This window comes from Eublepharis macularius, chromosome 6, assembly GCF_028583425.1.
Source record: "Eublepharis macularius isolate TG4126 chromosome 6, MPM_Emac_v1.0, whole genome shotgun sequence".
Taxonomy (NCBI): Eukaryota; Metazoa; Chordata; class Lepidosauria; order Squamata; family Eublepharidae; genus Eublepharis; species Eublepharis macularius.
Genome location: NC_072795.1, coordinates 128498016 through 128608925, shown reverse-complemented (window position 1 = coordinate 128608925; position 110910 = coordinate 128498016). Strand labels below are relative to the sequence as shown.

Below are 110910 nucleotides of genomic sequence, written 5' to 3'. Positions count from 1 at the left end.
CACCACGTTCAAGCTGAAAAAAAGCCCTGAGAGCCATTTCTCCGGGGTCTGACTGATATTCACTGCGCTGATTGGTGCCGAAGGGTTTTCACTCTCAAGAACGAGAGCAGGATCAAGCCTTATAGGTTATATTAACTGAAGCGGAATCTTCTGCATTGTGATTTAGTCCTCAAATTATGAAATGCTTATCTTTCTATATAATGTACCTTATGTTTCATGTTCTTTCGTTGCCCATTATCGTTAGCCAAAGCTGATTGTAGAATTCCTTAACTTTCCTTTTTCTAAGTTGTCCACAGATCAAATGTAAATATAAAAGAGCGCACACACACACACACGCACACACGCACACACACAACTGTCATTCTCGGTACCGAAGTGATTCACAATAGTGTTTGAATGTAATTGTTTATCCAGCTCTGTCCATATATTAAAGATTTGTTCCAAGATTGCTAAACCTGATACCATTTGGTCTTTTGCTCACCGTCCTGGTGAAAAAATAAGATTCATGTCGTTGTGTATTTTAATCTTGTGTTTTATCCTTCCAGTTGTTTGAATGAACAAATTTAAGTGAGCAGTCTTTGAATTCATTCTGTCTGCACCACCCACTGGTTTTACTCACATCTGGCTCTCAAGCAGGGAGCCGATCATTTGGTGAGCTGTTCAGATGCATCTGTGGAGATTTGAATGCATCTGTTTTGAACAACAGACTAGTTTTCTTGCAGGATTAAATAGATTTCCCCACATGTCTGCCACCACTATTTCCAATTTTAAAAGGCACATAGAAAATGGGGAAAAAATAAGTTGGAATTCGTTGTCATGGCTTCTGCACATACGTAGGCCAGCCATGGATGTTCCAAAGCTCAAAAAGGCACAAGACATTCAGTCAGCTCTTTCCCGCACTTTTCCCTCAGGTGCAGCTATAAAAAGGCTGAGCAACTGGCTCCGTCAGTTCTTCTGCCTCCACTAAAGAAGGATATCTCTGGAGCTGCTCTTCAGCTCCATTCTCTCATCCGAGTGTCAGCCCTCAGCTCCATGATATTGAAGGCCCTCTTCAAGAAATGTCTGCATTGCAGAACCAAGATGGCCCAGTTGGATGGCCATGATAAATGCCTTCATTGCTTGGGCGAATCACATGACACTTTGTGGTGCCCCGTGCGTAAACAATTCATGGCAAAAGCATGCCATGGAAGGGCATCATGGCTGAAAGCAGGGCTTTGGGAGTTGGCCCTGAAAGGTTCCACACCATCAGAACCAGGGCTTTTTTTCTGGGAAAAGAAGTGGTGGTTGCCCTCGGAGAAAATGGTCACATGGCTGGTGGCCCCGCCCCCTGATCTCCAGACAGAGGGGAGTTTAGATTGCCCTCCGTGCCGCTCAGCGGCACGGAGGGCAATCTAAACTCCCCTCTGTCTGGCGATCAGAGGGCGGGGCCACCAGCCATGTGACCATTTTCAAGAGGTTCCGGAACTCTGTTCCACCAATTCCAGCTGAAAAAAGCCCTGATCAGAACCAGTGGCCTCTGACGAAAAACCACACCATCCAGAGTTCCTCAGCATCCAGCGTTCCTCAGTTCCACTGGCTACCTCTGAGCACAAGGTCTGTTCCAAGCATACGGTTCCTTCCTCGGCATAGTCCTCAGTTCCAGCAACAGAATCACTCTGAACTGCCTGTCAAGAAGGCAAAAAGTAAAATAAAACCTCCAATGGATTGCATAAAAGGAAGAAAGCTTCCGCCTCTGTGATTCTGACTCCAGCACTCCTGTCAGAACCAACATCGGTTCCAAAGACACCTCTGCCTACTCTGAGAAGTAGGCACTTCCAATGGCAGAGAGGCCACTGGAAGCTGTTTGGACAGTGGAACTCCCCGATATGGCTACCAAACCGCACCCCCCCCCAACCAACCACACAGGTACTAGTGGGTTCTGTTCTAGTCTCACCTCTTAAGTACACCGCTAAGAAAAAATAAACAACAGATGCACCACATTAATTTGCTAAATAATTTCTTTATATAAACAAAAGTACAGAGGTAATAAGTTAACCATACCTCACATTTATGCCTACAATAAGATTGCCAGGCCTCCCTCTGTGACTGGAGACCTACTTACAACAGCTGTGGGGGAAGAAAAATTATGCCGGGCTGTAAGTGTGATGTCACTTCCAAGGGAAACCTGGAAGTGATGTCAGTCCTCTCTAGGAATTGCTCGAAAACTCTATGGTTTTGCCATACATGTGGAGGGAGAAAGCATGGTTCTTTAAAGCACAAAAGGGCTCACAAATACCTGACTTGTAGAGTGGAAACTGCAGCTGCTCCTTTCTCGTGTCCTTGAATCCTGCAATTCAGAACAGCTCTTTGAATCAGCCCGTTTGACTACAGCATTTATGCTAAAGATCCACTAAGGAGTCGAGCTTTACCAACAACGTGTTCCACTTATTGCTGTGTTTGCATTCAAGAAAGAGGGCATTTCTTTGCTTGGTTGACATACTCTCCGGAGGATTATCTGAGTGGAAACCTGGACAGAGGCCTGGAAATGACAGAGGCAGGCTTCTCAGGGGTGTGTGTGAAAAGGAAGGCAGTGTCTATGAAGCTGGTTACAGGACAGAGCCATCGTCATGGCTTGATGTATTTTACAGGGCCCTGGCTCTCACCATCAGGTCTTTGAGAAACCGGAGTATCTATCCAGCTTTAGTAGCTCTTGCACAAATCGCCTTCAACTGTTACACTTGAATTTGGCCAGCTGAAAAGCTCATTTGGGGGGCAAAATCATCCGAGTTTATCTAAGGGTGGCAGAGAAAACATCACTTTGGAAAACACTTGGGGAAAACCAAGTCACTGGTAACATAAAGCCAGGCCGATATCGCATGATGGAGGGGGGGGGCGCCCAAGCTTCCAGGTTCCTACGTGGCTCCTGTAGCCACTGTCCAGGACAGCCCACGCTAGCCTGATCTCATCAGAAGCTAAGCCGGGTTGGCTGTGATTAGTACATTAATGGGGGGGCACCAAGGAAGTGCACAGAGGCAGGCAACAGCAAACCAACTCTGTTTGTTCCTTGTCTTGAAAACCGTGTGGGGTTGCCAGAATGGGCTGCACTTGACAGCAGCAAAAAACAACAACAACAACAACCTCGGCTCCACTAACCAGCAGATGTCACTGTTCCCTTGGATAACTTTGCCTAACTTGCTGACTCTGTATGGTCTTATATCTTACAAAAAGGTGTCAACCTTTTTCCTAACTACTCCAGACCAGTCCTCCAGGTATTTTAAAAGAAATTGTTACTAGGTGGGTGTTCATCTCTTTCCCACATGCAACATCTGGGTTGAAACAAAAGAGATGGAAACAAATGAAAATCCCCAGGAGTTGATACTGCCTCGCAAATACATTTACACAAGCCTAACAAAACTAGCCCGCCCACCTACTAGTAAATACATATATTACAAAAGCAAAGAGAGGTCTAAGTTGCATGAAACTGACTTGTCCTGCGCTCATCAAGGTCAGCATTGTCTACTCTCCAGAGTCCCAGGCAAAGGCCTTTCACATCGCCTGTAATCAGATCTTTTTAACTAGAGATGCTGGGGAGAGAACCTAGGATCTTTTGCAGGTCAAGAGCCATAGCCCCTCTGAAACCAATCACTGTTTCATGAATGTTCCTGATTGACCCTAAGTCTGTATCTCTGTTTTTTGACTACAGATTATAGTGCACCTACATTGCAATGGCATAGCAGATACTACCTGGCAACAAGGAGAGATATGCAGCATTTTCCTTCCCCTTCCCGCCAGTCAGCAGGGTTGCCTGCCTGCATTTCTGTATGTGCAGGTAATACTTTTGCCCTTAAGCGCAGCATGCACAGGGGCAAAAGAAGAGATCAAGCAACCCGAAGCCACTGTGCTCATATAGAATGAAATCAACACCCTCCCCAAAGCTAGCCGCCGGTCAGTCTGTGTGGCTGGTGTTAACGTCACTTTGGAAAACAAATGCCTCATGAGCAGAGTTCTCTCTGATGGCAGGATCAGCAAGTAACGTTGCAGGCTGGTAAACCACCCTATCAGTTATGTATCTGTTGAAGGTAACTGTAGACGTGCAGATTTTTAAAGAGTTGGGTCCAGGTTCCTCAGACCCAACTCTGGTTCCCCACAGCCACACAGCAGCTGTGGGAAAAGGCTGTTAAAAAACAGAACGCCCAAACAGCTTTAGAATGCCATCATGGGGGAAAGGAAGCTCTCCTGCTGCCCCTCCAAGCTGTTTTCTTGTGTCCTCCCCGTGAGCAGAATACTTCATGTGGAGCAGCAAAAAGAGAGACCTCTCCCCTTCTCCCCTCTTGCTAGTTTGCAAAGTGGCTTGAGGGGGGAGGGAAGAGCTCTTCCTCCCCCTGTGGTGGCATTCTGAGGTCGTTTGAGCTCTTCTTTATTTTTTAACAGACAATCCTCACAGCTGCTGTATGGCTGCGGGGAACTTGGACCCAACTCTTTAAAAACCTGCACATCTAGCTTAACCCTGAGTCTCTCTCTTATTCTCTCCTTTCCCTTTGACCTTCTTGAACCCCAAGCCAAATAGCTAGGTGCCAGAATAATAGCCAGAACCCAATATTTTCTGATATTACTGAAGATCTGTAACTTGTTAATTTGGGTTAGTTATAACAGAGGGGACCTGCAGGGGGCATCTCATTTCCCCCTCTTTTTCCTTTCCTGAACACCCCCTTAGCATCTCCCCCCCCCCGCTTCTTTATTTCCTTCCCACCCAGCAGCCAATCTAATTTTATCCTTCTCTTCCCTGTCTTCAGGTTTCCCTCCTTCCCTCTCCCTGGCAGCCTCTACCTGGAAAAACTAGGGCCCAGTGGCACGGTGTTGGTCACTGGGCCGGGGCCAGGCCCAGTTGTGCAATGGGGAACCCACAAGACTTACAGGAGGACCTCATTTTCTGCAGTATCCCCCTCCCCACACTACTTCCTCTTTTCCTCCTCCTGGCACCCCCATAATCTTAATTTTCTCCGCTCCCTTCTTTCCTTCCTTTCCACACATCAACCGACCTTTTATCTCCTCCCCCCACCGCCCCATCTTCAGCAATATTTATTATTTATTTACTTCACTCTTACCCTGCATTTTTCCACAATGAGGAACCAAAACACTTTCTATCATTCTCATCTCTCCCAATTTTATCCTCAATTTAACAATTTCAGGAAAGTTAAGCTGTGCGTGTGTAACGGACTCAGGATCATCCAGTGAACTTCCATGGCAGAGTGGGGATTCGAATCTGGGTCTCCTAAGATCTAACCAGTAAACTACATTGGCTTTCGTGGGCTGGCTGCTGTTGAGCAGTAGCAAGCAGCCAGTCGTAAGTCACGTGAGTCATGTGGTAGCAAGTCAGAGGGCCACCGGCCACGTGACCGTTTTCGCCGAGGGCAATTTAAACTTTAAAAAACTCCCCCCCCCTTGTTCCATCTGACCCAAAGTGATGTCATTGTGTGGTCCTGAGTTCCACCTCTGAGTTCCACCACCTCTTTTCCCAGAAAAAAGCCCTGCCGCCTAGCAACAACGGCTAAAGGTATTCATTTCTTAAAGGTATAGGCTCTACTTCTATTATTTTGGAGGTTTTAGTCCCTCATTAAAAAAACTGGATTTTTTCTTTGTCAAACCTTGGCTATTTTTGTTGAAAGATTAGTCTTGTCTATTCACGGCTCCAGTCGCCAGATTTAAGCGTCCACAGATTTGGCCACATTGGGAATTAGATCATAATGATATTTGTGAAAGGGGCATTTTCAGTTTGGGTTTTTATTCTGAATGCACTGCCCACCCACTAAATAAGCATAGTTGGTGTCTCATAAAGTCTCAAGAAGGAGGCCGGGCTGTGTGCATGTGTGTAAGATAAGTTGCTTGTTCACACTGCCCTTGTTAACTGGGCATTTCATGTAACTTGTCCTTAGCACCTGCCAGCAATTACTTGAATGTCTGATTAAACCAGTGCTCTGTATTTCAGGGGCCATTAGACACTTTGATGGCTCCACATCCCATCTGAAGGCGATCATTTGTCTTCATCTTCTCCAGCCCTCCTTGAGTAACTTGACAGGAATTCCTCCTTGTTAGATAATAAGATCCATTATAGCTGAGAGGAAAAATCACTGCTTCACAGGTCCTGGATGGAGCCTTTGGGAACAATTTGTATTCATTAACGTTCTCACCAATTACTTTCCTCTGATTAACATGTTAAGCCTGACAAGAGAGATGCTGCTCAGAGAGATGCTGCTAGAGTTGGCCGTGGTGAGGCCTCCTGCGTCCCTCCTGGCTGTCATTAAGGGCTAATAGGAGGCCAGCATCACACCTTTGGCCCTTTAGCAGTGCCTCGCAGCTCTTATGAAGCAGGGAAAGAAGTGGCCTCCACTAAAAGGGGAATTTAACCAAAGTTTGGAATACAAGCCCAGAGTAATCGCTCAACTTTGTCTTTTGGCACCAGGTTTTATCTGCACTGGACTTGAGTTGCAGAGAACCTGGTAACTTGTGAATTGCGTGAGCACAATAGACACATACTTTTGTTCTCCGCAAACCTTTACAGTGGAACATTTCTAATCTGCCCTGATCCTATCTTCAGCCTGTCTCTACTCTGAATCATAGATTTGGAAGGGATCTCCAGGGTCATCTACTCCAACCCCCAGCACAATGCAGGAAATTCACAGCTACCTCTTCTTGTGTGGTAAACGTGCTCACCTTCCCATCCTACCAAATTTTTCTCTTCACCCAATTCCCTTCTGCTCTTTAATCGCATCGTCCAATTTTCTTCAAGAATGTCAGCTTTCATTAAAAAAAAATGTAACCCATGTTATTTAAAAGATATCCTTAAAACTCGGTGTGTGGTAAAGAGTTACATAGGATCAGGGCTTTTTTTCTGGGAAAAGAGGTGGTGGAACTCAATGGGTTGCCTTCGGAGTAAATGGTCACATGGCTGGTGGCCCCGCCCCCTGATCTCCAGACAGAGGAGAGTTGAGATTGCTCTATGCACCGCTCCAGCAGCACGGAGGGCACTCTAAACTCCCCTCTGTCTGGAGATCAGGGGGCGGGGCCACCAGCCATGTGACCATTTTCAAGAGGTGCCGGAACTCCGTTCCACTGCGTTCCTGCTGAAAAAAAGCCCTGCATAGGATATGGCTAAGAAAGAGTTTGTCTCAGCCAGTTCCAAACTCATCCACACATATTTAAAGTTAGGATTTTTTGTTCTAGTATGCATCACCTTACACTTACAGACATGGCTGAACTTCGTTTGCCACTCACCCAGTTTGGATAAATCCTCCTGTACATCTTCATAATTCACTTTTGTTTTCACCATACTGAATAATTTTACATCTGAAAATTTAGTCACTACGCTGCTCAACCCCAATTCTAAATCATTCATCCATAAATTCACTAGCACTGTTCCTGGTACTGATCCTTTTGGGACCCCCACTGTTTATTTCCCTCCATTTTGTGCACTGTCCATTTATTCCTAGTCTCTGCTTCCTTTATTCAGCCAATTTTTAATCCCTAAGAGAACCTGACCTCTTATCCCATGACTACTACGTTTACTTAGGAGTCTTTGTTGAGATGCCTCATCAAAAGTCTTTTGGAAGTCCAAGTATATAATGGTTAGTGGATCAATGTTAGCTACACGCTTATCAAAGAAATCCAAGAAGTTGTTGAGGCAGGACTTCCCTTTGCAAAAGCCATGCTGATTTTCCTTCAATTTCCCTCAATTTCCCTCAATTTCTTCTAATTTTCTTCTAATTTACCTGGACGAGATGTTAGGCTAACTGACCTGTAATGCCCTGGATCCCATTAGAACCCTTTTTAAAAGCTGGTGTTTCTGCCCATGGTGATGCAGAAAGCCCCTTCATGTACCTTACAAGTGCGTCCTTCCTCCATGCAGCTCCTCCTTCCTCCATGCAGCTCCTCCTTCCTCCATGCAGCTTTGGAGCTGCACGGAGTGACAGAAAGCTTTTTTTAAGGTTAGTCCTCACACAAACATGTGACTGAAAGTCAGGTTGGGCACCCATGACCCAACTTGTGTCAGACATAACAGGTATTTTGGCCCAAAGTTACAAGACAGAATGACAAGATATGGAAGAAGAGCTATCAAGGCCCATTTCTCCCAGGGCAAAGAGTGTGTTACATTACACTGAAGAACACAGGTGAAAACAGGACCCAGGGCCAAACTACAAATGATGAATGACACAGGTTGGACACTTGTCAGCTTCCCTCAAGTTTTGGCGGGAAATGTAGGCCGCTTGGCGGAATGTTGGACAAGTGACAGTTGAAAAGTCCATTGGACAGCCGTCGGAGAGCCAAGCTGCAAGACCAGGATGCCTACATTTCCCATCAAAACTTGAGGAAAGCGGACAAGTGTCCAACCTGTGTCAGGCATCACTTGTAGCTTGGCCTCCAGTCAAAAGAGTGAAGGATCCATTCAGAGTGAGTGTGGACCGTGCCCAGCCGTAGAACCACTGAGCTAATCATTCTAAGTAAGTTTGCCAGATTTCCTGCTGTGGCTCTGAGCAGCAGTGAGAGAAAAATAATAATAAAAAAATTAAAAACAACACTGACTGTGTGTGTAGCATGACATCACATCCGGGGAAAACTCAAAAGTGATGTCCTGTCACTCTAGGAATCTCTGGAAAATCTAGGGTTTTACCAGAGTTTCCGGCAATTCCTAGAGCATCAGGACATCACTTCCAGTTTTCCACAGGAATAACATGATGCACATAATGCTGGCACCACCCAATAATGCCCCCTGCAAGTTCCTGTTGGTTGCCAGGCATAGCCTGACAATCCTAACGCTAAATGCCTACTGCGTCCAAGTCTGATATATTTATGTACAGTTTTTTCTGAAAAATAATTATCACTGAAAGCAGTTTTCATACATACGAGCATGGAAACTGCTTTGAGTGATTACTTTCTTTTTAACAAGACGCTATAAACATCTCATTAGCAAATACACAGAAAGACAGAAACTATTGTTATCGGGGCCAACAAACCACAGTGACGCTATACAACAGCGAGCCCGAATCTGCATATGAATCCCACCCCAGCAGCTTCATCTCCCTTTGAAATGTTTCGGCTGAAATGCTGCAACCTTTAAGTCTATTTTTGTCTGAGGGGATTGAAAGGATTCCCCACAGGGTTTTGTGTGTTTCCATTTTTTATGTCTGATGTGTGTCGATTTAGGCTCTTGCATAGAGACCTGGTTGTCAACAGCAGAAGGGCATTGCTGGTACATGGTAGCCTATATTGTATTGAAGGATGTGCGAGAGAATGAAGCCTTAACAGCATGATTAATATTATTTTTGTGCTTCATTTATACTTTACTTTTCTCCCATGGGACCCAAAATGGCTCACATCTTTCTCCTCTCATCTATTTTATCCTCACAGCAACCCTGTGAGGTAGGTTATGCTAAAAGTATGTGACTGGCCCTAGGTCACTCAGCACATCTTCATGGCAGAGTGAGGATTCAAACCTGAGTCTCCTAGATTCTAGTTGTGACAGAGATCTTGAAGGACATTGCACTCCCCACTTTCGATGGAGTTCGTCTGACCCTTGCAGACTCAGTTAAGAGCCTAGGGGTTATACTGGACCCAGCATTATTACTAGAAAAACAAGTTAAGGCAGTGGCAAAAAATGCTTTTACAACCTCACTCTAGCCTGGGAGATGGTTTATCATCTTGACATGGCTGACCTGGCCACTTGGATCCATGCTGTGGTAACATCAAGGCTTGACTATTGTAATGCTCTATACATTGGCCTCCCATCTAAGTTAACTAGGAGGCTCCAATTAGTGCAAAATGCTGCAGCTTGACTGTTAGCAGGTGCAAGCAGGAGCATGAACATCACCCCCATCCTGCAGTCACTCCACTGGCTACCCATCATCTACCATGTTCAGTTCAAGGTATTGGTTATTACATACAAAGTTCTTCACGGTTTTGGTCCGGCATACCTACGGGACTGCCTCCCTCCCCATGTTCCTCCATGGCAGCTTCGCTCATCTGAACAGGGTCTCCTGCAGGTGCCAGGCTGCACACGGGTGAAGTCAGCAGCAGCCCGTACAAGGGCTTTCTCTGTGGTGGCCCCTATCCTGTGGAATGACCTGCCTGAGGAAGTCAGAAGAGCCCCCACTCTCCTGGCTTTCCGTAAACAATGCAAAACCGAACTATTCAAAAAGGCTTGTTACTCAAATGGGAGGGCTGCATTGTAGGGATGGGGTCTCAGATGCTTCACTAACAAGTTGGGGATCATAGACTTCACTATTTTTGCCTTATATATTATCTCCTGCTTTAAATATGTACTCCTATGTACAACTAGCGCTCCATGTTGTCTAATGTTAGTCCTAGAATTGTTTATGTTTTGCTCCCGTGTTTTTTCTACTCTGTCTTGGATCCTTGCTAATGCTATGTCTTTTAAACTTGTATCTGTTTACCTTATGGTATTGTATTGAAATGTACTTGATACTGATTGTATAACCTCATACTGTGTAATCCGCCTTGAATCTCAGTGAGAAAGGCGGACTATAAATGACGTAAATAAATAAATAAAAATAAATAAAGTCTAGAGTATAATCTCTACACCACACTATGTATAGTCTAAACACTACGCTACACTGTGATGACATAGTACAAGTGGACAGGGCAACTTGGCATCAGGGCACAGCCCAGTTTCTATATTATTCATACTTATTTTTTAAAATTTATGAAGCCACCTTTCTCCCAAAGAGATAGAATCTGGGTGGGTAACAACAGAAGATTAAAAAAATAACACTACAATGAAACCTCATGCCAGAAGCCGGTCACAGAACTCACAAAAATACGTGTATTTCCATCGAATGACCCATTGTTGCTGCTGTAATGTTCCTCTAGGATGGGGGCGAGGAGGTCCATAAACCACAATTTCACACAATCTGGAAACATTACAGTAGGATCAGAGCTAGGGCGGGGGGAGGCAAATAAAAATTGCTTTTGGGGGGGGGGGGGTAGACCAGCTTACAGAGACTGCCTGTTGGCCCTCTCTGCTTTCTCTCACAGGCCTCCTGCTTCGCTTTCTTGATTTCTCTTCCTGTTGCCCTCTTGCTTCAACCTTCCCTGACCTGGATAGCCCAGGTGAGCCTGATCCCGTCAAATCTTAGAAGCTAAGCAGGGTCAGCCTTGGTTAGTAATTGGATGGGAGACCTGCAACGAAGACCAGGGTTGCAGAGCCAGGCAATGGCAAACCACCTCTGTTAGTTTCTTGCCATGAAACCCCCACCAGGGGTCGCCATAAGTCAGCTATGACTTGTGGGCACTCTCCACCACCACCAGAATCTTAAAGACCAACTAGATTTCCAGGGTATGAGCTTTCGAGAGTCATTATATTGAGTTTGTACTATTTTAATGTGGGCATATTCAATGAACAAAAAGTATTCAGATTTAATTGACTGGCACAACCTGTATCTAGGAAGGATGAGTACTAGAGCCTCCATCCTGAACAATAATGTGAGGTTTTTTTCATTCAGTGCTTCTCTAACATTCCTTGAAAACTGCCAGCAACCAGAAAACTATCTTTTAAACCAAAATTAAGTTGTTAAAGTGAAGAAACAGTGGATGTTTCCAATCTCCAAATTCTAATTGTGACAAAGAATGAAAATCAAGAGTCTAATTAGGGCCGTCAATAGGCCAGGAGAAAAAACGGTCTAGTCCTTTTAGGAGAGGTCTGTTTTGTGGAAAGGGGCAGCTCAATCTCAGAAGCTAAGCAGGGTCGGCCTTGGTTAGTAATTGGATGGGAGACCTCCCACAAAGACCAGGGTTGCAGAGGCAGGCGATGGCAAACCACCTCTGTTAGCCTCTTGCCATGAAAACCCCACCAGAGGTCGCCATAAATCAACTCTTAAGGGCAGGATTTCATTCATTCAGTCACTTGAGGGCACTCTCCACCACCTTGCTTTAAACTAGGCTTGTCAGCTCTGGGTTGGAAAATTCCTGGAGTTTTGAGGGTGGGCAGAATTTGGGGGAGGCAGGGAGCTGAGCAAGGATGTGATGCCATAGAGTCCCTCCTCCAAAATGGCCACTTTGTCCAGGGGAATTGAGCTCTGTAATCTGGGGATCAGTTGTAATTCTCAAAGGTCTCCAGGTCACGTCTGCAGGTTAGCAACCCTACAGGCCAGCCTTTCTTACACAAACCATGGGTGAGGAATTGGGCTCCTAGGATAACATTAGACTCACCCAGGCTGGATTGGAAAGAACTGTATATCAATCTAATGTAAATTTACTCAAAAGTATGCAGGACTGGCAAGGATCTGATACACAAGTGGTGGTCTTCACAGATCCCAGGATCTTGGTGGCCTCCATCTCAGGAACCAGCACAAAGTGATCCATACAGTGGACGGGATGATGTGTTGTGGGTTTCTAGTGCCCCAATTGTGCTATGGCCAGCCTCTAAATATTTGAGAGATTTTTTTCACTAAAGAACTTTGCAGAGGTGCCAACAGAGGTGTGCAATTCAGGGCCAGAATTTGGAGAAAAGGCCGGATTTTTGTCGATTCGGTTAAATTCATCTTTTCCGGATCAAAATCGGCAATACCAAATTCCAAAAAGCCACTGAATTGGGTCAGTAAAATTCAGTAAACAAGGCTTGGCTGTTTCTTTGCCATTTCCCTGAAAAGAAACAGCAGTTCCTGCCCTTTTTGCAGAGAGGGGAAGGAGGGAGAATCATTTTTCAACAAAACCTTTAGCCACACACAATGAAGATCTTTTTGCTGTGGAAATCTCCCAAAGCAATGTTTTTAAAAATCTGCACAGCCAATCAAATCTCCAATGGCCAATCAGAAGCTCTGCTGGGCAAAATCCCCATCTGGCCCCACCCACTTTCTAAAAATACTCGGTGGGCACCAGGAAAGGTGTTGGCAGTCACAACTGTGCCAACGGGCACCACATTGGGGACCTCTGCCATAGGGAATAAAGGCAGAATCAAACCAAGTTTCTCTAATAGAGCCAAAACAAATTAGAGAATTAGTTCAGTATTCCCAGAATTCTGAATATTTTGGGAGTCCAGAAAACCAAATTTGGATTTCCTGAATTTTCTTTTTGGTGTCACAGCTGATTGTCGGTTCCTGGGAGTTTAAGGGCTCAGATTTTAGAGACACCAAGTGTTGAATTAGCTTAAACAGCTGAGCTGAGCATGAACTGGATGCCTCAACAGAAGCAGCAATAGTTACCGCCTGTTGGGTTGTTCAGAACAACAGTAAGCTGTCCTCACCACAAGGCCCACCAAAGATGATTGCAAAGGGATAGCCATGTTAGCCACCGGGCTTCTGTTTTATTTCACACAAAGATGAGGCACACAAAGGCAGCTTTTCACTCCAATCTGTTTCCTAGTAAATGGATGTTTGCAGTAGGGCTGCTAGTTCTCTCTCACTCTGATTGTTTCTGGCTTCCTGTTGCTGTCCGTTCCCTCTTTCACTCAAAAACTGTGCCAACGGAATGCGCCCCCCCCCCATTGGCACAATCAAGCCCTGGTTCCTGGCAGCCATTTGTGTAGTGAGTGAATCCTTTCCTTGCAGCAGATGGCTGCACGGATGCCTGTTCCTGCTGGGCATCTGGCTGGACCACTGGTATTGCTGTTGGCACCAAGGATGGTTACTGGCGTCCTTGGGGGGAGAGGGGCTCTGGCGGCTCAGTTGACTTGACTCGTTCCTTCATCCAGATGCTACGTTCCCTTCTGATTCTGGAACTGCCTAATGAGAGATGATGTAGGCATATTCCAGGAACCCCAGGTCAGGAGCAAGGCGAAGGCCTGCAGTAAGCTGGAAGGAAGGCAGGACTTTATCCTTCCAGTCCAAAGAACGCACTGGATGCTCCAGCTCAGGCAACGTTTATTCATTTTTTCCCCCGTTACAGGTCTCACACAGACCCACAGAGAGGGCGAAATTCTCTCACTACTCCTATGCCCTTCAGCCACTGGCCGACTTGTCTGCTCCATCCACCACCCCAGATTCTCTCTCTCTTTGAGCCAAGCTACAAGTGACGAATGACACCTGCCTGGCAAGTGAACAGACTCACGTGTATTCCTCCCTGTTCACTTGCGCTCCACTTGATCGCGTAGTAAACAAGTGGAGCGCAAGTGAATGGCAAGCGAACAGGGAGGAATACACGTGAGTCTGTTCACTTGCCAGGCAAGTGTCGTTCATCACTTGTAGCTTGGCTCTCCCCCCCCCCTCATACTGCTTCTTAATTTACTAGTTTTAAGCAGACTACTAAAATATAAAAACTAGACCGCATTTAAACTGTTGCGGAAATCAATCACAAGCATATAAAATTTTGCAACTGAAAGACTGATGGGTCCAGGGCTTTTTTTCTGGGAAGAGGTGGTGGAACTCATAACTGCACAATAACATCACTTTGGGGCAGCTGGAACTAAGGGGGAGTCTTTTAAAGTTTAAATTGCCCTCGGCAAAAATGGTCACATGGCTGGTGGCCCTGCCCCCTGATCTCCAGACAGAGGGGAGTTTAGACTGCCCTCTGTGCCAGCAGCGCAGAGGGCAATCTAAACTCCCCTCTGTCTGGAGATCAGGGGGCGGGGCCACCGGCCATGTGACCATTTTCAAGAGGTGCTGGAACTCCGTTCCACCGCGTTCCTGCTGAAAAAAAGCCCTGGATGGGTCTACTGTTCTCTTCTAATAAGATTATGCTTCCATATGATCTATATTTTGGAGCAAAGGAAAGAATGAAAAATTTCTAGGAACAGTCAGATATGAACAATAGTCAGGAAGCAGACCAGATGGAAGAATAGCAACAAACTGATGGGGATCGTTCGTAGAGCAAACACGTCGTGCTCTACAAATTGTGCTGTTATAATCATATCTAAATAAACATTCTTAATCATGCTCATAGCTTCCTGTCTGGTGACTGAATGGAGGGAGTCTAAGGAAAGATTAAGGAGCTGAAGTTGTTGCTCTGCAAACATATCCCAACGGTAAACAAAAGAGTCCACTCTAATCGTGCCAAGGTGGCCCTCTTGGATATTGGAATGGATTATTTTAACTTTTAGCGGGAACGCCTTCATCCAAGCCCAAGCTTCAACGGATGTTTTTTTCCAAATCCGCTTGGAGGGCCATCCCGGCTACACAATTCAGAATTCCAGAGGTGGATCACAGGGATTTAAGAAGAATTGAATGGAAGGACTCGCCTATTGCATCGATCTAAATACCCATCCCATATAAATTTTTGTGCAACTTTGGCACTGATGAGTTTAATTTCAGTTGGAATATAGAGCTGCCCCCAGATGAATAAAAGAAGCAACCGATACTTGTTGCTGTGGTAGCCAATCTTTTAATGTTGGGATTGAAGCTAGTGTTTCCGTTTCAGTCACGAAAGAGTTAAACAGTTTGTGTTACTTACTTAATTAGTAAATTTACTTTGCATGTAACCATTAGGGCTTCGAGTAAAGATTCCCGCCATAGAAAGGGGAGTCTCTATGTATAATGAAGTAGAATTAGGATTTCCTATTGGGTAACTTGTTAATTGGGGTGGCAATTAAGTGATGCTATATACTGAAGTTTTATTGCTCTTTGTTCAGAGCGCTCTCTCTCTCTCTCTCTCTCTCTCTCTCTCTCGTACCACGTCTATCTAATCTTATCTAGCAAGATGTAGTCTGATGGTTGTTGTGGGTTTTCCGGGCTGTATTGCCGTGGTCTTGGCATTGTAGTTCCTGACGTTTTGCCAGCAGCTGTGGCTGGCATCTTCAGAGCACCACTACACCTCTGAAGATGCCAGCCACAGCTGCTGGCGAAACGTCAGGAACTACAATGCCAAGACCACGGCAATACAGCCCGGAAAACCCCCAACCACCATCGTTCTCCGGCCGTGAAAGCCTTCGACAATACATCAAGATGTAGTCTATTAGCAATTTATTATTTTCTTCCAAAGTAACCCTAATTTTTATCCTCTTAGTAAAGTATTTTTACAGAGCTACACTGGAGTCTGTGTCAATTCTCATTACTTCCAATGCACAATTCTGCATAGTCTCTGCTAATTTCCTGACATTTAACGAGGGGCTTGCAGTGACCAAACTGATCTTTGATCAAACCAATCCCCGTGGTATTTAAATTAGGGGACCTCCTCATTGTTTTCACCATGAATTTGCCACCCCAGATTCCGTTTGACTACTTTCTTTAGAGTCTTTCCTAGAATCTGGACGTGACTCCTGCCTTCTGGCCCATTTCTGGCCCACCTCAGCCCTATGGGAATTCCTTCTCCCAAGCTCAAGCATACAGTAATACAGTCTGAACTTGCTGGGACTGAGAGGGGGGAAAGACCTTGGTGTAGTAGTGGATAGCTCAATTCAGCAGCGAAAAAGGCAAACTCTATGCTGGGGTTTATTGGAAAAGGGGCCAAAACCAAAACAGCCAATATTAAAGTGCCCCTGTACAGATTTATGGCGTGGCCTCATTTGGAATACTGTGTGCAGTTCTGGTCACCATGTCTCAAAAAGGAAATTGCAGAGCTGGACGAAGTACAGAAAAGGGCAACCAAGATGACTAAGGGGTCAGAGCACATTTCCGATGAGGAAATACTAGAGTCTAGGACTTTTCAGTTCAGAAATAAGAAAAGCAAAAGGGGACAGGAAAAAGAGTCTAGGACTTTTCAGTTTAAAAGCAAAAGGGGACAGGATAGAGGTTTATAAAATTATGCATGCCGTGGAGAAAGATCTTTTCCTCCCTCTTCCAAAATACTAGATGTCAAGAGCATCCAATGAAGATGATGGCCAGGAGATTCGGGATGGATAAAAGGAAATAGTTTACACCAGAGAGTAAAATGAGGAATTTGCTGTCAGAAGATGTAGTGATGGCCACAGGGGTAGATAGCTTTAAAAGAGGACTAGACAGATTCATGTAGGAGAGGTTTATCAGCAGCTGCTAGCCACAGTGACTAAAAGGACCCTCTGCATTCAGAGGTAGTAAACGTCTGAATACCAGTTACAAGAGACGTCAGGGAAGGGCTCAGCGCTGTTGTTTGGCCCTCCATAGCAAGTGGTCGGCCATGGTGTGAGACAGGATGCTGCATTCGATGGATTGCGGCTCTGAGCAGGGCTCTTTTTATGTTCTTATGTAGTGCCTTTGGAAACTGGCATGCTCCAAAAAGCAGTTCCTCATTACCGTGGTCTCCAATATTTTTTCCTTTCTGTCTGGAGAGCTTTCGTGCAAGCATCTCTTCACGTTATATGAAACACAGCATTCTTTCCCATGCATTTAACTTTTGTTCGCGAGTATACCCTATTTATGTGATGACGCTACGAACAGGAAGCCGAGCAGTTCTCCAAAACCTGCCTCTCCAGTGGGGCACTTTCTCCCCATTTTGCTTTCAGTGGCCTTTAGAGAAGAGGGAAAGCGGAGCCGCGAGTTGGCAAAGCGTTCCATTGGCTGACATTTTACACGGCGAATATCATTCTGCATGAGCAAACCTCGCTTGGATTGACTTGTGGGAAGCCTTAGTGATGCCACCGATCCGTCATATTAAGAAAAAGGGGCACAATGGGACCCTAGCTCATTGGAATTCGCTTCCACTACGTTTCATTTACTCTTCTTGGCTGCCGAAAGGAAGCCAGGCGTTTCGATTCTGAGCTCCAGCCGTGCTGCAATAAAATAAGGCAAGAAGTAGCAGCCAGCTCCCTCCAACAATATCCCAGGGTCAGGGCCCCACAGGTTTTAGTGCAGGTTAAACCCTGTTGCAAACATGACAGTTTCAAATAGGCCTCTGGAGGAGAATTTAATAGACGACGAAGGGGCTGAAAGAACAGTGCATGTTCCTCCCTCCTGCTGACTCATCCTCCTTTTTACAGGACCCCGATTCTCAAGACAAAAAAAGCCATGAACAAAAGATTCCCCAGCACTCCCCAGAGGTACAGAAAAGCACCAAAGGACGTTCTGGAATATTTATATGCAGCAATTAATTAACGTGGTGCTGGAAACCTGGGCACGGGCAGCTTTTCACCCAAGGAACGGGGGCTCCTGTCTGAAATAAAATTGTTTTAAATATGACAATCACATTATAAATAATCCATTCAATGTATGGGATAAAGAAAATAGCAAACTGAACTCATATATCTTACCAGGGGTCATTTAGTAGAAAAAGAGCTGCAGGAACTCATTAGCATAACTCATTAGCATATGCCAGGCCCCTTGCCATCACTGGAAGTGTATCATTAGCATCACGTATTTGCATATGCCACTCCCCCGGACCTCACCTGTCCTGGCTCTTTTGGACCCAATCCTGGCCATTCAGGGCCGAAATTGGGCCCAAAATGGCAAAAAGGGGCCTAAAATGGTCAGAATTGGGCCACTGCTGAGTGGGAGAGTGATCCACCACCCATCAGAGGCCCGATCCTGGCTGTTTTAGGCCCGATCCTGGCCATTTGGGGCCCGATCCAGGCCAAAACGGGCCCCAAATGGCCAAAAATCAGGTGGGCGGAGCCACCTGAGATGTGACCTCTTTGGAGAACTACCGGAACTGCATCCCTGTGCGTTCCCCCTCAAAATGAGCCCTATATCTTACCAAGTTCATGGGGGCTGTTTCCATCGTAGGATGACAGGTAATAGATTATACAATATGGGGAGATTCTGAATTTAGGACGTTTCTGTGATTTGATTTGTAATAATGTGGCAATACCATTTGGGGTGGTTCCTGCAGTAATAACCAGGCTGTTTGACAATTCACTTGGATGAAGGAAAGATTCTTAGAAAAAATACTAATCTTGAATTATTTCTAAAATGCTGGGATTAAACAGCGTATCAAACAAGAGTTCTACTTTTTAAAATGGCAAAACGAATTAGGCTATGTTGTTCATTTGTCTTTCCCCATGGAGCCTTGCTCAAAAATATAGGGACCAGGATGGTGAATGTTGGATAAGGCACCTTCTGTTCTTGTTTGATGGCTCTGCACATGTGCTCAGCACTTTTGGAAGATGGCAGTGCCTCTATTATCTGTTGGACTTGATATTGAAATAAGACTCAGGTCAGAGGTGCTTTTAATAAACTATGCTGCCTCCAATTCCCCAAACTAATCAAGTGTTCGCTTTAAAGATTCTAGCAGCTGCAAAACCATTATTTGTGAGGTTACGGAAACATCTTTCCAGATAAGTAGGACTGGTTAGAAAAACTAAAAAATACTTATAAAATATTACGGCTAATAGCCTTACAAAGATCTCAGGATGTGGACAAATTGGAATCAGAATGGAAAAGGGTAATATAATGTCTGGATTTATGTAGTAGAGTATGACTTTACACAGCTGAGCAGAGCACAAAAACAGAACATAACTTTGTACTGGAAAAGATGTAAAATTTCATCTGCCTACTTTTTAGCAAAGCTTTGTATGACATATTTCGTGAATTTTTAATCGATCAAATGGATAAACTTTATACATTTTTATAATACATTTTTTAAAAAGAAAAGGAAGAGGAGTTGCATCTTTCTTCGCTCAAATATGATTGCCAACTCTGCATTGTGAAATTCCTGGATATCTATCGGGGGAGCCGGGGGGGGGGCACGGTTTGGGACGGGAAGAGCCTCAGCAGGTTACAATGCCCCAGCGTCCCACCGCCAAAGCAGCCATTTTCTCCAGGGGAGATCCATTACTGGAGATCTCCAGGCTCCACCTGGAGATTAATAACCTTCATTTACAACTATGTCCGCGCATATTTGTTTTCCAAGAGCCACATGAGGAACGCCAAGGCTTACCATCACCCGCCCCCCCCCCCAGCAAAGTAACGGCTTTGGCCATGGCGGCCAATCTCGGCTCCAGGGGGGAGTCCTGAGCTCTGACTCACAGAAGCCCATGCCGGAATAAACGTTAGTCTGGAAGGTGTCCCCGGACTCCAGTTTTATTTGTCCAGGAGGACAACCAAGCAAACCTGCCTTTCCTTTCCGTCCGCCCCTCGGGATGCAAGCCACGGCCCGCTTCCAACGGGGACCAGGCAAGCTCCGGGGGCTGCTGCTAGGGTTGCCAGCCTCCAGGTAGTGGCTGGAGAGCTCCCGGGATTACAACTGGTCTCCAGGCCACAGAGATCAGTTCACCTGGAGAAAATGGCTACTTTAGGGGGTGGACTCTATGGAATTTTGCCATGCCAAGGTCCTTTCCCTCCCCCAAACCCATTCTCCAGGTTTCGCCAGGTTTCACCCCCCCCCCCCAGATCTCCAGGAATTTCCCAACTTGGAGCTGGCAACCCTAGCTGCTGCTGGCAACTCACTCACCTCGGAAACAGCCCCCGAGTCCCCACTTAGCTTCCCCCCCCCCAATCCCCGCCTTAGCCCCCTCCGTCGCGCACAACGGAGGCAGGCGGGGAGGACGCGAGCCTCCTCGGGGATCCCGTCGGGAGTTCTGCTCGGGGCTGGGAGATTTGGGTGCGTGTGTGTGAAGCCTTGGGAAAGCGGGATTTTGGAAGGGGAGGGAGCAGAGCATCGTGCCGTAGAGATCACCCTCCAAAGCAGCTGTGTTCTCCAGGGGAACGGATCTCGAGGGCCTTGGAGATCAGTGCTAATGCCAGATCTCCAGCCATCACCTGGAGGCTGCCAACCCTGGGCTGGAGGCGGGCCGGCACCCGGGCGCACGACCGCCCCGCAGCAGCCCCTCCCCGCGCCCAGGCGGGCCCCGAAGCCCCTGGCCGTGCAGCCCGTCGGGGCTGGGCCGGCTGCGGCCCGCCCCGTCCGCCCCGTCCCCGCCCTCGGCCTCCCCTGCGGCCGCGCCGCCCTCCGGCGCTCACTGGGCTCGGCGTGCTGGCCGGGCTCGGCGGCGTCCGCGGGCGGCCCGATGGCGGCGCGCCTGGCTTGCTGCTGCTGCTGCCTCCTGCTCTGGCCCGCGGGCGCGAGCGGCGCGCCCCGCGGGGACCGGCTGGCCGCGCACATGCAGGCGCTCTACGCGCGCGCCCGGGACGGAGGGCCGCTGCTGGGCGCCAACACGGTGCGCGGCTTCCGAGCCGGCCGCGGTAAGTGCGGGCGGCGGCGCGCGGGGGGCGGCCCCGGGGCTGACTCTCGAGGAGGCGCGCAGCTGGGGTTCGGCAGGCTCCTCTGCGCGTCCCCGAGCGACACCTGAGCAGCCCCAGATCCAGTTAGCCGTGTTAGTCTGTAGCTGCAAAAGAGTCAAGAGTCCAGGAGCACCTTTGAGACGAAGCAACTTTATTGTAGCACAAGCTTTCGAGTGCCACAGGTCTCTTCGTCAGATGCATCTAACGATGCATCTGACGAAGAGACCTGTGGCTCTCGAAAGCTTGTGCTACAATAAAGTTGCTTCGTCTTAAAGGTGCTCCTGGACTCTTTACTATTGAGCAGCCCCAGGAAACGCACCAGCCAATCCAGGGAGCGGGGAGCGGCCACCTTGAAACCAGTGCGGCTGCGGCTGACCTCGGGCAGGACTTTGACCAGCCACTCTGCCTCAGCCCGACAGAGTTCCTGCAATGCCCCCGCAGCGGTGCCCTTGTGCCCATAGGACAGGGATTCGCTTGAGTCGCTTATAGTCCGCCTTTCTCCTTGAGGCTCCAAAGGCGGCTTACAGCCAAGGAGATGGGGCGTTTGCAGACTGGAGGTTGACCCAGGCTCCTTTCTGCCTGTGGGAGAGCGCTGGGGCGGAGGAACTTCTATCCCTGAAGGATCTCATACTATCCCTCCCATACTATCCCGCCCGCCAGAGAGAACTGCATCTCAAAGCCCTGATCTCTGTGCCCCTCCTGCCACCTTCAAAGGTGAGGGGATGGCAAGTGGAGATGGCACGTTCTGTGATGCGCTCTTCGCCTTTGGAATCCCCCCCCCCCCCCAGTCTCGCTTGCAACATACTTGACTCTGTTTAGGTGTTAGGCTAAAACAGACTAAGCACTCTTTTTATCCAGGCTTTGAATTAGGGCTTTACATCAGCTTTTTAAAGTAGAAAAAAGTGAGTCCAGTAGCACCTGTAAGACTAACAAAATGTGTGGTAGGGTATAAGCTTTCGTGAGTCACAGCTCACTTCTTCAGATATGCAGTGATTCCGCACACATTGGATAATGCACTTCCAATCCTCTTTATAGATCATTTAGAACGGATTTTTTTGTGTGCGGAACAAAAAATCCACCTCAAACGATTGATAATGTGCATTGAAAGTGCATTATCCAACATGTGCGGAATCAGCCATTGCTAGAATGTGATTCCATCTTCAAGATATAAGGACAGATGGACTCACGGTCTAGCTCCATGTGAAGAAGTGAGCTGTGACTCACGAAAGCTCATACCTACCGCACATTTTGTTAGTCTTACAGGTGCGACTGGACTCTTGCTCTTTTCTACTGCTACAGACAGACTAACACGGCTACCCATCTTGAGCTTTTTAAAGGTCAGCTTCGGTTTTAGGGTTTTGAATGGTGAGTGTTTCAACATGGGAGTTTTTAACAGTGAGCCACCTCCAGCAGGGCTCTGTAGAGGGGGCATAGAAATATTCTAAATAAATAAATAAATCCTCCTAGCAAACAGGAATCCTGGGTGAGGAATAAATCCGAGGCAGGCTGTCTGCCCCCACCAGCCTCCTCTCTCCATCTCCCTTTTGTGCATAAAAGGTGGCTTGGGAAGGGAGAACAACATGGGGGAATACCATCTCTGCCTTCTGCCAGTGGGTGAAGGCTTTTTTCCCTTGCCTTTGTTAACCCTTACTGACCCTTCTCCGTGCTTGTTTTAAGCCCTCAGTGGCTAGAAAGGTGGGATAGAAACATTTAGTAATTGAAAATAAAATAAAGGTTAACTTACAAGGAGATTCACAAGCGGCGGGGAGGATTTTTATCTGCCTCTGACACGTGGAAGATCTTGCAAGCTGATATGCTGGGCAGGTAATCCATTTGGCCTAACAGTGTCAAGCAGGTTCCTCCGATTCCCAATTTTCACTTTTTAACAAAGTTTTCTGCCGCTTTTGTTGTAGAGATGTCTTTTTCCTTATGTCGCTGCAATAAAAGGGGCTAGAGACTTAAAAAGAGACTTTTTAAAAAAAACGAAGGCTGGAAATTCAGAAAACACGGTAGACACATTGCTAGGCAATGAATGGGCTTTTTAAAAAGTTGCGGGGAAACGGAGCCGGGAAAATGATGTGGATGTAGGCGGGAGGAGGGGAGATCCAGAGTTTCCCAGCTGCGTGGGTTTGATGCAATTGTTTGCAAGCATCGCTGCTAAGCAGATTTGGGAAAGATTGCAGGAAAGACTGGGAAACCTTGAGAGATGCTCAGCACTATAATACTGTGAGGAAGCTGGAAAAAAAACCCAATTTCTCAATAGCAACACACCCAAAGCCAAGCACCTGTGTGCAGGTGGCATTGGACCCTTGTGCCTGCAGGAGCGCTTCTCATGCCGTGCTCTACTGCCACAGTTTTGCTTGTCAGAACAAGGGTGCTACCCTGCATGCGGGTCAAATTGGCAGCTGCCCATTCACAGGTATTCTCTGTGGTGGCTTCCGTGTTGTGGGATGGTCTCCCTGAAGCTATTAAGAAGGGTCGCCTGGCTGCTACCATTTTCACAAAACGGGCAAACCAGAATTTTTCAGGAGGGCATTCTTGAAGAGGGAGTAGAGCTGTGATGCAATGGGTCAGCTTGGGAGGTGAACTCTATTCAGGATTATGAGTTTTCCCCTTCCTGTTCTGCAGTCCCAGCCCCACTGCATTAGGTAGTTTTACCAGGAATCTTTGCTGTTAGATTCAAATATTGTTAATCGTATTTTGTAATAGAATCATAGGGTTGGAAGGGACCTCTAGGGTCATCTAGTCCAACCCCCTACACAATGGGGGAAATTCACAACTATCCCCCCCCACACACACATGCACATACCCCATGACCCCTGCTCCATGCCCAGAAGATGGCAAAACACCTCCAGGATCCCTAGCTAAACTGGCCTGGGGGAGTTTGCTTCCTGACCCCAAAGTGGTGATCGGCCTTACCCTGGGCAAGTAAGAAGGGGCCACAAGAACTAAGCGCTGATGTCACCCTTCCTGTCCTCCCTCTCGTGTTCTGCCCAGGTTCACAGAATCAGCATTGCTGTCAGATGGCCATCTAGCCTCTGCTTTAAAAGCTCCAAAGAAGGAGAGCCCACCATCTCCCTTGGAATCATCTTACTGATCGACTGAATCGTTCTATTGTATTTGTAAATCTGCTTTTGCCCTGGCCTGGATGGCTCAGATGAGCCCAGTTTTGTCAAAAGCTAAGCAGAGACCATTAAGGAAGTTGGGGTGGCTGGGCAGGGGCAAGCAGTGGCAAACCACCTCTGTTCATTTTTTGCTTTGAAAACCCTATTTGGGGGGGGGGGGAGGTTGCATAAGTTGCAAGCTGTGACTTGATGGCACTTTCCACCTCTAGTCTGCCTTGAGTCCTAGTGAGAAAGAGGGACTGCAAGTGAAAAAAATAGATAAAAAATAAGCCACCCCAGTCTGCTTCAGAAGCCTATGCAATATAGACTATTGAAGAGTATGTAAATGCATGTACTCCCCCCCCCCCGCAAGCATACTTGGAAGTAATTTTTATTGCATTCAGTGGAGCTTACTCCCAAGCACTTAATCAGATCTTTGAAAAAATATGTTAATTTTAATTACCATAACCATAAGTGGCAGCCAGGCACCACCCTGGTTTCCATACTCCCCACAGTAGGTGATAGCGGAGACTAGAGTCAGCATGATGTAAACGACAGTCCGGTTTTTCCTTCTGAAGTAGTGTTTTTATTCAAGTGCAAATTTATGGAAGTTTAATTGAATGATTAATGTGCTAAAGTTTATGCAATTAGTTTATAAGCTTCTTCTAATGGAATGGCAGTCCACTAGCAGTTATCTATCTATCTATCTATCTATCTATCTATCTATCTATCTATCTATCTATCTATCTATCTATCTATCTATCTATCTATCTATCTATCTATCTATCTATCTATCTATCTATCTATCTATCAAGACAAGTGTCCTGACTGACTCATCAATGCCCAGTCCAAACCCCTGGACCTAGAAACATGAAATTTGGGGAGAACATTCCTTTCATGATGTAAACACACACTAAGAAGGGGTTTAAAGAAATTCACCCCCTAAGGGGGTCAAAAGAGGTAAAACGTGTTTTCCCAAAGGGATACAGCTTCCCTGTGTGGCTGGCAGTCTGCTGCCTGCTTGCGCCCCTGCCCATTGCCAGCTTGGCCACTCCTTCCTGATTGGGCCAGCTTTTCAAGGTCATTTGCATATGCAGGCTGATTGGGGCTCACAACGTTCCACACCTCATCCCTCCCGCCCCAGAGACAGTTGGAACAGAGACGTCATTTGCATATGCAGCCTGATTGATCCTCACCCCCTACATGCTAAACAGTCTGCAGTTGCTATTGGGAGTCATTGAATTTGTCCTGAGATAAAACGGATCTCCCAGCCTTCCCCTAAAAGTTCACTAGGGTTGCCAGCTAAAAAAAAAGCCAAAAAATGTTACATCATACCCATAAGTATTATAACTGGATTTAAAGTAGTTAAATACCGTGGTGAACCACAGGTATCAAGCTAATCCTTAATATGAGAAGAGGATTCGTGTGAGAGATCCCATATTTGTCTCATGTGAAATGTTGGCATCCATGGAGCCATGAGTCCATAGAGCCTCTTCAGTTTTTTTATGGTCCAAAAGGGCAGTTTGCAGTTCTGTCCTAGCACGTGCTTTGCATACTCCTATTTGAGTGACATTTGAGAGCCAGTTTGGTGTAGTGGTTAAGAGCGGCAGGACTCTAATCTGGAGAGCCAGGTTTGATTCCCCACTCCTCCACTTGAAGCCAGCTGGGTGACCTTGGGCTAGTCACAGTTCTCTGGGGCTCTCTCAGCCCCACCCACCTCACAGGGTGATTGTCCTGAGGATAATAATAGCATATTTTGCAAACCGCTCTGAGTGGGTGTTAAGTTGACCTGAAGGGCGGTATATAAATTGAATGTTGTTGTTGTTGTTGATGTTATCATTATCTGCTCAAGACATTTCAAAGAAGCAGGGTGCCAGTCGCCCACTTCCTCTTTTGCCCTGCAAGTTTAACCAGCTGAAACATATCTTAGTTCTACTTGAAGGAACAGTAGCCATGAGAAGATCGTAATGGAAGATCTTAGTGTAAAGTCCTGCAACTAGTCAGGAGCCTTCAGCTCTTCATGGTGGTGGGTAGATTACCGTCAAGAAGATAATTGGATAGTTTAAGGAGAAGTTGGGGATTAGAAATCTTGAATAAGAAGGGAGAATAGAATGGAATGGAATGATGTTTGTTGCAAGGTTAATTTGACTATATATATATATTTTAAATCTATATTTTACAGAAATTGTGGCTCAAAAGCCCCTGTACTGTTTCAACTTGTCATCTGTGCAGGATTCAGAGTTGATCCTGGCTGCTACCTTTCACTTCTTTTCTGAAAAATGCAGCCATGGGCATCCCAAGGCGGTTTGCAGATGCTCAAAGAACTCGGCTTGCCACCTTCTTCGCTTGCCACTGATGCTGTGGCTCAACCTGGTTTTCCACAGCTTCGGTGAGAACCTGGCCTATGGGCAACTGAAAGAGAACATTACTGTGTTTCCTCATAGGCAGGAAGCCTGGCAGATGAAGGACATTTCCCACATCGTCAAACGATCGAAGCAATTTGGCGAGCTTCTTCTGTGTGTTGAACTTGACTCTGGGAAGAGGTACCGGGGTGTGTCTGAAGAAGCTGCCTCTCACTGGCCGTACATAGTGGTCTATGCCAATGACTTAGCGATAGCCGAGCCCAACAGCGTGGCGCTTTCCCTCCAGCGGTACAACCCGTTCCCCTCTGCTGAGAGCCTTTTGCTCAATGCTTCCATGACCACCCGTATGAAGAGGGACATGCAGCCGTCCATTCCGGTCCAGAACAATGAACTGCCGGGGACAGTGGACGCTAATAACAAGCAAAATGAACAAGGCTTCTGGGGGAATGCGTACAAGTCCCTCAAATCAAAAGCCTCCCGCAGAGACCGGAAGAGGAAAGGGCCAGAAGACGCTGAGATGCTCGCCGAGTCTCAGGTACTAAATTTTGATAAGAAAACAATGAGGAAAGCCCAACAAAAACAATGGAACGAGCCTGCAGTTTGCTCTCGAAGACGCATGAAGGTGGACTTTGCTGATATTGGCTGGAACGAATGGGTCATCTCTCCAAAGTCGTTTGAAGCGTACTACTGTGCAGGTGCCTGTGAATTCCCAATGCCCAAGGTAGGAGGAGTTCAATTGCTTTTATTTATTTATTTATTTATTTATTCAATTTATATACCGCCCATCCCCAGGGGCTCTGGGTGGTGAACAGTTAAAAATCGATAAAAACAAAAACTAAAATCAACATACAAATAATAAAACAAATTAACAAGGTGCAGTGGTGGGGAGAACCGTCCCCCTCCCCCACCCCAAAGGTTTTATTTGCTAGGGGGGGGTACCCGACCTGGTCCCTCCAACCTGGCCAGGATGTCCTACAGTTGTAAGGCATCTCTCGCTACTGCAAGAAGCTGCATAAATGGATTGTACGCTCAAAGAGGGTTCCCTTCGGTTTTATTAGGGGAGATGGTGATATTTTGGTTTAGAAACTTTTTATTTTTTTATAACAGATAAGGGATACAGAATAGAAGGGAGAGGGGAGAAAAAAATCATATATTTGTAAATTTAACACATTGCACCATTCAGTCTAATATGTTTCAGACTCATAATTCTTATTACAGATACCACCTTATGTTCTGCAGCTCACCTATTATTTTCTATTTTTCCATTTATTTTTAGTTATTGTCCATAAAGGTCTTCATCTTGACTATAGGCTAGGTTTCTTCAATCTTCTTCTGTATCCAGGTGTACAATGGCTCCCAAAGGTCATTATGTGTTATAATATTAACATCTTTCAATAAACTCGAAAGTTTGTCCATTTCAGCTGTCTCAAGTATTTTTTCAATCAGGTTTTCTTGTGTTGGGGTTAACTGCCGTTTTCCAGAGTCCCGCGTATAAAATCCTAGCTGTTGTAATTATGTTCAAAATCAGGTGTTTTTGGTTTTTATGAACTGGAACCGATATGTGGTTTAGTAAGAAGAGTTCTGGTTTCAAGGGTAAGCAAATCTTAAGTGTCTGTTGAATCATTCTGTGGACCATCTTCCAGAACTCTGTTGCTTTTTTACATTTCCACCACATACGGAAATATGAACCCGGCATATTTTCTCATTTCCAATGGAATAAAATTTCCAATGGAATAAAATCAGAGAAGTCTAGGAGCTTGAGAACGGGGCCAGCTGAGTAAATTCCTCATTCCCTATGAATAAATTGGGTGGCTGCAGGGTATATTTCCCCATAGCGAGCCAGCAAGATGAAGAGTCTTACTTGGGTGCTATTAGGATCGAAAAGATCAAGGCAGCTGTGCCCTTCTCTGATTCATACTTAGCAAGCACTTCAAAATATCACTATCTCTAACTAAGAAGTTAAAGATACCATGATAAAAAGGGCAGAGAATGTGGGGCATACAATTGAGTTAGAGCAATGGTCGCAAATGTGGAAAGGCAAGAATGACAAAATCGGCTTCTCTGAAAGCAAATGTATACAAAATGTTTTACAGGTGGCACTTAACTCCCATTAGGATAGCTAAAATGTCTTCAAATATGTCAAATAAGTGTTGGAAATTGAGCATGCAGAGAAGGAGAAAGAAGCCTGGACAATTCTGGGATGGTCTTCAACACTTGTATGCGGCTCTCTGGCTGCACCAGCACCAAGTCCCCTTCGTCTTCACGGGCCACCTCAGTTAACCTATGGCTAATCTGCCAGCTTCTCTATCTTGGGTTTGTAAGGAGTTGAGAAAGAAGAAAGCCTATGTTCTTCTTTCTTTTAACTGATCTTTAAAAGCAGTTTGAGTTTAACCCCTGAGCATGTGCAGAGTGTAAATACAACATTCAAGAGGAAAAATTGAAAGTTTCTACAAAGATACCTGGGGTGAAGTGTCGTACGATCACTGCTCAGTTCTTGGCTCCATATTTTTCTTATTCTAAGACTAAGGTATGAGTCAGCTGATTGTCCAGTATTTTCAAGTATTCCACCATGCCAAAAATGTCACTGTGTATTTAGCAGGTTATGGCTTCCTTTATTCTCTGTCCTATGCTAGCAAAGATCTGCTTGCCTCCGGGGGCAAACCAAGCAATACAGCAAAGCTGCCCGGACTGCTGTCACTGCCAAAACCGCTAGCACTTACATACACAAAGAATTGGCCAGTGACTCACTTATCATAATTATTTTTAAAAACTGACTTGGAAAAATAGTTGCTGTCACTTTCCTTTATTTATGTTTTATTTTTAAAAGTAAACTGTAGGCTGACCTTCGTGTTCCGGGGGGGTGGGGGGAGTCAAAGAGAAGAACTCTTTAGTCAGTTGCTCACATTTATAGAAACCTTAGCGGACAGTGTTAAAAGTTACAATAATTTGTTACTATTTTTGGAATTTCGTTTCGTCGTTTCAAAATAAGAGTCAACTGATTTGTGTTTTCACTTAAGCATTAGTACCAAGTGTCGGGTTGGGTTGGGAAATTTGTTGGCACTTTGTGACAGAGTAAATTTCGTGCAGTAGAAATAAGCAGAGCAGACTCATATGTTATCCGTCTTCTGTAAAAAGAGTAGTAAAGGTAAAAAAGCTACATTGGTAAGAAAACAAAGAATGTCTAACTGAACTTCATCTTGGGGTTTTTTTGTCTCTTTCTCTCTCCATGGGTGATTTCGCACTAGTAGCTTTCTGCTGTTCAGCTTGCAAATGACCTCGGTTTTTCTTTGTGTTTCCACACATGGGAAGGCAATCCTAGCAGCAGCTTCGAAGTCACGGCAGGTTTTGTCTGTTTTTTTTCCATCCTGTTTTCCCCGACTTTTTTGTCCATTCGCAGCAGATTAGGGATTTTAATCATGCGTAATTCTTTATCTCCCCCCCCCTTGCCCTTTTCTCTCACCCTTCGAATCAACTTAATTTGATTGGCCGATCATGTTTCTAAGCCACACCCACTACCTTTCCTTTCCCCTCTTTTAAAAAAAAATTATTTAAAATGTTACGTTTCTACAAGTCTATGCAGAAACATATCCTGTGTCACATGACGACAGCTGACCAATAACGGGTCCGTTTTTCAACGCGCCAAATTTGTTACTTGTTTCTCGCTGACAGCTTCTGAGACAGAGGGAAAGCGGGGTCATCAGTAACAATTTCCCCTCCAAATGTCAATAACCAATACTCATTCCACGATATCGGCAGGAAATGCTCTGACCTATCAGATGTGTTTGTTTGATGCAACGGTTATACGTAGCAACGTGTGTTTTGAGAAAAATTTTGATGTGTTTGTTTGATGCAACATTTATACATAGCAATGTGTGTTTTGAGAAAAATTTTGATGTGTTTGTTTGATGCAACGCTTATATGTAGCAACTTTGTTTGAAAAAAAAGGGAAATGAAGAAGACACAGGTCTGTCGACACTTCCCCCAGAAAAGCAATGAGGAATCAATTTTTATGCTGGCAAATTCCGCACGATGGACTTTGAGCAGGGTGAAATGAAATGTCAATGTGAAACAAAAGCCTTAATGTGGAATCGGGGAGCGGTGGATTCATATGACTCCACTGCAGCATGATTGCTAAGAAAGTTCGATCAAAGTCGATCATGCGGAATCCCCTCTTTATAGATCATTTGGAATGGATTTTTGTGTGTGCGGAACAAAAAATCCACCTCAAACGATTGATAAAGTGTATTGAAAGTGCATTATCCAACATGTGCGGAATCAGCGCACGTTTTGTCTCTCTCTTCTACATCTCTCCATCTTCCTAGTCTAACTGCAACTAGACAGTGGAAAAACTGGTCTCTGAGTATGGAATGTAAATGGCACCCCAATAAAACTGATAATCCAATAGTGAATATGAGGTCACTTCACTAAGCAAAAACCTTCCCTTTTCTCTGGCAGGGAAAAACTGTTGGGCATCTAAATGGTCCTATGCAAACTAGCTATCTCTAGCTTAACACAGACAACAGTTTAACTCTTTCATGACTGAAGGATTGACACTTGCTAAAAACCCAACAAAATTCCTAGAGACTTGGGGGTAGAGCCCGGGGGAGATGGGATTTTAGGAGAGGGGGAACCTCAGCATATAATATCACAGAGGCGACTCTCCAAAGCAGCTGTTTTCTCCAGGAGAACTGAATTCTGTCATTCGGAGATCAGCTGCAATACTGGGAGATCTCCAGGCCTCACCTGGAGGTTGGCAACTAACCAAACCTGTTGATTAAAGTATCGTTTTCGTTCTACCTAAGGTCATGCATTAAAAATATTGGACTGGTGCTTGTGAATAATGGACCATTCAGATGGCCAGCCTGGGTCGTCTCACCGGGAGGGGGGGGGCTAAGAAAACATTAAGTTCTCCCTCTGTCCTCCCCCAAGACTGACTCTCGTGTAGTAATTCTTTGTGTTACACAGGGCAATAAACAGAGTGATTTACTGCAGAAGGAAGCCTGTTGAGAACTTTATAACCATTAGGGCTTAATACTGATTACTTTGAGTTGTTTCCTTTGATGTGTAGTTTGAGTGTCCCTTTAAGACAAAGTCAAGCCATTGGGGGTAGCTCAATATAAACGTTCCTTACTTATTGCAATGGCGTGCTTTAGAAGATACAGGCGCCCTGCTAAAGAAGATACAGCTGCTCAGGTCCGGGAGTGAATAATTGTTACAGTGTTTAAGGGTCTACCAAACAGGTTTGTTGTTGATATCTGCTGACAATTGTATATTATGATGAATTTGTATAAATTGGATGTCATGTAAAATTGCTTATGGTATAGTATGTAAGATGTTTGTTTTGCAGTGTTTGGCCACGCCCCTGAGGAAGATTCTATACGAAATCTGAGCTTTTTAGCCGGCCCCAGATTGGGTGTGCAGCCGTGGATTCCCTTACCATGTGTGGACATAGCTGTGCATGAATGCTACTTTATTTAAAGAAGATACAGGACACATTTTGTTTGGACCTTTGTATTTTTCAAGTTTAAGGAAGAATCATTGTATAAATTGTATTTGGTCATCTCACTGATTGGTTGATTTATATAAGAAATACATATGGCCCTTTGGGCACTTATAATAGAGTTGTTTATTAATTTGTAATTGTTGTTCCTTCCCGTGAGGGTTCTCTTTAGTTTCACTGTTACAGTACGGGAAGTGCCATTGTTTTGTTGCTCCCCCAAGACCAGGCAGTCAAGCATATACTGCACGTTCCATGTTGGGAACATGACGCCCGACAAGCGCAGGACCAGTTTGGATGAAGACTGTGTTGCACAGGCAGAGAAGAATTTTGCCCTTCCTCCCCTGCAGCACTTTCCCCAATGTGTAACACCCCGGGGCGACACTATTTGCCCTGTTAGGGAAATCTTAGAGTTCCCCCTGGGCACGAAGAGACCTCAGCCAGGCAAATGACAACTTCCCCCACCAGGGCATTCCAGGTTGGGAAAATGGGGTTGAACGAGGGGCTGAAGCGTCTTCTTCATTTATGTCACAATCCTGCTTCGAATTAGTCTTATGTGTACCTGGGATTAAGAGCTAAAATACAAGAGATGAATCACATGAGGAAGACCACGTGAAGGGAGTTGTAATGTTAGCCGAGAAACTGAGTTTTAAAAGAGATGGGAAGGCTTTGTCAATTTCCCCCTTTCTACAGAGCCAGCAAAGATGCTGCTTAGAGGGTTTGCTAATTTCCTCTTTGCCTCCCCAAGGCTCTGTCAGTTTCACCTCCCCTTCTAGGAGGCGAAGAGGAAATTAACAAACCCTCTGAGCTGATCTCCCTGGCTCTGTAGAGAGGTGTTCATAATTGTTCCTGTAGAAAGAGGAGACTGACGGAAAGAAACGAGAGCATACAACAGCAGCACAGACAGTGTCTGTGCAAAGAATGTTAATGGAGTACACAAGTTTTACTTGACAAAGCTGTATGTGAAGAAAAGGTTTCAGTCTTACCGTGTGCACAGTCATGTGCTGCACATACATTCCAGTTTATGAAATTAAGGGAAAACTTTCTTTACTAAGCTATTTCTAGAGGTCCTCTTCTTACATGCTTACTGTACATCTGAGCCAGTTTGTTGTAGTGGTTAAGAGCAGTAGGACTCTAATCTGGAGAGCCAGGTTTGATTCCCCACTCCTTGGTTTAAAGCCAGCTGGGTGACCTTGGGTCAGTCACGGCTCTCTCAGAGCTCTCTCAGCCCCACCCACCTCACAGGATTGTCATGAGGATAATAATAACACGCTTTGTAAACTACTCTGAGTGGGCATTGTAGTCCTGAAGGGCAGTATATAAATTGAATGTTGTTGTTATTGTTATTATTATGAAGTCATTTATGTGTCAGCTCATTATACAAGTACTTCAAGTTTCCCTATATTCTAATAATTATTTGTTAAATATCCCGGGCCATCCCCAGATTAGGAGATGCTCCTTCTACCTCCCCTCACCATGTAGGACTTCCAGGTCTCCTAAGACTTCCACAAGCCCTCACTCATTCTCAGCATAGTAGGATTTATGATCAACTGCCTTTCACCACTCAGCTACGCATACTTTCAGCTCTAGGCTGCCACTGCCCATCACCTCAGAGGTGAGCTCCACATGGAACCCACCACCAAGGTGATCACCTTCTTCTAGGAAGCATGGGGGTCCTCAATAGTGTTGCCAGATCCTCCTGTCCTTCCAGCGGGAGATGTGGGACCTAGCACTCACCTTCCTCTCTCCTTCCTCATGCATGCGCTCCTGGCCTGTGCAATGACGTCACCCCCAGGAGCACTCCCATACTCCACAGGGAACCAAATTGGGACCGATTTGGACCGAATTGGGCCAGATCAGGCTGGATTTGGGCAGATTCAGTCCGAAATGGGCCTCTGTGGACTGCAGGAGTGTTCCTGCACTCTGCAGTGGCCCAATACAAGCCCAAATCGGGCTGCTGTGGAGCGTAGGAGCTCCCATGCTCTGTAGCTGCCTGATTCGGACCAGATCAGGCCTGGGGGAGCATGCAGCACTGCCTGGGAGTGCACCCCAGGGAGGCACATTGTTCCCCCGCCACCCAAGTAACTGGGGACGGGTGGTGGTGGAAGGTGGGAGCGGGGCATCTCCCACCTCCAGCGGGGGACTGGCAACCCTCATCCTCAAAGCACATGGCTTGTGATGGTCACCTGAGAGTCTCTGTGCAGGGTACATTAGAGTTTTATTTTTGCTTGATTAAAACTAACATATGACCTTAGTAGATATAAAACCATGTTATCCCTTTCTGTTTTGAAGTTAATGACCATTAGCAATTTTTGTTTACTGGTCTTGTTATTTAAAGATTTTGACCTTTAAACTTCAATTATGAGAAGATCAGGGAACTTGAACGACTTGTGTGACAAGCTGACATACAAATGAATTCATACAGTAAGTACAGTAAGTGTGGAAGAAGAGGACGGCGAGTAAGCAGGAAGCAAGCATCCATTGGCGAGCAACGGTTAGGACCAGAGACAATAGGATAATTTCCAGGAAACATTGAATATGTAGCGCATTACTTTCAGAGAAAGTGGGTAAGTCACTTTTTTCAAAAGCTTTAGGTGTGCTGCTGACCCAATCTGCTGCTTTATTCCAAGCTTCCTTGTGGGGGCGCTGTTCCCCAAGACCAAGGAACGTCTCTCAGCAACGCTGCAATTACTTGGATATCAACCTCTTTGATGGGCAGGGATGCTCTTCCATTTTTGTGATGATGCGGTGACTTGGTTCCTAGTGTTTCATTTCTCTTCAGCTTTTGGACAACCCCGTGTATTTCTATAGTGTTATAACCAAGGGTCATTTCGTAGAAAAAGAGCTGGAGGGACTCATTAGCATAACTCATTAGCATATGCCACACCCCTTGACATCACTGGAAATGTGTCATTAGCATAACTGATTTGCATACGCCAAACCCCCTGACATCACCTATCCTGGCTGCTTTGGACCCAATCCTGGCCATTCGGGGCTGAAATTGGGCCCAAAATGGCAAAAGGGGGCTGAAAATGGTTGAAAAGGGGCCCAAAATGGTCAGGATTGGGCTGCTGCTGAGTGGGAGAGTGATCCACCATCCATCAGAGGCCCGATCTGGGCCATTTTGGCCCCAGTCCAGGCTGAAACGGGCCCAAAATGGCCACAAGTCAGGTGGGTGGGGCCACGTGACATGTGACCTCTTTGGGGAACTGCCGGAACTACGTTCCTGCGCGTTCTCCCTTGAAATGAGCCCTGGTTATAACCATGTGGGTATGAGGTATGTGGAGAAAAGGCCTAGAATTGACCATTTTGTTCTTCAAAGAATTCTGTGTCTTTTTAACAGCTGAGGACTGGTAGAAATTCAGCAGGCCACACTTCACATGGCATATGGATGTCTTCATGCTGAAAAACTTTGCTTACTGAACGTATTCTCATTATCCAGGTGTTAAAGACACAGCACAGAAAAACCAAAATGGAATCTCTCCAAAATTATATCTACGTAGTTTTTTTAAAAAAAAATCTGTTGCCAAATATGAATAATTATTTTAAAATCTCACCATTTTAAGTTTTTAAAAATATTTTATACATTTTAAGATCTTGGAATTACAGGAAAGAGGCAACAAAATAAGGAAATGACAGTACTCCGGGAAATAAATATATGTTCTTTGTATGAATTATGGCAGGTTGAAAGGGAAGCTTTGTGGAATTTCGAGTATAATGCAAAGGGAGCAGTATGTGCACCTGTCTTGGGGGCATTGTAAATGTTAGGTAGGAATGGTAATAGATGTCTTTTCCTATTTGCAGGGTTTTTAATGTTAATCTCACTGCCACATGTCCTTGAAACACATTACAATGTAAAATTGTTTTAAGGGTTCCAGTTTGTTAAAAAAGGTTGCAAATTTCTAATATAGTTTTCATGAATGGATTTCTCCATTAACATAACAATCCAAATTTTATATATCCAGTTTTCTGACTTGAGTGACCTATCTTATTTCCAAGATTGTTCCATGAACAGTCTCACACTTGTAAGTGGATCCAGAGGAGTTAGCCGAGTTAGTCTGTAGTTGCAAAATAGTAAAGAGTCCAGTAGCACCTTTAAGACTAACCAACTTTATTGTAGCGTAAGCTTTTGAGAACCACAGCTCTCTTCATCAGATGCATCGTCAGCTTTCAAGAACCATAGCTCTCTTCAGATGCATCTTCAAATGCATCTGATGAAGAGAGCTGTGGTTCTCGAAAGCTTATGCTACAATAAAGTTGGTTAGTCTTAAAGGTGCTACTGGACTCTTTACTATTTTACGCTTGTAATTACATTTTTGTTTAGGTATTGGGAATTTTGTTAGTAACTATCATGGTAACCAACCCAAAAGTTAACTTTGAGATTGTGTGATTTTCTAATTTGTGTTTTTATGATCTTAAATATTGTATGCCAATATTTTTGGCTATTTGACATTGCCACCATATATGCAAAAGCATATATTACCTCTCTAACATATTTTAGAGGCCTGTAGCACAGTCCTGGCTAGTCTTGTCTGGGGGAAGGCACCATCTATACATACCCTTAAGTGTGTTTTCCTGCATATTTGCTTATGATTTCATAATACCTGTGTAAAGACTCATCTGTATTTCTTTTGAGATGTTTTTCCGAAGGTATATTTCCCATCTATGTCTATAGAATAATATTTTTTCTAGATTAGCCAGTATTATATATAAAGTGGCAACTAACCTTTTTCTGCCTGCCAGGTTTCTCTATAAGGAGCCAATGTGGTATAGTGGTTGGACTAGGAGACCCAGGTTCGAATCCCCACTCTGTCGTGGCAGCTTGTTAGGTGATGTTGGGCCAGTCACTCTCAGCCTAACCTACCTCACAGGCATGTTGTACGGATCGAACAGAGGAGAGAAGAATGATGTAAGCTGCTTTGGGTCCCCAATGGAGAGAAAGGCGGGGTATAATTGAAGTAACAATTAAGTATTCAGATTTATTTAACGGACCAGAAATATCCATCTGAGATTATTCAGTTTGCAGAAAGTTTCTGATCTGGAGATACTGGCGCATTGAAAAATCTGTTCCACTGGCCTTTTGTTTAAGTTCTGTGAGTGATAGAATAGTCTGTCCTTTAACAAAATCTGAGATATGCTAACTTTATCCATGCCCTAAAATTTCCAAATTACAGATTACTGGAGAGGACAGCAGCCCCAGTTTCCCCTTGGATCTTCATTACGGCGGAACGTACAAAGTTATTCCCAAAGTTTGTGTGATACTGTTTGTCCTCCTCATTTTTTATTTTATTTTTACTTCATTTATTTTTTATTCTGATTTCTATTATTGCTGACTTTCTGGAGCTGATCTTGCATCGTAATAAACTTGAAAGTTGATGCTATTTGTCCCAGTTTCAAAATGCTTATTCTAGTTTTAGTCTGGTGTTCTCTGTTTGGGCGTTCGTTTATTTGTTTGTTTTGCAGGAGAGAAGTAGTCCATATTGGCAGGTTTGAGATACCATTGCATCCTCTTCCCTCTTGTCTTTCTTTCTTTCTTTCTTTCTTTCTTTCTTTCTTTCTTTTTCTTTCTTTCTTTCTTTCTTTCTTTCTTTCTTTTTCGTTCGTTCGTTCGTTCGTTCGTTCGTTCGTTCGTTCTTACAGTCAGCGACCAGAGACGAATGAGATAAAAGCGACCAGAATATAGCATATATAAAATACAGCAAGAGTGTAACAAGTCTATATGTGGATACATAATTTCATAACAAACACTAACTTGCAAAATTAAAAGAAGTCCATCAGGACCAATCAAAAACTAAAGCATACTAGTGCAATGCTACTAAAAAGCCAGTATATGCCAACTAACACCTAACAGTTTAAATCAGGACTTCCTATAAGTGGAGATAAGGATTTGCACAACTCCAGACAAATTATAGCTAAGATGACGTGTTAGAAATTACAATCAATTCTTCATCAACATTGCTAGGCAAGATGTGAGAAGATCGAAGTTTAATTGCTAGGGAGCAAAACTTGGCTACCTGCCGAGTGGTCTTCGTACTTTCATCAGACAGAAGCCTATTTATGTTGACCAACTCAGAAGTGTCTGTAGAACGCTCTAGTAGTGGAAGGATATGCACAGCGCGGATCACATTATAAAAAGGACAGCGAAAGAACATATGGGCCGTCGTCTCTGTCTCACCACTATTGCGTGGGCATAGTATCTCTACCCAAGGGATCGTACGGTATCTGCCCTTGATGACTGCAGATGGCAGAGCAGAAAATCTAGCCAGAGTGAGAGCTCTTCTTTGGTTGTTATTTTCCAGCGTGAATAAATAAGGAGCCGGGGTAGAGGTTTTTCTTACCTCTTGTCTAAAACTATCAATCCTTCCATGTTTTCAAAATGTCAGGGCTTCCAAGGTGGATTCAGGATGTGTATGCAATTAGCATGTAGTCTGAGCAGTTCATATAAAACCACATCCTGTACATTTTCTACTTTTAAGCAGGTATTTATTGATGTAATATAATTTTACTATTTTTTGTTAAAATTTTCTTTTCTAGCCCTGAGATTTTGCCTCCTATACTGTTTTATTTTGGGGGGAGGGGTGTCTCTCTGATGTTTCCCTCTTTCCTTCTCCCACCAACGCCAGCTGAAATGTGTGCCCCCCCCCCAATTAATGAAGAAGAAAGGTGGGGGCACACCAAGGCAATATGAAGAAAAAACAGCAAATGGTACAAAGTAATAGCAGTGCACCTACGGGAAAGATACTAATAGGCAGGGCTTTTTTCTGGGAAAAGAGGTGGTGGAACTCAGTGGTGGAACTCAGGACCGCACTTTGGGACAGCTGGAACAAGAGGGGAGTTTTTTAACGTTTAAATCACCATCGGTGAAACTGGTCACATGACCACTGGCCCCGCCCCTTGATCTCCAGACAGAGGGAAGTTTAGATTGCCCTCCGCGCCACATGGCACAGAGGGCAATCTAAACTCCCCTCTGTCTGGAGATCAGGGGGCGGGCCCAGCGGCCATGAGACCATTTTCAAGAGGTGCCGGAACGCCGTTCCACAACGTTCCAGCTGAAAAAAAGCCCTGCTAATAGGAATTTGGAAGATTCCCCGACAAAGCTGTCTGAAAAACGTGTGGGGGTTATACTATTATTAAAGATTCTTCCCTTTGCACCAATTTGTTTTTTACTCCATCCCCCCCCATTTAAAAAAACATCTGCAGAACCACTCTTTCACGCTTTGCCTTTTCTAAGAAATAAAGCAACAGACCGAAGGGGTGGTGGTGGTGAGAATAGCAGGCCACAAAGTTAGGGCAGATCCAAGCTGGCAGTTGGAGCTGAAGCCAGAAACCAGTCCCAGTATACTGCTGGAGAGGCACTGGTGGTGTCGTGATCAAAAAAGCATCTCTACCTGGAAAGAGCATCATCTTCTCTCTGACTGCAGCAAGGCCTGGCCTTGCTTCATCCATTCACAAACTTCTCTCTCTCCGGCTTCTCAACTCTTCTAGGGAAACAACTCCCTTTGCCAAGAAGCAGTAATGATTTCCTTCTCTCTTCCAGATCGTGCGGCCATCGAACCATGCCACGATCCAGAGCATTGTGAAAGCTGTGGGGATAATTCCAGGCATTCCAGAGCCCAGCTGCGTCCCCAACACAATGAACTCCCTCAGCGTTCTCTTCCTAGACGAAAGCAATAACGTTGTCTTGAAGGTGTACCCTAATATGTCTGTTGACAGCTGTGCTTGCCGATAGATTGCTTCAACGCACACACTCACATAACGTCGGATTAATACAGAATTCTCGGTCTGGGTCGACCTGGAATGAGGGTTCTTTGCCCTTTTAAATCCCCAACTCCAGAGAAGGTCCTGAAGCAGGGAGATATTTTGTCTTTAGGCACTTTCAAATTCTTAACTTGCGTAGCTGAGAAGAGATAGGGTGCTTAGTGGAATCTTCTATATATAGCAGAGTTTCCCCGTAACCTAACAACTGCCAGTACACGGGAGGGACAGGGTCAACCTTGGTCACCTTTTACCCACCCATGCAGTGCCTGTCTGTTTCCCCTGCAGGACAAATGGCAGCGCCTGGAGCACAGCTGAAGTCTGGAAAATTGCACAATGGGAAGGGGTTAAATTCTGCTCCCCCTAAATCTGGAGTCCTTGCAGCTGCTATTTATTCTTTTAAAAAACAAAAGATACGTGTGCAGCGAACTCCTGATGTTATGTCTGATTTAGCCTCTATAAGAGGTACATTCAAATGAATACTTTTCCAAGATAGGAAATGGGCTTTCTCCCCAGTATCTTTACTTTGGTACATAGATATCTATTTTGACTCTTAAGAATTTTAATTTACATATTCCTACGGAGGAAAAAGTTACACTCGAGGGTTTTGAACATATGTTTTCTTCTAGTGCACTATATGTATGTATGTGACATTTAGCGCAACTGCAGAGGTGGGGGCAGTTTTCACTGATTCCCTTACCTGGGCACCGCCTACATTTGCACCCAGAGCTGTCCCTGGGAGATTCCTGAACTCTGGGGACAGCAATACATTGAGCTCGAGCGGGACTTGACAAATCCCAAGTCGCCATGGCTCTTAGAAATTTCATGGTGGCCTCCTGTATTTTCTTGTGGTAACAATAATTAGAAAACACAGTCATACATAACCCAGAGGCTGAAATAGGAGTCCGGCTTCTAAATATCTGGGCTGGCTTTTACAACAAAGGCAAATCAGTTGAGACCTGAGACACATATAGCTTTCGCCTTTTAAAGCAAAATATGTATATTGTGCTATATATAGAAACATAATCTATATGATCAGAAGAGATAACCAAAACCTATACTGATATAGTATATGTGTATATTAGTCTGAAGTTTGTTTATCTCTTCTCATAATAGATACTTTGAGCAAAGACTACGTAACTATATCCCACAGTGGCTCCTGTTGTTTTGTTTAGCCAGTGTTTTGTTTAATAAGGTGGTTAATAGCAATATGACTTTATTTGCTAAAAAAATAGCAAAGAGTTTTTGTTCGAATATTACTTCTTCTGGTCTGACTGAATGTTGCATTTTAATAAAAAACAAATAGGTGCAATAATTTCTACAACTTTTCTTCCTGTCTGTCACTCCCCCCCCCTTCCCTTGGCCCCAAATAGTATTTCTCAAGGATGCTACGATATCCCTATTAATTTCAGGTAGGTAGAGTTGTCATATTTGAGGGTGCCTGTTTTGATTCCTTTTAAAGTGCCAGTTAGAAGGAAGATCTATTCATTTACTCAAGAGCTGAGAATTTGGGGTAGTATATTAAGAAGTTTAGAAGATATTCATTTATTTGCCAAAAGACGAATGCTCTTCGTTTTCATGCTGGCTTTGTTTGCTGTGGGAACTAAGACAAAATTTTGACCCACCCACCCCCCGAGGCTTTTTCAAATACATCTTGTTACTGGCAAGGAAATAAGAAAGGAACCATAATTAAGCAGTGATGACCCCAAAGAGAAAGATAGATTCTTTCCTGGATGCCAAGTGCTTGCACCAGCCATATGCGTTCGTCTGATGTTTATAGAATCTTCATTAGCAAAGAGCCTGAATAGATAAGGGAAGAAATGTAACATCAATGGCTTGAGATAAGGGCAAGTGTGCAACCAATCTGCGGGACGACTCACAAGGGGCTGGAGCTGGAAAAACCCTTGGCAGACACAGTGGCCAGCCCTTGCCGTCCCCTGCTTTTGCTTCAGTCTCTCAACAGCAAGAAGTGTGGCCTCTCAGATCATCTGTGGCCCTTTCCCGTTCGGAACCATCGAACGCATGCAGGATGCACCGTTTGGGTGCCCAGTTTCTTCTGAATATCATCATCTTTCGTCTAGCGAATGGCAAACCCTTCGTAGATCAGGGCAGGTTACTAACAAGGGGAAACTCTCACGAAGCTTCTCGTGAGCTCGGGAACGTGGAAGGAGAAGCTCATTTCCGCTTCAGAGCTTTCCTGGAGAATCTGAAAGCTGATTTCCTGAGAAGCTTGAATTTGTCAGAAGTCCCTTCGCAAGAGAAGACGAAAGAGGAGCCACCTCAGTTCATGATCGATTTGTATAACAGATACACCAAGGACAAGTCTTCCAGCCCCATATCCAACATTGTGCGCAGCTTCAGCCCGGAAGGTAGGAGTTGTCTTAAATGTGTAGTTGAGGATTTCCCAGGGGGAAAGTCCTCGTCCCTTGACAATTCTAGACACCGGCCGTTTCCACACTACTTACCTTCATCCGGAACGCCGCGTGAAAAAACCACGGAAGATAGCATCTTCTCACGTGAGTTTTGCGCAACATTGCGCAAAACTCGCGCGAGAAAATGCTATCTTCCGTGGTTTTTTCATGACGTTCTGTGGCGTTCCAGATGAAGCTAAGTAGTGTGGAAACGGCCACCGTCATGAACGTTCTGTTGGCAACATTTTCTTCTGTTTCCTTATATATACTATTAAGAGATATGACCGTCTTACACATCTTTATAAGATACATTCAATGTCTGTACCAAGCTGACAGAGGAACTGGAGATTTGCCTCTCAAAATAGCTTTGGCCTCATGGAGAGGAGCGAAACAGAAAATGTAGGTGAGGAATGTGGACGAAAGCACCCAGATTTCAGGGGTTTAAATAATCTCTGCCGAGTCACAAAAGGGTGATTTGTTCTGTACTTAACTGCATCTCAGGAATCATGGAAATTCAGGTGGGAAATGTGAGCGGGAATAGCATCAACACAAGGTCCAGGGTCCCAAAGGGAAACAGAGTTGAGCCTTGTAGGTCACCAAAACAGACAGCAGGCCAGCCCTTCAGAGTTCATGTGATGGCCTGCCTATCCACAAGTCCCTTTTCAAAGTGACTAAATTTGGACGCTTGAAGAGGTCCAACATAGCAAGAGATCCTCCGTAACTCCCATCCCTTCCTCTTTCCAAGCAATACCCCCGCTTCCCAGCACTTGACTGCCATTTCCCACTGCCGCATTCTGGCCAGCTGTACCCAAGGCCTCTGCAAATATGCAGCTTGGAGGAGGGAGAGCATAAATCTCTAAGCAACCGGGCTTGGTGTTGATCTCCTTCTTCTGGGGCGTGTGTGTGCAAACAGAAAGGGCAACCAAGAAAGCAGCTCTGGCCCTTTGGCTGGTGGTGGAGAGTGCTGTCGAGTCATAGCTGACTTACGGTGACTCTAGCAGGGTTTTCAGGGCAATAGACTAACAGAGGTGGTTTGCCATTGCCTGGCTCTGCAACCCCGGTCTTTCTTGGAGGTCTCCCACCCAATTACTAACCAAGGCTGACCCTGTTTGGCTTCTGAAGCCTGACAAGATCAGGCCCTTTGGCTACCAGGTACCAATAACTGGGATGAAAGGTTTTGCTATCTGGAATGTGAAGGAGGCCAACTGATGGCCAGGCACAATGAGGGAAGATCAGGCATGATTATATTTACTTCATTAGTACCCCACTTTTGTTCTCCCTGCTGGGGACCCAAGGTTGATGTACAACATTCTCCTGTTCTCACAACAACCCTATGCAGTAGGTTGTGCTGAGAGTGACAGGGATTCGAACCCAGGCCTCCCAGATCCTAGTTGGACATTCTAACCCTTGCATCACACTGGATCTCATTGGAGATGGGATCTCAGCGATGGAGGTGGGGTAGGCTTTGGCAGAAGTATTCCTCTCCTTAGCGATGTTGGTGGATCACTTTCGAGTCAAGTTTATATGATTGTCCTGTCTGAGGTAAGAGAGAATTTTCACTCGGGTGTGATTTGAAGGTAGCCTTTCTTGTGAGGGAGGGAAAATGTTGCTTTTATGGGGGGTAGTCCTCTTGAATATCCTTGCGAATATCCTTCCGTTGAGCTTTCCACTGGTGAAGGGCCGGGCAGTATATTCCCTTTTTTGTTTGGGAGTCGGGCATAATCTGGAAGATTCTAGAATTAGAGACTCTGAGGGGAGCCTCCCTGAATTCCAGCACTTGATCCCATAGATCAGGCAGTGTAATCTGAATACTTCAGTATGTATGTAATAAGCCATCTTTGACTGCAGGAAGGAAGGGGTCTTTGCAGAGCAAATAGCCACCGTATGACTCAAGCAACTGCAAGTTTTCAGGCCCAGATTTGGGGAGGGTTCTCCTATTTTCTGCCTGTTCGTGATACAGACGGACAACTGAGTTTCAAAAGGCCTACAAGGCCTCTAAGCTTGCTTTGAGATACCCAGGTACAGGCAGACAGCAAGAAAGATACAGAATCGTTTTTAAAGATTCGTTTCTTAAACAGGGAGACGAAGAATCCCGTAGAATGTCGCGAGTGCTTGGAGGCCTCAGTCCTTCCCTGCCCTTCATGGCATGGATTGCTCCTTCCCTCCAATTCCACCCCTCAGGTAGCTCCATGGAAGTTGTGGGGACTGCTGGAAGGAGGACCCTGTCCATGCTGGGAGAGCCATGGCAGGTCCCGTGTCATCTAAGCCCATGGTACCCTGAACTCTCTGGAAAGCCACTGGGGCCCTCCAAGGCCCACCAGAGGGTGGTGTGAGTAGCCATCTGCATCTGGAGGTCCAGGCCAACAGCGGTAATGGACAACGGGGCTTGGACAGACCACCATTAAGGGGGTGGGCACACTGTTGGAGGTTAGCAGAGTTAATGCAAAGATGGCACATTGGAATTAATGAGAACAGACACACACTCCAGTGTAGCTCTGTAAGAATACTTTACTAAAGGATAAAAAAAGTTATATTGGAGAAAAATAATAAATTGTTAAACTGACTATATCTTGCTAGAAAAGTAACAGAGAGAGTAAGAAAGCAACTGAGAAAACGAGACAAAGAGCAATAAAACTTCAGTATATAGCATCACTTAATCCCCCCCCCCAATAAACAGGTTGCCCAATAGAAAATCCTAATTCTGCTTCATTATGCTTAGAGACTCTAATTTCTATGGCAAGAATCCAGATTCAAGGCCTAAGTGGTTACATGCAAATAAGTTTACTAATTAAATAACACAAAACTGTTTAACTCTTTCATGACTGAAATGGAAACACGTGCTAAAATCCCAACATACACCCAGGTGGCCACTGCAGCAGAAGCCAGCCGCTGGCTGGAGAAGGCAGTGAGTAGGGTTGCTAACTCTGGGTTGGAAAATTGCTGGAGATTTTTTGAGGAGGTAGCCTGGAGAGGACAGAGTTTGGGGAGAGGAGGGACCTCAGTGGGGTGCAATGCTATAGGGTCTGCTCTCCAAAGCATCGTTTTCTCCAGGGAAACCAATCTCTTTAGTCTGGAGTTCACGTGTAATTCCAGATCTCCAGGGCTTACCTGGAGATTGGCAAATCAAGCAGTTGGGGGCAACGATGGGCAAGCAGTGACCGGCAAGGAGCGGGGAGGCCAACAGGGAGAAGTGTGAGACAGAAAACGGAGGGAGACAGAGGAGCACAGGGAAGTGGGAGGGCGAGATTCAAAGTAACAAAGAGGTGATACAGCCAGCAGAGGAGACAGAGGAAAGCTGCATGCAGCCAGGCTGCGCTTCTGCGAGGCACGTGGTGGCCTTGGGACTGGCCCACGGGAAGGGCTTCTCTTCTTGCAGATAGACAAGCTGCCTGAGTCCTGACAGGAGCTTTCAGCCAATCCCTCTTTCTCGGCACAGTCTATCTGAATGGCTCAGCAAAGCTTCAGCATGCCCCTCTCTACGGAGGCACCCGCAGGGCCCCATCACGAAGAACTTTGTGGGGCTTAAAGCCCCAGTGATTAAAAAAATCACCCCCGTTTTTAAGAGACTATTTTGAACTTACATTAGCATTACTTCTAAATAGCTTATGTGCATTACTTCTAAATAGCATATGAATGCTCTGCTCTTCTCTGCTTTCACTCCTCTGATTCTAAGCTTCAAAGAAGCCGGAGGCATGACAGGCCTCAACCCTAAAACCTTTGCGATGATTTTCTGGCCTGTGAATCAAATTATTGCAAACCAGCACAACTCCGGTGACAAGCCGACTTCCATATAACGGCCACACCAGGATGAGCAGTTATGGAGTTCCTTCTGTCCCTGAATTTAAGCACCTGATAAAAAAATTGTCCCTTCGCTCTGCCATTCTGTAAGTAAGCTGATATGCAGGGCTTTTTTTCTGGGAAAAGAGGTGGTGGAACTCAGAGGTGGACCGCAAGATCGTACAATGACATCACTGGGTCAGCTGGAACAAGGGGGGAGTTTTTTAAAGTTTAAATCACCCTCGGCGAAAATGGCCACATGGCCAGTGGCTCCGCCCCCTGATCTCCAGACAGAGGGGAGTTTAGATTGTCTGGAGATCAGGGGGCGGGACAACCGGCCATGTGACCATTTTTAAGAGGTGCCGGAACTCCGTTCCACCGCATTCCCGCTGAAAAAAAGCCCTGCTGATACGTATGCTAAAATACCCGCAGATCTTATTAACTGCCTGCCTAGATAATCACTGAATATCTTTGAATTGATCTTAGGTTGCAATATTACTCACTGGATCCGTTGTGGGAGAAAGCATCATTTCCGTTCAATACTGACCAGCTCCAGAAGCAAGAAACTGCAAAATAATGAATAGGAGGAAGAGAGCAACTTCCTGTAATGTGTAGGGGGCGGGGGAGGGGGACTCGGAGAATAAACCCCGGGGTAAGAATAGGAGAGTATTCAGAAATGTCCTTAATTTCATCTGTAAAACAACATCTACTGGAACATGGTCCATCCAGAGCTAATTCATGATGCGGTACTCAGCTAACTGTACGCTTGTTTGGTTATTTATTTTTAATTTATTTGTGTCATTTATAGTCCACCTTTCTCACTGAGACTCGAGGCGGATTACACAATGTGAGGTTAGTACAATCGGTATCAAGGACATTTCCATAAACAATGGCAAAGGGTAAATAAATACAAGTTTACAAGGACTTAGCATTAGCGAGACTCCGATACAGAGTTGAAGAAATGCTGAAACGGAACACAATCAGTTCTAGGACTGACATTAGACAATATGAAGCACAGGTAGTACATGGGAGTACATATTTAAAGCAATGGATAACATGTAAGGCAGCATAGTCGTGAAGTCTATCAAGCTCTTCTTGGCCTTGGTCCAGCATACCTACAGGACCGCCTCCCTCCCTATGTCCCTCCATGGCAGCTTCGCTCATCTGAGCAGGGTCTCTTGCAGGTGCCAGCCTGCACAGGGGTGAAATCAACAGCAGCCCGTACACAAGCTTTCTCTGTGGTGGCTCCTACCCTGAGAAACGGCCTGCCCGAGGAGGTCAGGAGAGCCCCCACTCTCCTGGCTTTTTGCAAACAATGCAAAACCAAATTATTCAAAAAGGCTTTTTACTCAGAGAAGAGGGCGGTATTGTAGGGAGGGGGTCTCAGATGCTTCGCTAATGAGTTAGGGACCATAGACTTCACCACTATGTTGACTTACATATTATCTATTGCTTTAAATTTGTACTCCTATATACTACCTGTGTTTCATGTTCTCTAATGTCACTCTTAGAACTGATTATGTTCTGTTTCAGCAATTCTTCAACTCTGTATTGGATCCTTGCTAATGCTACGTCTTGGTAAACTTGTATTTATTTATCCTATGGCATTGTGTATGGAAATGGCCTTGATACTGATTGTGCTAATCTCACACCAAGTAATCCTCCTTGAGTCTCAGTGAGAAAAGAGGACTGTAAATGACATAAATAAATAAAAATAAATGCCTAACTCATTAGCGAAGCATCCGAGACCCTACAATACAGCCCTCCTATCTGAGTAAAAAAAAAAAAAATCGGTTTTGCAACATTTGCGGAAAGCCAGCAGAGTGGGGGCTCTCCTGACCTTCTCAGGCAGACCGTTCCACAGGGAAGGGGCCACCACAGAGAAAACCCGTGTACGGGCTGCTGTTGATTTCACCCATGTACAGGCTGGCACCTGCAAGAGACCCTGTTCAGATGAGCAAAGCTGCTGTGGAGGAATATAGACAGGGAGGCCGTCCCATAGGTATGCCGGATCAAGGCCATGAAGAGGTTTGTATGTGATAACCAATACTTTGAACTGAGCACGGTAACTGATAGATAGCCAACGGAATGACTGCAGGATGGGGTCAATTGGAGCCTCCTAGTTAACTTAGATGGGAGGCCAATGTATAGAGCATTACAATAGTCAAGCCTTGATGTTACCATAGCATGGATCTCGGTGGCCGGGTCAGCCATGTCGAGTTCTTTAATAGATAGTCCTAGTGACAGTATTTCTAATTGTTTTCTTGCAGATGTGACTTTACCGGAAATGAATTCACTTCAGAAATACATCCTGCCATTCAACGTCTCCATCCCACAGCATGAAGAAGTCTCCAGAGCTGAGCTAAGAATCCACATTGCCTGTCAGGAGAAAACAGTGTGTTTGTCTCATGTCCAAGGAAGACTGTCCGTTCATGATACTCTTGGAGGAGATGATTGGGAGCAGCCAAAAGGAACCAACTACTTCCCGGTCTCCAAAGATATCCACGAATGTGGCTGGGTGATGTTTGACGTGTCTGGCACTGTGAAAAGATGGGTCCGGATAGACAAAACGAAAGCCAGCAATCAGCTGGTCATTTCTGTGGAGAGTCACGTTCCATATGATCCCTCCTGTGAGAAGTTACGCCTCAGTGTAACGCCTGACTCCACCCATTTGCCTTTGCTTATAGTGTTCTCCAATGATAACAATAACCGAATCAAGGAGAACCACGAGGAACTCCAGGAAATGATGGCGCACGAACAGGAGAGCATTCTCCAAAATGTTGTGAAGAACCACACGGTTCACAAACATAATGCAGTGTCTGGAAATGGAATCCGTCGCCCGTCAACCAGAAGCAAACGTAGCGTTGAACTCGACCACTGTCGGAGAACCTCTCTCCGGGTGAATTTCAAAGAAATTGGATGGAATTGGATCATTGCCCCCCAAGATTACGAGGCGTTTGAATGCAAAGGGGGCTGCTTCTTCCCTCTGACCGATAACGTCACGCCAACCAAGCATGCCATCGTCCAGACACTGGTGCACTACAAGAACCCCAAGAAAGCTTCCAAAGCCTGTTGTGTCCCAACCAAACTGGATGCAATTTCCATGCTTTATAACGATGATGCTGGGACACCCACTCTGAAGTACCAATATGAGGGAATGAAAGTAGCAGAATGTGGATGCAGGTAGTAACTGTGGGGTGGGGCCTCTCTGAGAAGGGAGGGGAAGGGTCTTTCAGCTTCACTGTAAATCTGTACATTGATGAAGTCAATGCAAAGACATGCATGCAGACCTTTCCGTATGGACATTTCGTAGCATGGCACTAGTTTGTAAATATGTATTGTCGAAGGCTTTCACGGCCGGAGAACGATGGTTGTTGTGGATTTTCCAGGCTGTATCGCCGTGGTATTGGCATTGTAGTTCCTGACGTTTCGCCAGCAGCTGTGGCTGGCATCTTCAGAGGTGTAGCACCAAAAGACAGAGATCTCTCAGTGTCAAGATGTTGGCAGGTGATTTATGTCTACTCAGGGAAGGTGGGGTTGGGCTGAGTCATCCTGTAAGAGTTTCCCAGGGTGTGGGATGCTAATGGAGGGAGGCTTCACTGTATCCTGAGGAGGTTCTTTTGCATATGGATTGGTGCTTGATATGCTAATCTTCTCTGCAGGGCTATTGTAGGTTATGGAGTCTATACAGCTGCTGGCGAAACATTAGGAACTACAATTCCAAGACCATGGCGATACAGCCCGGAAAATCGACAACAACCATAGTTTGTAAATAGTTGGCAGATATCAGAGTATAAGAAGAGCTGGATTCGAAGCTCAGTTCCCAGTTCAGGCTTAATTTTAGAAATCACTATGCTTGTTCCAAACTCAAAGCAACAACAGCTTACTCCAGGGAGATTCTACTGAACAGCTCCCCTCTGTAGGGCCGTCGTGAACCTGGTCTCTTTGTACAGCAAGAATTCCTTACAGAGTGTGGCATAATTGGACTCTTTGATTGTATGAGCTATGCTCAAGATATTGGTTATGTGAGCTAACTGGTTATATGCTGTTAACAGAGATATTAAAATTCTGGGGGACACAAAGTTCTGGTTTCCTTATTTTTCTCTGAAGCCCAATAGGGGAAAAAATGGAAATGTGAGGAAACATGTGTATTTGTGTCTGTGTTATGAAATATTGGCTGTTTTCACACATCTCAACCGTCGCTCAAAATCATGCAAAACTCACGGAACGACGGCATCTTCATGGCACGATTTCCCGTCATGACTCAGTTCGTGGCACAATGACGTCAGAAATCGCGCAATGTAACGGAATCATGACGGGAAATCGCACCATGAAGATGCTGTCGTTCCGTGCGTTTTGTGCGATTTTGCGTGACGGTTAAGAGTAGATGCGAAAACGGCCATTGTCTCTTCCACAGTGATTAGTGAAATATATTAATTACGTTGCAAGTCCTTTCCCCTGGAAACATAACCTTTACATATTCTTTTTACGAACCAGTAATAAAATCTTCCTTTCTGTTTATATGTGTGTGTGTATAAAGTGCCGTCATGTCACAACTGACCTATGACTACCCCAGCAGGGGGCTTTCAAGGCAAGTGAGAAACAGAGGTGGTTTTCCATTGCCTTCCTCTGCAGAGTCTTCCTTAGTGGTCTCCCATCCCAGTACTGACCCTGCTTAGCTTCTGAGATCTGATGAGATCGGGCTATACCGAGCTGCCTTTCCTCCCTCCTTTCTGTTTACCATGACCCAAAGACAGGTTTAAGCAGGTGGTGACATGTGGCTCCAACCTGCAGGTCCCTGATCACATGTTGGGTGGAGAAAAGAGAAGGGACATAATCCACACCCACACTCACGGGTCCTCTTTACTGATAGCCCAGCGCCAGGAGTTTCAAGCAGAACTCCCTGAATGAAAACTCAGATGGTGTTGGAAATGGTGGGAGTGTGTTGTGTGTTTAGCATCTCCTTGTGTACCACCTTACCCAGCCACATTTGTGGCTCTAAATGGATCAGAACCAGGGCTTTTTTCTCGGAAAAGAGGTGGTGGAACTCAGTGGGTTGCCCTCGGAGAAAATGGTCACGTCTGGTGGCCCTGCCCCCTGATCTCCAGACAGAGGTCAATCTAAACTCCCCTCTGTCTGGAGATCAGGGGGCGGGGCCACCAGACATGTGACCATTTTCAAGAGGTTCCGGAACTCCATTCCACTGCATTCCTGCTGAAAAAAGCCCGGATCAGAACACAGATACAGTTGTAATTACAGGCTGAATGAAACCAATGAATGTATCCTTTTTGGAGCCCCAGACATCCCTATGTGAGGCAGCTGGCCATGTGTGGAGGGAATGGTGTAGCGCTCAACAGATTCTTGCCCAACCCCACCTCTCCCCTCAAGTTCAGAGTTCAAGTGACTTGAACAAGTGAAGATGGGATGGGACATAGCAGCTATGGGGACAGTGCTCATATTACCAGCTAGCTGGATACCCGTGCTTCACTATGGTATTTAACTACATTAAATAGAATTGCATACTGTTTAGAATGTGGGGGGTGAGGACCAATCAGGCTGCATATGCAAAAGACCTCTGTGTTCCAACTGTCTCAGCTGGGAGCGGGGATGAGGTATGGAATGTTGTGAGCCCCAATCTGCCCACATATGCAAATTAACTTGAAAGGCTGGCCCAGTCAGGGAAGATGACTGAGCCAGCAGTGAGCAGGGGCGCAAGCAGGCAGCAGCCTGGCAGCCACACAGGGAAGCTGTATCCCGTTGGGAAAACACATTTTACCCCTTCTGACCCCCTTAGGGGGCAAATTTCTTAAAATCCCTTCTTAGTGGCTGTTTACAACATGAAAGGAATGTTCTCCCCAAATTTCATGTTTCTAGGCCCAGGGGGTTGGGCTGGGCGACTGAGTATAGATAATGGCTGGGGTCTGTGATACACATGTGGTGGAAGTGGGCACCACTGAACTCTCCCTCTTTGCAATGGCAGCATGCCCTTACTTCATGAGTACATCAAACAGTATTCTTGTATGTGCTAACTGCTATGTGTATACATCATGTGCTCCGTATTTGTAAAGTGGTAAATAAAGCTTAGTTTTACAATGAGATATATTTCAATTTCCTCTGAAATGTCCAAACTCCATGGGTTTCAAGGATCAAGAGCAAATCGTTGAGTTCCAACCTGATAGTTTTATGCCTATCACTGATTTTTCAGCAACCCACCATAGAGTGGTAAAAAAGGGAGCAAAAGTGGAACAGAGAGGAGCAGAAAGGAAGGAGATTGAAAGCCAAAACAAGGACTCCAGGGCTGCTTCCACACACGTTGGATAATCCACTTTCAATACTCTTTAGTGAAGATTTGAGACTGATTTTCCATGTGTGGGACAAAAAATCCACTTCTAAAGGATTACGAAAGTGCATTGAAAGTGCATTATTCAACGTGTGTGGAAACGCCCAAAGTCTACAAAACTATAGGGATGCATTGCTGACCCCAAAAAGGATTTTTCCAACAAGATGTTTAAAGAATTGGGACACTTTTCCTATGAGAAAAGGCTGAAGAGTCTGGGACTTTTCCGTTCAGAAAAGAGGCAACTGAGAGACGTGACAGAGGTTTAAAAAATTATGCATCGGGTAGAGAGAGTCATCAGAGAGAACCTTTCTTTGCTCTTCCAAATTACTGGAACTCAAGGGCATCCAATGAGGATTGAGGACAGGTGGAAGTAAATAATTCTTTACTCAATGAATGATTGAAATGTGGAATTTGCTGCCAGAGGATGCTGGGACGGCCATAGTTTAAAGGAGGATGAGATGCATTCGTGAATGAAAGGTCTATTAGTAGTTACTAGCCATGGTGCCTAAAGGGAACTTCTACTTTCAGAGACAACCTCTGAGTACAAGTGCTGGGAAGGACTCAGCCTCTATGTCCTGTTGTTGGTCCTCCATGGCAACTGTGTGGCCGCCGTGTGAGACAGGACGCTGGACTAAAAGGACCACCGTCTGATCCAGCAGGGCTCTTCTTTTTTTCTTATTTTTCAAATTTTATTGTTGATTCTAAGATTTACAACATATCATACATCAGTATGTACTCCACAGCTGCACATTACACACAACAATGAGTAAACTTAGATATCTTATACTGTTAAGATAGCTAAACTTTATAGATATAAGAGTTTCAGATAGACTGGGTTTTGGGGTAGGATATCCTCTTTGGTGAAACGCTCAAGAAATGGGAGCTATTTCTCAATTAACCCAGTTGTTTTAGAGTAAATCTCAGATCGGAGAAGACCATCTGAAATCTTTTCCATTATCAGATGATCTCATATTTTCAAATCCCATGTGGATATAGTCGGAGCAAATTGCGACTTCCATTTTAGAGCAATTGCTGTTTTTGCTGCCTCTAAGAGGCTAATTATTAATTCACGTCTAATGTTTGGGATTGAAATATCTTAATAATAATAATAATAATAATAATAATAATAATAAAGGGGAAAGTGCTGCTTTCTTTAATGACACCTACAGAACTTCAAAAGATGGCGTTACTTGGAACAGCATACATATTGCTCCGATACCTGGCTGATATTTAGGTCTCTGGTGGAAGCTTGCATCAGCTTAGCAAGGACCATCAGTGATAACATGCGATCTTTATTTATTATTGATTGTGTTGTGTGAAATTTGAATAATGATAATGATTCGATTTCTAGCCTGCCCTTCCTGTAAGCTGGCTCAGGGCAGGTTACACCAATGTAGTAATACAAAACAAACCATATAAATCATAAACCACATGAATACGTTAAAACCAGAATCAGCAATAAATACATTTAAAATCCCAAGATCTTGCCAGTGATTTAGAAAAATAAGTGCAGGAAGCAATGGAATTGGATGTCCTGTTATTTGTGAAAGACTCTCGTTCCAGAATGCTTTAATATATATTCAGCTACACCAGCAGTGAGCGTAAGAACCTACCTCCCCACAATTCTTCCAACAAAGAGGCAACTGTGAAGACGTAATAATTGCTAGTTTCTTGGGGGTAAGCGGGGCTCGCCTTATGTAAATCATTCTGGATTCATACATAGAAGGGCAAGCTCGATAAAACCACAGCTTTTTAATGCATTATTTACTCCTTTTCTGTCCTAAAACGCCCAAAAGGCAAGCGTGCAGCATTGGAAGAATACGAAAATATAAAAGTTTTGTTAAAAGCCCACCAAACCAGCAGTAATAAAAAAATAAATACAGCAACCAGCCCTGAATCTCAATATTGCCACCTAGTTTTAAAAGAAAAAAGTTTTGAACCAGTCATCGAAATCGTTTCAGCAATGTAGCTAGGAGGCTTTTTCTGGGGAGGAAGTTCTACAGTTGTGGTGCCACGTCAGAAAAACCCTGGGTGAATCTGTCTCGGGCCTCCCTGAACCCTGAGCAAGACGTCTATAAAGATCGTCCTAATTCCACTCTCCGTTCCCTGTCTGTTTGGAAGTCCAAATGCTGCCAGAAGTCTCCACCCTCAACTTTTCTGAATTGTTTCCTTCTCCTGTCAGCCGGTGTCTCATCTTATCCTGCGCGTCTCTATTTTTACCTCTTTATGGCTTACACTTGAGTGATAAGAAGCACAGTTTCTAAGACGGGACTTCCTCTAAGGAACAGAATCCCTTATCACCGCACTTGGGCAAAGATTTGACCTTCTGCACTTACCTTCTGGGCATTTCCGTATGAATCTGTAGCCAAGCTTCTCAAGAGATCTACATACCATCCATTTTCCCTCAGATTTCCTCTCTCGCTCTCTCTCTTACACGCACACACACATCCAGTGATAAGTTTCCAGTGAGTAACTGCGTTGGCTTGTAGTATAACAGCAGGATTTGGGTCTAATGGCACCTAACGGCCCCCAAGATTTCCAGGGTAGAAACTTTTAAGAATCAAAGTTCCGCATCCATTGCTAAAAATTGGAAGGGGAAGAGCAGATCATATCATACACTAGGGAGTAATTCCACACTATGGATAGTCCTCCTGTACTTCTATCGTGGACAAAATAATAAAGAGGTTTTGAAAGACTATTTATTTATTTACGTCATTTATTTACGTCATTTATTTACGTCATTTATAGTCCGCCTTTCTCACTAAGACTCAAAGCGGATTACACAGTATGAGGTTAATACAATCAGTATCAAGTACATTTCAATACAATACCATAAGGTAAGTTAAAAAGACATAGCATTAGCAAGGATCCAAGACACCCTACAATACAGCCCTCCCATTTGAGTAAAAAGCCTTTTTTTAAAAAAATAATTTTTTTAATTAAGCTTTATAACATACAACAAATAGAAATCAACGATGAACATCAACTGTAACACAACAACTAATCAATAATAGTTTACAAGTTTTGAAGAATATGAACATTACAATAACTTTTAAACAAAGCATACATAATATTACCAAATATCAGAAAACTGAGTCAACGTCTGAGCAATTCTTATTTTGGGATGTAAATCATGCATGTCTATAAATTCAAGAAAAGGGAACCATTTGTCATAGAAATTAGACCTGGCAGGAAAGCGTTCAGCATTGAGGATATTGTCATCAATTTTATCCAGGATGAAATGGTCCCATATCTTAGAGAGCCACATCTCTTTAGTTGGCACTTTCTTTAGTTTCCAGACTGAAGCTATCGCTGATTTCGCTGCAACTAAAAATATTGCTATAAGATTCCTGATAGCTTTTGGGATCTGCGGAATATTCCATTGGTCTAGAAATATAATTGAAGGCGATAATGGAATATCGTAACTCATAATCTGTTTTATTACTTCCAATATTTCTTTCCAAAATGTGGCTATCCGTGGACAACCCCACCAACAATGAGAGAAGGATCCTACCTCATTGCAACCCTTCCAACACAGGGGAGAGCAAGAGGATGACATTGTAGACAATCTTTTAGGCGTCAAGTGCCACCTGTGAATAATTTTAAACGTTTGGAGTCTTATAGAAATTACTTTTGATGTAAATAGTGAAGATGACCAGATTTCCTCCCATTTTTCCTGTGTTTTTTCAGTATTGCAATCCTGATGCCATTTGGATTGGCAAGGTAAATCAGCACTTTTTAAACAAGAGAGCAGAATAGCATATATTTTAGATACCATCCCCTTTTTCTCCCTCTGTGTATAGTTTAAAATTTGTTCAAAATCAGTCAAAGGGGTACTCATAATTTTTTGAAGATTTATACTCTCTGTCATGTTTTTAATCTGCATGTAAACATACCAATGAATTTTCTTTTGCGTTTTATTTTCCAGTTCTTGTTTTGACATAATATCTTTCCCAGAAGCTATGTCTATAAGCCTATTTAGTTGCATGTCTTTGAGGACCAAGTTATAATTACTGTTTTTTCCTGGTGGAAACCATGTTTGATTGTGAAAAGAGGAGAATCTTGAAATCTTAGGAACTCCATTACATAATAACATATTTCTGTTAGCAATACTATCAGAATGGGATTTAATAAGAGATAAAAAGCCTTTTTTGAATAGTTCGGTTTTGCATCATTACAGGCTTCTGAAGTGAGCTGTTATGGGAATAGAAGTCCCTGTGGAAGTTCCTTCTATCTCCCATTTTTACCCCTAATCTCAGCTTCTGATTTAGCCTCTGATCGGTTCTTTTCCCATTAGGTGGCAGCAGATATTTCCAGTAACAGCGACCCAGCCCTCAAACAGCTGTTTGAAAGAGCCAACCCTCCTCCTTTGGTGTCATTTTGTACTACTAGGGCCTATGATTGTGTTAGGGCAGCATGCCCGGCTGAACCACTGCAAGCTGCAACCCTCGGGCTCTTGGGCGGGGGGAGGGGGGTTAAATGCAGCTCACAGAGTTCAAGGCCGTCTCTTGCAACGGCCCATTGCTCTGCAGTATGGCTCCCCCCACCTGTGAGTCCCTTCTTGATATCCAGAACAGCAACAGAGCTAGAACAATAGAAAAGAGTCCAGGAGCACCTTTAAGACTAACCAACTTTACTGTAGCATAAGCTTTCGAGAATCACAGTTGTCTTCGTCAGATGCATGGAGGGTAAGAAGAAACTGGTCAGATATGTAGGTGGAGAGGGGAGGGGGGATTGGGTCTCCAATCCAGACCCAAACAGGCCCCAAATGGCTGAGAGTCAGGTGGGCAGGGCCACCTGTCATGTGACCTCTTTGGGGAACTGCCGGAACTGCATTCCTGTGCGTTCCCCCTCAAAATCAGCCCTGCCTGACTGTATGGGAGCTAGGGTTGCCAGTCTCCAGGTGGGGCCTGCAGATCCCATGGAATTACAACTGATCTCCAGGCCATAGAGATCCATTCCCATGAAGAAAATGCTAGCCTCAAAGGGTGGACTCTGTGGCATTATACCCCACTGAAGTCCCTCCCCTCCGCAAACTCTGCCTTCCCCAGGTTCAATCCGCAAATCTCTGAGAATTTCCCAACCCAGACTGGTAACCCTAATGGGAGTCCAGCTTTATTGATGGACCTCAGTTTGTGATTTTATTTTATTTGTACTTGTAAATGTATACACTTTTTGTAATGCAGACATTATAGAGTTTCCCCTCGGAAATGAGAAAACTTCACTTTCAAAGAAGGTTTGAGTGAATAAAGAAAGCTAGAGAAGTCTGGGTGTAGGTGGGCGAGTTGCAAATAATCACACATATGCTAATCACACATATGCCCACAAAGTTTCTTTGGGGTGCAAAGGAATGGCAAAAGATAAAGGGCAGAACGAACCACAGAATCTGGTTTACAGCGAGGCACGATCAGAAAGCCATTTGTAGACTTCACGCATGTGGTTCTGTGCTATTTGTGCCTCACCTTTACGTAGTTTTTTAAAAGGTATAATATTAAAGAGGAAGGGTATGATTTGTCTTTCTAGAGCATGCACAGAGTAACCACAGTCAGCTTCCAGCCTATCTATGTTTAGCATATTCCACATCACTTGTGTGAAATTAAAATTCCCAGCTGCAGAATTTCAGGGTTGGGGGTGTCTCCAGAATGGAGTGGGCGGTGTACATTTACCATGGATAACTGTAACCTCTAGCCATTCACATCCCTCCCGGAGCTCCTGGCCTGGATATTCCCCTGTAAAGGTCATATGATTTATTTACTTCATTTATACCCATTTTTCTCCCCAATCGGAACCCAGAGCTGCTTATGAGATTGCAATATGATTCCAATATTCCCCACGCCTTCCAATGATTTTTCTGTTTACATCTTATGACCTTTTCAAAAGAGGAGATGTTCAAGGCTTAATCCAGCACTCCCTGGGCATTCAAAGTTCTCAGGTGAGGTTGTAGGAATCTGTGGAGGAAAATATACTCTGCATACATTCAGAAGCTCTTAAGTTGGTATGCTCTTGGAGACCAGAGTTCTTTCATACAAGCAATCTGTTTTCCTTCATTCCTTGTGCTTCAGTCTCCAGACAGTAATGAAATTACCAGGTGACTGATGAGGTAACACCAAGTATTTTGCAAATATATTGTGTAACCCGCCAGCCCTCATCATCATTTCAGTCACACAGAAAGAAAGAAAGAAAGAAAGAAAGAAAGAAAGAAAGAAAGAAAGAAAGAAAGAAAGAAAGAAAGAAAGAAAGAAAGAAAGAAAGAAAGAAAGGAGGGAGGGAGGGAGGGAGGGAGGGAGGGAGGGAGGGTTAAATGTTCAGTCATTTCCAGGTCTGGGAGGAAAATACAACTCAAAGCTTTTGGTCATTGATAACTTTTGGTTGGATTCATGAACAAGGAATTAAGAACTGGGATTAAGAAGTGGGAAACAACTTCAGCCCCATCTCAAATGTGTATCCGAATGTGTGTAGGGCTGGTAGATTACATAGAGCTAAGCTACAAGAGACGAATTACATGAGGACGCTCACGTGAAGGGAGTCGCAACGTTAGCCGGGAAGCTGAGTTTTAAAAGAGATCGGAAGGCTTTGTCAATGTCCCCTCTCTACAGAGCCAGCAAAGATGCTCCTCAGAGGGTTTGTTAATTTCCTCTTCTCCTCCTAGAAGGGGAAGTGAAACTGGCAGAGCCTTGGAGAGGCAAAGAAGAAATTAACAAACCCTCTGAGCAGCCATCTCCCTGGCTCTGGAGAGAGGGGAAATTGACAAAGCCTTCCAATTTCTTTTAAAACATCTTCCCGGCTACAAAGTTTACAAAGTATGTTGTTATTATCCTCACAACAAAACACCCTGTGTGGTGGGTGGGGCTGAGAGAGCTAGAAGCTGTGACTAGCCCAAGGTCACCCAGCTGGCTTCAAGGGGAGGAGTGGAGGATCAAACCCAGTTCTCCAGATTACAGTCCCACACTCTAATCATTGCCTTCCCTACTCTTCCGTGAACCTGGTTACAATAATCTCACCGAATGTGTCAATGCAATAAATCCTTCACAAAGCAAGGAAATGAAACAATGGCACTACAAGGAAATAAAACTCCACCACCACAGCTACTGCATGGTCGCAAAGCTAATGGACAGCCATTTCAGGTGGATAGTGGACGGGCAAACTGATTGGACTGTCAGCTCACAGGTGATTACAGCTGTTGGACACAGTATTGTGTACCCAGATACATGACTGCCCCCAGGAAATAACATCCTCTCGTAGTCTCTCTGCACGAGACACCTGGGTGCAAGTTTGTCAAGTGCCAGGAGACACAATGTTAGCCAAGAAGCATAGTTTTAAAAGACAGAGCCAGCAGAGATTGCTCCAGATGGGACGGATTCTCTCATAGCCGTCCTCTGCCTCTAGTGTGCCAGACGGTCTCTCCTTCCAAAGCCTTTGCCCTGCTTTCCTCACTGTTTAAAACTTTGTATTAATCGAGCCTCGGCAGGGTAAAGGCTCTGGAAGGAGAGACAGTCTGCCATGCCAGAGGCAGTGGAGGGCTGTGAGAGAATCCATCCCCTCTGGAGTGATCTCCACCGGCTCTTTCTTTTAAAACTACACTTCCCAGCTAACATTGCATCTCCCGACACGCAAAGAATACGTGTCCGATGTCTTGTGTAGAGAGACTCTCTGAGACAGCCCTAAGTCTTTAACATTGATCCTTACTAAGCTTATTAAAAATATCATATTATACCAGATGAGCCGATCTTTCCAGTTTCTTTCACTGGTCTTTAATGTTTGTAGCCCCTGAAATTATCTGGCACTTATTAAATTATGTTTACCATTTTTGTCATTATCATCACCAGCTATAAATGTCAGCTCAATATTCATTTCTCTGTCATTAGATTCACCACCCTGTGCTGGCAAATGTATGAATAATTCTCTGACTGTAACTCTACTAACCTATCAGACACTAAAATTTTACCCTCACTGAAATTATGTGAACATCTCACTGAGTGAGCAGGTAGCTTTAAAACAGATAAAGCCTTTTTGGTGGCCCTTTGGGAAAGAAACCTTTTCCTAATCCTTAGGAACGCAATTGAATCTCAGATATAGACGTCCAAGAAAGTCCCTGCAAATGCACACATTCTATTTCAGGCTGTGGCGTTTAATTTCTCTCGGCTTGAAGCATGGCCAGCCAACACCATATGTTCTGCGGCAGTATTACTAGTAAATCCTAATTACCTACAAATTATGGAGATTAAAGTCACCTCAGATTTAGCTACATTCTGGTGAGGCAGAAGTAGGCGTTCCGGTCTGATGCAAACATTCACGGTCAGCAGCGTGCGGTAATTAATGGAGGCATGGTTTTCTTCCAAACAATGGGACACATGACGAATAGGATGTGTTCGAGATCTCCAGACTCTCAAATGCAAATGAAATTCAGGGGGGAGGCCTACATGCAACCCTAAGCTGTACAGTAACATTCAAGTCCACTAGAATCTTGAAAACCAGCAAGATTTTCAGGGTATAAACTTTTGAGAACCATATCTGATGAAGGGAGCATTGACTCTCAGAAGCTAATATCCTGGAAAACTTGTTGGCCTTTAAGGTGCTACTGGACTGAATCTTGCTATTCTCCTGCAAACCAACAGGACTACGCGCCCCCCCCCCCCCAAACACCCCAAACCTTAAGACACATTTCTAAACCAACTGAAATCAATGGGCTTAGAAGGGAGCAATTCTGTTTATAATAACATTATAATATTCTATTTATATACCACTCTTCAGGACAACTTAACGCCACATTCAGAGTGGTTTACAAAGTCAATGTGATTATTATCCCCACAACAATCGCCCTGTGAGGTGGGTGGGGCTGAGAGAGCTCCTAGAAGCTGTGACTGGCCCAAGGCCACCCAGCTGGCTTCAAGCGGAAGAGTGGAGAATCAAACCTGGCTCTTCAGATTAGATTCCTGCCGCTCTTAACCAGTACACCAAACTGGCACGCACCAAATTTGCAAAGGGAAAAGAAACTGCCCAGGGATAATTTTGCATACTCTGCTGATCATGGTCAGCTGGCATATGCTCCCCTTGCCCGCTTTTGTGTCTGTACAATGGTAGTGTCTGTTTGTCTCAGTGCCAGCCAGCCCCTAAGCCTCTGCCTAGTCTCTTGATCATGCATTTCCTAAGCCCCTGAGTTACTGAATGAACAGAAAGGAGGCAAAGTGAGGGTGAGTCTGGATTTGGACACTTCAAGCTTTATATATTTCATACATTAATTTGCTTGCTGTCTCAGTATACTTATAAGGGGATATTTCATAAATAAGAGACTGGCCATTATATCCTTGCACATTTAACATGCACATTTAAAAAGTGGTCATAACGTTATGAATCGCTGGCTCTGTCTCCACTGCATCTCTGAGTCAGTGATTTGTTACAACCATTAAGTGTGCAATGAAATCTGATCCAGTGTGCAGCGGGCAGCACCAGATCATATGGGAAGGCATCGGCTTTCCCATGAACATAGCCAAATGTCCTCTCAACGTGGTCTTCTTCTCCCCTTCTCTTGCTGAGGTCCAGGAATGTTTCATAAGAGGGTTGTCACAATGCAGAATGAACCTCCAGCAGATGCCCTCGAGTTTAATTAGATTAAGGGGTTAGAGTCAGATTGAAAGGTTAGGGTTGGATTAAAGTGATATTCTGTGCTGATAATTCAGCACTGATTCACAGACAGCAGGAGAGGGTCAGCGGGAAGCTAAGCTCGTCTCGGTCCGCAAGGAAGTTGGATTTCTTTCACAGTGCATTTCGTTTTGCGCTTTCCTGGCTGGAATGAAAATGGCGAGACGATGTCATCTGCTGCTCTTGCTAGCCCTGGTGTTCCACAGCTCCCGTACCGAGGAGGTCTTCCAGCCTACACTGGTGCTAGACATGGCCAAGCTTCTGCTGGATAATTACTGCTTTCCTGAAAACCTGGTGGGGATGCAAGAAGCTATCGAACAAGCCATTAAAAATGGTGAGATCTTGGACATCTCTGATCCCACGCTTCTGGCAACTGTTCTGACCGCCGGGGTGCAGGGTGCCCTGAATGACCCACGGCTGGTGATCTCTTACGAGCCTTGGACACCAGTTGCCCCCAAGCAAGAAACGGAAGTTTCTCCAACATTGGAGCAGCTCCTAGATCTCATCCAACATGCAGTGAGGTCTGAGGTCCTGGACGGCAACGTGGGCTACTTAAGGGTTGACTACATCATTGGGCAGGAGACGGTACAGCAGATAGGCGCCTTCCTCGTTGAAAAGGTATGGAAGACCCTGATGGAGACTTCAGCTTTGGTGCTAGATTTACGTCACACCACCGGAGGGAAGGTCTCGGGCATCCCGTTCATGATCTCTTACTTACACAACGATGACCAAGTGTTGCATGTGGATACGGTATACAACCGGCCCTCCAACAGCACCACCGAAATCTGGACCTTGCCAAAAGTGCTAGGTGCACGGTACGGCAAGGACAAAGATGTCGTTTTGCTGATAAGCCGATACACCACGGGGGTTGCTGAAGCCGTGGCCGACATCCTCAAACACATGCAACGGGCCATATTAGTGGGAGAAAGGTCCGCAGGGGGCTCCTTGGACATCCGGAAGTTGCCGGTTGGGGCTTCCCACTTCTACATGACAGTTCCCGTGTCTCGTTCTGTGAGTCCCTTGAGCGGTAGTGGGCAAACCTGGGAAGGTAGTGGGGTGGTGCCCGACGTTGCAACTTCAGCGGAACAAGCGCTAGAAGAAGCCCTGGCCATACTTGCGCTGCGCAAAGCTATCCCGAGCAGCATCGACCACCTGATTAACATCCTGCGGAACAACTACTCTATGGTCGACCGGGTGCCCTCACTATTGCAGCGCCTCGCCACTTTTGACCACTCTTCCGTCCTGTCCGCAACAGACCTGGCTTCCAAGCTCAACGCTGAGTTGCAGGCCGTGTCGGAAGACCCACGCCTCTTGCTGAGGGTCGCCCCTTCAGGGGAGGCTGTCACTGTGCCAGCTGAGTATCGGGCTGCCCTGGCCACCGACTTGCCCGATGACGAGTCGTTTCTGCAAGCGCTGGTAGACACTGTCTTCAAAGTGTCGGTGCTACCGGGCAACGTAGGCTACATGCGCTTTGATGAGTTTGCTGATGCTTCAGTGCTGGGCAAGCTAGGGCCTTACATTTTGCGCCGAGTCTGGGAGCCACTGCAATCCACGGACAACTTGATTGTGGACCTGCGCTACAATCCTGGAGGCCCGTCCTCAAGCGCCGTGCCAATTTTGCTTTCCTACTTCCAAGACCCCTCCGCAGGCCCTGTGCGCCTCTTCACAACCTACGATAGGCGCACAAATCACACCCAGGACTACAACAGCCAGCTTGGACTGTTAGGCAAACCCTACGGCACACAGCGTAGCGTCTACCTACTCACCAGCCACCACACAGCGACATCCGCTGAGGAATTTGCCTACCTTATGCAGTCCCTTGGCCGCGCCACCCTGGTTGGTGAGATCACGGCAGGCAGCTTGACTCACACGCACACATTTTGCATCATGCAGCCAGGCAAGGGGTCAGGCTGTGGCCTTTTCATCAATGTGCCCATCATCTCCTTCATTGACAACCACGGGGAGTGCTGGCTTGGTGGTGGGGTAGTGCCCGATGCCATTGTGCTGGCGGAAGAGGCACTTGAGAAAGCCAAGGATGTGCTGGAGTTCCACAAGAGCATGGGGGCACTTGTGGAGGGGGTTGGGCAATTGCTTGAGGCTCACTATGCCATCCCAGAAATGGCCAGGCGAGTCGGTGGCGTGCTCATCGCGAAGTTGGCTCAAGGCGGGTATTACACTGCGGTGGATTTTGAGACACTGGCTTCTCAGTTGACCGGCGACCTCCAAGAGGCCTCCGGAGATCACCAGCTACACATTTTCCACAGCCACGTGGAACCTTCCCCAGAGGACCAGCCGCCTTACAAGACTCCTGACCCCGAGGAACTAAGTTACATCATCGAGGCGCTCTTCAAAGCGGACGTGCTGTCAGGCAACGTGGGGTACTTGCGCTTTGACATGATGGCCGAGGCAGAGACGCTGAGGGCTGTCGGACCGCAGCTCCTGCACATGGTTTGGGAGAAGCTGGTGGGCACCTCGGCCATGATTGTCGACATGCGCTACAACACGGGCAGCTACTCCAGTGCCGTGCCGATCTTTTGCTCCTATTTCTTCAATGCTGAGCCCCAGCTGCATCTTTACACCGTCTTTGACCGGAGCACTTCTCGCAGTACGGAAGTGTGGACCTCGCCCCAGGTGTCTGGCAAGCGTTACGGCACAGCGAAGGATGTCTTCGTTCTCATTAGCCACGTGAGCGGCTCGGCTGCTGAGATCTTCACCCGCTCGATGAAGGACCTCCAGCGGGCCACCGTCATAGGGGAGCCCACTTTGGGCGGCTCCCTCTCGGCAGGGATTTACCGCCTGGGCAGCAGCCCCCTGTACGCCTCCATCCCCAGCCAGGTGGTGCTCAGTCCATTCACCGGCAAAGTGTGGAGCTTGTCTGGGATGGAGCCGCACGTCACCACCCAAGCATCAGAAGCTCTGGCTGCCGCTCAGAACATCATCGCCTTGCGTGCCAAGCTGCCCCACGTTCTGCAGGTGGTGGGCAAACTGGTCGGCGACAACTATGCCTTTGCCGACCGTGGGGCCGAAGTGGCCACAAAGCTTGCTGGCCGTGCCCATAGAGACGTCTACAGAAAGATCAACAGTGAGGCAGACCTTGCGGAGGCCGTGGCAGCTGACCTGCAGGCTCTTACCAGAGATGCGCACGTGAAGATAGCCCACATCCCCGAGCATCAAAAGGAACGCATTCCTGGGAGCGTACCCATGCAGGTAAGTCCTGACAAAGACAAACTACAAATGGCAGCAGCCAGAGGTCTACCCTGTGGCCCTCAACGCCATTTTAGAAGTATTTGCAGTTCTTTTGAAATGGCTGCAAGGCCTGATCCAGACCATGAGCGAGGTGTGGTGACCCCGCAATGTTCCCTCTAAGCTTTGCAGTGTTGTGAGCTAAAAATCTACTTTGTGAGCCAAAACAACAACGTTCATTAAAGTTTTGAGTGCACCTCCTTTTAAAAAAAAAATTACAATCAAAACAATTTAACAAAAAAAGCCATTAGGCGAAAGGACCACAAAAATCAGAGTATACTTCTGTATAAAAATGGATATGTCCATGCTGATTACAAAGGGATAGTTGTATTAGTCTGTTGCTACAAAATAAAGCAGACACGCAACGGCACCTTAAAGACTAGCACGTTTATTTCAAGATGAGCTTTTGTGAGTCAGTGCTTACTTCTTCAGCCTCCTTCTGCGCCAAGGCCAAGTTAAATGACACCTTCACCATGGTGGTGGCTGAGGCGCTACCTCCCCTCCTCTGCTCTCTGGGGCTGAGGGGATCCTAGCGATTACAGGCTGCATGGGTCAGGCCAGACCCGATCACTCAGCTCTGCTCTGTTCCCCAGCTAGAGAGCCAGCAGTGGCTGGAGGCGCTCTCTGGCACCTCCCTGGGGGCCAAACCAGCCACGGCCAGGAAGGGAGGAGAGAAGTGGGATGAGGCTCCATCCCTGCTCCATCCCTATAGGGCCCACCTGCAGATGCTGGCTGAGTGGGAGGGCGGGGCCGCCTGAGGGTTAGTATCTGTGAGCTACATCTGAGAAGCTGTGAGCAGAGGTGTCAGAATCTGTGAGCGATTGCGCACGTGCTCACATTAGCGGGAACACTTGCCTTGTTTCTCCCTTCTACACAGCTTTTCAAGTACTGAAACAGCAATGGTGGAGAGGGGAGAGAAGAGCACCTGGGGCTGTAGGGCCAAATGCCAAGCCGTAACTTTCAAAGAACTACAAATGCTGCTAAGGACGGACCTGTGGCCATTGTTGCTTGTAGCGTGATTCTTAGCAACTTCCAGGAAGCTAGCGAGAACCACAACCCTCTTCGTCAGATGCATCTGACAAAGAGAGCTGTGGTTCTCAAAAACTTATACCTCAATAAAGTTGGTTGGTCTTAAAGGTGCTACTGGACTTTTTACTATTTTGCAACTACAGACTAACACAGCTAACTCCTCTGGATCTATGACCTTTGAGAGTCAAAGCTCCCTTCATTAGATACCTAGAGCTTTGACTCTCAAAAGCTTGTATCTTGGAAATCTTGTTGATCTTTAAGGTGCTACTGGACTCAAATCTTGTTTGATGCAAAGATCAGGACAGGATGCAGGTAGGGCAAAAGTCCGAGTCTTAAGTTTGCCACCTCCTGAAAACACAAATCTCCCATTGTGCTGCCCAGTGGATGCGATTAATATGCCATTGACCAACTTCTCCACAAAGACATTTTTACAGCCCAATATTTTGCATCTTACTCATGTGCAGGGGTCACTTCATAGAAAAAGAGCTGGAGGAACTCATTAGCACAACTCATTAGCATATGCCACACCCCTTGACATCCCCAGAAGTGTGTCATTAGCATAAATGATTTGCATATGCCACACCCCTGACATCACCAGAAGTGTGTCATTAGCATAACTGATTTGCATATGCCACACCCCTGACATCATCAGAAGTGTGTCATTAGCATAACTGATTTGCATATGCCACACCCCTGACATCACCTAACCTGGCTGTTTTGGACCCAATCCTGGACATTCAAATTGGGCTCAAAATGGCAAAAAGGGGCCCTCAATGCCCGAGTGGCCATTTTGGGCCCTCTGGGGCCTGGTTTGGGGCTGAAACGGCCCAGATTGGGTCACTGCCAGGCAGGGGAGGGTTCCCCCACCTGGCACTGATCCAATCCAGGCTGTTTCGGCCCCAATCCAGGACGAAACGGGCCCCAACTGGCTGAAAGTCAGGTGGGCGGGGCCACCTGACATGTGACCTCTTTGGAGAACAGCTGGAACTGTGTTCCTGCGCGTTCCCCCTCAAAATGAGACCTGCTCATGTGAATTAAAGGCCTGCTTTGGGTTTTGACCCTGCAATCCAAGTGGGGATGCGAGCCAGAGGAAAAGACCTGGCTGGCCAGTTAAAGGCAGCGCACCCTGGATGTGCAACGTGGCCAGAAATTCTGCAGATTCCACCCTCACCACCCCCCCCCATCCTTCCTGGAACGGATAAATGCAATAGACACATGGCCTTAAGGAGCTTTCAAAATGCCCTGCTGTCGCTGTTTGTGGACGCTGTGTTCCCAGCTTCCCCTTGCCGTTTCCACATGATCCCAGTCTTCCTTCATTTTCTGGCTGGATTTTAAAAATCCTCTGAAGACGATCCACCAGAACTCTGTCCTGTTTTGACAAATTATTCAAGAGATAAATCATTTGCTTCAGACTACCCAATCAGTTTATACTGAAGACAATCTCATTGGGCCAAGCTACACATGACGAATGACACTTGAACGGCAAGTGTATTTCTCCCTGTTCACTTGCCCTCCACTCAATCCACTTGCCGTTCAAGTGTCATTCGTCAAGTGTAGCTTGGCCCATTGTTGTAAGCTAGTAAGGACAAAAGAACAAGAAGGGGATGTCTAAAGTTGTTTTGCCGTACATTTCCCTCCTTTCTCTTTGGAGAAATGTTCCTACAAATTTGCTATTCAATGGAGGTCAATTAAAGGCTCACAGATGGTTCCACACCCCTGACCAAGGATTCCTGCCTCTAGAAAACTAGCAACTCAGGGCACAAGCTATGCTAGTGTTCTCAAACAGCGTGTCAGGACCCCCAAAGTGGGTCACAGCAACCATCTTGTAGGAAGCTGGAACAAGGGGAAGGGGAAGGGCAGCACTTATGGCAGTGCAGAAGGTGTGAAAGGGCCAAAAATAGTTGCCAACCTCCAGGTGGTGCCTGGAGTTCTCCCAGAATTACAACAGACTGCAGAAGTTGGCTCACCTGGAGAAACTGGCAGCTTTGGCGGGTGAACTCTACGGCATCACATCTCTGCTGCGCTCTCTCCCCTCTCCAGCCTCCATCCTGCCTAACCACTGCCTACCCACCCCTTTCAAATGCCAGGAATTTGCAAAGTCAAAACTGGCAACCCAAACCACAAAACACAGCTTGTGGCTCAATAATGCCGTATGTTTAGAAATCCTAAATGTGAAAAATAAAACAAAAGGACTTGTTCAGTATTACCTGATGTGAGGTCCTTGCATTTTGTGTTTGAGAGAAAAAGCATGGAATTCCATTTCGGGGGGGGGGGGGTCACCAAATGTCGAGTCCTTTCAGAAGGGGGTCTCAGGAGATGCTGGGCACTGCAGTGAAACTGGGCCTCTGCGCTCTGGTCCCATTGCCTGGCTAGGGCTAAGATCTGCATTCAGATCCCAAACTCCAACTCGTGGCTTTCAGACCTCAAGTAATGCCCCAAGGTGCAGAGTTTGCGTTCCTTTGTGTGTGGGGGGAGATTGGCAAGTGCAGAAAGGGAAGATTCCTACCTACTTTCCCAGACATCTGGGAAACCATCTTCAAGTACCTGAAGGGCTGTCATATAGAGGATGGCGCGGAGTTGTTTTCCATTGCTCCAGAAGGTCAGACCAGAACCAATGGGTTGAAATGAAATCAAAAGAGTTTTCGGCTAAACATTCGGAAGAACTTCCTGACAGTTAGAGCCGTCAGTGGAACAGGCTTCCACTGGGATGTGGTGGGCTCTCCTTCTTTGGAGGATTTTAAGCAGAGGCTAGATGGCCATCTGACAGCAATGCTGATTCTGTGAACCTGGGAAGATCATGAGAGGGAGGGCAGGAAGGGTTACATCAGTGCTTAGTTCTCGTGGCCTCTTCTTACCCACCCTGGGTAATGCCAATTGGGGTCAGGAAGCAATTTTTCCCAGGCCAGTTTGGCTAGGGATCCTAGAAGTGTTTTGCCATCTTCTGGGCATGGAGCAGGGTTCACTGGGGTTGTGGAGAGGGGAGGGAGTTGTGAATTTCCTGAATTGTGCAGGGGTTGGACTAGATGACCCTAGAGGTCTCTTCCAACCTATGATTCTATGATTCCCCCCCCCCATCACTACATTTTTCATGTCAGCAGCAGAAAATCAGGGAAATAACTCCCCAAACAGAGACACACACTATTTAGGCATGAGAAAACGGAGTGGGGGAGGGAGGCAAGAGCCCTTCCTTCCCTCACAGCAACATTCTGAGCCCAACCAAGCTCTGCTTTATTTTTTAACAGAAATTGCCAGCTCCAACTTGAGAAATTCCTGGAGATTTTGAGAGTGGAGCCTGCAGGGGGGCAGGATTTGGGGAGGGGAAGGAACTCAGCAGGGTATAATTCCATAGAGTCCACCCTCCAAAGCAGCCATTTTCTCCAGGGGAACGGATCTCTGTGGCCTGAAGATCAACTGTAATTCTGGGAGATCTCCAGCCACCCCCTGGAGGCTCAGTATCAAACAAAAAAAAGAAGCACCCTTAGCAACAGCCTAAATGATCAAAGTGGAAGCCCACGACTAAGGGATACAGTCAGTCAGGTTCTGAAGTTCAAGTGTATTAAAGTGGCGCACCGCCAATTAAGAGAGGTGTGACGGACTGCCGCTTAAGTCTGTAAGCAGCAGCAGTGTTTTCAGAGATGTTTGGTGAGGAGGTCTGTTGGCCCGTGATGCAGTCTGGAAACAAGCGTTGTTGATGACCGGTTCCTTGTCGGGTCTCGGTGCTGCAGAGTGTTCCATCTCCTTGTTCCACCTGTTGAAAGAAAATGAGAAGAATACATCCAATAAAGAGCTTACCTTGAACAGGAACGAGGGGTCCTCACGGCTTCTCTGGTTTGCTATCTACGTTTCATCTCTGTTATGAACTCTGATATGAACTTCATTGCACCATTGAATAATTCTGTATTGGCCAACTTCAAGTTGTTTACTGTATATTGTGACTTCATATGCCTATAACAGTATTGTTATTTATTTATTGCACTGCACCACTTTAATACACTTGAACTTCAGAACCTGACTGACTGCATCCCTTAGTCGTGGGTTTCCACTTTGATCGTTTACCCTTGTTCCCAAAGCTGTTTGGTGTGATGTGTCTCGAAAGACTGAAAACAAAGTGTTCTTGTAGGCTATGCAGGCACGAAAGTGTGCATTTTGTAAGTCCCACCCGCCCTGGAGTTCCTTATCTCAGGCCTTGTGACCGCCATTCCTCCCCGCTCCACACACGGACACAAACTGCAGCGCTTTTTCTGACTTTTTTGTTTAACAAAAAAAAAGTGGGGTATAATTAGAGTAAAAACAAATAAATCAGAAACCGATTGATCACTAGCACAACAACACTGTAACAAAACAGATGCAAGCATTTGACCAAGAGAGACGTGTTTCTCGAAAGCTTATGCTACAAGTAAGTTGGTTAGTCTTAAAGGTGCTACTGGATTCTTTACTATTTTGCAACTACAGACTAACACGGCTAACTCCTCTGCAATACTGTAACAGTCTTCTAGTTCCTAGCTTTAAAAAAATTACATCTTTAGCCCTTTTCATTGCACATTGATAAAAGGAAAGGTGCATGGGCTAGAGGATACTCTTAAAAATTAAATCCGGGAATTCAAAGCAACTAGATCATTACATTACAAAGCTACCTGGCAATTCCCAATTTTTAAAACAAAAAATCCAGTGAAGCAGGGAAATGGTAGGAGAGGGAGCAGAGGGAAGGAACATTCAGGGGAAACGGCTGTGCGGACATTCTGTTGCCACTGCAATTGCCTCGGCATTTGCAGTAGCAATGACAACTTGCGCGGAGAATTATTTCTGCATGGAAGCAGCCTGGGCGAACTTGAGCCATCTACTCTCTCTCAAGCTAACCTACTTCCTAGGTTTGTTTCGAGGATATGTGCTGACCTGAGCTCCTTGGGGGAAAGGGTGGAATAAAAGTGTACCAGATAGGCCAGACCTCTGCAAGCCATCTGTCAGGGCAAGTGGCCAATCTCTTTGGACTCTAATCAGGGAACATTAGGGTCAGGTCATGAAGGTGGCAGAGCAGAGACTGTGTTTATCTGGACCTGCATCCCAGAAGTGAAAGATCCAGAGGAGTTAGCCATGTTAGTCTGCAGTAGCAAAATAGTAAAGAATCCAGTAGTACCTTTAAGACGAACCAACTATATTGTAGCAGAAGCTTTCGAGAACCACAGTTCTCTTTGCCAGATGCGTCATCAGATGCATCTGACGAAGAGAGCTTTGGTTCTCGAAAGCTTATGCTACAATAAAGTTGTGTCTGATGAAGAGAGCTGTGGTTCTCGAAAGCTTATGCTACATTAAAGTTGGTTAGTCTTAAAGGTGCTACTGGACTCTTTGCTATTTTCCAGAAGGGGAAGGCAGGCCTTTTACTGGATATTGAATCTGTCATGAATTTCGGCTCCATTCTTTGCAATGAGGGCTTTCAGGCTCTCTGGGGCAGTTGTTTTTGCTCTTAACAGCACCAAAATCACACAGAGCACAGTCCTCCCTCTATACCTTTGACCCACCTACTTTGAGCGCACACAACAATGGGCTTCAGTGTTTACGGACTCCAGATTTCTTGGGGAAGGTGTCATGGTGAGGGTTGGTTGGCTGGGAAGCTGTACATGCACATACTGTTCTTTTCAAGGGGGCTTAGGAAATAAGGGTCTGGGGCAGCTGTTTTTGCACTTAATGGCACCAAAATCACACAGAACACAGTTGTAGCTCTAAAACATTGACCCATTGAGTTTTTCCTCAAGTACGCTAACCACTACACATGCACACAACGGACCCCAAATAAGGAGAATGTCGGTGGGTGTTAAACTGGCAGGCAAAGAGATAAAAGAGTGGTGGCACCAGGGCTCATTTTGAGGGGGAAAGCGCAGAAACGCCGTTCCGGCAGTTTCCCCAAAGAGGTCACATGTCAGGTGGCCCCGCCCACCTGACTCTCAGCCATTTTAGGCCTGTTTTGGCCTGGATTGGGGCTGAAACGGCCAAGATCGGGCCTCTGACGGGTGATGGATCACTCTCCTGCTCAGCAGCGGCCCAATCCTATTTTGGGCCCCTTTTCAGCCATTTTCAGCCCCTTTTTGCCATTTTGGGCCTAATTTTGGCCCTGAATGGCCAGGATTGGGTCCAAAACAGCCATTACAGGTGATGTCAGGGGGTGTGGCATATGCAAATCAGTTATGCTAATGACACACTTCCAGTGCTGGCAAGGGGCAAGGCATATGCTAATAAGGTATGCTACTGAAGTATGCTATAGAGTTCCTCCAGCTCTTTTTCTACGAAATGACTCCTGGGTGGCACCCAGGCAGGAAACTCTCCAACCAGTGCAGGCCAGCACCATTTTTAAAAAATCCTGTTTTATGTTCATATTTTCTTTTTCTAAGTGATGATAGTGCCAATAGATAATTACCGTTGTGTTCTACAAAACGGGATGTTCTCGCATTAATCGCCACCAACATCCATCACTCAAGTGCAGGCAGGCAGCTTGACTGCCAGAATACCAGCCCTCTCCACCTAAACAGACCTCTGTTTTTTCCATAAGTTTTCATTGCTCTGTGGGGGCCGGCAGGATTGTTTTTGAAAGGGCAGAGTAGGCCAGAGGCTTGGAGAGGGCTTGACTTAAGCTTCATGTAGAGAATTTAATAACCTTGTGCTTGTGCTTATATAACCTTGTGCTTGTACCTCTCTTCAGGACAACTTAAAGCCACACTCAGAGCAGTTTAGAAAGACAATATCATTATTATCCTCATAAACAGACACCCTGTGAGGTAGGTGGGCTTCAAGCGGAGGAGTGAGGAATCAATCCCAGTTTTTCCTATTAGATTCCTGCTGCTCTTATAATAATATACTAATAACATTTGATTTATAAACCACCCTTCAGGACAACTTAACACCCACTCAGAGCGGTTTACAAAGTGTGTTATTATTATCCCCACAATAATCACCCTGTGAGGTGGGTGGGGCTGAGAGAGCTCTGAGAGAGCTGTGACTGACCCAAGGCCACCCAGCTGGCTTCAAGTGGAGGAGTGGGGAATCAAACTCGGCTCTCCAGATGAGAGTCCTGCCGCTCTTAACCACTACACCAAACTGGTTCCCAATTTGTTTTTTATTTGTTTTTAAATAATGAATTTAAAACAATGAGTTTGTTTTTAAATAATGTTTTGGCAGATGCTGGATAGGGGTGGGGGCTTGCAGTATGATGGAAACCTGAAAAGCAGATTGTTGTGTAGGTGGGAAGTAGCTGAAGTTTCATTGGAGTGCACATTTGCCATTTGTCAGAAAAAGAGAGAGCCCCAAAACGCTATGGAAACAAGTCTAAACATGTCTACTTAGATGTAAGTCCCATGTTATTCAATAGTGTTTACTCCCAGGGAAGTGTCTTTAGGGCTGCAGCCTATGGTTAAGTAGTAGTAATAGTAAGGTTTATTGTATTTAGCCATAGGCCATTACAAATCACAAACAGCGGTGTAAAAAACAGAAACATACGATTAAGTAAAATTGATGAGACATAGAACAATAAAGTTTAAAACTAATAAAACCAATAAACCATTTTCAGTTAGCAAATTCAGATAGGACAATAAAAGAGTACATAATCGATAAAAACAGTAAAAATCCTAAAAAATTGATATTAATTGAATCCCTTAAGAACTACATTCGCCCGTATTTTTTTTGCAGCCAGGGCGGATAAAACCATTTTATGAGAAATATTGCCATCAGAATCGGCTAGAAAAACTACAGTCTTGGCCATTTCCACACGGCTCACCTTATTCTGCAAAATAGTGAAATCTCGCGCAAAATCTCACCAGAAGATGCTGTTATCGCACAAGAAGACGCGAGAATAGCGTCTTCTCGCAAGATTTCGCGTGAGATTTTGCTATTTTGCAGAATAAGGTAAGCCGTGTGGAAATGGCCCTTCTTGGAATCCGAGTGGGCACAGAGGTCTGACAGCATCTCAGAAAGGAATTTAGTCCTGGGTTGAGTGTACAGCGGGCAGTTGAGTGTACAGCAGGCAGTTAAGAATATAATGGAGTAAGTCCTCCATTGCAGATATTCCGCATGGGCAAAAGTGCTGATCCTTAGGTGTTTTACTGTAGCGGCCACCTAAAACTGCAGTTGGCATTGTTTCAGAGTGTAGGGATGTAAAAGCTGCTCTAAGATTGTAATTTGTAATGCTGACTAGGTAAGAAGCTCTGAAATGATTGCACTTGAAAAGTTTAAACCAAGAGGCTGACCAACAGTTCAAGACCGCCTGTCTATCTATCAGAGTGTCACCACCTTATAGACCCAATTTTGCAGATCTAGGTTGTTTGCTGAAAGGCTAAGAAGAACGTCGGGGATGGAGTATCTGTCTAATATATGACACCGAATCCTTAGATAGCATTTGATTAAATGCCAAATATCTGAATGTGTCAGATCTGGCCTATGATTAAGTAGTTCATGGTTTTTATCAAGTTCAATTTTATCAAGTTTTATCAAGTTTAACAACACAAAACAGCCAATTCTGAGTGTATTTCCAGCTTGTTTGTTCTGTTTTGTGTAGTAGCAAACCAAACAACCCGCTGTGAAAAGAGGCTAATCGGAAACAAGGTTTAACCAAAGTGTTTTATACAATCAGGGCTTTTTTTCAGGGGGAATGCGGGGGAATGGAGTTCCGGAACCTCTTGAAAATAGTCACATGGCTGGTGGCCCCGCCCCCTGATCTCCAGACAGAGGGGAGTTTAGAGCGGCGCGGAGGGCAATCTCAACTCCCCTCTGTCTGGAGATCAGGAGGCGGGGCCACCAGCCATGTGACCATTTTCTCTGAGGGTAACCCACTGAGTTCCACCATCTCTTTTCCCAGAAAAAAAGCCCTGTATACAATATCTCCTACATCCTTTATCAAAACCACAATTCCATTCAGGACAAATAACTTATTAAAGGCACAACAATATCAACTGAAATTCATATACCTTCGATCTTCCCTTTTGGCAACAATAAGTTTGTTGATATTGTTGTAGCCGGGGCTACCCGTTAACTGACAACAGAACCGAAGTTCTAAAAAATGCCAGGTTAGAACGGAAGGCACTTTATAACAAAAGTTCTAACTACAGAAGTTCAAGATTGAAGGCAATTTAACATTGAAGGTGGAATTTGCAAGTTTTGCCTAAAATCAATGGGGAACTTATTGTTTTGTGTGTGGCTATTGTAAACATCAGATGGAGAAAACTTTATACTTAATTGTAGTAATTTGTTAACGTGCCTTTAAATTGATAGAGTGCATGTTTGTGTAGGAGATCTTGTATAAAACGCTTGTTTAAACCTTGGTTCTAATTAGCCTGTTTTCATAGTGGGTTGTTCATTTTGCTAATATTACACTGTGTATCCTGTTGTTTTTTTCCTTACTGTTTTGCATAGTAGCAATAGTGTCTTCACGCAATAACATTTAAAAAATGGTGACTGAGACATCAAAGTAGTAAGTCTCAATTCAAAAAGCATTTCCCCCTTTAAAACTGGAAGATGCAACAGCTGTGTGTGAGAGAGACAGAAAGCATGGTATTCATGCAAAATGAACACATTAAATTAGTCCAGACACATCCAAAGAGAAGACTTTGAACTATCCCAAGTCAATACATGCATGAAATCAGAACATAAAATGAAAACTAAGATTCCGCACTCAAAATGTGACGTTCTGGAGTTTGATCCAGAGGAGTTAGTCATGTTAGTCTGCAGTTGCAAAATAGTAAAGAGTCCAGTAGCAGCTTTAAGACTAACCAACTTTATTGTAGCATGAGCTTTCGAGAACCACAGCTCTCTTGCATCTGATCTGATGTATCTGATGAAGAGAGCTGTGGTTCTCAAAAGCTTATGCTACAATAAAATTGGTTAGTCTTAAAGGTGCTACTGGACTCTTTACTATTCTGGAGTTTGCAGATGTGAAGCAGGCCCAATAAACTACCTCTGTTTTTTTATGGGACACAAGTTCTAAACGGCAAAACCTTCTCTACTTTGAAATAAGCACAGTTAACTCTAGAACCACAACACAGACTGATTTTTAGAACTCATTAGCATCCCACGCAGCTGCTTTAAAGATTGGGGAAGAGTCGCTGGGCACAGGATTAAATGGCCCTTTACTAGCAAGTTCTTGGTGGGATCCAGAGGGCCACTGGTGTCCTGGAGCCTGCTGAGGCAAGGAATCTTTGCGGTGCAGCAAAGCCACGGAGGACAAGAGGTGGTCGGGGCAGCACTTGTGCCCATAGAGCAGGAAGATGCATGGCACAGCTTGCTTTCGATCTCTTTATCTGGCCCTTTCTCTGGAACACTAAAACTGCCTGGGGACGTAGGAGCTGCTGAATAATTTTTCCAACTCTCTTTCCCTGATTTAAATCACACTTGAAGTACAGATAGGAAAATCTCCCTCCCTGAAAGTTCCACTGGGAAAAAAGGCAGGTACTTTTGTTGTTCCCTGGATATAACAGGCAGCCCAGAGCAATAAACTCCCATATAATTAGTAAGGTTTAACCTGAGTTCTGGTGTGTGTCCGTCCCCCCCACATTTATTTTCTTTTACACACAAAACAGACTTTAGCATCATATGGTCAGACAATGGTCATAATTCTGCTTTCAAAGGTTCTGTGTGTGTGCTTTATCATATATGCATAAAATTCAGATTTTGAATGGGGCTGTTTTTTAAAGTGGCATATCATAATTGTTTTTTAAAATGAAAATGCAGTGAGTTTATTTAAATTCCATTGTCTGCCCAGTAAATGAGATTGTTAGGATGGTAGCAATGTTAAGGAAAAAATTCATTAAAGGTACTCTGCATTTAGATTATATTTCCCAACATCTATCACCCACAATTAACTAAGACACCAAACAGTGATCCATAAAGAATGAATGAGCTTTATTTACAATAAAACCCAGATGCTATGCCATGTTCCGACATATGCATAAAAAATCAGCCACAGCAGAGAGTCTTATATACTTTCCAAAGTTAATTGTTTACAGAAAAGAGATAAAATTGTTATACAAAACTAGGTACAAACAATTCCTCAGAATAAAATTCTTCAGGAGATATGGCACCAATACAGGCCTGATTGACAAGATAGTAAACTCTCTCTGGAATATAAACATGCTCCATGTCTGGTGACACAAAGGAATTTTGGTGTCTTCCCGAGAAGGAGCTTATTCAAGCTAAATTCTTGAGTACAAAGTCAAAACAAGAGAGATACTGTCCTTGCAATAGGGCTTTCTAACCTTACTTAACCACAGTGTCAGAAGGAATCTGTTTACAAGGAAAAACTTTTGCCTTCTGTGTGAAAGGTCAACTCCAATAAATGCTCATACATAGGTCTTTTAGAACAGGGGTCATAGAAATTCTCTAACAAGCAACCCATTCTGAATGGACCTTTTATTTCAGCTCAATTCAGTTCAGTTTTATGATTATGATTCAAGATCACAGTTCAGATAGGCATATACAGTAATATGTAACAAATACATTAATTCCAAATCTAAACATGTCTAAGGATTAAATGCAACTATATAATAAAATGGATCTTTAAAAAAGTTATAATGGTCTGTCTGATTAAACTAGCCAGGGCACAGAATCTTCTTGCTACCTTGGCTGTAGGTTCATTGCAGCAATCAGCTAGAAGGAGAGCGGAATAAAAATGATTAGATCTGCCTGGGTAGGTGGTGATAATTGGTAAAACTAGTAAAAGAAAATAACCTTGTATTTCATTCACCCCACGTTGCCCTTGAAAAATCATGACCCGGCTGAACCCGTTTCAGATTCCTTCCCCAGAAATGTTTGAAGACTTCGTTAAGTTTTCTTTCCACACAAATGTCTTTGAAAACAACATTGGTTACCTGCGGTTTGATATGTTTGGAGACTGTGAACTCCTATCCCAACTTTCTGACCTGCTAGTGGAACACGTCTGGAAGAAGATTATTCACACAGATGCCCTGATCATTGACATGAGGTAAGTAGACGTCAACAACAAATGCACAAAGCCAGCGCTTTTTTTCTGGGAAAAGAGGTGGTGGAACTCAGTGGAGGAACTCAGGACCGCACAATGATGTCACTTTGGGTCAGCTGGAACGAGGGGGGAGTTTTTTAAAGTTTAAATCGCCCTCGGTGAAAATGGTCACATGGCCAGTGATCTCGAGACAGTGACATGAAGGGCGATCTCAACTCCCCTCTATCTGGAGATCAGGGGGCGGGGCCACAGGCCATGTGACCATTTTCAAGAGGTGTCGGAATTCCATTCCACTGCGTTCCAGCTGAAAAAAAGGCCTACACAAAGCAATATTCTATGTTCAAAATGTTTACTATATTCCAAATGCATTTTATTTAGCTACTAAGAGTGTATTTCTGAAAGCACCACATTTCACGATCATAATTTCCATTTTTCTTTTGGCCTTCATAAGTTTTATCTGCCAAAATATGAACATGTGTGTGTGTGTTTTAAAAAAAATGATTACCAAAGAAGTCTATCTAGTTAAATGTTTGGTTATTTACAGCAGACATGGAAACTTTGCCTAATGTGTTCATTATAACAAAAAATAGCATGATGGCTTTTCCACTTACGGGAGGGATCACAACTCTGTGGTAAGAAGAAGTTCAAGCATGGAGACAAATGAGGCCAAATCCCCCGGGCAGATAGATCAAGATGGGTAGCCATGTTAGTCTGTCTGTAGCAATAAAAAAGAGCAAGAGTCCAATCACACCTATAAGACTAGCAAAATTTGTGATAGGGTGTGAGCTTTCATGAGCCACAGCTCACTTCTTCAGGTATCTTCAGGTATCTGAAGTGAGCTGTGATTCATGGAAGCTCACACCCTACCATACATTTTGTTGGTCTTATAGGTGTGACTGGACTCTTGCTCTTTTCCCCAGGGCAATGTGTATCTTTGGGAGACGCCTGTATAGTACGGAGCAGGGGCACATGGGCAAGTGAGCATCTGACTGGCTACATATGCGCTGTCAAAAGTGTTCTGATCTCCATCCATCCCTAAGGCACAGGCACCAGTGAAGGATTGCCTCCAAAATCTATTTATGTTATATTGTCGAAGACTTTCACGACCAGAGAACGATGGTTGTTGTGGATTTTCTGGGCTGTATCTCCGTGGTCTTGGCATTGTAGTTCCTGACGTTTCACCAGCAGCTGTGACTGGCATCTTCAGAGGTGTAGCACCAAAAGACAGAGATCTCTCAGTGTCAATGGGTGGAGAAGAACTTCTCCACACATCTTTTCCACCCATTGACACTGAGAGATCTCTGTCTTTCGGTGCTACACCTCTGAAGATGCCAGTCACAGCTGCTGGTGAAACATCAGGAACTACAATGGCAAGACCACGGTCATACAGCCCAAAAAAATCTACAACAACCAATCTATTTATGTTGATGGTTTTAATGTGATTGTGTTCATCTTGCTTTGTAGACCACTTCAAGTATTTCTTAACATAAAAATGATCTAGAAACTCATACGCAAATAAATTGGGAGGAAGCAAAGAAACAAGAGAGACACAAAATAAAAATGAGAAAATGCTCTCCTGGCCAGCCATTGATCCCAAGCACCACAGTTGTAACCCCCCTAAAGCTGCTCCAGATGTATTTAGGGCTGCACCCCAAATGTCTTGTTTTGGGGCCACTAAAACTCACTGTGTGATAACTCAAAGGGAGGCCTCCAATATTTTCATTAGCATCAGGCAGCAGGGGGGAAAAATGCACCAATCCATGGTATAGCATCTCCTTTGCTTGAAGAAGGTCCCAGGTCTGACACTGGCACCTCCTGTTGAAAAAGGATTTCAGGTAACAGGTGTTGGGGACAGGGTTGCCAACTGTGGGTTGGGAAATTCCTGGAGATTTGGGGAGGAGCCTGGGGAAGGGACGGGCCTCAGTGGAGTATAATGCTATAGAGTCTTCCCTCCAAAGCAGCCATTTTCTCCGGGGGAACTAATCTCTGTCATCTGGAGATCAGTTGTAATTCCAGGAGATATCCAGCCCCACTCGGAGGCTGGCGACCTTACCACAATTTGGAATGTTTATCTGTTTTCATCCAAAATGTAAATCTAACGTGCTCTGGATCCCCCCTCCCTCCCTCTTATCTCTGCAGATGTAATGTAGGGGGCCCAACTTCTGCAATAGCAAATCTGTGCTCCTATTTCTTTGACGAAGGACGCCCGATTCTTCTGGACAAAGTATACAACAGACCAAACAATACTACTAGTGACATTTGGACCCATTCACAGCTCAAAGGTGATTATGATTGTATTGGACAAGCAGGAGACTAGTAAGGACTTGCAGTGGTACTTGCACTTCTCTCCCCCCACTCTCTGTTTTCACTTTCTCTTCCTTGAAAGCCCCATTGGTTCTCCCCTTTTCCTGCTTCCTCCTTGCTTTGGTCATTCCAAAGTCCCCCTCTTAGCTTAGATGCTAGAGCTAGAGTTGCCAGGTTCCCTTACTGTCCCAGCGAGAGGCTGGGGACCTGGTGCTTCCCTTTCTTCTTGCCCCAGCATCCTTCATTTGCCCATGCAAAGCATGCGTGGGCCTGCTCCCGTGTGATGTCATTGCACGGGTGCAGGAGCATGCGCGCACTTTGCAAACAGCTAGGGTTGCCAGGCCCCCTCAACCCCCCAGCAGGAGGTTGAAGGCCTGGCACTTATCTTGCTGATGGGTGTGTGCACGCGTTCACAGCATGCGTGCGCTCCAGGAAGTGACATCATTACACAGCCATCCTGGGAGCAAGCCCGTGCTCTGCAGAGGGCAGAATCAACCCAGATTGGGCCAGATTTAGACAGATTCAGAATCAGCCTGAATCAGAATCAGATTCAGCCTGGATCAGGCCGCTGCAGTGTGCAGAAGTGCTCCCACGCTCTGCAGCAGCCTGATTTGGCTTGGATCTGGCCCATTTGGGGCCAGATCGGGCCACTGCAGAGCACAGGAGCACTCCTGTGCTCCACAGCAGCCCAATCTGGGCTGAAACAGGCCTGAATCAGGTGGCTGCAGTGTGGAGGAGCGTGCTGCGCCATCTGGGAGCACGCCCGGGTGGCACGCCTTCCCCACTGGCCAGGTAAGTGGAGGCAGAGGGTGGCGGGTGGGGCGGGGGGACTGGCAACCTTACATTGGTCCAATCTGAGCCTCAAATGGGCCCAGTTCAGCCCATTTGGGGCCCGAATCAGCCCGCTGAAAAGTGTGCGTGCCCACATCTGGATGGTGCAATGGCATCACTCCCAGGAGAGCGCCCAGGAGGCCTGTTCCCGTGCCCTTCTACCCCGCCAGCCAGGTGAGTGGTGGCGGGGGGGGGGGGCGGGGTGGAGGGTGGAAGCAGGAGATCCCCTGCCCCCACCAGGGGAATGAGATCCCTGTCTCGTGCATGCACTCCAATCACCTGGGTACTGTTTTGAAATTCAGCTGCTGAAACCCACACCCTTCTACAGCCCCAGCAGCAACCACTGGCCTTTTTCAAGCCTAGGGTTCTTCTAACTCTGGGTTGGGAAATTCCAAAGATGGAAATTCCTGGGTGGTGCCTGGAGAGGGGAGGGAATTCAGCGGGGTACAATGTCATCGAGTCCAACCTCCAAAGCTGCCATTTTCTCCAGGGGAACTGGAGATCAGTTGTAATTCTGGGAGATCTCCAGCCCCCCCCCTGGAGATTGGTAACCCCAACCAAGCCTCTTCTTCTTGGCTCTCTGAGAAGGAAGAATTGCCTGCCACACAAGGCTGTCAAACAAAGGACACAATGGGTTTGCAGCACTTTGAAAGATTTAAAAAGCAGCAGGTGCGTGATGCTGTTTTCACACTGCTTACCAACCATGGAACATCGTGCCAAGCTCCTGGAACTGCCGTTCTCGTGTGAAATCGCGCCAGGAAGACGCTGTCGTTCCAGGAGCTTGGCGCGATGTTCCACGGCTGGTAAGACGTGTGAAAACGGCCAGTGTTTGACTGGGGTGGGGGGCTTGTGGTCTGACCTTCTTCCATAGATTTTCTTACCTGGTGGCTCCAGCAGGGTGGAAAGAACCTTTCTGTCTCTCTCTTGCAGGTGTAAGATATGGCTCCCAGAAAGGCCTGGTCATCCTCACGAGCTCTGTGACCGCAGGGGCTGCGGAGGAATTTGTGTTCATCATGAAGAGGCTGGCAAGAGCCTTCATCATTGGGCAAAGGACCAGTGGGGGCTGCCACCCACCTCAGACGTATCATGTGGACGGCACCAACCTTTATATTACCATCCCAACATCCAGATCCACCCTTTCTGCTGACGACACCTGGGAGGGCGTGGGAGTAAGCCCTCACCTGTCCGTTTCTGCCGAGGTGGCCCTCATCAGAGCCAAAGAGATGCTCAACGCACATCTTCACACTCCCAGCTAGTCTTTTAGAGGGACGCCAGAGAAAGGTCCAGCATGGGGGGGAAAAGCCGGAAAGGAAAATGAGCAAAGAAAGCTACCCAACAACCCACTTGTTTCCTCTGGGAGGTGGGACATCTCACTTCCTGTCAGGGGGCACCACCAGTAATGTAGCCAGGTCTCTTCCCTCTAAATCTGAATTCAGAGTTGCGAGCTCGTTCTGTGTTGTGCAGAGAGAACTATGGGGAGGGGGCTTTACCATTTGAGCGCTTGAATAAAAAAAGAGGATTTGCAGTCTGGAAGTGCTATTCCATAATACAATCTGCACACGCAAGAAACCAGGAAGATGCTGGAATTAGAGGCAAGACGAGACGAGAAAAGAAAGTATCGTGAAACAAGATAACAGAAAAGATTCTATCGTAAAACCTAACTAAGCAAAAAAAAAATGCTCAGAATAACAAACTTTGTATTGTCGAAGGCTTTCACGGCCGGAGAACGATGGTTGTTGTGGGTTTTCCAGGCTGTATTGCCGTGGTCTTGGCATTGTCGTTCCTGACGTTTCGCCAGCAGCTGTGGCTGGCATCTTCAGAGGTGTAGCACCAAAAGACACTGAGAGATCTCTGTCTTTTGGTGCTACACCTCTGAAGATGCCAGCCACAGCTGCTGGCGAAACGTCAGGAACGACAATGCCAAGACCACGGCAATACAGCCCGGAAAACCCACAACAACCATCATAACAAACTTTTTCGGATAGGCTAAAATAGTAGAGGGCGATTAACTGCATAAGGCAATTTATTACATGCTAGCACTTGGTGCAAATTATAAATTTTTCTATATAAATTAATACAAAAATTGATTTTGAGAAAAAGTTTGTTATTTTGAGTGTTTTTTTGCTTAGTTAGGTTTACGGTAGAGTCTTTTCTGTTGGAATTAGAGACAATGCATCCTTCAAGCCCAAGTCCCCCCACCCCGCCCCACTTTACACTATGAAGGCTGCTCAGGGGAGGGGGGAATTAGGCTTGGAAGATCTCAGCTAGGGAATGCATGTCCTCCCAGACCAGTCCCCCCACCCCATTTTTGGCCTCCCTGAGCAGGAAGCAAACAGCAGCAGGCCAAACGGTAACCTTTACCCAGCCAAGGGACTGGCTGTTACTCAGGGCTTTTTTTCTGGGAAAAGAGGTGTTGGAACTCAGTGGGTTGCCCTCGGAGAAAATGGTCACATGGTTGGTGGCCCCGCGCCCTGATCTCCAGACAGAGGGGAGTTGAGATTGCCCTCTGAGGGCAATCTAAACTCCCCTCTGTCTGGAGATCAAGAGGCGGGGCCACCAACCATGTGACCATTTTCAAGAGGTGCCGGAACTCTGTTCCACCACGTTCCTGTGGAAAAAAAGCCCTGCTGTTACTGCTGGGACCCCCTGGCATCAGAAAGGAACTGCACGTATGAGCTCTTGGGGCTGGCCCATTCTTTGTATTGGAGATTGTTCTGCCCACCCACCCTAACACAAAAAAATTTTCTGCAAGGGTAGAATGCTTCTTGGTTCTCCGGTGCCTCCTGCTAACTCCAAGGTTGTCTGTGGGTAGGGTTGCCAGCTCTGGGTTGGGAAATTCCTGGAGATTTGGACGTGGAGCCTGGTGAGGGTGGGGCTTAGGGATGGACCTCCGTGGGGTATAATGCCACAGGGTCCACGCTTTGAAGCATCCATTTCCTCCAGGGGAACTGATCACTGCAGCATGGAGATCAATGGTAGCTGTGGAAGAACGCCACACCCCAACTGGAGGTTGGCAACTGTTCGTATCAGTTGTTTATAAACGGTGTAAAATAGAATAAGAGAAATTAAGAAATAATCCATGACCAGAAGAAAAAGGAGGTGAACTGGAACCGAGACAACATACTTAATCGATATCCTAATCAAACAGAAATGAACGCTGATCCCTGATTCACCAACTCCGGGTTACGAAATTCTTGGACAGCTGGGGGTGGAGCCTGGGGAGGGAAGGATTTGGGAAGGGGAAGGACTCAGCAGGCCATAAGGCCATAAAGTCCACCCTCCAAAGCAGCCACTTTCTCCAGGGAATAGAATACAACTGGGCCACGATGTGAATGTGAAATTAACCAAATAACACCGATGCTGTGAACTGGGAATTAACAATACAAAGTTTACTTGCAACAGTACTTGATAATTGGATATAACCAGGGCTTTTTTTCAGCTGGAATGCGGTGGAACGGAGTTCCGGAACCTCTTGAAAATGGTCACATGGCTGGTGGCCCCGCCCCCTGATCTCCAGACAGAGGGGAGTTTAGGTTGCCCGGGCAATCTCAACTCGCCGCTGCCTGGAGATCAGGGGGTGGGGCCACCGGCCATGTGACCATTTTCTCCGAGGGCAACCCACTGAGTTCCACCACCTCTTTTCCCAGAAAAAAAGCCCTGAACAGGCAGATAACACAGCACGGTGTTATTTGGTTAATTTAACTTATAGTCCTTATAGTCAGTCGGACCATTGGTCCATCAAGGTCAGTATTGTCTACTCAGACTGGCAGTGGCTGTCCAAGCAGAGATCTTTCACGTCACTTACTACCTGAACCTTTTATCTGGAGATGCCAGGGATTGAACTTGAGACCTTCTGCATGCCAAGCAAATACTCTACCGCTGAGCCACGGCCCCTTCCCCTAATCTGAATCTCACTGGCCAGATTCCATATCCTAAGCAAGATATGAAAGTGACAATTGGCAGAATAACGTGTTGTGCTGCCAAATCGCCTCCAACCTATGGAGACCCTATGAATGAAAGACCTCCAAAACCTCCTATCATTAGCAGACTCACTCAGATCTTGCCAACTGGAGGACGTGGCTTCTTTGATTGGGTCCAGACATCTCGTTTTAGGTCTTCCTCTTTTCCTACTGCCTTCCACTTTTCCTAGCATTATTGACTTTTCCAGAGAATCTTGTCTTCTCATGATGGAACCAAAGTATGATAACCTTAGATAGCAGAACAGTATATCTCTTTACCTATTTCATGTATACACTGATTTTCTCGCCAATGGGTGAACCAAAGTGACTTATATCTGTCTCCTCGCCTCCATTTTATCCCCGCAATAACCCACATAGCTGAGAGCTATGCTACAAGAGACGAATTACACGAGGACAAGCACATGAAAGGAGTCGCAACGTTATCTGGGAAGGTCAGTTTTTAAAGAGATCGGAAGGCTTTGTCAATTTCCGCTCTCTGCAGAGCCAGGGAGAGCTGCTCAGAGGGTTTGCTAATTTCCTCTTTGCCTCCTGAAGGGTCTGTCAGTTTCACCTCCCCTTCTAGGAGGGGAAGAGGAAATAAACCCTCTGAGGAGGGATCTTTGCTGGCTCTGTAGAGAGAGGAAATTGACAAAGCCTTCCGATCTCTTTTAAAACTCAGCTTCTCGGCTAACATTGCGACTCCCTTCACATGCTTGTTCTTGTATAATTCGTCTCCTGTAGGTTAGCTCTGAGTGTGTGTGACTGGCTGAGTGCATCTCACTGGTCCAAGGTCACCCAGCAAGCTTCGATGGCAGAGTGGGGACTCGAACCTGGCTCTCCCAGATAATTGCACAGCACTTTAACCATTGCATCACACTGCTACTCTAAACTGTAGCAGTGCTGGTTCTGTCAGAGGTAAGATTTAAGGATTGAAGCTGGAAAGTAAAAGGTTAGAATAAAGTACAAGTAGGTTTTCAAAGGCAGTTGGCCGCTCTCCTCTGCTCTCAGTCCTGGATATTGGTTGACTATTGAAAACACTTCAGTATATGCTAGACCTCAAACTGATTGGACTGACCATTACCCAGTTCCTCGATGCATAATGCCCTCTTGTTGGATTTTTAAATAAATAAAGTACGGCAGAATAACGCAGCATCAGATACATGTGTGCTCAACTTCTAAGAAAAAGAAGGTTTACTTCAAAAATTAGGGGGAAAGTGTTACACGGGAAAAAATGAAGAGAGCTGTGGTTCTTGAAAGCTCATGCTACAATAAAGTTGGTTAATTTTAAAAGTGAAGAGCCATGTAGTGCAGAGTGGTAAGCGGCAGTGCTGCAGCCCAAGCTCTGCTCACGACCTGAGTTCGATCCCAGTGGAAGCTGGGTTCATGTAGCCGGCTCAAGGTTGACTCAGCCTTCCATCCTTCCAAGGTCGGTAAAATGAGTACCCAGTTTCCTGGGGGTAAAGTGTAGATGACTGGGGAAGGCAATGGCAAACCACCCCGTAAAAAGTCTGCCATGAAAACGTTGTGATGTGACATCCCCCCCATGGGTCAGTAATGACTCAGTGCTTGCACAGGGGACTACCTTTACCTTTACCTAGTCTTAAAGGTGCTACTGGACTCTTTACTAATATGAAAAAAACAACCAGTTTAACTAACTCTAATATGCTCCATCTTGTTTCTTTGTTCCCTCTCTTCTTTCTCTCTTTCTTTTGGAGATAGCATGAACTATCTCCAAAATATTGATAAGCCAATAGTCAATCTTAAGGTTACCCCATTAAGAATTAAACCTCCCCCTTTTTGGTGAGAAGAGTCTACTCCACACCTACTGCACACCCCTACGCTAAACTTGCTATCATTAGAAAAGAGCAAGAGTCCAGTCGCACCTATAAGACTAACCAAATTTGTGGTAGGGTATGAGCTTTCATGAGCCACAGGTATCTGAAGAAGCAAGCTGTGGCTCACGAAAGCTCATACCCTACCACGAATTTGGTTAGTCTTATAGGTGTTACTGGGCTCTAGCTCTTTTCTACTGCTGCAGACTAACACGGCTACCCATCTTGATCTTGCTATCATTAGTTTGCAGAAACTTCCACTTAACCCTTTCATGAGAGAAGGCATGACTCTTGCAAGACCCAACACCTCTGAACTAGAGGCTGTCAATTTGGCATGCAGAACGTTCCTGGTTCAGCCCTTGGCCGTTGCAGCCAAATGGCTCAGATCATAGGTGATGTGAAAGCCCTTGACCCAAGCTAGGGTCGCCAACTTCCAGGTGGTGAAATGTAAAAAGGAGGGGGAAACCCCGGGAGGCAAATTGGCAATTGTATAGTAGCTGAAGTCTTTAGCAGCCGTTAATTGAACTGTATTAACTAGGGGGGCGTCCACTACTTTATTTTTGATTCTAGACCTATGTTCTTTTTTCTGGTCTTTGATGGTCTAGTAGTGCTTCCAAGGACACTGTACAATATACTCAAAGTTGGAGTAGAACCGTTCTCACACATCTGGAAGAATCAAATCATAGAAAAATTAAATAACTATTAAAAATTAAATACAGAACTATAAGTTCTGTAAGGACTAGTAACTTACTTGCATTTAAATTGTGTACGTTGTCATGATCTCTGCTACATTTTGTTTGTCTAAAGTTGTTAATACAGTTCAATTAATGGCACTGCCACCCATAATGAAATGAAGAGTGCCCTCAAGTCATAGCTGACTTATGGCGACCCCTGGTGGGGCTTTCATGGCGAGAGACGAACAGAGGTGGTTTGCCATTCCCTGCCTCTGCAACTCTGGTCTTCGTTGGAGGTCTCCCATCCAATTACTAACCAAGGCCGACCCTGCTTAGTTTCTGAGATGAGATCAGGCTCACCTGGACTATCCAGGTCAGGGTGCTCAAAGCCATATTCTTATCGTATGTCCAGTTACTAACTTTGTGGATTCCAATTCACAATTAAGAAGCCACTAATTTTACATTTGTTTAGTACTCTTTAGATGTGGTGGTGGAGGAAAGTGCCCTCAAGTCATAGCTGACTTATGGCAACCCCTGGTGGGGTTTTCATGGCAAGAGACTATCAGAGGTGGTTTGCCACAACCCTGGTCTTCATTGGAAGTCTCCCATCCAGTTACTAGCCAAGGCTGACCCTGCTTAGCTTCTGAGATCTGACGAGATCAGGCTCTCTTGAGCTATACAGGCAGGCTGGATGGAGTCTTGAGCGCAGCTTTGCCACATAATCATGCAGGGCTTGGCCACTCATGCTGATTGGTTGCCCTACACAGCCACCACTTTGGCAAGCAAGCACCCCACGCGATTGCCCCAGCAGCCTTCTCTATTCCCACCCCCCATGCAAGCAGCTTGGCTGATCAAAAGCCAACTATTATCTGGGGACGTGTGGGTGCAGAGGTCCTTCCCCTGTAAATCTATGGAGCCACCCCCTAAGCCCCCTTCCCATGTGAGATACATGCAGAAGACCACTGGGGTAAAAAGCAGAGGGTGGGAATGGAGCCCGTTGTGTCTGAAGCCCTGTTCACAAGTTACAGTGAACACATGAACAATCCTTAAAGCGCATGCTTGATTTTTCTTTCTTTCTACCTGCACTGGGTAATTGTCATGTTACATTCAGTTAAACTACGATCAGGGACCACCGGATATGAGTCCAGAAACTATAAACAATACCGGTGTACAGGAACGGCAAGGTTCCACAATCTCTTGAGAAACGTTTTGAATATTTTTTAGTATTTTAAAGTGCAAAATGCTAATATAGTGCATACAGTAAATAATACAATTAAGAACAATCAACATGCAAACCAATCCAACTGGTAAAGTGCAATCATAAACATGTAAGTCCAACTGGTAAAGTTCAACAGTCCATGAGCATGTAAGGGAGAAAATTCCCAGTATATTGCACAATTGCCAAAGAAGTGGCCTCCAAATCCAATAGTCCAGCGTAGATGCTGTAGCTGAGCATTTCGTCAGTCTACGGGTTTTAGCCAGCAAATTTCCAATACCCATTTCGTAATTCCAACTTCCTCATAGGCAATAATATCTATTGGACTGTAAAGAGATTTGTACAAGTGTTTTTGTTAAAAAAATTACAAATTATACAAATTTTTAAAAAAATCAAAATTGCAATACTCACTGGTCACCAAAATTTTCTTAAGCTCATGGGTCAGTTGGTCGAGGAAGTTGGAATTACGAAACGGGTATTGGAAATTTGCATGTTGATTGTTCTTAATTGTATTATTTATTGTATGCACTTTATCAGCACTTTGCACTTTAAAATACTAAAAAATATTCAAGAAGTTTCTCAAGAGATTGTGGAACCTTGTCGTTCCTGTACACCGGATTTGTTTATAGTTTATGTTACATTCAGGGCCTGTTTGGATGCATACAGGATTCAAACCGCGCGTTTCAAACGAGGCTGGACCCTACTCTCATTTATAAACGGCACGCCTTGGCTCTTTCTTACCAACAGATGTGTGCAGGTTCCTGCATTCTGTATAGCCTTTCATATGTTTATGGGGCAACATCAGGGACGCTGAAAGCAAGTCAGATGAATGGAGCTGCCAACTTTCTTGTTCTAGCAATAAAGAACAATAATCGTGACAACCTAACGAAATAAACACTTAGAACAATTGCAAAAATATTCTTATTATTACGTAGTTCCATTTGCCATTCAATATATATCGATACACACAGTCTTCATAAACAGACCTATACATAAAGTGCTTGTGCAAAGCAATCATGATACTACCTATAAACAGTTGATACTTCTAAAGTCCTTTAGTATTCCTTAAGATCACTCAAAAAGTTCATAGGATCAAATTCAAGTATAGGTATTGGATGGAATTTATACCATCTAACGGGCAGACTGGATTGTTTGGATTGTTACCCAAATTCAATAGACTTGAGTTTGATCCTGTTAACTTTTTGAGTGATCTTAAGGAATACTAATGGACTTTAAAAGTATCTATTGTTTATAGGTAGTATCATCAATTGCTTTGCATTAGCACTTCATGTATAGGTCTGTATATGAAGACTGTGTGTATTGATATATATTGAACGGCAAATTGAACTATGTAATAACAATAAGAATATTTTTGCAATTGTTCTAAGTGTTTATTTCGTTAGGTTGTCACGATCATTGTTCTTTATTGCTCTCTCTTTTCGTGATTCTCTGCAATTGGTAACTTTCTTGTTCCAGCAAGGCTCTGGTGCCTTTGCAAGCTACAATGACAGACAGCCAAGCAGAGTTCTCCCGCTCAGCGCTTGCCCGTGAGAAGGACAACCTGCTTGTTTGGACAGCTGTCTGCTGAGCCACTTGCGACAGTGCAGGAATAAGGCTAGAACAGGAGGGTTGGCAACTCTATAGCACAGCAGCTGGGTGCAACCTCAGCAGATAGTTGGCCTGGCATTAGAAACCGGAGTCCTGCCTGGCCTCTCCCCCTATGGGATGCTCATCTGCAAAGGTCCAAAGAGACCCAACAACAGCGGAGTAAGAGGGCTCCAAGGATCTGGATCATATGATAATTCTGGTAGGGTCTTATTCTTTTACTGTGTGCTGGGGAATGTGTGTGTCTCTGCAACTATGCTGGGTCACCTTCCTCTTGCTCTCATAGCCCCATCTTTAATATTTACCTTCAGCCTTACTGAAAGCACTTTTATAATAAACATCCAAATAACCCAGTGGTTTTGCGGTAGCCGAAACACAACAGGGAAAAGGAAATGCGCATGCCCCGCTGTTCGGACTCCTGCCACATCTCTAAGATGACCACATCTGCTCAGTCTCTCAAATGTGCAGCCCTTTTCAAAGGTTGATCCTTGGGTTAATGCCTAACAGGTGTTTCTGCTTACATCAGTGCATACAATTCTTTAGCAAACCTATACAAATAAACAATGCCGCTTCCGTTCATTTCACTTTTTTATTTCTTTAGAAATGTGTCCACAGGGTTTGGTTTCCAGAATTATATAGCAGGCTTGAGCTCCAGCAATTATGGTTCTGATACGTTAGAAATGACTCTGTATGAAAATGAAATCCTGCCCTCAAGTCAGAGGCGACTTATGGCGACCCCTGCTGGGGTCTTCACGACAAAAGACTACAGCTGATTCCACACACATTGGATAATGCACTTCCAATCCTTTTCAGAGATCATTCGGAACTGAATTTTTCGAGCGTGAAACAAAAAATCCACTTCCAAGCGATAGCTAAAGTGCATTGAAAGTGCATTATCCAATGTGTGTGGAATCAGCCTACGAGAGGCGGTTTGCCATTGCCTGCCTCTGCAACCCTGGTCTTTGTTGGAGGTCTCCCATCCAATTACTAACCAAGGCTGACCCTGCTTAGCTTTTGAGATCTGAAGAGATCAGGCTCACTTGGGCTAGGACTGTATATAACTACCTCTTAATAGACGATATTCATTTAAGAGGAAAGCCAGTGGAAGAGGAGGAGTCATGCCTCAATGGTAGAACATCTGCTTGGCATGCAGAAGGTTGCTGGTTCAATCCCCAGCATCTCCGCCTAAAAAGGAACTGGTAGCAGGGGATGTGAAGGACTGCTACCTGAGACCTTGGAGAGCTGCCAGTCTGAGTAGATAATACGGACCTTGATGGACCAATCTGACTTTGTAGAAGGCGTTTTCATGTGCTCCTGTGTACTCAAACAGCCAGACACCTATATCCCCCTGCAACTGCGGAATTGTAGGCCTAATTATGGGAAATTACAACTGAAGTCTAGAAGCACCCTAAAGACTAACAACCTTTTTTCTCAGCATGCGTGATTACGAGTCACAGCACGCTCCTTTAGATGCCTATTGGAAAGGAAACATTCTGCAGACATTTATAGGTAAATTATTGAATTGGGGTGGGGGAAATCAAGCAGAGAGAAGCTTGGCCTGAATAAATCTTTCAGGTCTGATTTCCTGTGTAACGGACTACAAGGGATTAGTTTGTTACACATTATGGATGATGTATTGTCGAAGGCTTTCACAGCTGGAGAACGATGGTTGTTGTGGGTTTTCCGGGCTGTATTGCCGTGGTCTTGGCATTGTAGTTCCTGACGTTTCGCCAGCAGCTGTGGCTGGCATCTTCAGAGGTGTAGCACCAAAAGACAGAGATCTCTCAGTGTCACAGTGAGACAGTGAGACACTGCTTTTATGAGTTCCCTGTGACACTGAGAGATCTCTGTCTTTTGGTGCTACACCTCTGAAGATGCCAGCCACAGCTGCTGGCGAAACGTCAGGAACTACAATGCCAAGACCACGGCAATACAGCCCGGAAAACCCACAACAACCAACATTATGGATGGCGAGAGAGGCCAGCCTCTCATTGGCTGCTAAGAAACAAAGTAGGATAAATACAACTAATTAGGAAGAAGCAAGTCTGAAGCATAAGGAATATTAATTAAGAGCAGTAAAGGGGTGTTGGGGCCGAAGTGCATCAGAGAAAAGGATATGGGCTTGCCCCAATTAGTAAACAGGTCCTCCTGGTCAGCTATCAGAAAAAGTAAAGAAATCCAAGTTTATTTTTAGACTAAGGGAAGAGGTAGCATTCGATTGCTTGGTGAGTTCTAATTCGGCACGGTCATGTTGTGTTCTCTCTTTGATTATTTTTTGCAGAATAACGGTGTTCAGATCAGCCACGGATATGTCCAGGGAGATGAAAATGCCCCCCTGCCAATTTCTGAATATGGCTGCCAGCTCCAGATTGGGAAATTCTTTGGTGGGCTTTGGGAGGGGCTTCAGCAGGGTACAATGCCACAGAGTCCACCCTTCCAGGCTTCCATTTCCTCCCGGGGATTGTAGCCTGGAGAGAGATCAGTTGCCATTCCAGAAGGCCTCCAGGCCCTACCTGGAGATTGGCAGCCCTATTTCTAATGGTTGTGCTTTCTTGTGTTAGGTTTGCGCTCATAGTTTCTCTCTCAGTTTCCAGCTCAGACAGCAGAAGCACTCTAGTGGCACATGATGTCACATAATTAGATGATGCGCAAATGGATGAGCTAAGGACGCCGGGCGTCCCACTGAGGTAGGAGCCTCTCCTGGCAGCCCTGCTGCTGTTATGAGCAGCAGTAAAAGATTTTTTTTAAAAAAAACCCTCAGTGTAGTGTGCACCACAACGTCACTTCTGGGAAAAATAAGTGACATCATAGCACAGACAACAACGCTCCCTGCTTTCGATGGGGTGCTTTATGGCCTGTTGCTACAAGTAAAGTAGTAAAGAGCCCAGTAACACCTTTAAGACTAACCAACTTTATTGTAGCATAAGCCTCTGACAAAGAGACCTGTGGCTCTCGAAAGCTTATGCTACAATAAAGTTGGTTAGTCTTAAAAGGTGCTACTGGACTCTTTACTATTTTGCAACTACAGACTAACATGGCTAACTCCTCTGGATCTTGCTTCTAGTATGCTCCTACTACATAGTTTTGTGTTAATAATATGTCATATTAATAAGTGTACGCTTTGTTTCAGCATTTCAGCATAATGTTGTCTGTTATCCAATATTGTTAACAATATTGTTCTCCAATATTGTATTGGATACAATACAATACAATATTGTATTGTTATACAATATTGTTATCCAATATTGTATGTTGTTATCCAATATTGTACATTGAATGTCAAAGTCAGTGGTTTTACTGACTTAAACTTTGTAATCCTCCTCAAGTCTCAGTGAGAAATGTGGAGTATAAATGATGTAAGTAAATAATGATTAAATAAATAATGCCCCCTCCATATACCCACCTCTGAAGCTCCCACTGGCGACCCTAGGATAAGCCTTACAATGGTGTAGCTGAGAGCTAGTTTGGTGTAGTCGTTAAGAGCGGCAGGACTCTAATCTGGAGAGCCAGGTTTGATTTCCCACTCCTCCGCTTGAAGCCAGCTGGGTGACCTTGGGTCAGTCACAGCTCTCTCTGAGCTCTCTCAGACCCACCCACCTCACAGGGTGATTGTTGTGAGGATAATAATAACACACTTTGTAAACCGCTCTGAGTGGGTATTTAGTTGTCCTGAAGAGCACTATATAAATCAAATGTTGTTGTTATTGGGTCCTACAACAGTGTTGCTGTAGTGTATATAGCAACAAAGTTGGCATCTAGGGTTTATGTCTCTGTGGGTAGACCACTGTTGTTGCCGAGAAGCTGTTTTAAGTGGAGTCCTTGTCTGAAAAGGAGTTAATAACAATGTCTCCCTATTTTATTTACAGTAATTGCATAATTTAACAGAACTATACCACATGTAACCAGTTCTAGGAAAAATTATTTTGCAGGCGTCATATATGCTCCAAAGTCCATACATAAAGTGTCCAGTGCTTCAAGTGCTCTATTAATATTGCAACAGGTATTAAAGTGCAAATGCTTCCTAGCACCATGTACACATTAATTATTTCATACAAGCTCGCCTTATATTCCAACTGGAGTTGGGTATAGTCCAAGATTTGGTTCCAATAAACTGTGTAGTTCACAGATTACAAGTAGACCTTTGCGTGTATTCTTTAGGTGTACATTGATAATTCTGTGACATCATTATTCTAACGGAAGGTCCAGATCACCATTGTATCCGTTTCCAAACTCTTTCTCAAAGAACACAGTTGTCAAAGTTTCATGCAGCTACCACTCCATATTAGTCATCAGTTTTCCAATTTTCACCATTGGAAAACTGATGACTAATATGGAGTGGTAGCTGCATGAAACTTTGACAACTGTGTTCTTTGAGAAAGAGTTTGGAAACGGATACAATGGTGATCTGGACCTTCCGTTAGAATAATGATGTCACAGAATTATCAATGTACACCTAAAGAATACACGCAAAGGTCTACTTGTAATCTGTGAACTACACAGTTTATTGGAACCAAATCTTGGACTATACCCAACTCCAGTTGGAATATAAGGCGAGCTTGTATGAAATAATTAATGTGTACATGGTGCTAGGAAGCATTTGCACTTTAATACCTGTTGCAATATTAATAGAGCACTTGAAGCACTGGACACTTTATGTATGGACTTTGGAGCATATATGACGCCTGCAAAATAATTTTTCCTAGAACTGGTTACATGTGGTATAGTTCTGTTAAATTATGCAATTACTGTAAATAAAATAGGGAGACATTGTTATTGCACGGGAAATTGTGTTTTGTTGCTGCCATACTTACCGTGTTGCTCCATATTTTGTGCTGAAAAGGAGTTAAGGCCTGCCACCCAAAGCCTGGGAAAGAGAAATACAGGTGCATCTATCCCACCTTATTGTACCTTGTTTATTTGTACCTGATGTGTTTGGAACCTCTGACTTCTCTCGTCAATCATTACAACATAATCCATTCCAATCCTTTACAAAGAGAATCACTCATGAAAGATTTATGATAGAATTCACTCCAAGCTCTTCCTGCCCCTTCCCTTTCCCCCCTCCTCTTCTTCAATTTTCCTTAAATAAATGTGGACAATCCTTTCTCTTCATCGCCTCCGTAGAAGCGAGCTCTGACCCATGAAAATTCATGCTGGAATAAATGTTGTTCGTCTTTAAGGCGCTCGTCATCTGTTGCAGTTTGCTAGAATTGACTTGACCCAGCTACCCCTCCGGAACTAATTGTGGGAAGTCATGTGGCGAGATAAATGATGCCGTTCCCGGAAATACTCCTGGCAGACTGGGCAGGTCAGGTTTTCTTCCCGCCTCCGTTTGCTCTGAGTCTCAAGAGATGCGCCCTCCTTTTTGTGATGGGAGCGCATATGGAACACAAGGTCAGACGTCATGCGGAAGGAGAGGTTGCATTTGGCACACCAGTTCTGGGCTGCCAGCCCAAAGGAGGCGAAGGTGGGTGGCAAGAGAGCCAAAGAAGAAGAGCGGGAGCCCGAGGCGGGCACGGTCAAGACCTGTCCTCCATTTAGTCGGGGCCACAGTCCTGAGGGACACGGGAAAGGGCCGCTCTGCAGCAAGTGAGAGCCACTTAAGTCGCTGACAAAGACCTTGGAAGTCAAAAGGCTGCTGTAGCACATGACATCAGCAACGTTGATGCAACCCGACAGCTTCCCCGGGCCTTTTACCAGATCGCTTTCGTCACGAGGAGCTGTCACAGCTTTCCTGTCCAGCAGGCACTTGGCTGGCTTTCTGAAAGCGCTCTTTGGCTCCCCTGCCGTTCTGGTGGGCCACACCAAAGAAAACGCACTTCCTGGGGAACTCGGCCCAGGACGGTTTGGGGTCTGCCCTTTGCCAGAGTGAGCTGCTCCGCCTCTCTGTTGCACCTCATCGACGTCCTCAGGTTTCAGCTTCTCTTTTGTCCGTCTCACTTCAGTGAACGCACTATCCTTCTCCTCTAAAGCATTCTTCTTAACAAAAACGTGTTTCCCTGTAAGGAACTTCCAAAGAGGTCCCCCTGCCGTCTGCTGCCCCATTCCTCCGTCCCTGCTCCCAGCATGCTCTTCTTGATGTAGGCAATTCGTTTTCTCCAACAAAACCATTTTCCTACCTTGGTGGCTCTCTGTTTCATTAAAATCCACTCTTCTCTCCCCAGCCAAGCAACTGGAATCATCTTTCCAAGCAGCCATTTTGACCTCTACATCCCTCGCCAAGCTGTGGAAGTTTGTGGGCTGTTCTGCTAATCTCCTTTTCACCATCTTTGGGGTAGACAGGTTTCTCCAGAGCTGGGCGCTCTTCTCCAAGAAGCAAAGGAAGCGGGCGTGCGAGAGAAAGGAATGCTCCCACCGAAAGACTTGCTTGCAGTTTGGACAAGCCATATCTAAGAAGGAAAAAAGGAAAAAACAAACTGTGACAAACTAACTAAAGCAAATCAAGAAGATTCCTTTATGAGTCAAAAACTCTTATTCATAAAGCAATTTTAGTAAAGTGGTACATGTATAACGTGTTGATTACATATAGTAGGCAAAGCATCAAACAATAATCCAAACTTTGAAACAGCCAAAGCGAAAGTGCCGAGTGCTGTAAACAGATTAAATATTTTTTAAAGTGCTAGTGCCAATATTTTAACAACCATTATATATATACAAGGGTCATTTCGTAGAAAAAGAGCTGGAGGAACTCATTAGCACAACTCATTAGCATATGCCACGCCCCTTGACATCACTGGAAATGTGTCATTAGCATAACTGATTTGCATATGCCACACCCCCTGACATCACCTATCCTGGCTGCTTTCGACTCAACTCTGGCCATTCAGGGTCGAAATTGTCCCCAAAATGGCAAAAGGGGCTGAAAAAGGCCCAAAAGGGGCCCAAAATGGTCAGGATTGGGTCGCTGCTGAACAGGGGAGTGATCCACCACCCGTCAGAGGCCCGATCTGGGCCGTTTCGGCCCCAATCCAGGACAAAATGGGCCCAAAATGGCCGAGAGTGGGGTGGGCGGGGCCACCTGACATGTGACCTCTTTGGGGAACTGCCAGAACTGCGTCCCTGTGTGATCCCCCTCGAAATGAGCCCTGTATATATAATACAGTACTACAAATATAATAAATACTGATATCTTTCCAGATGGTGCAATAAAGTCCAAGCAATAAATCCAAAGATATTTCAAAAAGTATCAAATTCCATCAGAAGAAATATTCCATAAGGATCCAGTAGTTGAGACAGGCTGATAATAACTGCAACGGGAAGCCAGCAAATGAACCCATTTCAAAATTAATTCTTCATCCAGGCAGTTATCAATAGCAATAATAGGTCCTAAAATCATTAATATCAAACATAAATAAACAGTATACATTATATAAAATTTTTAAAATTCATTTCATACTTACAACTACAAAAACCAACAGTCTTTTTACTGGAAGGCAACAATGAGTTAAGGGCAGCAAACCGAAGTCCTGGGATGGTGTTTAGCAGGAGACTGGGGAACATTTGAATTCAAGCTCCCACACAATACAGATTTAGCAAGGGTGTCTCTTTCTCTCAGCCATGGCAGTAACAGAGATAGATCATGGCAAGAATAAAAATCGACATGCCACGAACTTGTGAATGAAAATAATGTCAGGAGCCAAAAAATTATAATTATTAAAAACAATAAAGAAACAATAACAATAACATCAATAATGACGGCCAACTGGTCCAGAGCTTCATGGTAGAATCCACAATTTGTCCTGAATGTGTTCCCACACATAGGATAGTAGGTAGATATTCAAGGAAAGAACTAGAAGGAATGCCTGAAAAGTTGGGGATAGATCAAGGTGGGTATCCATGTTAGTCTGTCTGTAGCAGTAGAAAAGAGCAAGACTCCAGTAGAACCTAGAAAACTAACAAAATCTCTGGTAGGGTAGGAGCTTTCGTGAACCACAGCTCACTTCTTCAGATCTGAAGAAGTTGGAATTATCTTTCCAACTTCTGAAGAAGTGAGCTGTGGCTCACGAAAGCTCCTACCCTACCACAAATTTTGTTAGTCTTCTAGGTGCTACTGCACTCTTGCTCTTTTCTGCTGAAAAGTTGGGAGTTTTATATGCAGGTCCTCTCTCTGTCCAAAGCCGTCCAAGGCAGAAGCCAGGAGGATAATTCATAGGACAGCATAAGGAAAGACCTTTGTCCTTGCAGTTCCCAACAACTGCTTTTGAGTGTGGCTTTTAAGCATCTTGCTATCTTGCCAGCTTCACAGATGGTAAGAACACAGGCTAGATGGACATACTTACAAACCCACTGTGAGACTTTTCTTTCACTAATGCCCCTATCTAGCTGCCTGAAGTCCTCAGGCTTCAGACAGGCAAGGAAGGGGGTTGTACCTCCTTGCTCCTTCCCCTGGCCAGGAAGTGACAGCACACCCCCAGCTGCCTCTCCCTTCCCTTCCTCCTCGGCTCTCTGCCCTCTGCCTGACTCGCTCTTGCTGCTGCTGCTACTTCCCCCGTGGCCTGGGGTCTGTGCTTGCCTTGCCCTAGCTGAGGTTGGGCTGCCTGAGCTGCTGCAGGAGGCAGATGAGTCAGCTGCATGGCTGGTGGCCGCTGCCCAGGGTTGGCCGGGGGTAGCTGCCACTGTGACGGGGAAATCAGCTGGGTCTTTGTGGAGGCACCTGCAGCTGAGGTGCCGACAAAGGGGCCACTGCAGGGCCTGGGGAAGGTGCCTGCTGTTGCAGTGCTGGTGCAGGGGGTGGGGTGGAAAGAAAACCAGTGCAGAGCCCTGGCTTAACTGAGCAGAGAGCTGAGCACCTTCATCCACCACCCAGTTTAGACTCTGGTGAAAACAGGCCTATTAAGGCTTATTTGATCATTATCAATTACTAGTAACAAAGCCCGTTGTGGCAAAAAATACAACGGGCTCTAGAAAGGGAGGGCGGCCATTGCCGCCTAATTTGTGCCTGATCCCGGATGGGTGAGGGGGTGGGTGGGCATTGCCTCCTACTCTGCACCTCATCCCGGCCGGGTCAAGGCAGGGGGTAGGCGTTGCCACCTGCTTCGCTCCTGATCCCAGCTGGACGAAGGTGGAGGGCAGGCATTGCCACCTGCTCTGCTCCTGATCCCAGCTGGACGAAGGTGGACGGCAGGCATTGCCACCTGCTCCTCTCCTGATCCCAGCTAGGTGAAGGCAGCGGGCAGGCATTGCCTCCTGCTCCACACCTGCTCCCAGTCTGGGCTTCCCACCGCGGCTCGCTCTCTGGAGGTCTGGCTGCCTCTTCTGGGCTTCCTTCCACAGCAGCATCCTCTGGAGGTGCAACAGGGTAAGAAGTGAGTTGTCTGGAACACAGTTAGCCTTTTATATAGTAGAATTCAGGTAAGAATGGAGCCCTTCCTTTCTGCTGCAAATTTTTCTGACTTTCAAGACATATACCTGCCTGCCTGCTTTCAAAGGGGATCAATGCCTGCCCTGGACAGAAGGAGATGGAAAATGGTAAGCCCAGGTAGGGTCCCATTAGGGAGCAATCTCACTCCCCCCTGTGCAAGCAGGTAGTCACCCCCTGAGGGATCCCCAAGCAACCCAGCAGGCTAGGCTTGCCAACCTCCAGGTGGGAGCTAGAGATCTTCCAGAATGACAGCTGATCTCCTGACTACAGAGATTATTTCCCCTGGAGAAAATGGCTGCTTTGGAGGGCAATGGTGTTAAACCCAGCTACGGTCCCTTCCCTCTTGGAGCCATGTCCTCCACTGGCTCCACCTCCAAATCTTCAGGGATTTCCCTTCCTGGAATTTCCGGTTCTGCCACCCCACAGCAGACAGCTGCACTCCTGGTTGTGGCTTTCTGCACTCACCGCTCTGGGTCCGCCTGCTGGTCTGAATCTCACCAAACCCCAGAAGCCTGGAAAGTTCCTCATCATACCAAACCAGGAGCTCCTCATTTCTGAATATGGTCCTCGTGGGCCGATAGTACAACTGGCCGTTGTGTAAGTACGCTTCTAGGTTCTGCTCTTTCTTGTTGGTAGCCGCCTGGACCAGCCTCATCCAAGGAAACCCACCGAGGCTTGGCACGGAAGTGACATCTACCTGTTGAGAGAGAAGTAAAAGCATTCCAGAGGTGTTCCACTGGCCTCCTCTGGCTCAGCACTGGCGTGTTGCGGGATACGACCATCGCAGCAGCCAAGATTCTTTTCCCATGGACTGGATCTGGTCTATGGTCTCAGCCAGGGCTTTTTTTCTGGGAAAAGAGGTGGTGGAACTCAGTGGGTTGCCAGCACAGGGGGCAACTCCTGGCGGGAGATGGTGCCCCTGGAACCACATGCGCACGCACACGCTCCCAGGACCGCACAATGATGTCACTTTGGATCAGCTGGAACAAGGGGGGAGTTTTTAAAAGTTTAAATCGCCCTTGGTGAAAATGGTCACGTGGCTGGTGGCCCCGCCCCCTGATCTCCAGACAGAGGGGAGTTTAGATTGCCCTCCCCTCTGTCTGGAGATCAGGGGGCGGGGCCACTGACCATGTGACCAATTTCAAGAGGTGCCAGAATGCCGTTCCACCACGTTCCAGCTGAAAAAAAGCCCCAGTCTCTGCCTCAAGGACAATTCAAGGCTCCCAAACTCATCTCATTACACCTTTCTGTAGCCTGAGTTACAGTACTGGAGACACACCGGCAACACTTCTGCTGTGAGTTGTGGACCAATAATTCCCGGCAGGGGGCAACAATAGGCAACTGCTAATTCCTTCACCGTGGCATCCCACAGGGACCCATCCAGTGTCCTTTCACTGTAGAAGAAGCAACTTAATAGGCTCATGTGCAAATACAGGCCACTTAACGCCATATATTCTCGCATACAACAGCCACTGAAAACAAAAAAAACCTGTCTCAAGTAAGATGGCTGACAGCAAGAAAATGGATTCATTTCAAATGTGGTGATGGAGGAGAGGTTTGTGGATACCATGGACAATGATGATGAGAAAACTGAAATTGTTCAAGGTTTCCGATTCCTTGGCTCAATCATCAACCAACAGGGAGACTGCAATGAAGAAATCAGGAGGAGATTGAGACTTGGAAGAGCAGCTGTGAGGGAGCTAGATAAGATCCCTAAAGATAAAAATGTCTCTGGGGAACCAAGATTAAGATAAATAGATAATCCAAACTATGGTATTCCCCATTACTATGTATGGATGTGAAAGCTAGACAGAGAAGAAATCTGACAGGAACAAAATTGATTCATTTGAAACGTGGTGCTGGAGGAGAGCTTTGCGGATACCAAATAAGTGGGTACTAGATAAAATCAAGCCTGAATTCTCCCTAGAAGCTAAAGTGACAAAACTGAAGTTATCATACTTTGGTCACATCATGAGAAGACAAGATTCTCTGGAAAAGTCAATAATGCTGGGAAAAGTGGAAGGCGGTAGGAAAAGAGGAAGACCTAAAACGAGATGGCTGGACTCAATAAAAGAAGCCACGTCCTCCAGTTTGCAGGATCTGAGCAAGTCTGTTAACGATAGGATGTTTTGGAGGGCTTTCATTCATAGGGTACCCATAGGTCGGAGGTGACTTGACGGCACATAACACTGTATGTGAGCATTTCTACATTCAAGCCACACATTTGGCCCCGTTGCTCAGGTTCTTTAAGAGTTCACTAGCCTGAGCTGTGGAAGGAAGTGTTAATAAGCCTTGCAGAACCAGAACTGCCATAGGAGAGCTTAGGCAAAACTTAAGCTTAACTAAACTTGCCAAAAGGGAGTTCCTAGATAATCAGAACTTCCAGGCGGTGTGGAAATCAAAATCAACAGAGGAGAAAATATATACTCACTGTTCAGCCATAACCTCATAGCAGGATGAAGTGGCTTAATGTTGTGCTATTAGAATCAGGTCTGAGGGGCAGCAAATATTAAAATAATCATGCTAATTGTCTCTGCTCAAAGTGGGGTTGCCAGTTCCCAGGAGATTCCCCCCCTACAGCTCCCTGTTTCTCATCACTAGACATGGGCACAAACCCCCCAAAATAACAAACCTGTGGTTCGTGGTTCGGTGCCACTGCCAAACCTGAACAAACAAACCATAATGAACATTTCCCATTACCGATCCGGTTCGCGGTTTGTGGTTCGTGGGCGTTGGAACGGCCCCCATTGGACTTAGAGAGCCCGTATTCACAGGGAGTGTTTAGCAGGCTCTCCTCCAGCCAGCACCCAAGTTTGGTCGAGATTGCAATAGGGATCTTGGAGTTATACCATCTCCAATCCGAGGCCCCCAGGAAACTCCCACTCAATACAATTAGAGCCACCAGTTGACATTGGCCCAGTGTACAAGGGGTTGGCCATCAGAACTGCCTATCAGGGTTTGCAAGGATGAGATTGGAGTGCCCATGGCTACAGAACACCCCCTTTCCCCCTCCCTCCCCCGGGTGTCTTCTCCCATGTAACCAATTGTAACCAATTTGCAGCTCCATAGTTGGAAGGAAGACCTGCCGATCAAGGTAAGCTGGGCTTCGATTTGGGTTTCCAGGGCAACAGAAGGAGTGCAGACAGAGTTCAGGCATTCCCCCAGCTCTATTTCCAAGGGAATTGATTGATGGTGCCTGACTGTCTGGCTTCATGAACCGCGGGCAAATGCAATGAACCGGGCTTCCAACGAACGCTGGTTCGTTAGCCATAAACCCTCACGAACCGCTGGATCACGAACAGACGATCAGGCGGTTCGTGGGTTTTTTTGGTTCGTAATGCGGTTCGTGCCCATGTCTACTCATCACTGCTCTGAGTGGAGGTAAGAAAAAATATAATTTAAAAAGGGCATGGAGCCTACAGAATGACTTCTCTTCAGGGGAAAACCCAGAAGTGACATCATATGGGTAAAGCCATAGTTTTTGGTGATTCCTAGATCAACACAGCTTCCAGGCTTTCCTGGGAAGTGACATCACAACTCTCTAGGAATCACTAGAAATGCTATGGCATTTTGTGCAATTCCTAGAGAGGCATAATGTCACTTCTGGGCTTTCCCTGGAAGTGATGTCACGTTGTCACTGACGGCCTTCCCATCTCCCCCTACTGGTCTACCACAGGTTGCCAGGCAACAGTAGCTCAAAGTGTGGACAAAGGCTGAGCAGAGTGCCTCCATTATTTCTGGGAGAGATCTTGAGGACACCTTGACCATCCTCCTACCTTTATGATATAATGAATGTTCCTCCTCTCTGAGCACTTGAGAGCAATGAAAGCGACAGTGTCCAGCTTTGTATCCTGGAGCAGGCATGGACCCAATATGGTTTCCTTGGCAATTTCTTGAGTGGTGTGAACGGTGGCCAGCGCATCTGGAAAGTGATGGTGCAGAAGTTTGTTGTCGCTTGTCCAGAATCCTTTCGGCAGAAGTGTAAGTTCCATCACAAGCCTGCAAGGAGCAAAGGATGAAAATGATGATGGGGGGCAGCAAAACAATGTTGTCCTTCTCATAATGGTACGGCACGTTTCATAAAGTTTTTCTTAATGTCTTATATTGAAAAATTTTCCAGCTTTGTTTCAAAGTCTGAACACATAGAAGCCCTAAAACTAATTTCGACAGAGGGAGGTCCAGGGACTCAAATGTCGTTTGACCCTGAAAGCCCTGCCTCTTAACCTGAGAGACGTGCGATCTGTCAGAGGTAGAGTTGCCAACTCCAAGTTGGGAAATTCCTGGAGATTTGGAAGCAGGGCCTGGGGAGTACGGGGTTTGGGGAAGGACGGGACCTTAGCAGAGCGTAATGCCGTAGAACCCATCCTCTAAAGTAGCCACTTTCTGATCTCGGTCATCTGAAGATCAGCTGTAATTCCAGGAGACCTTCAGGCCCCACCTGGAGATTGGTAACCCCCAGGCTCTTCCCCGCCCGCCCTCCCCCACCAATCTCCTGGAAGTTGGAGGTGGAAACCTTTTCAACCTGTGGATGTGCATAATCACTTCTTATGTCTGAGGTGAGAGTCTACCTTTGTGAATGACAGAGATCAGTTCCCCTGGAGAAAATGGCTACTTTGGAGCGTAGACTTGACTGAGATCTTTCCCCTCCCTCAACTGTTCCCTTCCCGGGCTTCACCGCACAGGTCTCCAGGAATTTCCCAACCTAGAGTTGGCAACCATATGGGGAGGGTAGAGTTTGTCGAGGGGAGAGAACTTAGCAGGACTGCAATGCCATTGAATCCCCCCTTCCTTGCCGACATTTCCTTCAGGAGAACAGATGGGTGTAGGATGAAGGTCCCTTTTGGGAGATCTTCAGGCCCTACCTGGAGGTTGGTAACCCTACAAAGAGATAGTCTGAATTGCATAACCAAAAGCCTCACCGAACCCTAATGACACGTCTGTGAAAGGGAAAGGACCCCGAATGGGCTTTCACTTTGGCTGCTGGCAGCAGTCAAATTCCAACCCCCCCCCCCCAGTCCCCTGCCCTCAATCATTTGAGGACAGAGAGAAAAGAGAGAGGGTGCATTTGGGTTGCCAGCCTCCAGGTGGTAGCTGGAGATCTTCAGGAATTACAACTGATCTCCAGGCAACAGAGACCGGTTCTCTTGGGAAAATATGGCTGCTCTGAAGGGTGAACTCTCTGGCATTATACCCCACTGAGGCCCCTCCCTTCCTCAAACTCCATCCTTCTCAGGCTCCACCGCCCAAATCTCCAGTAATTCCCCAACCTGGACCTGGTAACCCTATTTGATGGTGACACTCTAGACATTTCTTTGTCTCTCAATGGTTTTATAATGTCCTGTCCCTAAAAAATGAAGTCAGATGGACCTGAAGAAGCAAAACACTTCTATCAATTTTGTGTTCAATTCTCCACAGCTCCATTTATGCCCCAGCCTTTACGTAAAGAGGACATACATCTCTCTCCCTCACATACATGGAATTTTTTAAAAATTGCAATTTATGTTCTGACAGAGTTGAGGTTGTCTACATCTCATTTGCACATACAAGGTGAAATATATTAAATGGAGGATGATTGATAAAATGCTACATTTTCTTATTTCCCCCTTTGACCAAGCTGCTCCTTTTCTATTTCTGTACAAGCAAAAGGGCAGACTTAATAATGGGTTGTTCACTTCCGTTTCAGCTGGTGGGATACTCAATCCCAAAGGTTTTGGTTCCTACGCCTTTCTTTGGGGACTACTTGACTCTCACACCACATTAGTAAAGTACTTTTTTTTTGGTATCATCTAATATTTCTGCCTACAGCATGCTTGAGAAATATGTATGAAGGCAAACATTATACACTGACAGTGAAATCCTAAGCAGAGTTACTCCAGTCTAAGCCCATTGGTTTCAATGAGCTTAGCCTGGCGTAACTTTGTGTAGGATTTCACTGCAAGAAAACTGGTTCCTGGTCTTTATCTTGAGTAGTAAACAAAGGAATTCCAAAGCTGGGAAGAGAAGCAATGGATGAAGCTGTTGCTCTGTTAATGTCAGCCTGGTCTAGTTAAATTGGCAGCAGCTCTCCAGGTTTTTAGGGTCTTTCATATTATCTAGAAATGGAGACACCAGACCTTCTGCATGCCGAGCCACAGCTCCACTTCCTGGTTTGGCTTTCTGAAACTGGCAAAGAGCTGTTTTTCTTTTGCATCCAACCAACTCTTCATAGGAAACCTGGAAGGTAGGCTGAAATCAGCAAGTTGGATGGGAATAAAGAAGAGGTGTGTGGGAGGGGGGAGGGTGTATCCTTGACTTTTCCCCAGGGCCCCAGAATCACTAACCGAGGCCTTTTTTTCTGGGAAAACAGGTGGTGGAACTCAGGACCGCACAATGATGTCACTTTGGGTCAGCTGGAACAAGGGGGGAGTTTTTAAAACGTTTAAATCGCCCTCGGCGAAAATGGTCACATGGCCGGTGGCCCCGCCCCCTGATCTCCAGACAGAGGGGAGTTGAGATTGCCCTCCGCGCCACCGGTGCAGAGGGCAATCTAAACTCCCCTCTGTCTGGAGATCAGGGGGCGGGGCCCCTGGCCATGTGACCATTTTCAAGAGGTGCTGGAACTCCGTTCCCCTGCGTTCCAGCTGAAAAAAAGCCCCGCACTAACCCACCTATCTGGCTGGAAATCTGCTTACCAGTGTCACTGTGGTGTGAAGCACTCCAACAAAAGAGGCTCCCACAGGAGAAAACGCTCACAGCTAAACAAAGATTCTCCCACAAGAAATGAATTAATAATTCTTAAATAACCTCAAAGGTTCTATTTAACAAGTGTTCAAAGTGCTAAGTGTATACAGTGTAATACATACTAATATAAACAGTAATAAATAGTTCATACAATACATAAAAGTCCAATAAATAGAATACAATTAAATTTGTCACCATTTAAAGATTACAATGACAATTCTTAAAGTGAGCCTCTGGTGGATTATTATTCTTGAACTCACAAAGAAGAATGATAAGAACATGCATAAGAACCAACACAAACTATACCTTTAAGAATTGTCATTGTTATCTTTAAATGGTGACAAATTTAATTGTATTCTATTTATTGGACTTTTATGTATTGTATGAACTATTTATTACTATGTATATTTGTATTTATTACACTGTATGCACTTAGCGCTTTGAACACTCGTTAAATAGAACCTTTGAGGTTGCTTAAGAATTATTGATTAATTTCTTGCGGGAGAATCTTTGTTAAAGCTGTGGTGTAAAGCACACTTAGCAGCCGTGGCACTTCGTGGCCTGTCTCTTTCTCTACCTACTTCTCAGCAGACTGCCTTGTCAAGCCATGTGGTCCCCACATGGTCCACGCGTTTTTATCAAGTGTGTCCAGTATACATACTTAATAGTCATTTTCCTCATTGTATCCTATTTATAATTCTAACTTTTCTGCATAGAAGCCTCTGTATATATTCTAACAAATACAGTGTTCTAGTTTACTAATTAAGGTTCGGGGTGGGAAAAGTTAAGCATTATGTTATTTTAGGTTCAGCTCCAGGAAGTATTACGGCTCTTCTACCTTGGTAAGTGATACCAAGTGCCTGAGTGGGGTATACACCCACAAGGTATAGAGAGCTGTTTAAATAACATGATCAAGTGATTTAAGTTTAACTGCAATTCTTCTTTTTTTGTTTAGTGCATAACACTTGATTAGTGAATCTAGCAATTTGTATTTCTCTTTGTAGGGGTAGGGAGAGGTTAGGGAGGGAAAGTTTGTTAAGGGTGGAGGGAGGGGGTGGGCAATTTCAGCAGGAGGGAGGATAGACGACTGTTTACATAAATGTTAAGGCATGTCGGTAACATTTTCCAAATTATTATTTTTCATAGCTCTAACTATAATTGCTTTTAGATGTAGAATCCTTGTGATAATGTAACGCTAAAAATCTTTGTACAATATTTTATTTTGCTATTGAATATCTTCCCTTTTTGTTATTGAAAAAGTTAAAAATAAATTTTTTTAAAAAGTGTGGCCAGTATTTTTGTTGAACTCATCTGGCAACCCTATCCAGAACTGATATGGGAAGAGTTTCTACTTCCCTTCACGTCTGGCTCTGCAACTCCAAACACCATGAGGCTGGTGGCTGGTTTTGAGACACCTGGCTCTGTTTTCTTATGAGTGCCACAGACAAGCAAACGGACACTTTTTTGTTATTATACAGGCAAGTCAATGAACAAAGTTCATATGTAGCCCTCCTTCGTGCTTCCAAATCTCTAGATGAGGTTTCCAATGAATGAGGCTCCCAATTAATTCCAAGAGTTACTTCTATTGTCTACCACCAGAGGCTAATTTAACAATTCCAGTTCAACTTGAAAGTTGGCCCATTTCTCAGATGTTGTTAACCCAACACTTAATTAAGAGATGCACTGTACCTCCTAACCAGGTCTACTCAGAAGTAATTCCCACTATATTCTACACTGCTTACTCCCACACAAGAGTGCACAGGGCTGCATCCTTAGAATGCCACTAATTTGGGGCAGTGACCATTTTTGCATGATACTGTACTGTTTCAGAATAACACAATCTTCAACAAGCTGCCGGGAGAATTATTTCAGGATGTCTTTGGAGTTTGGCATCTGGCATTCAGTTTCTCAGGCTCGTAATTTCCCTCCAGTAATTTCATTAAAAACCTGTCTACGTTTCTAACATTCTCGTATCTTTTATTTAACCTGGTAGTGGAAAGCGTCATCAAGTTGTAGCTGACTTATAGTAACCCCATTGAGTTTTCAAAGCAAGAGAAAAACAGAGGTAGTATGCTATTGCTTGCCCCTCCATAGTGACCCTGGACTTCCTTAGTGGTCTCCCATCCAAATACTAACCAGGGCCAACTCTGCTTAACTTCCAAGGGCTGACAAGATTGGGCTAGCCTAGGCCATTCAGGTCAGGGCTTATTAAACCTATCAAGAGCTATACTATAAATATAAAATTCTATAGTGATTTTCATAATTCACCTTTCTTGGGGATGCTTAAAAGGCAATGTAAAAGCAGGTTCAACCTGAGGTTGCAATTTTATATAGGCTTGTATCAGGGCTTTTTTTCTGGGAAAAGAAGTGGTGGAACTCAGTGGTGGAACTCAGGACTGCACAATTATGTCACTTTGGGTCAGCTGGAACAAGGGGGGAGTTTTTTAAAGTTTAAATTGCCCTCACTGAAAATGGTCACATGGCTGGTGGCCCCTCCCCCTGATCTCCAGACAGAGGGGAGTTTAGATTGCCCTCACGGTGCGGAGGGCAATCTCACGGTGTGGAGGGCAATCTAAACTCCCCTCTGTCTGGAGATCAGGGGGCGGGGCCACTGGCCATGTGACCATTTTTAAGAGGTGCCGGAACGCCATTCCACCACGTTCCCACTGAAAACAAGCCCTGGCTAGTATAAAGGAGGCCTTAAACTGACTTTAACGGGGGAGTGACCTCATAAGCGGGGGGGGGGGTAACCCTTCCTTTCCTACTACTGGTTGCTTATGTCCCCAATTCCCACCCCCAAGAACGGGTTCCAGGACTGTAAACAAATGTGATGGGGGGGATTTGTAGGAGAAGTGACCAACTGAGGGAGGACTGAGCCCCCCCCCCAAATTCCCTCTGCCTTCCCAACACTCCTGTTATTCAGCACACACGTGTTTCAGAGCAGTTCTTATAGGTATTTTGACAGTCTCTTTGGTCCAATGTATAGTATATGCTGTATTGGAGAAACCTGATCAGGGCAATCTTATACAGAGTTACTCCAGTCTAAGTGCATGGAAACTGATGGGCTTAGACTGGTGTCTACATAGGTTTGCCTTGCAAATATCACATATAAATCAAATAACTGATGAAAAAAGACACACAAAATAAACAAAGGGTTTTTTTTAAGTCAAGGACATGTTTCCATATTCGAGGCATTTACCCTTAACAGAAAATAGCATCATTATCTCCTTTTGACACATTTGAATGTACACATTAAAATTAAGCCCTCTTTTATGCAAAATCAGTTCTACTCAACTGATGTGAATAAAATCAACAAAGAAAGCATTTGTCTGTTTAAAAAATCCTGTAGATATCTAGGGTCCCTCCCCTATTCAACCAGAAAAAGATTTTATACAGATTAAAAAATTGCCAAAAGAGAAACCTTTATTTTATTCCTCTGATTTGTGGCCTTTTTGGCAAAACAGCTTTATATAGAACTTCCTAAAGACTGTTTTTGACATTTCACCCAAAACAAATGTATATATTTGGCTAAGATGTCAAAAGTAGATTTTTTTTAAAGCATAAACATCCAGGACGTATGTAGTTTTAATTACACAGTGGTAATGAACAGCTAAACAACCCTCCCAGGCACAGAAAATCTTTCCAAAGCCAAGGACTAGTATTTCCACTGGGTCTCTTCGATATGCAGAACTGCTCAGTCTTTGGGCATGTTTATTCAAACTTCCAAATCTACCAACCTGCCCAGCAGTCACAAGAAACAGCATCTGCCCATTTAAATGCCAGTGTGATGTATACACATAACAAAAGCTGTGTGGGTTTTTTTCTTGGAGGAGACACAACTTGCAAGGAAAGTAGATTTAATTACATTATCCACTTCCCACAAGCTTGCAACAAGAAAAAAATTGCTGCAACTCCCTCTTCTGTAAAATGCACAAAGAGGGCAGGTTTTCAACCCACTTGAAAAGACAAGCCTCCTTTATCAGACGTTTAATTTTTTAAAATGTAATTTCCATGTATAACTACAAAGCCATTTAAAGCAATCACAGCAATTAAGTCGGCAGGGCAACAATTAAAATAACCTATTTTAAATTCACCTGAACTATATTTAATCTCAGTTTTTCAAGCAGGGCACCTGGATCGAACAATTTTCGGGCCAGTCGCGCTTGGAGGCGTCTCTAGTTGGATTAAAAGTGAGATTTCGACGGCTGAGGTTGCGAAGAGGGCAAGCTTCATATACTTTCCAGCCAAACAAAACGCACAAAGATCGATCTGACAGCCGAGGTTTTTCGACAGCACGCGCGTCCCTT

General features: G+C 45.3%; 4 protein-coding genes across 4 annotated transcripts; 3 read left to right on the top strand and 1 right to left on the bottom strand.

Moving 5' to 3' along the window:
- The first annotated feature begins 20776 nt into the window (after nucleotides 1–20776).
- Nucleotides 20777–40746, top strand: GDF10 (growth differentiation factor 10). Its single transcript, XM_054983964.1, has 3 exons — nucleotides 20777–20951; nucleotides 26277–27178; nucleotides 39492–40746. The coding sequence occupies exons 1-3, from the start codon at nucleotides 20777–20779 to the stop codon at nucleotides 39681–39683; spliced, it is 1269 nt and encodes a 422-aa protein (XP_054839939.1). The 3' UTR covers nucleotides 39684–40746.
- A 910-nt stretch (nucleotides 40747–41656) lies between these two features.
- GDF2 (growth differentiation factor 2) lies at nucleotides 41657–50418 on the top strand. The gene is made up of 2 exons (XM_054983503.1): nucleotides 41657–42078; nucleotides 48168–50418. Exons 1-2 carry the CDS (start codon nucleotides 41739–41741, stop codon nucleotides 49082–49084), a joined length of 1257 nt encoding a protein of 418 aa, XP_054839478.1. The 5' UTR covers nucleotides 41657–41738; the 3' UTR covers nucleotides 49085–50418.
- An 11608-nt stretch (nucleotides 50419–62026) lies between these two features.
- On the top strand, nucleotides 62027–82492 carry RBP3 (retinol binding protein 3). Its single transcript, XM_054984179.1, has 4 exons — nucleotides 62027–65083; nucleotides 77914–78104; nucleotides 80241–80383; nucleotides 82167–82492. Exons 1-4 carry the CDS (start codon nucleotides 62027–62029, stop codon nucleotides 82490–82492), a joined length of 3717 nt encoding a protein of 1238 aa, XP_054840154.1.
- A 13073-nt stretch (nucleotides 82493–95565) lies between these two features.
- On the bottom strand, nucleotides 95566–96789 carry ZNF488 (zinc finger protein 488). The gene has a single exon (XM_054982314.1). It carries the CDS (start codon nucleotides 96787–96789, stop codon nucleotides 95761–95763), a length of 1029 nt encoding a protein of 342 aa, XP_054838289.1. The 3' UTR covers nucleotides 95566–95760.
- Nucleotides 96790–110910: the final 14121 nt, after the last annotated feature.

What these genes read in the sequence shown, in the direction of transcription:
- ZNF488 (XM_054982314.1), bottom strand. Translation starts at nt 96,789, where the DNA reads ATGGTGAAAAGGAGATTAGCAGAACAGCCCACAAACTTCCACAGCTTG.
- GDF2 (XM_054983503.1), top strand. Translation starts at nt 41,739, where the DNA reads ATGCACCGTTTGGGTGCCCAGTTTCTTCTGAATATCATCATCTTTCGT. An exon ending in GCGCAGCTTCAGCCCGGAAG is followed by an intron (nt 42,079 to 48,167) that starts GTAGGAGTTGTC and finishes GTTTTCTTGCAG; the next exon opens with ATGTGACTTTACCGGAAATG.
- GDF10 (XM_054983964.1), top strand. Translation starts at nt 20,777, where the DNA reads ATGGCGGCGCGCCTGGCTTGCTGCTGCTGCTGCCTCCTGCTCTGGCCC. An exon ending in CGGCTTCCGAGCCGGCCGCG is followed by an intron (nt 20,952 to 26,276) that starts GTAAGTGCGGGC and finishes TATATTTTACAG; the next exon opens with AAATTGTGGCTCAAAAGCCC. An exon ending in GTGAATTCCCAATGCCCAAG is followed by an intron (nt 27,179 to 39,491) that starts GTAGGAGGAGTT and finishes TCTCTCTTCCAG; the next exon opens with ATCGTGCGGCCATCGAACCA.
- RBP3 (XM_054984179.1), top strand. Translation starts at nt 62,027, where the DNA reads ATGAAAATGGCGAGACGATGTCATCTGCTGCTCTTGCTAGCCCTGGTG. An exon ending in CTGGGAGCGTACCCATGCAG is followed by an intron (nt 65,084 to 77,913) that starts GTAAGTCCTGAC and finishes AACCCGTTTCAG; the next exon opens with ATTCCTTCCCCAGAAATGTT. An exon ending in GACCCATTCACAGCTCAAAG is followed by an intron (nt 80,384 to 82,166) that starts GTGATTATGATT and finishes TCTCTCTTGCAG; the next exon opens with GTGTAAGATATGGCTCCCAG.